The following is a 144,179-nucleotide window of genomic DNA, read 5'->3' as shown; positions in this document are numbered from 1 at the left end:
GTGTACAAATGTATATACAGGGGTCCTCAACCCCCAGCTGAGGACTGGTGGTGGCCCGTGGCCTACTGGGACCTGGGGCAGACAGCAGACGGTGAGTGGCTGGGCAGGTGAGTGAAGCTCCATCTGCTGCTCACCATTGCTGGCATTACCACCTGAACCTTCCCTACTCCATCTGTGGAAAAACTGTCTTCCAAAAAACCAGTCCCTGCTGTCAAAAAGGTTAGGAACCGCTGATATAAACTGTATCTTCCTTATGTTGATGGACACTAGGGTTCCTTCCGTGATTTGGCAATTATAAACACTACTGCTTGCATATTGGGGTGCATGAATTTTTTCCCCAATGTGTATCTATCATTTCTTTTAATGAAAAGCAATTAGAGAAAAAACAAAGAGCATATATTTCCCTAAGTGCATTTTTATTTTTACATTTATAAAATGTAAAACTTATTTTTACATTTATAAAATGTAACTTACTGGAAATGTTTTTAAAATTTTTATTTTATATTGGGGGATAGCCAATTAACATACGATGTGGTGGTGGTTTCAGGTGAGCCGTGAAGGGACTCAGCCATACACACACCTGTGTCCATTCTCCCCCAGACTCCCCACCAGCCAGGCCCGTGACACTGAGAGCATACCACACTGTAAGTTCCGTGTGCTACACAGGACGTCCTTTTGGTTATCCATTTTAATACAGTGTGTGTGTAGCATGTATATTTTTTAATTAGAGTTTTTTGGAGGGTATATTCCCAGTCATGGGATTCCTGCATCATATGCTAGCTCTATTTTTATTTTTTTAAAGAACCACCATGCTCTTTACTGTTGAGGCTGCACCAGTTCACATGGCCAGCAACAGGGAGGGGAATTGCTTTTTCTCCACTTCCTCTCCAGCATTTATCATTTGTAGCCTTTTTGACGATAGCCAAGACTCAGACCAGTGTGAGATGACAGCTCACTGGAGTTTTCCCTTGTGTCTCTGGTAACTAGGGATGTTGCCTGTCTTTTCACGTGCCTGTCGCCCCTGCGTATGTTGTCTTTGGAGAACTGTCTCTTGAGGTCTTCTGCCAGATTTTAAAATTGGGTTGTCGATGGTTTGGTATTGATTGTATGAGCTGCTGGTATATTTTGGAAGTGAAGCCCTTGTTATTCGCTCTTTGCAGATATTTTCTCCCAGCCCGTAGCTTGGCTCTTGGTTTTGTGTATGCTTCCCTTTGTTGTGTAAAAGATGGTGAGCTTGACTGAAGTCCTGTTTGTTTAGTTTTGCATTTTAGTTTAGTTTAGTTCCTGTAGCCTTGGGAGACTGACCTAAGAAGACATTACTAGGATGTACGTCAGAGAATGTATTGTCTGTTCTCTTCTAGGAGTCTTGTGGCGTCATGTCTTGTGTTTTAACCCGGTAAGGCATTTGGAGCTTATTTTGTATGTTGTATGAGGGAGTATTCCAGCCTCATTGATTCACATGTAGCTGTCCGCTTCCACAACACCAGTTGCTGAAGGGACTGTCTTTTCTCCATGGTATATTTTCTTGCCTCCTTTGTCTAAGATTAATTAACCATAGGTGTGTGAGTTTATTTCTAGGCTCTTGGTCATGTTCCCTCGACCCATAAGGCTGTTTTTGTGCCAGTACCATGCTGCTTTGCTTACTGTAGCTTGGTAATACGGTCCGAAGTCTGAGAGCTTTCATTTTGTATACAGGATTGCTTTGGGCATTCTGGGTTTTTCTGGTTCCATATACATTTTAGGACTATTTATTTTAGTCCTGTGAACAACGTCATAGATTGATTTCAGTCGTATGAAATCTGTCATTTGCTTTGGGTAGTGCACGCACGCATGCTGAGTCCCTTCAGTTGTGTTCAACTCTTTGTGACCCTATGTACTATAGCGCCAGGCTATGTCCATTGTATTCTCCAGGCAAGAATTCTGGAGTGGGTTGCCATGCCCTCCTCCAGGGGATCTTCCTGACACAAGGATCGAACCCATGGCCTCTGCACTGCAGGCAGATTCTCTACCACTGAGCCACCAGGGAAGCCCCGCCCCCACACCCAAGAGAACAGGGTGGCTGTCAAATTTTGAATCCCCTTCACTTGCCTTTATCCGTGTTCTATAGTTGTAAGCAGATGAGTCTCTCACCACCTTGGTCAGGTTTATCCTATGTATTTTATTTTGCTTTTTGATATGATTTTAAATGAGACTCTTTGCTTTACTTTCCCATTCTGTTAGCGTGAAGAAATGCAGACGATTTCTGTGTATCAGGTTTGTTTCTGCTACATTGCTGCATTGGTTCACCACTGCCAGGAGTCGATGTGTGACATCCTTAGGGTGTTCTGTGTACACTGTCTCATCATCTGCATGGCATCACAGTATGCTCTTTCCTTCCAATCTGGACACCTTTTCCTTCTGTTTTTTTTTTTTTTTCTGATTGTTGTGGCTAGGATTTCCAATATCATGTTGGATAGAAGTGGTGCTAGGGGGCATCTGGATTTGTTCCAGCTTTCAGTGGGGAGGCAGTCAGCTTGTCACTAGTGAGCCTTATGTTGGCTGTGGGTTGGTCCTACATTGCCTCTTCCCATCCCTGCTTTGGGAAGAGTGTTTGTGATGAATGGTGTTGAATTGTATGAAACGCTTTTCCTGCATCTGTGGAGATGATCATGTGATTTTTGTCTTTTCCTTTGTTGACGTGCTGGGTCACATTGATTGATGAACACTGAACCATCCTTCTGAGCCTGAGATGAATCCAACTTGATCGTGGTGTATGATCCTTTTTTATGATTGAAGTATCTTTAATTTAAAATGTTGTGATAATTTGTGGTGTAGAGAGAAGTGACTCAGTTAAATACGTGTACATCTCTCTATTCCTTGTCATAGTGTTTGCATTATAGCTCCTTATAAGACATTGAATGGAGTTCCCTGTGGTACGGTAGGACCTCGTCTTTCACTTCTATATATAGTAGTCTGCCTCTGCTAATCCACAACCCCTCATTTATCACTCCCCCACCCTTTCCCCTGTGGTGACCATGAGTTTGTTTTCTGTATATGAGTCTGTTTCTGATTTGCAAATAAGTTCATTTGTATCATAGTTCAGGTTTCACATATAAGTGATCTCACAGAATATTTGTCTTTCTCTGTCTGACTTCACTTTGTATGCACATTCACATTGCTGCAAGTGGCATCATGTCATTCTTTGTTGAAGACTGAGTAACATATTCATGTGTATAGGTAGAGATATTCATATGTGTCTATAGAGCACAACTTTTTGCATTCATCTGTTCATGGCCATTTAGGCAGCTTCCATGTCTTGGCTATTGTGAACAGTGCTGCTATGACCCTTGGAGGACATATATCTTTTTGAATTAGAGTTTTTTCCAAATATAAGCCAGGAATGGGATTGCTGGATCGTGTGGTAACTGTGTTTTTAATTTTTAAGGCACCTCCATACACTTCTCCATAGTAGCTGCACAGTTTCAAGGCCACCAAAGGGTGTTGGGGTTCTTTATTCCCCACATCCTCTCCAGCATGTATTATTTGTAGCTCTTTTGATGATGGCCTTCTGATGAGTGTGAAGCGATAATTCATTGGAGTTCTGACTTGGACTTTGATAATTAGGGATGTTGGCCATCTTTTAACATGCCTTTGCCCACAGGCATGTCTTCTTGGAGAGCTTCCCTGGTGGCTCAGTGGTAAAGAACTCCCCTGCCAATGCAGGAGACATAAGAGATGTGGGTTCGGTCCCTGGGTTGGGAAGATCCCCTGGAGGAGGGCATGGCAACCCACTTCAGTATTCTTGCCTGAAGAATCCCATGCACAGAGGAGCCTGGCAGGCTATAGTCCATGAGGTCACAAAGAGTCAGACACGACTGAAGTGACTTAGCATGCATGCACCCACATATCTTCTTGGAGAACCAAAAAAATTGGGTTGTGTCCAATTTTAAAATTGGGTTGTTTGTGGTTTTGGTATGGAAATGTATGAGCTGCTGATGTATTTTAGAAGTGCAACCCTTGTGGGTCATTCTGTTTGCAGATATTTTCTTCTAGTCTGTTGATTGTGCTTTGATCTTGTTTATGGTTCCCACAGCTGTGTAAAATATGATAAGTTTGATGAGGTTCTATTTGTTTAGTTTTGCTTTTGTTTCAGTTGCCTTGGAAGAATGACTGTAGAAAAACATTACTATGATTTATGTGAAAGAATGTTTTGCCTAATGTTCTCTTCAAGGAGTCTTGTCACCGGTGTATTGTGTTGTATTTAAGCCATTTTGAGTTTATTTTTGTGTGTGGTGTGAGAGAGTCTTTGAAAATTTTTGACGTGACTGTCCCGCTTTTCTAGTATTACTTGCTGAAGGACTATTTTTTCTTTATTGTATGTTCTTGCTTCCTTTCTCAAAGATTAATTAAGCGTAGATGTGTGTGTGTTTATTTCTGGGATCTCAGACCTGTGCTGGGAAGATTGAGGGCAGGAGGAGAAAGGGCCACAGAGGATAAGACGGTTGGATGGCATCACCGACTCAATGGACATGAGTTTGAATAAACTCCAGGAGATAGTGAAGGACAGGGAAGCCTGGCGTGTTGCAGTCCATGGGGTCACAAAGAGTCAGACATGGCTTAGCCACTAAAGAACAACTGACCTGTGCCTCTGATCCATATGAATGTTTTTGTGCTAGTTTCCTGAATGTTTTGGTTATTGCAGCTTGATAGTAGTGTCTGAATTCTGGGCAGCTTTTTCTTTTTGCACAGGATTTCTTTGGTTTTGGTAGGTCCTTTATGGGTCAATATACATTTTAGGATTATTCTAGTTGTGTGAAAAATATCATGGTTAGTTTGATATGTATCACATGAAATCTGTAGCTTGCATTGAGTAGTAGAGCCAATTAAATAACCATAATTTTTCCATTCCAAGAGTGTGGGATGAATGTCCACGTCTTTGAATCATTTTTAATTGCCTTTATCAATGTTTCAAAGTTGTCAGCAAAGAAGTCTCTCACCTCCTTGGTCATGTTTATTCCTATGTATTTTGTTTTTTGAAACCCATTTTAAGTGCGATTGTTTTGCTTAACTTCTTTTCTGAAATTTAGTTGTCAGCATGAAGAAGTGTAACGTTTCTGTACGTCAGTCTCGTACCCTGCTGCCTTGCTGAATTTGTTGGCCAGTGCTAGTGGTTGATGTGTGGCATCTGGAGGGTGTTATCTGTATAGGATCATGTTACCTGCCTACCATGACTGTCATACCTCTTTGCTTCCAATCTGAGTGCCTTTCATTACTGTTTCTTGTCTAATTGTTGACTTATTCCAGATTTTAGTGGGAAGGTTATCAGCTTTACATTATTAAGCGTTACGCTGGCAGTGGGCTGGTTCTGCTGCTGCTGCTAAGTCGCTTCAGTCATGTCCGACTCTGTGTGACCCCATAGACAGCAGCCCACCAGGCTCTGCCGTCCCTGGGATTCTCCAGGCAAGAACACTGGAGCGGGTTGCCATTGCCTTCTCCAATGCATGAAAGTGAAAAGTGAAAGTGAAGTTGCTCAGTCGTGTCTGACTCTTCGCAACCCCATGGACTGCAGCCTACCAGGCTCCTCCATCCATGGGATTTTCCAGGCAAGAGTGGGTTGCCATTGACTTCTCCTGGGCTGGTTCTACGTAGCTTTTATTATGTTGAGATGTGTCCCCCCCATACCCAGTTTGGGAAGAGTTTTCATGATGAATGGATGCTGAATTTCATGAGATGCTTTTCCTGTGTCTGTGGAGATGCTTGTTAGGTTTTGTCTTTTCCGTTGTTGACGTGCTTGGTCACATTGATTGACTTGTGTGTGTTGAATCCTTCTTGTGAGACTGGGATGAATCCAACTTGATCGTGGTGTATGCCCTTTTTAAAAAAATTTTTTGTTCATTCATTTTTTACTTCCCTCAGTCTTTGGTGCCGAGTGCAAGCTTTCTCTAGTTGCAGTGGGCAGGCTTCTTATTGTGGGGACACTCTTGTTGCAGAGTATGGCCTCTAGGGCATGGGGGTTCAGTAGTTCCAGTGTGTGGGATTAGATGCCCTGCTGCCTGTGGAATCTTCCCAGACTAGGGATTGAACTTGTGTCCTTTCCTTTGGGAGGTTGATTCTTAACCACTGGACCACCAGAGAAGTCCCCACTTTTTAAAACATTGAATTGCCATTAATTTTCAATGTTGTGGTAGTTTCTGGTGTACAGATGAGAGGTTCAGTTAAAGATATCCTGTCATTGTCATATTGTTAAATTATAGTTCCTAAGACAGTGAGTAGAATTCTCTATGCTGTACAGATGGGCTGTGTCTTTTATCTGGTTTATATATAGTAGTTTGTATCTCTTAAGCTCAAACTCCTAATTCATCTCTCCCCTACCCTTTAGTTCAGTTCAGTTCAGTCGCTTAGTCATGTCGGACTCTTTGCGACCCCATGAATCGAAGCATGCCAGGCCTCCCTGTCCATCACCAACTCCCGGAGTTCACTGAGACTCACGTCCATCGAGTCAGTGATGCCATCCAGCCATCTCATCCTCTGTCGTCCCCTTCTCTTCCTGCCCCCAATCCCTCCCAGCATCAGAGTCTTTTCCAATGAGTCAGCTCTTCACATGAGGTGGCCAAAGTACTGGAGTTTCAGCTTTAGCATCAGTCCTTCCAATGAACACCCAGGACTGGTCTCCTTCAGAATGGACTGGTTAGATCTCCTTGCAGTCCAAGGGACTCTCAAGAGTCTTCTCCAACACCACAGTTCAAAACCATCAATTCTTCAATGCTCAGCTTTCTTCACAGTCCAACTCTCACATCCATACATGACCACTGGAAAAACCATAGCCTTGACTAGACGGACCTTTGTTGGCAAAGTAATGTCTCTGCTTTTCAATATGCTATCTAGGTTGGTCATGCCTTTCCTTCCAAGGAGTAAGCGTCTTTTAATTTCATGGCTGCAGTCACCACCTGCAGTGATTTTGGAGCCCAAGGAAATAAAGTCTGACACTGTTTCCACTGTTTCCCCATCTGTTTGCCATGAAGTGATAGGACCAGATGCCATGATCTTAGTTTTCTGAATGTTGAGCTTTATGCCAACTTTTTCACTCTCCTCTTTCACTTTCATCAAGAGGCTCTTCAGTTCCTCTTCACTTTCTGCCATAAGGGTGTTGTCATCTGCATATCTGAGGTTATTGAGATTTCTCCCAGCAATCTTGATTCCAGCTTGTGCTTCCTCCAGCCCAGCGTTTCTCATGATGTACTCTGCATATAAGTTAAATAAGCAGGGTGACAGTATACAGCCTTGATGTCCTCCTTTTCCTATTTGGAACCAGTCTGTTGTTCCATGTCCAGTTCTAACTGTTGCTTCCTGACCTGCATATAGGTTTCTCAAGAGGCAGGTCAGGTGGTCTGGTATTCCCATCTTTTTCAGAATTTTCCACAGTTTATTGTGATCCACACAGTCAAGCCTTTGGCATAGTCAATAAAGCAGAAATAGATGTTTGTCTGGAACTCTCTTGCTTTTTCCATGATCCAGTGGATGTTGACAATTTGATCTCGGGTTCCTCTGCCTTTTCTAAAACCAGCTTGAACATCTGGAAGTTCATGGTTCATGTATTGCTGTAGCCTGGCTTGGAGAATTTTGAGCATTACTTTACTAGCATGTGAGATGAGTGCAATTGTGTGGTAGTTTGAGCATTCTTTGGCATTGCCTTTCTTTGGGATTGGAATGAAAACTGACCTTTTCCAGTCCTGTGGCTGCTGCTGAGTTTTCCAAATTTGCTGGCATATTGAGTGCAGCACTTTCACAGCATCATCTTTCAGGATTTGGAATAGCTCAACTGGAACTCCATCACCTCCACTAGCTTTGTTCGTAGTGATGCTTTCTAAGGCCCACTTGACTTCACATTCCAGGATGTCTGGCTCTAGGTCAGTGATCATACCATCATAATTATCTGGGTCATGAAGGTCTTTTTTGTACAGTTCTTCTGTGTATTCTTGCCACCTCTTCTTAATATTTTCTGCTTCTGTATAGGTCCATACCATTTCTGTCCTTTATCGAGCCCATCTTTGCATGAAATGTTCCCTTGGTATCTCTAATTTTCTTGAAGAGATCTCTGGTCTTTCCCATTCTGTTGTTTTCCTTTATTTCTTTGCATTGATTGCTGAGGAAGGCTTTACTATCTCTCCTTGCTATTCTTTGGAACTCTGCATTCATATGCTTATATCTTTCCTTTTCTCCTTTGCTTTTCGCTTCTGTTCTTTCCACAGCTATTTGTAAGGCCTCCCCAGACAGCCATTTTGCTTTTTTGCATTTCTTTTCCATGGGGATGGTCTTGATCCCTGTCTCCTGTACAGTGTCACGAACCTCTGTCCATAGTTCATCAGGCACTCTATCTATCAGATCTAGTCCCTTAAATCTATTTCTCACTTCCACTGTATAACCATAAGGGATTTGATTTAGGTCATACCTGAATGGTCTAGTGGTTTTCCCTACTTTCTTCAATTTCAGTCAGAATTTGGCAATAAGGAGTTCATGATCTGAGCCACAGTCAGCTCCCGGTCTTGTTTTTGCTGACTGTATAGAGCTTCTCCATCTTTGGCTGCAAAGAATATAATCAGTCTGATTTTGGGATTGACCATCTGGTGATGCCCATGTGTAGAGTCTTCTCTTATGTTGTTGGAAGAGGGTGTTTGCTATGACAAGTGCATTCTCTTGGCAAAATTCTATTAGCCTTTGCCCTGCTTCATTCCGTATTCCAAGGCCAAATTTGCCTGTTACCCCAGGTGTTTCTTGACTTCCAACTTTTGCATGCCAGTCCCCTATAATGAAAAGGACATCTTTTTTGGGTGTTAGTTCTAAAAGGTCTTGTTTATGCTGTGGTAACTATGAGTTTTTCTTTCTTCTTTTTTTTTTTTAATGTGTATGAGTGTTTCTGGCTTGAAAATATGTTCAAGTATATCCAACCAGTCCATCCTAAAGGAAATCAGTCCTGAATATTCACTGGAAGGACTGATGTTGAAGCTGAAACTCCAATACTTCATCCACCTGATGCAAAGACCTGACTCATTTGAAAAGACCCTGATGCTGGGAAAGATTGAAGGCGGGAGAAGAGGGGGACGACAGAGGATGAGATGGTTGGATGGCATCACCGACTCAATGGACATGAGTTTGGGTAAACTCCAGGAGTTGGTGATGGACAGGGAGGCCTGGCGTGCTGCAGTCCATGGGGTCGCAAAGAGTCTGATACGACTGAGTGACTGAACTGAATTGATATCAAATTATAGATTTCACATTAAATGATAGCATAGAATATCTATCTTTCTGTGTCTGACTTCAAAGGACCGTCTCTTGGTCCATCCACACCGCTGCAAATGGCATTACGTCATTTCTTTTTTGAGGGCTGAGTTGTATTTCATGTGTACGTGTAGAGATTTACACATATCTAAATAGAGTACGTCTTCTTTATGCTTTCCTCTGTTGATGGAACATTTAGGTGGCTTCCATATGAGTGTTGTAAACAGTGTTGCTGTGACCACTGGGGGGTACATGTATGTTTTCTAATTAGTTTTCTCCAGATACATTCCCAGGAGTGGGATTGCTAGATATTATGGTAGCTCTCTTTTTAGTTTTTTAAAGAACCTCCCATAGTGGCTGAACAAAAAAACACAGCCACTGACATGATTGAGGGGTGGGGTGGGGATTCCTTTTTCTCCACATCCTCTCCAGCATTTAATATTTATAACCTTTTTGATGATGGCTTTCTGACCAGTGGGAGGTGATGACAACTCATTGGAGTTTTGACTTGCACTTCTCTAACAATTACCAATGCTGGCCATCTTTTCATGTGCCTGCTGTACACGTGGATGTTATCTTTGGAGACTGACTGTAGAGGTCTTCTGCCTGCTTTTAAAATTGGGTTGTCTGTGGTTTTGGTATGGAGTTGCTTGAGCTGCCAGTATATTTTGTAAATGAAGCCCTTGTCAGTGACCCCATTTGCACGTTTTCTACTAGTCCATACAGTGTACTTTAATCTTGTATGTGGTTCCCTTTGCTGTGTACAAAGATAATATGCTCGATGAAGTCCTGTTTGCTTAGTTTAGTTTTGTTTCTATTGCCTTGGAAGAATGACCTAAGGAAAACATTACTAAGATTTATGTCAGAGAATGTTTTGCCTGATGTTCTCTTCTGGCAGTCTTTTGGTGTCATGTTTTCTACTTAAATCATTATCCTTTTGGGGTTGATTTTTGTGCGTGGTATGAGGGAGTGTTCCAACTTCATTGATTGACAGGTGGCTGTCCAGCTTCCCTAATACCATTTGTGGAAGGGACTGTCTTCTCTCTTGTATATTCTTGCCTCCTGTGTCAAAGATTAATTGACTGTGGGTGTGTCAGTCTCTAGGGTCTCTGTCCTGTTCCCTTGATTAATCTTCTTTGTGTCTCTCCCATGCTATTTTGGTTACTGTCGCTTGGTGGTGTTGTCTGAAGTCTGGGAAGCTGTGTTTTTTGTGCCCAGGATTGCTTTGGTAATTGCGGGTCTTCTCTGGTTCCCATGTGCATATTAGGGTTATTTGTTCTAGTTCTGTGAAAAATGTCATGGATACTTTGACAGGGATAGAATGAAATTTGTAGTTGGCTTTGAGTAGTAGACTCTTTTAGATGATATTAATACATCTATTCCAAGAGCATGGGGTAGTTCTCCACTTGCTTGAATCATTTTCATTTACCTTTATCAGTGTATTATACTTGTCTGCATATAAGTCTCTCACCTCCTTGGTCAGGTTTAGCATTACGTACTTTTTTTTTCAGTATGATTTTAAATGGGATTGCTTTGTTTTCATCGCTTTACTTTCACTTCCTGATTTCTGTTGTTAGCGTGAAGAAATGCAGCCAATTTCTGTATGTCAATCTTATATCCTGTTACCTTGCCAAATTTGTTTACTAGTGCTAGGAGTTGATGTGTGGCATCTTCAGGGTGTTGTCTGAATAGTATCATGTTACCTGCATACCAGGACAGTCATACCTCTTTGCTTCTAGTCTCAGTGCCTTTCACTTCTGTGTCTTATCTGATTGTTGCAGGTAGGATATCCAGCCCCATGTTGGATAGAAGGAATGCATTTGGGCTCCCTTTCTTCTTCCAGATTTTAGTTGGAAGACTATCAGCTTGTCACTGTTGAGCATTATGTTTGCTATGGGTTGGTCCTTCATAGCTTTTATTATGTTGAGATAAGTTGCCCCCATGGAGAATGGAATGGCAGCCCACTCCAGAATTCTTGTCCAGAATTCTTTCCACAGATGAAAGGCAAATGGACAAAGGAGCTGGCGGGCTACAGTCCATGGAGTCATAAAGGGTTGGACATGACTCAGCAACTAATACACAAGCATGTTGCCCCCATACCCGATTTGGGAAGATTGTTTATGATGAATGGATGTTGAATTATATGAAATGCTTTTCCTGAGTCTGTGGAGATGACCATTTGGCTTTTGTCTTTTCCTTTGATGATGTTCTGGGTCATGTTCATTAATCTGCATTTGTTGAAGCATCCTTGTGAACCTAAGATGAATCCACCTTGACTGCGGTATATCCGTGTGTATTACGTCACTTCATTCAAGTCCAACTCTTTGCAACCCTGTGGATTGTAGATTTCCAAGCTCCTCTCTTCATGGGATTCTCCAGGCAAGAATACTGGAGTGTCTCGCCATGCCCTCTTCAGGGGATCTTTCCGACCCAGGGATCATACATGCATTTCTTATGTATCCTGAATTGGCAGGCAGGTTCTTATACCACTAGCACTACCTTGGTGTGATGTATGATTCCCCCTTAATTTTTTGATTAAAGCATTAATTTACTTTAGTTCCTGGTGTATAGTGACTCAGTTAAACATACCTGTATACCTATTTTTTGTCATACTGCTTATGATTATAGTTCCTAAAGACATTGGATATAATCTTCTGGCTATACAGGAGGACCCTGTTTCTCTGTTTTATATATTTTTTAAAAAATGTTTATTTACCTCTGTCGGGTCTTACTTGCGGCCTGTGGGATCCTTTGTTGAGACTTTCTCTAGTTGTGGTGTGCAGGCTCTAGAGCATGTGGGCTTAGTTGCCCTGCAGCATGCGAGATGTTGGTCCCCCAGCCAGGGACCAAACCCATGTCCCCAGCATTGCAAGGTGGAGTCCCAACCACTGGACCCCCAGGAAGTCCTGTCTGTACAAGTATAGCAGTCTGAACCTGCTAATTCCAAACTCCCTATTTATCCCTCCCTCCACGCTTTCCCCTGTGGTGTCCATGAGTTTGTTTACTATGTGTGTGAGTCTGTTCTGGTCTATAAGTAAGTTCACTGGTATCATATTTCAGATTCCTCAAATAAGTGATACCATCATATTTGTCTTTTTCTGTCTGACTTCACTGTGTATGATCATCTTTCTATTTCTTCACATTACTGCAAAAGCCATTATGTCATTATCTTTGATATCTGAGTAGTATCTCAGTGGTATATACAAAGATATCTGTATAGAATACATCTTGTTTATGCTTTCATTTGTTGATGGACATTTAGGTGGCTTCCATGTCTTGGCTATTGTAGACAGTGCTGCTGTGACCCTTGGGATGCATGTATCTTTTGGAATTAAGAGTTTTCTCCTGGTTTAAGCCCAGGAGTGTGACTGCTGCTCATGTGGTAGCTCTATTTTTAGTTTTTTTTTTTTTTTTAGAGTGAAGTAAGCCAGAAAGAAAAACACCAATACAGTATACTAACGCATATGTATGGAATTTAGAAAGATGGTAACAATAACCCTGTGTACAAGACAGCAAAAGAGACACTGATGTATAGGTCAGTCTTATGGACTCTGTGGGAGAGGGAGAGGGTAGGGAGATTTGGGAGAATAGCATTGAAACATGTATAATATCATGTATTTTTAGTTTTTTAAGGAACCTCCATACTCTTCTCCAGAGTGGATGTGCCAGTTTTCATGACCACCAAAGGGCAAGGGGGTTCCTTTTCCTCCACATCCTCTCCACATTTATTTATTATTTGTACCCCTTTAGGTGACGGCCTTCTGACCAGTGTGAGGTGACAACTCATTGGAGTTTTGACTTGCATTTCTCTAATAATTGGACTTTCCCAATGACTCAGCAGTCAAGAATCCACCTGCAATGCAGGAGGCCTGGGTTCAGTCCCTGGGTCAGGAAGATCTGGTGGAGGAGGAAATGGCAAACCACTCCAGTATTCTTCCCTTAAAAGTCCCATGAACAGAGGAGCCTGGCATGCTACAGTCCAAAGAGTCAGACATGACTGAGTGACTGAGCACGCTCTCAAATATTTAGGGATGCTGGCCATCTTTTCCTATGCATATTGCCCACAGGTATATCTTCTTTGGAGAACTATCTGTTGAGGTCTCCTGTCTATTTTATTTATTTTTTATTTTATTTTTAAACTTTACAATATTGTATTAGTTTTGCCAAATATCGAAATGAATTCACCACAGGTATACCTGTGTTCCCCATCCTGAACCCTCCTCCCTCCTCCCTTCCCATACTCTCCCTCTGGATCGTCCCAGTGCACCAGCCCCAAGCATCCAGTATCGTGCATCGAACCTGGACTGGCGACTTGTTTCATACATGATATTATACATGTTTCAATGCCATTCTCCCAAATCTCCCCACCCTCTCCCTCTCCCACAGAGTCCATAAGATTGCTCTATACATCAGTGTCTCTTTTGCTGTCTCGTACACAGGGTTATTGTTACCATCTTTCTAAATTCCATATATATGCGTTAGTATACTGTATTGGTGTTTTTCTTTCTGGCTTACTTCACTCTGTATAATAGGTTCCAGTTTCATCCACCTCATTAGAACTGATTCAAATGTATTCTTTTTAATGGCTGAGTAATACTCCATTGTGTATATGTACCACAGCTTTCTTATCCATCCATCTGCTGATGGGCATCTAGGTTGCTTCCATGTCCTGGCTATTATAAACAGTGCTGCGATGAACATTGGGGTACACGTGTCTCTTTCCCTTCTGGTTTCCTCAGTGTGTATACCCAGCAGTGGGATTGCTGGATCATAAGGCAGTTCTATTTCCAGTTTTTTAAGGAATCTCCACACTGTTCTCCATAGTGGCTGTACTAGTTTGCATTCCCACCAACAGTGTAAGAGGGTTCCCTTTTCTCCACACCCTCTCCAGCATTTATTGCTTGTAGACTTTTGGATCGCAGCCATTCTGACTGGTGTGAAATAGTACCTCATAGTGGTTTTGATTTGCATTTCTCTGATAATGAGTGATGTTGAGCATCTTTTCATGTGTTTGTTAGCCCTCTGTATGTCTTCTTTGGAGAAATGTCTATTTAGTTCTTTGGCCCATTTTTGGATTGGGTCATTTATTTTTCTGGAGTTGAGCTGTAGGAGTTGCTTGTATATTTTTGAGATTAGTTGTTTGTCCGTTGCTTCATTTGCTATTATTTTCTCCCATTCTGAAGGCTGCCTTTTCACCTTGCTAATAGTTTCTTTTGTTGTGCAGAAGCTTTTAAGTTTAATTAGGTCCCATTTGTTTATTTTTGCTTTTATTTCCAATATTCTGGGAGGTGGGTCATAGAGGATCCTGCTGTGATGTATGTCGGAGAGTGTTTTGCCTATGTTCTCCTCTAGGAGTTTTATAGTTTCTGGTCTTATGTTTAGATCTTTAATCCATTTTGAGTTTATTTTTGTGTATGGTGTTAGAAAGTGTTCTAGTTTCATTCTTTTACAAGTGGTTGATCAGTTTTCCCAGCACCACTTGTTAAAGAGATTGTCTTTAATCCGTTGTATATTCTTGCCTCCTTTGTCAAAGATAAGGTGTCCATATGTGCGTGGATTTATCTCTGGGCTTTCTATTTTGTTCCATTGATCAATATTTCTGTCTTTGTGCCAGTACCATACTGTCTTGATAACTGTGGCTTTGTAGTAGAGCCTGAAGTCAGGTAGGTTGATTCCTCCAGTTCCATTCTTCTTTCTCAAGATAGCTTTGGCTATTCGAGGTTTTTTGTATTTCCATACAAATTGTGAAATTTATTTGTTCTAGCTCTGTGAAGAATACCGTTGGTAGCTTGATAGGGATTGCATTGAATCTATAAATTGCTTTGGGTAGTATACTCATTTTCACTATATTGATTCTTCCAATCCATGAACATGGTATATTTCTCCATCTATTAGTGTCCTGTCTAATTTTATTTATTTATGTACTTACTTAGTTATTCATCCATTCATTCATTCATTTTTTATTTATGACTGCCCCATGTCTTCATAGCTGTGCACGGGATTTCTGTAGCTGCAGTGACCAGGGATCACACCTGCGTTCCCCGCATTGGATGGCAGACTCCCAGCCACTGGGCCACTATGGAATTCCATGCCCCGTTTTCAAGTTGGATTTGTAGTTTTGATATTGTTGTTTGAACTGTTGGTATATTTTGGAAAAGAAGCCCTAGTTGGTCACCCCGTTTGTAGATGTTTCCTTCCAGTCCATTGGTTGCATTTTGATGTTTATGGTTCCCTCTGAGGTGTAAAAGGTGATAAGTTTGATGAGGTCCTCTTTGTTTAATTATGATTTTGTTTCTATTGCCTTGGAAGACTGACCTAAGAAAAACATAACTAGGATTTATGTCAGAGAATGTTTTGCCTGATGTTCTCTTCTAGTAGTCTTTTGGTGTCAAGTTCTCTATTTAAGTCATTAAGCCTTTTTGAATTTGTGTCTCTTGTATGAGCCAGTGTTCCAACTTCATTGATATCTGTATGTCCAGCTTCTGCAATCCCACTTGCTGAAGGGACTCTCTTCTCTCTCTTGTATATTCTTGCCTCCTGTATTGAAGATTAATTGACCATAGGTGTGTGAGTTTATTTCTGGTGTCTCTGTCCTTTCCCTTGGTCAGTCTATCTGCTTTTGTGCAAGTTCCATGCTGTTTTGTTGCTGTAGCTTGGAAGTATTATTTGAAGTTTGGGCAGTTTTGTTCTTTTTGCACAGGATTGGTTTGGTAATTCTGGGTTTTTATGTTTCCATGTACATCCTTGGATTATTCTAGTTCTGTGAAAATTGCCATGGATACTTTGATAGGGATGGCATGAAATCTGTAGTTTGTTTTGGATGGTAAGACTCTTTCAGTTCAGTTCAGTTGCTCAGTCGTGTCCGACTCTTTGTGACCCCACGAATCGCAGCACGCCAGGCTTCCCTGTCCATCAACAACTCCCAGAATTCACTCAAATTCACATCCATCAAGTCGGTGATGCCATCCAGCTATCTCATCCTCTGTCGTCCCCTTTTCCTCCTGCCCTCAATCCCTCCCAGCATCAGAGTCTTTTCCAATGAGCCAACTCTTCGCATGAGGTGGCCAAAGTACTGGAGTTGCAGCTTTAGCAGCATTCCTTCCAAAGAACATCCATTCTGATCTCCTTCAGAATGGACTGGTTGGATCTCCTTGCAGTCCAAGGGACTCTCAAGAGTCTTCTCCAACACCACAGTTCAAAACCATCAATTCTTCAGCACTCAGCTTTCTTCACAGTCCAACTCTCACATCCATACATGACCACTGGAAAAACCATACCCTTGACTAGACGGACCTTTGTTGGCAAAGTAATGTCTCTGCTTTTGAATATGCTATCTAGGTTGGTCATACCTTTCCTTCCAAGGAGTAAGTGTCTTTTAATTTCATGGCTATAGTCACCATCTGCAGTGATTTTGGAGCCCCAAAAAATAAAGTCTGACACTGTTTCCACTGTTTCCCTATCTATTTCCCATGAAGTGATGGGACCAGATGCCGTGATCTTAATTTTCTGAATGTTGCACTTTAAGCCAACCTTTCCACTCTCCTCTTTCACTTTCATCAAGAGGCTTTTTAGTTCCTCTTCACTTTCTGCCATAAGGGTGGTATCATCTGCATATCTGTGGTTATTGATATTTCTCCCGGCAATCTTGATTCCAGCTTGTGCTTCCTCCAGCCCAGCGTTTTTCATGATGTACTCTGCATAGAAGTTAAATAAGCAGGGTGACAATATACAGCCATGATGTACTCCTTTTCCTGTTTGGAACCAGTCTGTTGTTCCATGTCCAGTTCTAACTGTTGCTTCCTGACCTGCATATAGGTTTCTCAAGAGGCAGGTCAGGTGGTCTGGTATTCCCATCTCTTGAAGAATTTTCCACAGTTTATTGTGATCCACAAAGACTCTCTGAATAATACTAATACTTCATTCCAAGAGCATAGGGTAGCTTTCCACTTCTTTGAATCATCTTCAGTTGCCTTTATCAGTGTATTATAGTTGTCAGCATATAAGTCTCTCACCTCCTTGGTCAGGTTTAGTTTTAGGTATTTTACTTTGTTTTTCAATGATTTTAAACAGGATTGTTTGTTTTCTTAGCTTTACTTTTCCAGTCTGATATTCTGTTGTCAGTGTGAAGAAATGCAGTTGATCTCTGCACATCAATCGTGTATTCTGCTATCTTGCTGGACTTGTTTACCGGTGCCTGTAACTGACGTGTGGCATTTTTAGGATGTTATCTATATAGTATCACATTACCTGCATACCGTGACAGTTGTACCTCTTTGATTCCAATCTGGATGCCTTTCATTTCTGTTTCTTAGCTGACTGTTGTAGGTAGGACTTCTAGTCCCATGTTGAAGAGAAGACGTGCAAGCAGGCTCCCTTTTCTTCTAGATTTTAGTTGGAAGGCTATCAGCTTGTCATGGTTGAGTATTATGTTTACGGTGGGTTGGTCCTGCATAACTATTACATTGAGATATGTTCCCTCCATAGCTGTTTTGGGAAGAGTGTTTATGATGAATGGATGCTGAGCTGTATGAAATGCTTTTCCTGCATCTGTGGAGACGATAATGTGGTGTAGTCTTTTCCTTTCTTGATGTGCTGGCTCACGTTGATTTATTTGTGTTATGTTGACCCATCCTTCTGAGCCTGAAATGAATCCAACTTGAATGTGGTGTGTGATCTTTGTGTGTGTGTGTGTGTGTGCTTAGTCACTCAGTTGTGTCCAACTCTCTGCAACCCCATGGACTATAGCCTGCCAGGTTCCTCTGTCCATGGGGATTCTCCAGGCAGGAATATTGGAGTGGGTTGTCATGCCCTCCTCCTCCAGGGGATCTTCTCAACTCAGGGATTGAACCCAGGTCTCCTGCATTGCAGGTGAATTCTTTAGAGTCTGAGCCATCAGAGAATCCCAAGAATCTGGAGTGGGTATCCTGTCCCTTCTCCAGGGGAACTTCCCGACCTGGGAATCGAACAGGGGTCTCCTGCATTGCACGTGGATTCTTTACCAGCTGAGCTACCAGAGAAGCATGTTGTAATAGTTTGTGTATAGAAAAGCAGCTCAGTTAAACATATGTATATCTATCTATTCCTTGTTATAATGTTTGTTTTTTAGTTCCTTGTTAGACATTGGAGTTCCCTGTGCTATACAGTAGGACCTTGTTTGTCTGTTTTATATATATTAGTCTGCATCTGCTAATCCCAAACTCCTAATTTATCCCTTCCCCACCCTTTCCCCTGTAGTGACCATGAGGTTTTTTTATGTGTATGCATCTGTTTTAGGTTTTCAAATAAGTTTATTTATATCACATTTCAGATTCCACATATAAGTGATCTCACGGGATAATTGTCTTTTTCCGTCTGACTTCACTTTATATGATCAACTCTCCATCTGCCCATGTTACTGCAAATGGCATTATGTCATTCTTTCTTGATGGTTGAGTTGTATGTGTTCGGTTGCCCAGTCGTGTCCAACTCTTTGTGACCCCAGGGGTTCTTCTGTCCATAATATTTTCCTGGCAAGAATGCTGGAATGGGTTGCCATTTCCTCCCCCAGGGCATCCTCCTCACCCAGGGATCGAACTCATGTCTCCTGCATCTCCTCCACTGCAGGCAGATTCTTTACCTTTGAGCCACCTCAGTCTGTCCATGTTGCTGCACATTGCATTATGTCATTTTTTGGTTGATGGCTGAGTAGTCTATCCATGTGTATATATGGACATATCCATATATCTCTGTAGAGCACAACTTCTTTTATGCATTCATCTGTTGATGAACATTTAGGTGCCTTCCATGTCTTGGCTATTGTGGACAGTGCTGCTATGACCCTTGGAGTGCATATACCTTTTTGAATTAGAGTTTTCTGTGAATATAAGCCAGGAAAGGGGTTCCTGGATCATGTGGTAACTGTTTTTAGTTTTTAAGGAACCTCCATACACTTCTCCATAGTAGCTGCGCTGACTTTCAAAGAGTAGCATGGTTCCTTTTCTTCACATCCTTTCTAGCATTAATTATTTGTAGCCCTTTTGATGACGGCCATCTGAACAGTGTGAGTGACAACTCTTTGGAGTTCTGACTTGCACTTTAATAATTATGGATGTTGACTGTCTTTTCATGTGCCTTTCCCTAGGGGTAGTCTTCTTGGTGAAATGTCCGAGATCTTCTGCCCAGTTTTAAAACTGGGCTGTTTGTGGTTTTGGTATGGAGTTGTATGAGCTGTTGGTGTATTTTGGAGATGAAGCCCTTATCAGTCACTCTAGATATTTTCTTCCAGTCTGTTGATTGTGCTTTGATCTTGTTTATGGTTCCCATTGCTGTGTAAAATATGGCTTAAGTTTGATGAGGTCCTATTTGTTTAGTTTTGCTTTTGTTTCAGTTGCCTTGGAAGAATGATGACAGAAAAACATTACTTCGACTTATGTCAGAAAATATATTGTTCTTTTCAAGGAGCTTGTGGTGTATTGTGTTGTATTTAAGCCATTTTGAGTTTATTTTTGTGTGTGGTGTGAGTCTCTCAACTCATTGACATGTGGCTGTTCAGGTCTTCAAGTACCACTATTTGAAAGACTATCTTTTCTTTAATGTATGTTCCTACTTACTGTCTCAAAGACTAATTGACTGTAGGTGTGTGGGTTTATTACTGGGCTCTCTGACCTGTGCTGGGAAGATTGAGGGCAGGAAGAGACGGGAGTGACAGATGAGATGCTTGATGCATCACTGACTAAATGGACATGAGTTTGAATAAACTCTGGGGAGATAGTGAAGGACAGGGAAGCCTGGCATGCTGCAGTCCATGAGGTCACGAAGAGTCAGACACGACTTACCGCTGAACAGCAACAGCTGACCTGTGCCTTCGATCCGTGTGAATGTTTTGTGCTAGTTCCATGAAGTTTTGATTGCTGCAATTTGGTAGTACTGTCTGAATTCTGGGCAGCTTTTTTCTTTTTGCACAGGATTGCTTTGGTTATTCTAGGTCTTTTATAGTTCCATATACATTTTAGGATTATTTAGTTTTGTGAAAAATATCATGGCTAGTTTGATAGGTGTCACGTGAAATCTGCAGTTTGCCTTGAGTATTAGGGCCAATTAAAAGCCATAATTTTTTCTACTCCAAGAGCATGGGATGAGTGTCCACTTCTTTGAGTCATCTTCAAATCTGCATTTGAAGTTGCATTTATCAATGTTTTTAAGTTGTTGGCAAATAAGTCTCTCACCTCCTTGGTCATGTTTATTCATACGTATTTTGTTTTTTGAAACAGTTTTAAATGGGATTGTTCTGTTTACTTTTCTTTCTGAATTTCATTGTTAGCATGAAGAAGTGGAAATGATTTCCTTGTGTCAGTGTTGTATCCTGCTGCCATGATGAATTCGTTCACCAGTGCTAGTACTTGATGTGTGGCGTCGTTAGGGTGTTGTCTCCATAGTACCACATCACCTGAACACCATGAATGTCCTACCTCTCTCCTACCAATCTGGATACCTTTCATTATTGTTTCTTGTCTGATTGTTGTGGGTAGGACTTCCATTTCCATGTTGAATAGAAGGGGTGCCAGTGGGCTCCCGTTCTTCCAGATTTTAGTTGGAAGGCTATCAGCTTGTCACCATTGAGTATTATGTTTGCTGTGGGTTGGTCCTGTGTAGCTTTTTTGATGTTGAGATATATACCCTCCATACCCACTTTAGGAAGAGTGTTAATGATGAGTGGATGTTGAATTGTATGAAATGCTTTTCCTGGGTCTGTGGAGGTGATTATGTCATGGTTTTGTCTTTTCCTTTGTTGATGTGCTGGAACACATTCATTAATTTGCATTTGTTGAAGCCTGCTTGTGAACCTGACGAATCCAACTTGATTGTAGAGTGTGTGTGCGCGCTTAGTCCTTCCAGTGGAGTCCTGCTCTTTGTGACCCATGAACTGTAACCTGCCAGGCTCCTCTCTTCATGGGATTCTCTAGGCAAGAAAACTGGAGTGGATTGCCATTCTTACCTCCAGGGGATCTTCCCGACTCAGGGATTGAGCCCACATCTCTTATGTATCCTGAGTTGGCAGGGGGGTTCTTTACTACTGGTGCCACCTGTGAAGGGCATGGTGTGGTGTATGATTCCCACTCGTGTTTTTGATTGACGTATCATTGAGTTACAGTGTTGTGATAGTTCCTGGTGTATAGACAAGTGACTCGGTTATACATATATGTATATCTACTTTTGTCATATTGTTTATGGTTATAGTTCCTATAAGATGTTGAATATAGTCCCCTGTGGGATACAGAAGGACCTTGTTTCTATGCTTTATATATATTTTTAAAATATTTGTTTAGCTGTGTCGGGTCTTAACTGAGGCCTGTGGAATCTTTTGTTGAGGCTTTCTCTAATTGCGGCCTGTGGACCCTAGACAGCGTGGGCTTAGTTGCCCTGCAGCATGTGGGGTGTTAGTTTCCCGACTGGAGATCAAACCCACGTTCCCCAGCATTGGAAGTGGGACTTCAACCACTGGACCTCCAGGTAAGTCCCCTCTGTTTTATGTCTAGCAGTCTGAACCTGCTAATTCCAAACTCCCACTTTCCCCCCCGCCCCCATGCTTTCTCTGTGGTATCCGTGAGTTTGTTTTCTATGTGTGTGAGTCTGTTTCTGGTTTGCAAATAAGTTCATGGTATCATAGTTCAGATTCCTCACTTAAGTGATACCATATTATTTGTCTCTCTCTGTCTGACTTCACTTTTATGATCATCTCTTGGTCCCTCCATGTTGCTGCAAATGCCATTATGTCATTCTTTTTCTGATGTCTGAGTAGTATTTCAGTATGTGTTTATAGAGATGTCCATGTATCTGTATAGAGTACATCTTGTTTATGCATCTGTTGATGGACATGTAGCTGGCTTCCATGTTTTGGCTATTGAAAGCAGTGCTGCTATGACCATTGAGGTGCGTGTAGTTTTGGAATTAGAGTTTTCTCCCAATATAAGCCCAGGAGTGTGGCTGCTGCTCATATGGTAGCTCTATTTTTAGTTTTTGAAGAATTTCCATACTTTTCTCCAGAATAGGAGGGCCAATTTTCATGGCCACCAGAGGGTAGGGAGTTCTTTTTCCTCACATCCTCTACAGCGTCTAAATATTTGTAGCTCTTTTGATGATGGCCTTCTGACCAGTATAAGGTGACAACTCATTTGAGTTTTGACTTGTGCTGGGCTTCCCCAGTGGCTCAGCAATAAAAAAATCCACCTACAATGCAGGAGACTCAGATTCGCTCCCTGGGTTGGGAGATCCCTTGAAGGAGGAAATGGGAACCCACTCCGGTATTCTTACCTGAGTAATCCCGTAGACTGAGGAGTCTGGCGGGCTATAGTCCAAAGGGTCACAAAGAGTTATACACAACTGAGTGGCTGAGCACCCTCTCTAATAATTAGGGATGTCAGCCATCTTTTCATGTGCTTGTTGCTTACGGGTATATCTTCTTTGGAGAACTGTCTTTTGAGGTGTTCTGCCCCATTTTACTTTTTTATTCAGTTATTCATCCATCCATTTATTTATTTTTTTGGCTGCCTCATGTCTTTATTGCTGTGCATGGGTTTTCTCTAGTTGCAGCGAGGAGGGGCCCCTCTGTTGCAGTGTCCAGGCTTCTCTTTCTAGTGGCTTCTCTTATCTCAGGGAACAGGATCTAGGTATGCAAGCTTCAGCTGTTGTGGCACACACCTCACACTGGTTAGAAGGCCATCATCCATAGGGCTACAAATAATAAATATTGGGGAGGATATGGAGAAAAAGGAACCTCCCTCCCCTCGGGGGCTATGAAAACTGGCTCAGTACTTGCAGCGTGCAGCTCTGTAGAGCGTGAGTGGCCTGCAGTAATTGCCGTCACCAGCTTAGTTGCTCTGCAACATGCAGGGTCTTCCTGGACCAGGGCTCACACCTACGTTCCCTGCTTTGGAAGGCAGGTCCCCAACCACTGGACCACCAGGGAATTCCATGCCCAGTATTAAAGTTAGACTGTTTATGGTTTTGATACTGAACTTATGAACTGTTGGTATATTTTGGAAATGAATCTGTAGCTGGTCACATCATTTGCAGATATTTTGTCCCAGTTGTTCGTTGTGTTTTGATGTTGTTTATGGTTCCCTTTGCTGTGTAAAAAATGGTAAGTTTGATGAGGACCTATTTGTTTAGTTTTGATTTTGTTTCTATTGCCTTGGAAGACTGACCTAAGAAAAACATAACTAGGATTTATGTCAGAGAATGTTTTGCCTAATATTCTCTTCTAGCAGTCTTTCGGTGCCATGCCTTGTATTTAAGTCATTAAGCAACCTTGAGTTTATTTTTGTGTCTTGTATGAATGAGTGTTCCAACATGTGGATGTCCAGCTTCCCCAATACCGCTTGCTGAAGGGACTGTCTTTTCTCTTTTGTATATTCTTGCCTTCTGTGTTGAAGATTAATTGACCGTATGTGTCTGAGTTTATCTCTGGTGTCTCTGTACTGTTCCCTTGATCCATACGGCTTTGTTCTTAGTGCCAGTTCCATGCTATTTTAACTTGGTTGTGTTGTTTGAAGTCTGTGCAGCTTTGTTCTATTTTGCACAGGATTGCTTTGGTAGTTCTGGGTCTTTTATGTTTCCACATATGTATTAGGATTCTTTGTTCTAGTTCTGTTGAAAAATGTCATGGATACTCTGATGGGGATGGCTTGAAATCTGTAGTTTGCTTTGGGTAGTAGAGCCCTTTAAATAACCCTGATACTTCATTCCAAGATCATGAACAGCGGTAGCTGTCCACTTCTTTGAGTCATCTTCATTTGCCTTTATCACTGTTTTATTGTTTTCTACATGAAATTCTCTCACCTCCTTGGTCAGGTTTATTTTTATGCATATTGTTTTTTGATATTATTTTAAATGGAATTTTGTGTTTGCTTTACTTTTTATATTGTTAACGTGAAAAAATGCAACAGATTTCTGTGTCAGTCTTGTGTCCTGCTGCCCTGCTGAAATTGTGTATCAGTGCTAGGAGCTGATGTGTGGATCCCTAGGTATCCTATGCATAATATCACGTCCTCTCCACACCATGAAAATCATACATCTTTGCTTCCATCTGGAGACCTTTTATTTGTTTCTTGTCTGATTGTTTTTGGTAGGACTTCTAATCCCATGTTGAATAGAAGGGATGTGAGTGGGCATCCTTGACTTGTTTCAGATTTTAGTGGGAGCACTACCAGTTTGTCACCATTGAGAATTATGCTGGCTGTACATTGGTTATAAGTGGCTGCTTATATTATGTTGAGATATGTTCCCTCCATACCTGCCTTGAGCAGAGTTTTTACGGTGAATGTATGTTGGATTTTATTAAATGCTTTTCTGCATCTATGAAGTGATTTATGTGTTGTTTTTTCTTCCTTTTCTGTGTGGGTGTTCTGGGTTGTTGATTTGTTGTTGTTCAGCCATCCTTAAATGCCTGGGGTGAATCCAACTTTAACTTGGTATTTCATCTTTCTTATGTGTTGTTGCTTTCTTTTTGCTAATATTCTGTTGAGAATTATTCCACAGGGATATTCCACAGAGATATTTGCCTTTAATTTCTTTTTGCTAGTGTTTTTGTCTGTTTTTTATATTGGGGTAATTTTCCCTTCACCAAATGACTTCTCTGTGTTCATCCTCTTGAGTTTTTTAAGAGTTTCAGAAGGATCCATGTAAGTTCTTTGTATGTTTCTTGTAATTTCCCAGTCAAGCCATCTTAGATCGGTTTTTTGTTTGTGGTATATTTTCTAAAAATTATTATTTGTTTGCCAGTTCTTGTGATCGGTCTGTTTTCATTATATATTTCTTTCTGATTGAATTATGGTGGAATGTTCTTTTCTACAAACTTCGTCATTCTTTCTAGGTAGTGCAGTTCTGGGGGATTTGGGATATGTGCAGTTCACAGGATTGAGGGGTTTTTTTGGTATTTTTCCAATATGAGTTGTTATATCTCCTCTTTCATATCTTAATTTTTTAATTTAGGTCTCCTGTTTATTCTTTAGTGTCCTGCCCAGAGGTTTGTTGATTTTGTTTATTACTCTTTGAGAAAAACAGCTCTTGGTTGTTTTGAAATCTTTAATTGTTGTTTCATCTTGTTTTATTTTCTCTCTAATCTTTATTGTTTCTTTCATTACCTTTACCTGTTTTTTTTCTAATTTTCTTAGGTAGTAGGTTAAGTTGTTTATTTGAGATTTTTCTCATTTATTAGGAAGACTTGTATTTATTTTATTTTAGGAAGACTGTACTTCCCTCTTAGGACTGCTTTTGCATCATCCCAGAGATTTGGCATGGTTGACTTTTTTTTTTTGGCTCTGCCACATCTTCACTGCTGCATGGGCTTTTCTCTAGTTGCAGCGAGTGGGAAGAATTCTGCAAATGCAGTGCACATGCTTCTCATTGCAGTAGCTTCTCTTGTTGCAGAGCATGGACTTTAGGATGTTCAGGCTTCACCAGTTGCTGTGTGTGAGCTTCAGTTCAGTTCAGTCGCTCAGTCGTGTCCGACTCTCCACCGCCCCATGAATCGCAGCACGCCAGGCCTCCCTGTCCATCACCAACTCCTGGAGTTCACCCAAACTCATGTGCATCAAGTCAGTGATGCCATCTCATCCTCTGTCGTCCCCTTCTCCTCCTGCCTCCAATCCCTCCCAGCATCAGGGTCTTTTCCAGTGAGTCAACTCCTCACGTGAGGTGGCCAAAGTATTGGAGTTTCAGCCTCAGCATCAGTTCTTCCAATGAACACCCAGGACTGGTCTCCTTTAGGATGGAATGGTTGGACCTCCTTGCAGTCCAAGGGACTCTCAAGAGTCTTCTCCAACACCACAGTTCAAAAGCATCAATTCTCGGTGCTCAGCTTTCTTCACAGTCCAACTCTCACATCCATACATGACCACTGGAAAAACCATAGCCTTGACTAGACGGACCTTTGTTGGCAAAGTAATGTCTCAGCTTTTGAATATGCTGTCTAGGTTGGTCATAACTTTCCTTCCAAGGAATAAGTGTCTTTTAATTTCATGACTGCAATCACCATCCACAGTGATTTTGGAGCCCCCCAAAATAAAGTCTCACACTGTTTCCACTGTTTCCCCATCTGTTTGCCATGAAGTGATGGGACCAGATGCCATGATCTTAGTTTTCTGAATGTTGAGTTTTAAGCCAACTTTTTCACTCTCCTCTTTCATCAAGAGGCTTTTTAGTTCCTCTTCACTGTCTGCCATAAGGGTGGTGTCATCTGCATATCTGAGATTATTGATATTTCCCTCGGCAATCTTGATTCCAGCTTGTGCTTCTTCCAGCCCAGCGTTTCTCATGATGTACTCTGCATATAAGTTAAATAAGCAGGGCGACAATATACAGCCTTGACGTACTCCTTTTCCTATTTGGAACCAGTCTGTTGTTCCATGTCCAGTTCTAACTGTTGCTTCCTGACCTGCATACAGGTTTCTCAAGAGGCAGGTCAGGTGGTCTGGTATTCCCATCTCTTTCAGAATTTTCCACAGTTTGTTGTGATCCACACAATCAAAGGCTTTTGCATAGTCAATAAAGCAGAAATAGATGTTTTTCTGGAACTCTCTTGCTTTTTCGATGATCCAGTGGATGTTGGCAACTTGATCTCGGGTTCCTCTGCCTTTTCTAAAACCAGCTTGAACATCTGGAAGTTCACGGTTCACGTATTTCTGAAGCCTGGCTTGGAGAATTTTGAGCATTACTTTACTAGCGTGTGAGATGAGTGCAATTGTGCAGTAGTTTGAGCATTTGGCATTGCCTTTCTTTGGGATTGGAATGAAAATTGACCTTTTCCAGTCCTGTGGCTGCTGCTGAGTTTTCCAAATTTGCTGGCATATTGAGTGCAGCACTTTCACAGCATCATCTTTCAGGATTTGGAATAGCTCAACTGGAATTCCATCACCTCTACTAGCTTTGTTCGTAGTGATGCTTTCTAAGGCCCACTTGACTTCACATTCCAGGATGTCTGGCTCTAGGTCAGTGATCACACCATCATGATTATCTGGGTCATGAAGATCTTTTTTGTACAGTTCTTCTGTGTATTCTTGCCACCTCTTCTTAATATTTTCTGCTTCTGTTAGGTCCATACCATTTCTGTCCTTTATCGAGCCCATCTTTGCATGAAATGTTCCCGTGGTATCTCTAATTTTCTTGAAGAGATCTCTAGTCTTTCCCATTCTGTTGTTTTCCTCTATTTCTTTGCACTGATTGCTGAGGAAGGCTTTACTATCTCTCCTTGCTATTCTTTGGAACTCTGCATTCAAATGGGAATATCTTTCCTTTTCTCCTTTGCTTTTCACTTCTCTTCTTCCCACAGCTATTTGTAAGGCCTCCCCAGACAGCCATTTTGCTTTTTGCATTTCTTTTCCATGGGGATGGTCTTGATCTCTGTCTCCTACCATGTTACGAACCTCTGTCCATAGTTCATCAGGCACTCTGTCTATCAGATCTAGTCCCTTAAATCTATTTCTGACTTCCACTGTATGATCATAAGGGATTTGATTTAGGTCATACCTGAATGGTCTAGTGGTATTCCCTACTTTCTTCAATTTCAGTCTGAATTTGGCAATAAGGAGCTCATGATTTGAACCACAGTCAGCTCCCGGTCTTGTTTTTGCTGACTGTATAGAGCTTCTCCATCTTTGGCTGCAAAGAATATATCAATCTGATTTTGGTGTTGACCATCTGGTGATGTCCATGTGTAGAGTCTTCTCTTGTGTTGTTGGAAGAGGGTGTTTGCTATGACCAGTGCGTTTTCTTGACAAAACTCTATTATCCTTTGCCATGCTTCATTCTGTACTCCAAGGCCAAATTTGCCTGTTACTCCAGGTGTTTCTTGACTTCCTACTTTTGCATGCCAGTCCCCTATAATGAAAAGGACATCTTTTTTGGGTGTTAGTTCTAAAAGATCTTGTAGGTCTTCATAGAACCATTCAACTTCAGCTTCTTCAGCATTACCAGTTGGGGCATAGGCTTGGATCATTGTGATACTGAATGGTTTGCCTTGGAAATGAACAGAGATCATTCTGTCATTTTTGAGATTGCATCCAAGTACTGCATTTCGGACTCTTTTGTTGACCATGATCACTTCTCCATTTCTTCTAAGGGATTCCTGCCCACAGTAGTAGATATAATGGTAATCTGAGTTAAATTCACCCGTTCTGGTCCATTTCAGTTCGCTGATTCCTAGAATGTTGATGTTCACTCTTGCCATCTCCTGTTTGACCACTTCCAATTTGCCTTGATTCATGGACCTAACATTCCAGGTTCCTATGCAATATTGCTCTTTACAGCATTGGACCTTGCTTCTGTCACCAGTCACATCCACAGCTGGGTATTGTTTTTGCTTTGGTTCCATCCCTTTATTCTTTCTGGAATTATTTCTCCACTGATCTCCTGTAGCATGTTGGCCACCTACCGACCTGGGGAGTTTCTCTTTCAGTATCCTATCAATTTTGCCTTTTCATATTGTTCATGGGGTTCTCAAGGCAAGAATACTGAAGTGGTTTGCCATTCCCTTCTCCAGTGGACCACATTCTGTCAGACCTCTCCACCATGACCCGTCTGTCTTGGGTGGCCCCACACAACATGGCTTAGTTTCATTGAGTTAGACAAGGCTGTGGTCCGTGTGATCAGATTGGCTAGTTTTCTGATTATGGTTTCATTGTGTCTGCCCTCTGATGCCCTCTCGCAACACCTGCCATCTTACTTGGGTTTCTCTTAGCTTGGACGTGGGCTTAGTAGTTGCCATTCCTGGGCTCTGGAGCACAGGCTCAATAGTTGTGGTGCACGGGATTAGTTGCTCTGCAGCCTGTGGGATCTTCCCAGCCAGAGATTAAACCTATGTCTCTGGCATTTGCAGGTGGATTCTTTACCACTGAGCCACCAGGGAAGCCCATGTTGATTTTTCTTTGTCTGTCTCACAGTTTTTAAAAATTTGCTCTTTGAGGTCATCATTCACCCATTGGTTTCTTAGTAGCATGTTATATAGTCTCCATGTAAGCCTTTTTTCCTCCTCTGTGTCTCTGTAGTTGAGTTCTGGTTTCATACCACTGTGGTCAGAAAATATTCTTCAAATAATTTCTATCCTTTTTAATTCATTGAGGCTTCTTTTGTGATCTAGTATGTGGCTTATCTTAGACAATGCTCTGTGTGCAGTTGAATAGAATGTGTATTCAATTTTTTTCCATGTAATATCCTAAAAATATCAATTTAACTGTTCTATTGTGTCATTGATGATCTTTTTTGCCTTACTGATTTTCAGTCTAGAAGACTGTCCATTAATGTCAGTGGGGTGTACAAATCTCTTACTATTATTATATTCTTATCAGTTTCTCCCTTTATGTCTGTTAGTATTTGTTTTACGTAGTTAAGACCTCTTATAATGGTGCAAAATGTTAATGTAGTGTCCACTTCTTATATTGATCCTTTTATCATTATATTGTGTGTGTGTTTCTTTATGGCCTTGGTTTTTAAGTCTGTGTTGTTTGATATGAGTGTTGATCCCCCCTCCCACCTTATTGTCATTTCCATTTGCAAGAAATATTGTTTTCCATCTCCTCAATTTCAACCCATGTGTCCTTTGCCCTAAAGTGGGTCTCAGGTAGACAGCATACTCTTGGCTCTTGTTCTGTTATCCAGTCTGCCAGTCTGTGTCTTTTGATAGCATTTTAGTCCACTGACATTTAAAGTAATTACTGAAAGACATCTTGTCATTTTAAACCTTATTTTCCCATTGATTTCTCATTTCTTCTTTGTTCCTTTTCTTAAAATTAATTTATTTTTGGTTGTGTGGGTCTTTGTTGCTGCGTGTGAGCTTTCTCTAGTTGCAGCGAGTGGGGGCTACTCTTGGTTGCGGTGCAGGGGCTTCACACTGTGCTGGCTTCTCTTGTTACAGAGCACAGGCTCTAGGCACATGGGCTTCAGTGGTTGTAGCCTGCAGACTCTCTAGAGCATGTATTCAGTAGCTGAGGTTCCCAGGCTCTAGAGTGTGGGCTCGATAGTTGTGACACATGAGCTTTGGTTGCTCCAGAGCATGTGGAATCTTCCCTTGACCAGGGATCAAACCCGTTGTCCCTGCATTGGCAGATGGATTCTTATCCACTTACCACCAGGGAAGCCCCTTTTTTCTTGTAATTTGATGGTTCTTTTTTGTATTATGCTCTTGTTCTTTTTTTGTTTTTTTTGTGTGTACATATTCTATGTTTTTGTTTGGTGGCTACCCTGTTTTTAAGTATGTTAACCCATCATTATATCTACTTGCTTTTAACTGGTAGCCATATACGCTCAAGCCTATTCTGGAAAATAAGCTACATTGTCTTTCTTCCTCCACATTTTAAGATTTTGATGTCCTCTTTTATCCTTTTCATGTTCATTGTAGTTACCATGACATACAGAAAAACTTTTATTTTTTTAATTTCTGTACTGGTTTATTTAAGTGATTTACTTTCCAATTGTGTTTTCTCTTTGCTATAGATTCTACTTTAGTGAATATCTTTCAATGTTTCTTTTAGTGTAAGTTTTGGTTTTACTGTATTCTTTTATTCTTCTCTCAGACATTCTTTTTCTCTCCTTCCATTCTAAATGATAATCTTGCTGGTTAGAATATCCCAGGTTTCAGGTTTTTCCTGCCACTCGCCTCTGGTCTGCAGTGTTTCTGTTTTGAACTCAGCTGTAGCCTTACGGTGGTTGCCTTGTAATTAACTCTCTCTCTTGCTGACTTTAGAATGGTCTCTTAACTTTCGCCATTTAAATTACAAGACGTCTTGGTGTAGGTCTCTTCATCTTATTTTGGACCATCCATGTTTCCTCTACCTGGATATCTGTTTCCTTAGGATTGGGAAGTTTTCAGCCAGAATTTCTTCAGATACATTTTTAAAATCCCCCTTTGCCTTTTCCCTTCTACTGGGATTCCTATTGTGCATAGATTGACATGCTTTATGTTATCCCATAGGTCTCATATATTCTTTAAAAAATTTTTGTTGTTCTGATTGGATGATTTGCTAATGCAAATTTCTATCTTCCAGATCACTTATTCATTCTTATGGATTATTTAGTTTGCTATTTGTTGCCTTTAGCTTGACTTTCATCTTGGATAATGAGTTTTATAATTGGCTCCTCTTTATGGTTTCTAGGTCCTTTTACACTGATTTGTATTTTGATCAATAGCCTTTCTTAATTCCTTCAGTCTTTTTTATTACCTCCTTCTTGAACTCAGGGCCTAGTGGACCAGAGAGTTCTGTTTTATTGTTCTTTCAGGGGATTTTCTTGTTATTTTAACACATTATTGACCAGAGATATAGTAATGTCTTTTGGTGCCTGATCATTATCGACTGGAGATGTTTCAGTGTTCACTTACGTAACACATACTGGCCAAAGATATTTGTTTTTGCAAAAATCCCCCAGTCATTATTGGGAGTAGTTCCTCCGCTTTTTCATTTCACTTAAATTTCTCCGACTCTGATTTGAGGTAGGTGGGACTAGCGCAGATTCTCCAGAGTCAGTTATGGGCACTGTGGTCGTCACACACCTGGACCCGCCATAGGATGTGTGCAGGACAGAGTGTAGGTCGGTCACAGAAACCCTACTATTAATGTGCACACAAAGGGAGAGGTGGGGTCCTGCCATAGCAGCCACATTGTGTAAAGTGCTTACAGAATGTAGGCAACCCACCAGCACCTGCACACTCGTAGAGGTGGTGCCATGCTCACTGTTAGCACCTCACAGAAGGTGGGCAGGACCAAATATGCTGGTATCTCTCTCTCTTCTGCCTACTGCAAGCCAACTGCTGCCCACTCCTCTGAGTTCTGAAGCTCCCTGTCCTGGCTCATCACCCAGCTGATGAAGGGGCTGCCCAGGGTGAGGGAACCTTTCCTCTTTCACAGCTCCCTCCAAGGGGTGAAGGTTCTGTTAGGTAGTTAGAATAGGAAACAGGAGTCCAGAATGGCGGTGGCTAAAAGACAAGGGAAAAGCCTGTGAAAATAGAACAAAGGAAGGTCCGAGGACCGGAGTGAGGACCTCAGGTGGGACAAACAGCGCTCCTGACTAGCCCAGTTTACACAGGGCAGACCCGGGGAGAAGGAAAAAACATAAAAAGAGGAGCCAAAGGGCTGGGAGTCTCTCTCCCCTCATCTTTTGGCTCATCACGCCCTCATGCCTCTAGCATGTCTTTCATTTTCTAAATAAAACTGAGGGAGCTATAACACTGTCCGAGAGCTGTGACGCACAAGGGCTTTAACGTCCGTCGCTTCAAATTTTTGTTGAGACGAGACAGAACCAAGGGGATTACACTCTCCTGACAGTTCCATCCTGGTTCTTATTTCCTGTTTCATCCTACCCAGTTACATGGTGATCTTGCCTGCAACTTTGTTTGTATGAGATTTTCTACCAGCATTCAGTAGGTAATCTGTGAGAATTATGCCACATGTAGATGTATTTTTGAGGTATTTATGGGAGAAGGTGAGCTCCATACATATCATTCTATTTGCCATCTTGATCTTTCTCTTTGATGCCTATTTTTTATTGGAATATAATTTATTTATAATGTTGTGTTAGTTTCTGCTGTACAGCAAAGTGAATCAGCTATATGTATGCATATAACTCCTCCCTCTTGAGCCTCTCTTCCACCTCCCCAACCCCATCTAACTCATCTGGGTCATCACAGAGCACCAAGCTGAACTCCTGGTTAATACCGCAGGTTCCCACTCTCTGTTTTATACATCAGTTCAGTTCAGTCGCTCAGTGGTGTCCAACTCTTTGTGACCCCATGTACTGCTCATGCCAGGTTTCCCTGTTCATCACCAACTCCCAGAGCTTGCTCAAACTCACATCCATCGAGTTGGTGATGATGCCATCCAACCATCTCATCCTCTGTTGTCCCCTTCTCCTCTTGCCTTCAATCTTTCCCACTATCAGGGTCTTTTCAAATGAGTCAGTTCTTCACATCAGGTGGCCAAATTATTGGAGCTTCCGCATCAGTCCTTCCAATGTATATTCAGCACTGATTTCCTTTAGGACTGACTGGTTTGATCTCTTTGCACTCCAAGGGACTCTCTCAAGAGTCTTTTCCAACACCACAGTTCAAGCATCAATTCTTCGGTGCTCAGCTTTCTTTATAGTCTCAACTCTCACATCTATACACGACTACTGGAAAAACCATAGCTTTGACTAGACAGACCTTTGCCAGCAAAGTATTGTCTCTATTTTTTAATATGCTGTGTAGATTTGTCATAACTTTTCTTCCAAGGAGCAAGTGTCTTTTAATTTCATGGCTGCAGTCACCATCTGCAGTGATTTTGGAGCCCAAGAAAATAAAGTCTGTCACTGTTTCTATTGTTTCCCCATCTGTTTGCCTTGAAGTGATGGGACCAGATGCCATGATCTTCATTTTTTGAATGCTGAGTTTTAAGCCAGCTTTTTCATTCTCCTCTTTCACTTTCATCAAGAGGCTCTTTAGTTCTTCTTCGCTTTCTGCCATAAGGGTGATATCATCTGCATAGCTGAGGTTATTGATATTTCTCCCAGCAAGCTTGAGTCCAGCTTGTGCTTCATCAGCCTGGCACTTCACATAATGTACACTGCATGTAAGTTTAACACATGGTAGTGTATTTATGTCAAATTTAGTCTCCCAATTCATCTCACCCTCTCCCTTTTCTCTCGTGTCTACACATCTTTGCTCTCCATCTGCATCTCTGCCCCTGCCCTGAAACTAGGTTCATCTGTACCATTTTTTAGATTCCACATACATGCATTAATATATATTTTTCTCTGACTTTATTCTGTATGACAGACTCTAGGTCCATTCACATCTCTCCAAATGATCCAATTTTTTTTCCTTTTATGGCTGAATAATATTCCATTGTATATATGTACCATATCTTTTTTATCCATTCATGGATATTTAGGATAGACATTTAGGTTGCTTCCATGTCCTAGCTGTAGTAGATAGTGATGCAGTGAACATTGGGGTTCAGTTCAGTTCAGTCGCTCAGTCGTGTCCGACTCTTTGCGACCCCATGAATCGCAGCACGCCAGGCCTCCCTGTCCATCACCAACTCCCGGAGTTCACTCAGACTCATGTCCATCGAGTCGGTGATGCCATCCAGCCATCTCATCCTCTGTCGTCCCCTTCTCCTCCTGCCCCCAATCCCTCCCAGCATCAGAGTCTTTTCCAATGAGTCAACTCTTCGCATGAGGTGGCCAAAGTACTGGAGTTTCAGCTTTAGCAGCATTCCTTCCAAAGTAATCCCAGGGCTGATCGCCTTCAGAATGGACTGGTTGGATTTCCTTGCAGTCCAAGGGATTCTCAAGAGCCTTCTCCAACACCACAGTTCAAAAGCATCAATTCTTCAGCGCTCAGCTTTCTTCACAGTCCAACTCTCACATCCATACATGACCACTGGAAAAACCATAGCCTTGACTAGACGGACCTTTGTTGGCAAAGAACATTGGGGTACATGTGTCTTTTTATATTATGGTTTTCTCAGGGTATATACCCTCTAGTGGGATTGCTGGGTCATACAGTACCTCTATTTTTAATTTTCTAAGGAACCTATGTATTAATTCTCCATAGTGGCTGTATCAATTTACATTCCCACCAACAATGCAAGAGGGTTCCCTTTTCTCCACACCCTTACCAGCATTTACTCCTTGTGTATTTTTTTTTTTATCATGGCCATTCTGATTGCCACGATATGGTACCTCATTATAATTTTGATTTGTATCTCTCTAATTAGTGATGTGGTGAGCATCTTTTCATGTGCCTCTTGGCCATCTGTATGTTTTCTTTGGAGAAATGTCTGTTTAGGTCTTTACCCATTTCTTTTAATTGGGTTGTTTTTCTGATACTGAGCTGCATGAGCTGTTTGCGTATTTTGGAGATTAATCCTTTACTGCTTCATTTGCAAATATGTTCTTCTGTTCTGAAGGCTGTCTTTTTGTCTTGCTGTGCAAAAACTTTGGAGTTTAATTAGGTCCCATTTGTTTTTGTTTTTATTTTCTTTACTCTGGGAGGTGGATCCAAAAAGGTGATTTATATCAGAGTATTTTTCCTGTATTTTCCTGTAAGAGCTTTGTAGTGTCTGGCCTTACATTTAGGTCTTCAGTCCATTTCGAGTTTATTTTTATGTATAGATAGTGTTCTATTTTCATTGTTTTACATATAGCTGTCCAGTTTTCCCAGTACCACTTATGGAAAAGATTGTCTTTTCTCTGTTGTATGTTCTTTGCTCCTTTGTCTTGGATGAGATGACCATGATGCATGGGTTTATCTGTCCTATACCACTGATCTCTATTTCATATTGATCTGTATGGTATTTGTGCCAATACCATACTGTCTTGATTCCTGTAGCTTTGTAGTAGTCTGAAGTCAGGGAGCCTGATTCCTCTAGCTCTTTTTCTTTCTCAAGATTGCTTTGGCTATTTGGGATATTTTGTGTTTCCATACAAAGTGTAAAATTTTTTGTTCCCATTCTGTGAAAAATGCTGTTGGTAATTTGATAGGGTTGTAGTGTATGTGTAGATTGCTTTGGGTAGGACAGGCATTTTCACAATATTGAGTCTTCCCATCCAAGAACACGGTTGTATCTCTCCATCTGTTTGTGTCATCTTTCTTTCATCCGTTTTTTAGTTTTCTGAGTACAGGTTTTTTGCCTCCTTGGATAGGTTTATTCCTAGGTATCTCATTCTTTTTGTTGTGATGGCAGATGGGAGTGTTTCCATAATTTTTTTCTGATCTTGTTTGTTGTTAGTGTATAGGAATGCAGGAGATTTCCGTGCATTAATTTTGTATCCTGCAACTTTACCAAATTCATTGATGAGCTCTTGTAGTTTTCTGGTGGCATCTTTAGGATTTTGTATATAAATAGTATTATGTCATCTGCAAACAGTGACAGCTTTACTTCTTTTCCAACTTCTTTTTTTTCCCTGATTACCATGGCTAGGACTTCAAAAATTAGGTTGAATAATAGTGGTCACAGTGGACATCTCTGTCTTGTTCCTAACCTTAGAGGAAATGCTTTCAGTTTTTAACCACTGAGAATGATGTTTGCTGTGGGTGTGTCATATATGGCCTTTATTATATTGAGATAGGTTCTCTCTATGCCCTTTTCTGGAGTTTATTTTTTTTTTTAATCATAAATGGGTATTGAATTTTGTCAAAAGCCTTTTTTGTATCTATTGAGGTGACTGTGTGGTTTTTACTCTTATATTTGTTAGTATAGTGTATCACATTGATTTTGTATATATTGAAGAATCCCTTCATCCCTGGGATAAATCCCACTTGATCATGGTGTAAGATCATTTTAATGTATTGTTGGATTCTGTTTGCTACTATTTTGAGGAGTTTTGCATCTGTGTTCACCAGTGAAAATGGTCTGTAATTTTCTTTTTTGTGTGTGATACATTTGGTTTTGGTATCTGTGATGGTGGCCTCATAGTGTGTTTAGGAGTGTTCCCCTCTCTGCAATTTTTTGGAAGAGTTTGAGGAGGATAGGTTTTACCACTTCTCTGAATGTTTGATAGAATTCGCCTGTGAAGCCATCTGTCTGGTCCTGAACTTTTGTTTGCTCGAAGATTTTTCACTGCAGATTCAATTTCATTACTTGTGATCGGTTTCTTTATATTTTCTAATTCTTCCTGGTTGAGTCTTGGAAAGTAGTGCCTTTCCAAGAATTTGTCCATTTCTTCCAGGTTGTCTATTTTATTGTCATATAGTTGCTTACAGTAGTAGTCCCTTACGATCCTCTGTACTTCTGTGGTGTTGTAATTTATTTCTAATTTTATTGAGTCCTCTCCCTTTTTAATTTTTTAAAGAAAATTTTAACTGGATAAAAATTGCTTTACAATGTTGTATTGGTTTCTGCCATACAACAGTGTGTTGCTGCTAAGTCGCCTTAGTTGTGTCTGACTCTGTGTGACCCCATAGACGGCAGCCCACCAGGCTCCCCCATCCCTGGGATTCTCCAGGCAAGAACACTGGAGTGGGTTGCCATTTCCTTCTCCAATGCATGAAAGTGAAAAGTGAAAGTGAAGTCGTTCGGTCGTGTCCAACTCTTCTCAACCCCATGGACTGTAGCCTACCAGGCTCCTCCGTCTATGGGATTTTCCAGGCAAGAGTACCGGAGTGGGTTGCCATTTCCTGCTCCACAACAGTGTGAGTCAGCCATAATATACACATATCCCCTTCCTCTTGAGCCTCTCTCCCCTCATCCCACCATCTAGGTCATCACAAAGCACCAGGGTGAGCTGTGTTATATAGCAACTTCTCACCAGTTATCTGTTTTACACATGATAGTGTATATATGTTGATGCTACTTTCTCAAATTCAACCTACCCTCTTCTTCCCCACTGTGTCCACATGTCCATTTTCTTCATGTACATCTCCATTCCTTCCTGCAAATAGATTCAACAAAACCATTTTTCTAGATTCCATATATGTGCATTAATATATGATATTTTTCTCTTACTTCACTCTCTGTAAACAGGAGCTGGGTTCATCCATCTCAATAGAACTGACTCAAATTTGTTCTTTTTTGTGCCTAATATTCCATTGTATGTATGTACCACATCTTCTTTATCCATTCATCTGCAGATGGACATCTACATTGCTTCCATGTCCTGGCTATTGTAAATAGTGCTGCAGTGAACATTAGGGTCATGTGTCTTAGAATTGTGGCTTTCTCAGGATATATGCCCAGTAGTGGAAGTGCTGCATCATGTGGTAGATTTATTCCTAGTTAAGGAATCTCCATAATGGCTCTATCAGTTTCCATTCCCACCAACAATGTCAGAGGGTTCTCTTTTCTCCATGTCCTCTCCAGCAATTTATGGCTTGTAGGTTTTTGGATGATGGCCATTCTGACTGGTGTGAGGTGATACCTCATTGTAGTTTTGATTTCTCTATTAAGTGATGTTGAGCAACTTTTTATGTGCTTATTTGCCATCCCTTTTTCCCTTGATTCTGGCTAAAGGTTTATCAATTTTGTTTACCTTCTCAAAGAACCAACTTTTAGTTTTACTGATCTTTGCAACTGTTTCCTTTGTATCTACTTCATTTATTTCTGCTCTGATCTTTATGATTCCTTCTAACTCTGTTGTTGCAGTTGTCTGGTTGCTTTAGGTATAAGGTTAGATTGTTTGAGATTTTTCTTGTTTCTTGAGATGAGACTGTATTGTTATAAGCTTCCCTCTTAGAACTGCTTTTGCGGTGTCCCACAGGCTTTGGGTCATCATGTTTTCATTGTCACTTGTTTCTATTTTTTCTTTCCTCTTTGGTTTGTTCAGTGACCTCTCAGTTATTCAGCAGAGTGCTCTATCAAACCAATGAAGTGCAGACAGTGGTCCTACATCCGCTTCACTTCTGACTTGAACTCTTCTAAATGTGCTTTGACCTAATGACTATGGATCAGAGCACAAGTCAGTAGTCATGGACTACTGTGTTATGTTGAGTCTGTGTTATGTCACCTTCTTGTCTCTGCTTACTCTCATGCATCAAAGGCTGAAAAACACCAGCCTGGAGGTCACTACAGTTATATGAAGCACTTCTATGTGGTACAAAGACATAAACAACACTTTTTAGAAATAAATATGTTTATTCTAAAATTAATGCAAATAATTAAAATTATAGACAAGGATGTTAAGGAGAGATTATGGAAAAAAAAAGCAAGCACAAGATAAAGTAAGGCTATTACAACAGACAACTCACAAGGCTCTCAAACAGCTGATTTTTTACAGGCTGTAGCTGGTGGCTACCGAGTCAGGCCTCTGTCATTACTTCTGTCACTACTGGATCTAGGTAAAAGCAGGCTGTTGCTAGTAAGACCCACAGAGAAGGCAAAGGAGCTCACAGCTGTATGGAGCAGGCAGAAGCATCAAACCACCACCTCTTGGGTGTGCCATGCCTCCCTCTAATCATATCCTGGGCCTTCTTTCTCTAGAGTTTACCCCTAGCAAGTAGGTCCTCAAGGAACCAAGTCATTTGGCAGAAAACTATATAGCAAAGGTGGCATTCTTTAGCTTGATTCTGGCAAAGTACAAGTGGGCTGAGAGCCAGAATGCAAAGCTAGGGTACCTGATGGACAGAACTAATCCAAATAATCCTTGAGAAAGACTTCTTACTTCCTGTTCATAATGGAACAAGAGGCCCAGTGGTTACCTCTGCAGATATCTGAAGGGTTCTGTCAGCTCCCAAACCAAATGCAGGGTTTGAAGTCAGTGTCCTTTCATAAGATGGAACCATACTGCCCAGCTAGCTAGGGACCACCCAAGACAGTCCAGTCCATCATTAAGATGTGTGCAGATACGCATGATGACAACTGAAAACATAAGGCAGGACACTGGCTCTGAGGAACTCGAGATGTGAGTTCCCGACTTCCCTTTCAACAGGTGTGACCACCACTCCTGGTGGAGCTACCAAGGGTAGTGCTTGGAACTGAGCAGAGCTGCCACTCATCTATGGCTGTGACCTGGTTCTAGTATCAGTGGGCACACACAACCACCTCACCACAAAGGAGCACTTTCTCACCAGCAGCCAGTTTGCAGCAACCACCACCCATACAGGTTATCTCCCCTGTATGCCTAAATAAACAAATGAATGCAGTCATCCGTCCACAATGATTAAGATTTGGGACATTTTATTACTTAGTTGCTTCTTAAGAGATTATTGCTACAATTAGGAAGGGAGCCTTGAGATGGAAAGGGGGGAGGTTAAAGACAGAAAAGATTTAAAAGAGGCAAGTACCATTTTCCAAGTATAAAACTGGTCATATTAAAAGTGACACGGCAGTATATTCATGCAACTACTTAACCTCTAACCCAGAAACAAGAGTACAGTTTTTGCAGAGGCCAATGAGACATCTGCAAGCAACATGATACCATGAAGACATTCCATCTACCTCTGCAGACTAGATGCTACTTACGCACACAGATATGTAAAAAAACAGAAAGCCCACAAGTGTTAAGTCTAACACTCATGATCGTAAAGTGGCGACAGCAGGTCCCTTTGAAAACACCACAGCCCACAGAGGAAGGTCCTGGGGAGACATGGGAAGCAACAGGACACTCTGCAGGTATGTGCTTCTTTGTTTTTAGCAGCTGACAAACCACAGAGGTGCCTGTGAGTGGTTCTGGGTCCCTGGAATTCCTCCAACACGATGAACGCACTGGAGATCCAGGGATGGTTCACACACAGTGCCCATCAATTCATCAACCAGGGGGAGAATGTGACTCCCCTATCCAAAGGAGCTCTGCTTCTAACACAAACATACCCACATTCCTGGAGCCTACAAGGACAGAATGAAACACAACACACCAGCCCTGCAATGACGCAGCCAGCCAGTCAGTTATTGTGGAGGAAGCACAGTGCTAAAGAACACTTAGACGAATGTGCCAGGGAGTCTGGGGGAAGTCCAGGCCAGCACTCCCAGTGAAGAAGGCTAGAGGACACCAGCCGGAGGCGGCTGGGTATTCAGGAGTCCCTGAGAAGGGTGGTGGAACAGAGGAAAGTGTCTCCTGACTTACCCTACCCAGGTAAAAACCTCAAAGACTGATTCAGTTCCCTCCGGGCCTGGGTCAGGAGTAGCCCAGCACTGCTCACTGTTGAGAAAGAAGGCACATTGTGTGTTGGCATGCGGGTAGGACAGTGGCTCAACTGAGATCAGGGCCCTGTGCCAGGGGCAGAGGGTAGGAAGTGGGCGCAGGGTTGGGTCCTGTTCCTGCGCCACCCTGAGCAACTGGTCTTAACGAAGGAATCCCAGGCCCTAGGCCTCAAGTGACACTTGATGTCTTCCTATTCCAGAGTCTCTCTCATCCTAGCCAGGGCCGAGGAGCGTCCAGTACCTGAGGCTTGACTGCCGTCGTACCTTTGGGAGTTGAATGAAGGGGAGAGAGGCAGAAAGAACACACTAACAGGGATTTTCCTTGCCTTGGGGGCTCTCTCACGCCCTCCCTGGGGAAGTCAAGGCAACTTGTGAAGGTGCTTTGAGCTGTTCCTTCAGGCAAACAAAAAACAAACGTGCATGACAGCTAGAGCAGCAGGGCGGAGGGACTGCTGCTAACTCTGGGTGCTCGTCCTGCGCTGATGCTCAGGGAAGTCTAGAAAAAGGCCTGGTTCCCGTCTTCAGGGGCCCAGCAGAGGGCTCAGGTGTACTCCAAGAGGCAGCACCAGGGCCAGAAGGTCCTAGCTTCTCTGGAACCCACACCATTCTCGTCCTAATCCATGCAAAGAGGAACAAACCACTGGGAACGGAAGGTGATGGCAACCAAGTACTACAAGGGGACCGCAAGCACAGATGGGGAGCAGCAACCACTCCAGACCCTGCCTTGGGGGACTGAGCAGATTTGCCTGACCCTGCTGGCCCCGCATAGCAGAATGATGGCTGGCCAACCTGTGTCCTTGAAAGCATAAGCTGTGAAAGAAGGGACTCTAAGAGAGAACACTAGGGCTGGGAAAGCCTCCTGCTTGAGCGGACCTCACCCTCACCTAGGGGAACACCAGATACAGAACAGAATTCCTGTCTGACTAGCCCAGCTGCCTGAGGTAACAAAGTACACCTTTCCTATCGTAACCTGGAGCCCAGCTTCCCTAAGGAGTCAGGACAGGTCAGAGCTGCCACACCGTGATTAAGTGAAGTTGACAGCAAGAGAGGTTAGAGAAGGAAATGGTTAAAACAATTCCCAGGGGAACATTTAGAACAAGGACAAAATAATTACGTCATGGGATCCTTTGAGGTCTTCACATTCAAAACCACCAAAGGATGAGAATCCTGAGGATCAAGCTGTCTCGTGCTCTGCGTCGTGCTCTATGGAGCAAGACCAGATGTTGAAACCACGTGGCCTGTCCCACACCCCGAGAACCTTCTGAAGGTCAGACACCCCTCGGGGTTACAGAGGGTCTCAGCTCAGCGGGGTTTCGGAGAGCCATTCATCTGGCTGCCCTGAGTTGTAGTGTCTGTACTGAAAAGGCTGTCCAAGAAGACGGAGGACAACTCCGCCACCAGGTTCCTGTCGATGGTAGCCTGGGCCATGCCATAGATCGCACCCTGGAAATCCAAAGAATGTCATTAGTGATGAGGGGTTTGAAGGAAATAGAAAGCTGTGGTCATGCGCTCCTCCTCCCCGCATCTCCCCACTCCCATCCCAGGCGCAGTTCCACCAGAAAGATAGCTGGCGTAAGATGTTTGTCATAGGCATTTGCCAGTCTGCCCTTCTGCCTAAAGAACTAGCCTGTGGGATCTGGTGTAGAAAATTTCAGAGGAAACTGGCTTAGTGCCTTTCCTGTGTAAAGATTTTCTTTTTAAAGGAATACTACCACTGCCTGCCTTCATGTTAACACTTATTATTATATCTATAGATACCTTACTTGAGACCAAAAATCCCTGGGAATGGGTAAGCAGAGACCATCAGTTCTGATTAATAAAGAAGTTTGTGGATAAGGGGCAGAGGCAGGAACAGACTGGAGGTCATCTGATTTTTTCAAACCCACCACCAACACCTAAGCTTCCACAGAAAAAAAAAAAAAAAAAAAAAACCCCAAATGTCCCTACCATTCCTGTGGTCTTTGCTTTCGGATTCTTCATGATTTGAGTGACGGATTCCCGGATATCCTTAAGGAACTGTATGGCTACCCGCTTGCGGGTGTGTACCAATGTGATGCAGAAATGAAGGCTACGGAAGAAGAAAGACAAAGTGAGATGAATCTGGGACAAAGAGGGAAAAACATTCTGAAATCAAGGAGCTCCAAATGCAGGAATTTATTGGTTGCTTATTTATGTTATTATTCATGATAAGCATAGTCAAGTTGCTCCCAGTCCTAGGCATCAGGGCTCTTAAATACCCAGACTGTTGACTGTAGGCTGGCATGAGGGCATCATGCCCTGAACATGATCAAGAACCACCGTGGTAAGTCGAATACAGCTGGCTGTTCTGTGCCACCCCTCCCCTCAAACTGTCCACTGCGTTCCTTCAACTATAGGACACTTATCTTAGGTGGTAAACCTCATGGTGATAGGGCCATATGGCTGGGGTCTTGAAGGACTTCAGGGCAAAGAAACTCTGACTCCCTTTGGAGGGAGACTGGGTACAAAAAGATTGTGAAGAGGAGAACAGGGAGTCCGGATGGGACTGGCAGTGCACCAACACGTGAAAGCATCAGGGCTGCGTGGAGGACACCGAGACCCCTACTCTTGCAGCGGAGTGCTTATTTACAGGCATCATGCAAGACTAGAAAAGCATATGCAAGGTGACAGTATCAGGTCCAAATGATTTAGAGGCCCTCTGGAAGGTTCTAAGCTCACCATTCCTCTGATTACCTGAGTAAGAGAGAGAACAGAGCCCAGAGCAAGGGTGCGGGTAACAATCTCACTGTCTCAAGAGGTTGCCACCTCATTTGCCACAGTTTAAAGCTGACAGTCTTATTCTTGAAACTGAGTAACTCCTAACGGCAAGGCCGACGATCTACAGATACTACAGTTGCCATGAAAGTGCTGCTAGCAGTCCCTCTATCCTTGAGGTCACCTTGCTGCCAAAGTTCTTCAGCAGCCATAGACCAAAGGAAGCGTCTTCAAGCTCACCTGGGTGGGAACTGCAGCTGATTCAAGTTCCAGCCCTTGGCATTCATCAGGTTGAATAGTCGATAGATATCAAAATCACGAGAGCCCAGAGCGATGACTGACAACTGAGGATTCCCAAAGACAAAGATGCCTTTGATATTTTCTAGTCTTAAACAAAGGGAACAGAAAGGAAATTCAGTCACATACTTCTGGCCATCATCTCATGTCACCCTTATAACAATCTGAGCTTTGGGGACTTGAGTTTCCTAATCAGGTGGCTAGACTGAGATCGGTAGTTCCTAAATATTACAAACACTTAAAGGCCCAAACCCCACTAGATCCAATACTTTTGGCTCCTAACCTGTCTGCCCAACTCCTAAATTATGTATCCCCCCACCTCCCACAGGAGTATCTGAGGAATAAACAATGCACTTTTTTTTTTTAATCCTAGAAAAACGATCCCTCCATCTCTCCTTAAAAACTCATCCATGTAATCCCTGAAGCAGGAGATGGTACAGCAGTTCTCAGCAGATGGGTGTATCAGGACAATATACGGGCCATGGTCAAACGAGCCAGGCCTAGTGGCCACTTTCGTTCAAACCTCGGTAACACACAGAACCAAGCAGGTAACACATGAAGAAGAGACGTTAGTGGAGAAGGAAATGGCAACCCACTCCAGTGTTCTTGCCTGGAGAATCCCAGAGATGGCAGAGCCTAGTGGGCTGCCGTATCTGGGGTCGCACAGAGTTGGACACGACTGAAGTGACTTAGCAGTAGCAGCAGCGTGGTTTTGCCTTAACAACCCAGATTTCAGCACCCCTTCCTCCCCGACCCCTTCCAATTCTTTTCTTCTTCTAATGATTCCACAAGTATGATTCTTAGACCTGCAGCATTGGTGTCTACTGGGCATTTTCAGAAATGCAAATCCTCACATTCCTGTTCCACACCTACTGCGTCAGAATACTAGGAGTGGGGCCTGGTGGTCTGCCTTTTAACAAGCCCTCCAGGTGATTAGGATTCAGCCTCAAGTTTGAAAACTACAGTCTTAACCATTAAGCACTTGGTAAGAGCTGCCAGTTGGTAAGACATCCTTGGAGACAAGATGGCCTACAGAGGAAGCCTGGCTGTGACCCCAAGTCACAGCACAGCAAGGGAGCTTATTCTCCTCAGCCAGCACCACACTCCTAAGCTTCAGGGGCCTACAGGTGCTGGAGCTGTGGTGCTTGGCCTGGCAGATGCCTTGAGCCTATGTGCATACAACGCAAGAGACAAGGCAGAATGCCAGCCTTGCACACGTACTCTGACTTGAGGAAGCGAGTGGTTTTGATGATCTGTTTGGTAGCTTCAACGTAGCCGCTCTCACCGAAGTACATCAAGGAGGCCCAACAGGCTGCGCTGATGCCGCCAGGCCGTGAGCCCGCAATGGTTGGGGAAGCGTAGATGCCGCCCTGCCAGTCTGTGGCAACGAAGAACTGATAGCTCCTGTACTTCTTGTCAGAGTACAAGAGCACGGAAGAGCCCTTGGGGGCGTAGCCATACTGCAGGGAGAAGCAGACAGGTGAGTGAGTGGTTCGCGTGCAGACCCGCCCCAGGACTCCAGGCATTTCCCCTTCACCTATCAGGGTCTCTTGACAGTTTCATCTCACATTAAGATTTCCAACTCAGAACTTACTAAAGAATAGAGGAAACCAAAGGGATGGGGTTTAAAATTCTCTATTTTAGGATTAAGGAATCTGAGGCCTAGGAAAAACAATGTCTTATCTAGTTAATGGATTTGCCTCCTCTCATCCAGCATGTAGTTTTCCTTATTTAAAACAGGACCTCAGGGTGGTATGTCAGGATTGAAACTTCCTGGAAGGTAAATTTCCACTGGAAGCCAGGAAAGCAAGGAATTCAGGTCACTTGGAGCAACTAAAATCATGGTTTGACTCACTTTCCATCTTTTTTGCTTAGTATACTTTCCTCTTCAGAATACCATGGTGCTCAAAATCTAGAAGCTACTTAATCCAGCTTTAAAATAAACTATGTACTTGACTAACGTGCCCTCCTAATGAAGTCTCACTGAAGCTAAGACGGAACTCATTTCACTCCCTGAGCCGCACAAGGACAGATGGTAAGAAGAGGGCATGGGGCTGTCTGACGTAGACTCTGCCTCTGGGGATAGCGGGCATGGACACTTCAAACTTCGCAAGGCGAACATTCCTGAGCTCCTAAGGGTTCATCCCTTTTCCCAGAGGCCTCTTCTGTTGATAAATTCCAGTCCCTCAGGTGCAGGAGCCCCAGGAGCATGGGGGCTGAAACATTAACATACCTCCTCTTAGGAATTCTGGTATCAACCTCACCTCTTCCCCAACCCCAAAACTGTTAAGGGTCCAGGATCCTTTCTTTGTGTAAGAGCCACCACACTAGTATGTCCTGGTTACGTATAGTCACTGGATACAGAAATTCTCTTAGCCATATGACACAAAGATAATAGGTTCCTTTCCACTACTGCTTATCACCTCCAGCTCTATATCCTGTCATATCACTTTACCTTGTGACAACCATCAGCTGCCCTGGCAAGAGCAAAGAGCCAGATCTAATTTTACACTTACGGGGGACACTGAGGCTTTGACTGATTTCTTTTGTTGATGATAGTCAAAATAATCAACTGTCAACTTTGATTAACATGTGGTCTCTCTCTTCACTCACCTTATGAGTATCAGCTGAAATGCTGGTCACGCCTTTCACCCGGAAATCAAACGGCTGCTCCAGCGGGTATCCCGCTTTCTCCATGAAGACGATGAGGAAGCCCCCCAGACAAGCGTCCACATGAAGAGGTATTTTGTATTTGACAGCCAGCTAGTTCCAAAGACCATAAAGAATATCAGTTATAGCCCTATAACAAAAGCTTTGCGAGACATGGGTGGAAAGCTGGGATATAACCACAGAGCATTATGTACTATGTTTTAAAATCCTGGCTATTTTTGACATTCTTTTTTTTTTTTTCTATTTTTGACATTCTTAATAAAGCTCATCTTTCAAGTATAGTTAGCCTTTAAAATAATTCACCTGAAATGTGATTTCTATTTTAAATATGCAGGGCCTCCAACTCACTGCAAAATCATACAAGAAATAAGCAGAACTGTGATTTAGGCTTGAAGGTGTGTGGTGTCCTGCTCTAGTAACTGCAGGGTTGGGAAGGAGGGAGGGGTGCTCTGGGGCAGCACAGTGGGTGAAGATCACCCTCTGGTAGGCATGCCCCTAAATGCAGATTATTTCCTGATCTGAATCAAAATGTCAGTACCACTGCAGAATGTACAGTTTAAATGTGTGTTATCCCTCTCCCACAGCCCGAGCTAGTCACCTTCAGAGGCTTCCATAAAGCTGTGCAGCTTACCTCAGGGTGGATGACCGGTATTCACCACCACTGGGCTACAATCTAAACTCAAAATCACTTTCTTCTTTCCTATAAGGCACCATTAGACTCTACTCTAAAATCTCTATCTGCCTGCCTACTAGTCCTTTCTCCCACATACCTTGGCCACTTCAGGGATAGGGTCTATCACACCATGAGGGAACTGTGGGGCAGAACAGACGAGCATGGCCGTATTCCTAGAGATGGCTCTGCGCATTGCCTGAGGGGATAAAGTTGAAAGGAAAATGAGAAGTCACATCACAGTTACTCTGCTCTTATGCTGCCAAGAGCAGCCTAGGCTACCAACCTAAAGGTTCAGCTCCACCAGCACACCCACTTCACCTCTCCAGCCCAGAGGATGACCACTGCCCCACCATGGTGGCCAAATACAAACACTGGGGGAAAACAGTCTGCAAGCATAATATGAAACCGCAAAATCACTGTGATGGTAAAGAATAGTGGGCTAAGAGGCAAGAAAGCCAAACGCGAGTCCTGGCCCCACATTAGCAGTGAAAGCTTGAGGAAACTACTTAACTTCAGTCAAGTATGTTTCCTCATCTATGAGATGCAATAACACTAACTGCTTCTATGCTCTCCCCAGGTTATCATGAGGCTCAAATGCGGCTCTGAAACTAGAAAGTTCCTCTACATAAATGCAAGGCACAAAAATAATTACTAAAGGCTTATTATTCTGGCTTAAAAAAGAAAGCCTACCATTTGAGACCATGTAGATGAACTTGGAGGTCACAATGCTAAGTTAAATAAGTGAAGTGAAGTCGCCCAGTCATGTCCAACTCTTTGCAACCCCGTGGACTGTAGCCTACCAGGCTCCTCTGTTCATGGGATTTTCCAGGCAAGAATACTGGAGTGGGTTGCCATTTCCTTCTCCATGGGATCTTGCCAACCCAGAGATTGAACAGAGATCTCCCACATTGCGGGCAGACGCTTTACTCTCTGAGCCACCAGGGAAGCCCTAAGTTAAATAAGCCAGACATAGAAGGACAAATACTGCATGATTTCAATTATATGGGGAATTGAAAACAGTCAAACTCATAGAAGCAAAGAATAGAATGGTGTTTGCTAGGAGCTGGAGAATGAGGGAAATGGGGAGATGTTGGTCATGGGGTGCCAACTTCCAGTTATTAAGACGAGTAAGTTCTGGGGATCTAACGTAGAGTCACGTGACTACACTGAACAACGCTGCACTGTATACCCGAAATCTGCTTAGAGATCTAGAGGGTAGTTTTAAGTATGCTTACCATGAAAAAAGAAAAAACTATGTGAGGTGATGGAGATGTTAAATAGCTTAACTGTGATGGTTATTTCACAATGTATCCATATAGCAAAACACCAAATTGCATACCTTAAATATACACAATTTTTTTTGTCAATTAACACCTCAATTAAGGTGCGAGAATAATGCTAGTGGTAATAAATTGGACAGTTTACTTCTAAAAAATACTTACCATTATAAGGGCAATGGTACTAATTCAGGCCAACTGAAAACAACAATGAGTGTCTTGGGGCAAGTTAGTCCAGGCTCATTTTACAAAGAGAAGAGAAAGTGATGGTGCTGAAGCAAAATTCAGGTCTTTAAGGTACCAAGTTAGTCTCAGCTTCCTGTTAAGAGTTCATGTACATATGAAAAGACTGATGCTGCAATGACTCACCACTGCCAGTGGCAGATTTTGCAAGTCCTAATGCTATAATCAAAGGCACTTTGAGCCTATCCATGTGTGACCCTGAAAAAAGCTAGTGATCAGGTGCACTTCCTGCTTCTCCCAGCCCCAGACAACAGCCCTTCAAAGGAACTCACCCGAACATCCACCTCCATCATTTTGTTTAGGGGAACCCGTATAATCTTCATCCCAAAGTAACTGGCGGCTTTGTCAAATGCAGCGTGGGCACTCTGGGGGGCTACGCTAAAGAAATCAGTGAAATTCAATCAAACCAGGTTCAAGAGATACCATGGCTAGCAGTGAATTGCAATCACCAGGAATAAACTGCTGGTTATTTTTCCTCAAATTTTTTAAAGTGTTTCTGTTGTTTTACTTTTTGTTTTAAACACAAACAAAAAGAGGTCAAATGATTTTCTAGAGAAACCTCCCTGCTATTTAGGAAATCACTTTGGTAGCAGGAAGAAATTGGAAGTAATGCCACAGGGAGGAATCCCAAGCTTAAATCAGGGCAGACAGGTAAAAGGGGACAGAGAATTTGGATCAGATCAACGTGAGGGTGTGCTTTCTGGTGGTTGTCTATCCAAAGAAGGGCACCCCAGTGAGGAGCAGGCTTCCTGGCACAACACACGCTCAGGCAGAAAATAAAAGACTGCTTGGCAGGGATGTTAAAGCAGCAGTCAAGCATCACATCAATGGTCGTCTTCATCTCTGGAAGACCACGATCCTGTGAAAAACTAAAATCTCCGTTTGTCCTACACAGTTGGGAACAGCATTTCAATGGTATTGAAAAAGGAAACCAAGTCATTTGCTTTCAGACTTCCCTCAATTACTCCACTCTTAAAATTAATCTGTTCCCTTTGAAGGAAAAAAATTGCCATCACTAAGTACCAAGTACCAAAGATGTATGTGTGAAGAAAGATGGTAGCCTGACTTACTCTCTCACGCTTGGCGTGAATTATAGCATGAGATCACTGCAACAAAACCCGCAGTCACTGACACCTGTGGGAAACCATTAACCCGAAAGCTGTGGTATGCGCTACTGTACAAGGGAGGGGACTGAGAGAAAAAACTAAAGCAACCAAATAAAATTATGGTCATCTCTGGATTTTTAGAATTTTCCTTCCAAGAACACAGCTGGCAGGCTGAAATTTTCTTAGGGAGCACCCTGAAGCAGTCTAAGTAATTTTTACTGAACTACAATGTTAGAGGGTTTTCCTTAGGTTCCAGATAAACTTACAGTAAGTATCACAGAACTCAAAGATACAGTCCTAACTGTTACTTTTAGAAAAAGAATCTTGTGCTTGCAGTATATACCGTGTATAAGTTTGGGGGTGGGGGTAGGAAAGGGACTATGAACTAGCAGATGCACTCAGGATTTTGCCGAATGTGAAGGGCAATGGTCAAGGGCACAGGATAGGACGGAGAGGACTGGAATTGCCAGAAGAAGCGGAAAACAGATGGTCAGGCTGTTTCACACAGAGAAACTTAAATGGGGGGAAAAGTTAGCTACACGTAACACAAAATATTAGGGGGGAAAAGTTCCAAAAAGCAAAACCTGGATTTGCTGCACACCAGCAACTGTTTACATAGCATTTACATGTTAAGTACTGTAAGTAATCCAGAGATAGAGATGATTTAAGACTATAGGGAGGATGTGTGAAGATCATGTGTGAATACTACACCACTTTACATAAGGGGCCTGAGCATGGAGGATTTGGTATCCACTGGGGTCCTGAAACCAATGCTCCATGGATACTAAGGAACAACTGTACCTACATTTCTGGAGTTTTGATCCCATTCTCGAAGGCTAGTTCCCGATAAGCTTTGCAGGCCATCAAAATACTTTCTGTCCCCCCAGAGGTCACCTGTAATAAAAAAGAGAGTTGGGGTAGCTATCAGCATGCACTTTCTGCCTTGATCTTGAGGGTATCTGATGCAGAGACGTTCAAGCTCTGGGATGCACACTTTAGAGCACCTGCTGCTGTCTTTCAGAAGGAAAATTTGACTTTATTGGCTAAGCCCAATCTTGGCTCAGGAGAAGAATAAAACTACTGAATGATCAGAAGCTCCACACTGTATGTGTAAACAAATAAATGCGTATCTGCCCAGACCACCTGTGCACAACACACTTATATTTCTGTTGTTCATCCAATTGCAGACAGGACAGGGCATTTTATCCCCTTCCAGAAGCATCAGGGTTACTGACTGATTTAAATTTTTAATGCCCACTAAAGAATGTGAAACTGGGAAGTTATAGCTCTAGTCAACTATGCGATACATTAGAAGACCAAGAAGAGACACTCAGGCATTCCAGAGTAAACTTGTGATTTTGACAAGTTTGAAAGACAGAAAAGCAAGGAGCCTCTGCTTAGTTTATTAACTTACTTATCTGAAGTCAAAACAAAAGTCCTAATGTTTTTAAAGAAAAATGTCTTCCTGAAGCTAGGCCTACCTAGCCCCTCTGACACAGGCAAATTTTACCTGAGTTGATACAAAAATACTCGAGGTCATTTCCTTCATCCTGTTTGCCTCACTGGACTACAACCTCATGAAGGTGGCGACCAGTCTGTTCATGACAATATTCCTGATACCCAGCTAGTAAAGCTGACACCCATCAGACCATCAGTTAACATTTCCTAATGCCTGATTTGACTCTCAGTAAACCACAACCAATACAGGTACGCCATACCCATCTGGCTATCCTTTGGTAGCTTCTAAGAATGAAATCATTTCAAAACACACACAACACACAAAAGAGCCATAGCATTGAGCTAGGTGAATATTTCCTTAGATTTGTCATCTCCAAAGATTCATAGAATCTTAGAAAACTTTTCCATTTTATAGGTAAGAAAACTGAGCCCTGAGAGACTGATTCACCCAAAGTCATCCATCTTTTGATAAAAAGTAAACCTTTCTATATTTTCGTATTTAGTGTAACCTGATGAGATGAAATGAGAGCAGATGATGGCTGAAATTTCCTAAAGTAATATCCACATATAAGACAAAAATACCATAGGCTACAAAATCCAAGCGGTCAGGAGTTACGTGGCAGATTAAAAAGTCAGTCATTTTGTAACTGAGGAAGCCGTCAGGAAACACATGACCGTCATCCACACAGGCAGGTACTGAGCTGGGGCATAGGACCCTTGTTTGTAGGCTCCTGCGTTTCTGCTTACAGCTGAGGTCAGTGCTGCAGATCGCAGTGTGTCCTGGGGTCCAGCATAAAACCTCAGAACACCACATGAGGAACCAAGACAGCTGTGAAGGAAGTCAGGAAAGCACCAAGTTCTCAGTGCACTGTTCTCTCACTAAGGTTCAGCAATGACCTAAGCAGAAATATTTCCAAATCCCTAGTCACTCACTTTACATGTCCTATTTTCAGTCCAGTAACAAATCCAATCAGTATCATTATCTGTTAGGCAAACAATGGTGTACTTTGGACTGTAAAAGCAGGAACACCTAAATTCTGCTTCTGATTTTAATTTCTGACCCCAAATTCTGTGTTCAAATTTTGCTGCTGCTATTTCCTCTATCCCCTGTCCCCTGTCCCACCCCTCCAAAATGGAAATCTAATTCTAAAGAAGACAGAAGCCTCAGTAACTACTTGACACGTTAGTCAACATCTTTCAACACTTTCAAAAACTCTCACCCCTTATATGCTATGTCAGAAAACAAGAGTAGAACAGGACCTACTGGGAAATTTTTCTTTTAGATACTCTTTGGACCTGATGGCATTTGTACAAGCCAAGACTTTACTGCAGCAACCAAATTTCTTTCAGTATATAAAGTCACCTCCCACTCATTCTAACTGAGGCAAATGAAGCTACAAAAAGGAAAGACAGTGTCAGGTAAAGAATACAGAATGAGAAGAGCTTAAGACCTTAGTTAGGAACAGGCTCCAGACTGCCCAGGCAGTTGGCTTTGTCTTCTGTTTCCTGCCTCTGAACTTTCCTCACCAAAAGGAGATCATCCAGAGAGAGACAGAGACAGATACACAGAAAGGCAGAGACTTAGGAGAGAACCAGAGAAACTCACATAATCCCAGAGGTAATTAGTTCTCTTATAAAAGTGTAAGTATCTGAACAGGCTGGGGATCTGAGATTCTATCTGTCCTTCTGACCCCTGACACAGCACTAGAAAAAGGTCCTAATTGGAGAGGCACGGTTTAATTGTAGCAATGCAAGAAAACAAGAGTTGGACTTTGGTATTAAGATGGAAGACTGAAACTACGTCACAGATTTTCTCTCCCTCGGGACATGAAAGAATGAAGGAAAAAAGCAGTAAAACCCTGCAATAACAACAACCAAACAAGGAGATAATCTAATACAACAAACTTCAAATACTGGTGATGAGAAAACAAGCTTCTGAATCATGGCAAAGAGTCAAACACAGTTCCTAATCCCTCCTCCAAGATATGGAAATTGTCCAGATAAAACAGCAAAATGCTGAGAATTGTCATTAATATTCCCCAAGTCTTCAGAGAAGCAAGTGGAGGGGGTTTCCTTATTGTCAGATGAGTGGGTAAGAGGGATGGCGGCTAAGGAGAAACAAGCCGCCCAGGGACAGGGAACACCAGGACTTGCTCTTTAAAGTGAAGACTCCAGGGATATAAGATGAGCTAAAGAAATAATCAAAGCCCAAAGAGTATTATTCTCTTCCAGTTAGGCAGAGTGAACTCTGGTAGGTGACTTTGAATGAAATCGCAGAAGAGGCCGAGATATTCTAACATAGGTGGAACAAAGCTTTACCCAAGCCTTCCCTCTCAGACAAGACCAGACCTGCCATGCATCAGAACAAACAGAATGTCTAGAGACAGTCACCGAAACACGAGCCAAGATGAAAGAAGATGACGTGGTAACTATGCAAACACAGAAAAAGAAAAGAAGGTAGCCTGCAAAATAAAGGCCAACTCAGAAGGTAACAACCTAAGGAACAGAAGGAAATTCCTCCTGTTTCTCACTGTAGGACAATATAATAAGAACAGGAATTCAAGAAAACAAGAGCTCAGAGTGGACACTGAAATAACAGAATGAGGCTGCAGACCTAAAAAAACACAAAGTATCACAAAGCATGACTGCAGAATTACTATATACATTAGGACAGCAAGGAACATATTAAACACTGCTGAGAAGCCGAGAACCACTATGCTGATTACAGGAAACGTTTGAGGTCAATTTAGTGAATCCAGAGAAGGCAGAGACTGAAAACTCAGTGCTCTGGAGAACTGTGTCCATGTGCTAGTCATACATAGCCAAAAAGCACTGAGAGGAACGCTGGGCACACATGGAAATCTGTGAGATCATATTCTCTTAGAAAACTGAGTATCGTAGGAAAACCATGGTGAAGAGAGGATTTGGGGGAAAGAAGCTTTCAAGTATACAAAGGTCTCACATGTAGAAAAAAATAATCATGGAACTTCTGTTTTCAGCAATATACATTATACATCTTGGGCCACCCTCCTATATGAAACAGCTAAAAGAGCCTGCTAAAACATTAACAAGTATTTTTACATCCATCCACGACTGAGCTAACATAAAGGAACACACTGAATCAAGAATTATATGATCAAGAATCATATAAGCTAAGTGTCAAAGCTGGTTTTAACTCGGAAGGTTACTGCCAACTCCTAGATCAGACTTCAAACTTTCACTTTGACAAATAAACAGGAAAGAAGTTTGGGGCCTGTTCAAGGTGAGGCATCTAAGAGGGCATGGCTGAAAACACTGACTTCACCCACACTCCTGGCAGTGAGAGAAATAAACCCCGCTGGTACAGAAGAAGATAGCAAGAAAAATTGCTATTACCCAGATACTCAGGGCAACGAAAAATAAGGATCTCTCAAGAATGTACGCTGAAACTGCTTTTATTTGAGTGTGTGGTCTGAGTTCAGACTACTTCCACAGTACAAAACTATGGGCTGAAAACTGGACTTACACTGGCTCCGATGTGGCAGTACTTCCCAGCCATTCCCCAGTAACTGGCAGAAGTAAATACAAATCTCTGAAAGAACTTAACTTCAACCATCAAAGTTAAGTTTATAGGAAAACCCTAACTCATAGGGGAAAAAAAAAAAATCAAAGAGATAAGGATACAAGACAACATAAGTAAAACCAGAACAGAAACAAAACAAAACAAAAGGCTCATGGAATTATCAGACATAGAATGTAAAACAATTATGTGCAATATATTTAAATAAACAAAACATATGCCAAGGAAAGGGACTACAAAGAACCAAACCAATTAAAAAAAAAAAAAAAAAAACAATTCTCAAGAGTGAAAAACACAGTAAATGAAAATAGAAACCCAATGGAAGAACGAGTAGCATACACACAGTTAAAGAGGGAATTAGTAACACACCTGCGTGTATCACCCAGCTCCAATGTTTCTTAACTCACAGCCCATCTTTCTTCTACCAGCAACTGCCCAAGCCATTGCTGCTATCGAGAATATCAGTTGTTCTAACAGTTACACCTTTACAGGCTATCTATTTTGGGGGACTGCTTTTAAATATGAACTAGAGGTGTGTTAGCCTTTCTCACTCTTTCTTTCATATCTCTTAACTTTCTATTCATCTCTCTGGGTTTTATTCTGGTTAACTTGTCTTTGTTCCATAAATTTTACTCTTAGGAACCATGAAAATATTTTACATGGCTATAAATGAACTAGGGCTGATTCTGGATCTGAAGTAGGAAATGTAAAAGATATTTTCACCAAATAAAAATATTTTGTCCAAAAAAAAGGGGGGAGGATGGGGAGGAAAGAAAGGAGGCTTTCAAAAACTACTTTGAGTCATGCAAAAAGACACAGGAGTCAAAATTAAGAAGCTCTCACTGGCAAAAACTGGAGTAATCTGCACATCAATCTGAGTGACAGCTATGGTAGATTGAAGCATACACAGTCCCTACAATTTATCAACCCCACCACTGACAGATATTTGAATTATTTCCAGTATTTAACTATCATGAACAATGTTGCTATGAATATACATCTATCCTGATATACACATGTACTAGCTTTCCTAGAATATATCCCAAGAAGTGGAATTTTAGGGTCATAAAATATGGATATTTTCCACTTTACTAGATAAACTGCAAATTGGTTTTGTGGTTGTTTAACCTGTACTCTCTTAAAAGTTCATAAAGAGTCTAATGGCACAGAATACCCAGGTACTGTAAGAATACTGGCATCTGTGTTACCCATTCATCTAAGTGCCATAAGGGAACCCACTTATGATTCAGTTTTTAACAGTTTTAGAATTTTTTTTTTTTTAAATGAGTGTCTGGAATACCAGATTGATTTTTCATGGTGCCAACTGAAAAGTAAAACCCAATGCTGCTTACTGGGGGAGAAAAGAGTAACTATAAAATGTTCTTGTCTTGGATGGGCCCTTCAGTAGTTTAACTTGCAGACTTTATGATGATTAGAGAAGTATGACAGGATCAGCACCTAGAGGTTACCATTATAGTACCCCGGGTTAACTCCATCTTGCATAAGCTGAAATTTAGTTTTTTCTAGAGAAGGCAATACCAGTCTGTAGTAACAAATCTCAGTAGAAGTTCATCAATCACAGTTTAGGAAAACTAACAAACATCTACTAGAAAGAACAGTTGAGAGAAGGAATCCTCGTGTGTATCTTTAAATACAATGACTCTTTCTTTAATCCTAAATCAACTAAGATTTGATTTATGGCAAAACAATATCCAGCTCAAGCAAAACAAGTATATCAAAAAATGATGAGATGCTTTGACAAAATTATACAGCAAGGAGATCCAACCAATCAATCTTAAAGGAAATCAACCCTGAATATTCACTGGAAGGACTGATGCTGAAGCTCCAATACTTTGGCTACCTGATGCAAAGAGCTGACTCATTGGAAAAGACCCTGATGCTGGGAAAAATTGAGGGCAAGAGGAGAAAGGGACAATAGGGGATGAGATGGTTGGATGGCATCACTGACTCAACGGACATGAGTTTGAGCAAGCTCTGGGAGTTGGTGAAGGACAGGGAAGCCTGGCGTGCTGCAGTCCATGGGGTCACAGAGAGTCAGACACGACTGAGCGTCTGAACAATAACAACAAAGTGGTTAGGTGTGTGGGTCAAAGAAAGAAAGGGAGGGGGAGAAAAAGAGGAGAGGCAGGAGAACTATCCTGACAATGTAAGTTTAAAGATTTTCAAAATAAAAGACTGAAGAGAAAAAAAATCTAGAAGATATTTACTAAAATGCTGATAAGCCACTAATTACAAAATTGCAAGTAATCTTTAAAAATTTCTGTTCAACTGGATCTTCCTACAATAATCATGTATTATTTGTGTAATAATGTTTTTAATAACCTTCTACTTTATGCTAAAAAAAAAACACAAGTCATATTATAGAATGTCATTTGCGTATACTTACACATCCACAGGAATCTGGTCCCCCATTGAATAGGGAACAAGCCATCCTCACAATCTCTGCCTCTATCTTCCGGAGTCCGGGGAAGATGTCTGGATGCAGTGGATTACTCCATGCGAAATCTCCATAAGCCTACAGAGAAACGCAAGCACAAGTGGAGACGCTTACGTCATACAGGAAAAAGGATCAGGCAAACCATGTTAGATACAACAGGAACTGGGAAAACGGTAGGATACATCCTCCGGTCTAAAGAAGATTGAAGTGTTGTAGTGGAGGAGACAGGCATAAAAATTATTTTGACAAAGTGGTAACAGAGAAAGTATAAATGTGGTTAAAAGCACTGACTAAAAACACCCACCAGACCCAGTTTGAAATCTTAGCTTTATCTGTCACTTCTAGCTGTGTAATCTTAGGTAAATAACCTCACTGAGGCTGTTTCCCCATATGTTAACGAGGATAATCCCAGTACACAGCTGATGGGGTTCTAGCCGTAAGTAAGATAAGACACACGTGAAGCACACACACGCAAAGCACTTAGTAGAGTGTGTGGCACAACTATTTTCAGTGTGATAGCAGATCTGTGTATGTACATGAAGGTAAGGGGCCTCAAAGAGGGAGTAGCAAACATTCTGAGTGGTCTGGTGGTGTCTGTTGAGTGGAACCTTGAGCCGTGAATAGGAATTCATCATTAAGAACAGGTAGCAAGAACAAGGGAAAGGAAAACAACAAAGGAGCAAGGCACTCAGTAAACAGAAAAGGCAGCGGTTAGTGTTCATGTGGGAAAATCTGGCTCACGAAGGGACTGGCATTTTTGGTTGCATAAGCAGCTTAGGATTTGTCCTATAGACAATGGGAGTCACTGAACGATTGTTAAGCACAGAAGTAAGGTCAGGGTATTATGTCAAAATACAGCTGGGCAAAACATGTAGTGTGTAGTAAGCTGTGCACAGTTTCATAGTTCTAATAATCAAACACAAAGACCTTAGAAAGCAACAGTCCAATGCCAATTTTGTATGACAAAGTGAGATTTAAAAAATAAATCTGATTAGAAATGGAAGAAGCTAAAGCAATTCTAAAGTCAACCAAAAAATATGAGAATTATATGAATTATAACTGAGACCACTGCTCATTCTCAGATTCTGTGATTTGAGACTCAGGAAATCATGACCAAGTTTCCATCCCTTATCTCTTCTGATCCAACAAAATATATCTTATCATTAATAATCGCAAATGATGGACTACCTTCCCTAGCAATCTGCTTTCTACACAAGGTGTCTATTAAGCCTGGAGACATAAATAACATCTTACTTTTTTACAGACTGAAGATGTCTTGGACAATGTTATGCATTTTTGTCTGTTGGGTAAGAGACACTGAACCTCTTTAGTTTTAACAATAAACTTTGCTTAAGTAATTTTTTTTTTAATTACAAGAATAAAGAGAAAAAGATGTGATCATCTAAACCAGCAGAGCCGCACACTCCTTCCAAGGACTGAGCACTTGCTCACCTTCACGAGGAGGTCGGTGAGCTCCTTCTCCCCACTATACACTGCTCCGGAGGCTTTCCCCTCTTGCCACAAGACATCTGCAGAGAAAAGGCAGACCACTGGGTCAGTAAGCAGGAGCCTCTGGGGAGACAGATTCTAAAGAAGAAACAGGGAGAAACTCCTCTGTGTACAAGAGTTGGAGCAGAACCTCCAAGGCGTCCTTACATTAAATCAAGAAAAAGAGCTTCAGTAAAGAGTGTCACAGCAAAATAAAGATGAAAGGTCAACCACCACCATCAACAACAGTGTGAAAAAGGTAGCAACAGCATCTAGGTACAATAGAGAACGTCCACTAGTAACGTCGTCATCCCCAGCTGGCCTCTAACAGCAGAACCACTTCTTCTGTCTACACTCGTTTTCAGTTCTCTGTATGGCTCCGCTTGACCTTTTTCTGCAGTGGCTTCCACCTTCTCTCCCTTTTTAGCCAGTCAAAGGGAGTGTGGAAACTGCTATGGGCACAGTTAGCAGAAAGAGTAAGGCAAAGTGCAAAATTTCAGCACAGTATCACCAGAGCTGGAGTCAGGGAACTGAATCTCTGACTGGACAAACCATGGTGAGATGTGAGCCATCAGCATCGTCCTCAGACAAGCCTGGAAACCCATACAGAGTTAGCCACCTGCTTCCAGCAACATGTGCTGCAGCACTCAGCGTCAGCAGCACAGCCAACACTGGGAGAAGGACCAGAGGAAAGGTTCCTGACCGGGATGTGAGGTCCGACCTTCCACTGTTCTCTGAGGTCCTCCCCCAGAAACACTCCCCAATACCAACAAATCCGTTCACATGGGGGTCTCGGGTCCTTTAAGACAACATGCCTGTGCCCTACTGAAAGTGAGTGGTGAGAATTATAGAAGCACTCAAACTGAAAACTGCTGCCATGGTTCTGACAAAGCCAAGGTCCGCAGCTCCAGTGAGAGCACAGACTGAGCAGTGACTATCCAGACAAACCCTCGTTCTCATGTGACCAGCAGCTCTGGCTTGTGGCCAAGCTAACTTTGTCCTCAGAGGGACTGGTTTGTGACAGGCACGTCTTCAGACCAGAGGTCACCTGCATTTCAAAAGTAGGGTGTGTGTTTCATTTCCTGTTCTTTTACTGGAGCTGCAGAGTAATGGCAATGGACAGCGACTTAGAAATGGAAGGGAGGGAGACAGGAGGCAGCCAACCCAGCACTCATAATTGTAGACATCTTTAATCTACAGGTCTCAGAATGCTAATCCCTGTTTTATATCCTGTATCATTCCTGGACTGTATCTAGTTTTGTATCACCTGATCAAAAATATCATCAAAAATTCAACACATGTCAATTAGAACTTTTAAAATACAATATGGTACCCTGGATCCTAGAACAGGAGAAAGGACATTATAGAAACCCTGGTGAAATAGGAATTGAATCTGTGGTTTAGGTAACAGCACTGTACCAATGTTAATTTTTTTTTTAGTTTTGACAAATGTACCAAGCTTATTTTAGATGTTAACATCAGGAGAAGCTGAGTGAGAGGTTTGTGGGAAATCTCTGTATTATCTTTGCAGACTTTCTATAAATCTAAAATTATGCCAAATGAAAATGCCTATGTTTAATTTATTTATAATATAATCCTAAGTTTGTAACAAACATGTTTGCATTAATAATAGTTAACATTTATTGAAATTTATTGAGTACCTATTATAAGCCAGGTATTATATGCTTATATGTATGACTGCATGTAATCGCTACAATTATCCTTTCAGGTAAGTACTACAGTTACTATCCTCATTGTAGAGAGACAGATACAGAGGCATGGAGAAGTGAAGTAACTCACCTGAGGCCATCTTGTTAAGTGGCTGAACCAGATGTGAGTCAAGCCTGAGTCCATGGGCTGTACTCTTAACACTAGGCTGCTAAGTGCATTTATCCTTCCTACATGCATACATGTACATGTGTGGGCTTATTACACAAAACACCATTAACATTCTGAGAGAGAGAGAGAGATATATATATCATCTGTGTTGGTGTTTTGAGGATGAAATTATACTGACTTCTTATTTCTTCTGTGCCTCTATACAGATTCCATAATTTCTAAAATGAATCTCTATTTCAGTCTTATCACATATTTTGTCTTTCCAAAAAACAAATCTATTTTATTCAGGCTTAGAAAAGAAAATGGAACCAAGTTCCATCTTCTCTGAGATCTGCTTGCTTTATAGGTGAAGAATGAATCTAAATACAATTTTTAAAAGATGAAATTCAGCCTTTGAGACAGGAGGCGGGCCCTCCTGAACACAGAAGCACCAGGGATGAACTCTACTTAACCTCTATAAACATCCATGATGAGCGAGTCACCAGCCACGGGAAGAAGTAGGGAGCATGCATCTGCTGAGAAGCGTACCCTTCGAGCTGTATTCTTTGAGTTTCTCCAGAACGGCAGCCGGGCTCAGGCCTTGAGAGGGCAGGGCTTTCACGTAATCTTGGTCCACTTTCAGGAATGTCATGCTCTTGCTAATATCTTCCTTGGTCTTGTTCAACTTATCTTGGATCTCCAAAGGTAAGGAAGATAAAGTTAACAGGAGACAGGAGAATACAGTACTGAGAGTGAAGAACCAGTTACGTCACCAAACCACCACTCGGTGCTGGGCACTGCACAAGTGCTCGAGAACAAGGACGGTACTTTTTCTTAAAGAGGTACGTTGACATTTGGACCCCTTCACTGTTATCTCACCTGGACAACAGTCTCTTAAAGTCTGCAAAGTCAACTTTCTCTCGAAAGGTCAAAGATACACTCGGTTCCCCACCCCACCCCGTCCCTTTCCTTTGTCACGTTGCTATCACCAATGCTTTGCTTGGTTTGCATTTGCTGAAGTCAGCACTTCTCTGTGGGCAAGAGTCAGACCTTGTTCATGCCTTGACAGCAGCTACAATATATGCACCAAAGAAACCAAGGTAGAACCATGAACAGTAGCCAGAGAACAGGCCAAGCAGCAGTAAACAGATTCCGGTGCTTGGGCAAGTGATGGGCCCCTTCACCAGGCACGCCCAGAACCACCAGGAACTGGAGGCCTTACCAGAATCCCCACACAGAAGAGTAAGACAGAAGTGCCGGGAAGAGCCAGGGAGGCTGCCATCTGTCTCCTCAGGTTGGAAGCTCACACTGCCCCATTCTCCAGTGCCAGGAAAGTGGTCCTTCTGCCACATAATTTATCAACTATGGTTATTTCGTTTCCATCCTCATCAGACATGTTCTTTCATTCCTTCACTTGGTAAACATTTGTTGAACTACACAGCAGTGATACACAGCGAACAAAACAAACTCAGGCAGTACACAGCTTAGGTGGGGCAGGGCTAAGTCCTGTCCTGAAGCTTATCTGTAAGCATCACAGTCAGAAAATCAAGGTAATGAAAAGTGCTAGGGTAAGAGGGGAGGGGAGGAACAGAGCAGATGGGAAGAATACAGCAGAGGCTGCCAGTGGTAATGAGAGACTCCTGGTTTGCAGATTTAGGGAAGGGTGGCTACACATTACGACTTGTGTGTGTCACAGTGACATGGTTTCAGCCCTATGTCTGCTAAAGTTTGATGTCTCATTCCCAGCATTTAGGTTGTCTCATCTCTAGCAGTGGATGATTAGAATCCAAGACGGTCTTAGATGCGGCCCTCAAAAAAAACACAGGGAAAGCCCCTCCTTTAGAACATGTCTGTAACAGTCTATCAGGCAGGCACTGGCAGGAAGACCAGGGCACACTCCTGGACAATGCCAGGGCAGCATGTGATGGACATGAAGATATTTTTTAGATTTAAATAAAGAACTGTGCTGCATAAATGTAACCAGAACTATGAAAGCTGGGCTTCCATGCACAGATGATGCTACTGTAATAAAACAGACAAAAATGACCATGAGAGGCATATGAGAAAGCACAGCAAGCACTTCCTCAAATCATCTCATCAATTCTTGCCTCAGAAGCTCCACTGCATTTTAATTTCTTCACAGCATTTATCTCGAAGGGAAATTCGTATGCATTTGCTTCCTTATTCATTTTCTGTCTTTCCTTAGTACTGAAATGTAGATTCCATGTGGGAAGGGCATGGCCTCCCAAGTGGTCCTACACTATGTCCCCAGCACCCAGAACGGTACCTACGCTGAGCAGATGCTCAATGAATGAGGAGGGACACACACACTCGCTCAAAACGAGTAACTTTTGTCTCTGCACCTCAACATCTGCATCTGAAAGTTGAAAGGTGATTATACATTTTCTAAGTACCTTCCAATGCTGTTGTATTTACTGAGTAACAAAATTGAATAGTATCTTCCAATGCTGTTATCATATAAATTTAATGGGTTCTGGAACCCCAGCATTCATTTGTATCAAAATTAGAAATGGAAGGAGCAAAGTGTAAGGAATAAGGGCAGGGGAAAAATACAGGAAATGATAAGGGGAAACACTCTTCTCCCTTGTAATCAGCCTGTCCTCTGTATCCTTCTTCTCCCCTGCTCTTTGTTCTCTAAGGACTACAGCAGATTGATTTCAGGGCTTAATATGATTAAGGGTCAAATAAAAGCCCTCATTTCTCTCCTTCTCCAGCCGTTATTACTTCCACTTCCCCACAGGAAATGAACCTAAAAATACAAAGTTCTGGGAGAGTTCACACAGTGGTCTGAATGAACATCAGTCAAAGGCTGGAAGTAACTGCCGTCTTTTCTGATTTGGCCAGGCAAGGGGGAAAGGAACTGAAAGCCAAAAAAGAAAGAAAGCTTGCAGGAAAGCTGAGGGGGAAGGTGGGAGGCAGGGGAGATGACGCCATCGAGGGTCGTGTGCCTTCGTTAGAACCCGCAGAGGGGCCTGCCCTATTTGTCTTCATCTGTGATAAAGAACCCGTGGGAAGGCAGAGGCGACTGTCTCATCCTGAGCATGGGTGAGGTCAGAGAGGAGCCAGTGAAGGGAGCAGACTAGACTACAGATACGAACAAAGAGCAAGAGGACAGCTCTGCTCTCTAAGTTTCTGAACCTGGGATCAGCAAACTACAGGCCTAATCAAACTACAGGCCGAGTGTGGACTGTGGCTATGAAGAGATTCTTGCTGCAACACAGGCCCACTCCTCCACCCACTGTTCTACTGCTGCTTTCCCTCCACAGGGACAGAGCTGAAAAGCTGACAGATGTGGCGTGGCCTGCCACGCCTAAAACGCTTCATATCCAGCCTGTTACAGAGAAAGCCTGCCAACCCTGAACCATGTAAGCACTCAATCCCTGCTAAGTATCTAAATTCAGCTCAGCCAAATATTGCTCCGCTTCCCTCGTAGCTTAGTTGGTAAAGAATCTGCCTGCAATGCAAGAGACCAGGTTTGGATTCCTGGGTCGGGAAGATCCCCTGGAGAAGGAACTGGCAACCCACTCCGGCATTCTTGCCTAGAGAATCCCCATGGACAGAGGAGCCTGGCAGGCTACAGTCCATGGGGTCACAAGAGTTGGACACGACTCAGCGCCTAAACCACCACCACCAAATACTGTTCCAAAGCTTCCTGTCACTTCTGTCAGGTTGTCTAATTTCAAATTTTTCCTGAACAGACATCTCCTTTCTCCTCTGGTCAAATATGGTGGAGAAAGAGTGTCGTCACGCTTCTCACTTGTGGCACTTCTGGCGTTGAGTCTGATGGGTCTCCGCTGCGTGGCCTGTCCTGCGACTGGAGGATGTTTAGCAGCATCCCTCGCCCCTGTCTGCTCAGTGCCCAGAGGATTCACCTCCTCTTCTGATATCCAAAAATGTCTCCAGATGTGATCAAATGTTTCTTGGAGATGGGGGACAAAACGCACCCAATCCCCCTTGAACTCCTAGTTTTAGTAAATAGAAAGAGGTGTGATGAACATGGGGGAGGGAAGCAGTAGGGAAAAGTGAAATGACTCTGCTTACCTTACGACCAATGATAGGCATCTTCCGGATAAGCTTAAAACATCTCTTCTTAAACCTTGACCATAAACCTAAAAGAAACAAATGGTTCTATTGAAATTCCCATGGATTATGACCTGATAGTCATAATGTATGAACTATTGAATATTCAGCATGTCCTCTGTAATCACACTTGCCTTCAGATTACAAAGGTAAGTTTCTTAAAACAAAAAAACAACTTTTAATTTTTGAACAAGTAATATAACATGGTTCAAAAAAATAAACACACACACACACTCTCATCTATCCCCCAGACCCTCATCCTACCCCCAGCTTAGTACAACTACTACTAGTTTCTAGATACCCTTCCAGAGTTTCTGTATGCATATACAAGCAAGAGGGAAGACTTGTTCTTGTCTTGTCTCTTTTACACAAAAGGTAGCATACTCCAGCACTGCACGAGACCTGTTCTACTCAGCAGCAGTCTTTTACAGACCGGTGCTCCCTAATGCAATCTTACAACTGTAGAGTATTCCATTAGATGGACGTACCTTAGTTTATTTAACCTGCCCTTTCCTGATGGAAACTTAGGTTGTTTCTGATGTCTGCTGTTACAAACCACGCTGAAATGGCTCAGCCTTGTAACACATGCTGTACTGCATGAGAGCATATCTGCAGGATAAGTTCCCAGAAACACAACTGCTGGGCCAAGCATACCGCAGACTTCCTTACCTTCCCAAGGTTGCCAGGCGCCCAACACTTCTCTCCCCTGCCTCAAAATAAATGACCAACCCATGCATCTTCTCAGAATCTGTGCTCTAGTCTCTCATTCAACACATATCCCAACAACATTTTCTGGACCTAGAAAGGCTTTCAGATATCATGGACACCAATCAGACTTCATTCTGTTGGGCATAGGACAAATCTGAAATCCTGATCCTGTAAATTACAATTATTATAAATACATGGCATCTAAATACACAGTCATGCCTTTTAATGAATTCACGTTCAGTGTATCTCAACTGACTCCAACAGCAAGATTTTGAGGCTGGCATAGAAGGCACTGCCTACTGTCCAAGGGCAGCTGAGGATCAAAGCATTAATAACTTGCTCAAGGCCGAGGATCATATCAGTGATGGGGCAAGGATTTAAATGAAGTCTCTCTGTTTCTAGTCCTAGACTCCTAGGACTCTATACTGCTTCACATGCACAACAGAATTTTCAGTTATCTCAAATGAGTTTCAAAGGAATCTAGACCTATGCTTTCTGCAAGGATACAAGGCATGAACTGAATGAACTTTGCTGCTTTCCTAGGAGATATGGGGATTCCGATTTCCTTGCCCAAAAGTAGCTTTCAACAACCAAAGAAGGTGTCTCCACCACCTACGGGTATTTATTAAATGGTGCTATGCATCTTTACTGGTAGTGTTTGCCTAGGGTGCATCCGTAAGTGCCTAGCACTGAGGTTGACACTCTATAAATGTCTGGGACAAAAGCAGGTATCTAAGACACAGGCTGACTAAGACAAAGGGCTGAAACCAGTTACTTTTTGCTTAAATTTTAGAGTATTTTGTTTCAGTCCTGAAATCTTATGGTACACAGAATACTGTATTCTCTTCTCATTTACAGCATTTCTACATTATTAAAAATTCTTCCAAAGTGTATTTTTAAATGTCACCACAACAATCCATCAAACGAGCAGCATTTAGTGTTAGATGGTTCAGCTGCTTGTTATTTGATTATTTCTAACAGTGTTAAAGCTGTAAAGATTCAGAACTACTCCCTATTTTAATGGATGAAGCAATTAATTAATGAGGTAGAAAGAAGTCTAAAAATCAGCAAGCTGAATCAGGTGTCTGAAAGTACATTCATGTGACTGGGAGGAGGAGAACACATAATTTTGTGAAATCTGTGAGATAACACGGTACAGAGTAAAAAGAACAGAATACAGATCAGACACAGAGAAATTAAGAATGAAAAGACCATGTGGTCGAGACCTAAAAAGAGTATCTCCAAAGTAAAAACCAAGAACTGGGAGAGTGGGACTAACAGAAGGTGCACCACTGTGCACAGAATAGGCAACTAGTGAGAACCGACTGTGCAGCTCAGGGAGCTCCAGCACGGTGCTCTGTGTGACCCAAATGGAAAGGAAATCAGACAGACGTGCATACGGACAGCTGATTTACTCTGCTGTACAGCAGCAAGTAACACAACAGTGCAAAGCAACTACACTGCAGTAAGAGTTAATTCTTTAGAACAGTAAAAACCCCCAGAGGTCCAGAAAGAAAAGTAACGAGAATGTTTTAAGGTAATCAATAGGAAATGCCAGTGTGACAACAACAATGCATGGCTCTTTTTAGTTTACAAATCCCTTCACACCAGTGATGCCACTCAAGCCTCACAGCACTCTCTGACTGGGTAAAGCAGTATAAGTATGCCCATTTCACTGCGAGGAAGCAGGCTAACAGGCTTAAGGGCACTGCCCAAGGTGCCATGGCTAGAAACCTCCTCCAACCACAGAACTCTGATGTCTACTGATGAACTACAGACAATCCCACAGGTAAAACCAACATCAGTGAGGAAGGATGTGAGCTGATAACCACAGAGAAGTAGAAGAGAGATCACGCCTTAGAAGACTGCCAACCCTGCCCTACCCTCCTGCCATGTCCAGTTCTTATCTACCTGTGTCCATGCTGTGTTCCACAATTACCCTCTCTCCCTCAGAAGGGTACGCAGAATTTGAAGATCAGCAAAATTTTTCACTAGTCAGACTTTAGACTCCTCTAGGGCAATACACCAAAAGGAACTTGATGCTCACTAATACACAGAACACTTCTACGTGAGCAAGGTGCTAAAAAAATTGGCAATTCTATCAAAATTTCCTGATCTCTGGAGGAAAGACATTTCTATCCGTGTCTAAAGTTCAAGTTGGAAGTTATAAAATAAAAAGTGTGTTGTGTATTTAAGCAATATGAAATTGCCAATATTCAGCAATTTTCAACCTACGAAATTAATTTTGTATAATTCAGATATAGAAAGAGATGGGTGCATGCATGATCAGTTGCTCAGTCATGTCCAACTATTTGCAACCCCATGGACTGTAGCCTGCAGGCTTTTCTGTCTGTGGAATTTTCTAGGCAAGAATACTGGAGCAGGTTGCCATTTCCTACTCCAGAAGATCTTCCCAACCCAGGGATTGAACCTGCATCTCCTGTGTCTTCTGTATTGGCAGGCAGATTCTTTACCACTGAGCCACCTGGGAAGCCATAGACAGACATACAGATACATAAACAGTGGCTATCTCTAGGTAACAAGATTTCAATTTTATTCTTATGGTTTACCATATTGCCTGATTTCATACAATGAAAATGTACTGCTTTTATAGTAAGAAAAAATGTTACTAAAAACCATGCAATGGCTTGGAGTTCATGAAGATTTAGATGGCACACACCATTAACACACTGCTAGTGTTAGTTTTCTCATGGCATGCTCAGAGCTGGCACACTCGTTTCTGAACACTAAAGGCAGGTAGGTAAGTTCCAGGACCTCAGATGGCTGAGCTGCTACTATGGGTTAAACAAACTGGACACGGGCACTGTGGGCTGCACAACGGAAAATACAAGTAAATACCTAAAGCTAATACCCAGCATATTGAAGAAATATAAACCTCAAGGTCTCTGACCTTGACTCCTGTCTGACCAAGGTCTCTGACCAAGACCAAGTAAATAGATAGTTTCTCTAACAGGAAGACATGCTTATGATAGTAAGTAAGTAAATCTGTAGTTCAGATTTACAAATGCGCCACTTTAAAAGGAAAAGCACACAGAACAGTGAATGCCAGGAGCTGAGGAGAGAAAGTAGTGGGAAGTTCAAGTTTCATGGGCACAGAGCCTAAAATTATGAGAAAGGTGGTGGTGATGGCTCCCTAACAATGTAAGTGTTCTTAATGTCACAACTTTCCACTTAAAAATGGGTAAAATGATACATTTTATGTTCTATATATTTCATCACAACAAAAAAAGCAAGAACTGCTACTCCTTAGAACCCTCTGGAATCAGACAGAATGGTGGGCGGCACTGAATCAAATGCTTCCCAGGAAAGGAATAAGCCTGAGCAGAAGGACAAGGGTTGCGTCTGTTTCCAAACCATGGAGCAGATGAAGCACAAGGGTTAGTCTGTCTAACCTGTCATGAATTTGTGAGAAAGTTTTGCAAGCACTAGGAGCAGAGACTGAGGACATTTCACCTCTACTTTAATTAAGCGCAATGCTAACTCTGCTATAACTTGGCAATGTGGCACAGTGTTACCGGATGGCTGGCTAGTCGTCATGGTAAAGGGATAAAACAGAATCTGGCCTCTAAGCTGACTTTCCTAGGGGAAGAAGAAAAAAAGCAGAAAAAAATATCAGTTGAAGAGCCTCTTCAAATAGATGTTATCAGGGAAGCAAACAGTTAATGGAAATTTTAAACAGATGGGAAATGATAAGGAAGTCTCATCAATGTTTCTAACTCAGATACCCTACTGTGGGTGAGGAAGGGGTGCAGGGGCGTGTACGGAACACCCATCACCTCTCCTACTGCTGACTTACCCAACCCAGCCCACAGGGGAAGAATTTGTAAGGAGCTCACACACAACCAGGTGGTAGGCGGGTAGGGGGGGGTGGTGCAGGGAAAGTGAGCAGGGTCTTAGGAAGATGAAGATGAAGATGGACAAACTGATCACTACAAACTTCTCAGTTTCCACACTCCCTGAGGAGTGGCCTTCTTTTCCCATCAGTCTGGCTGCCGGAGTCCCTGCACAGGAAGCTCAAAGGGTACTGTCTCCTGACAGCAGAGGTTCAATTCCAAGAGGACAGGGACCCTGTATTACTTGTACTGTAGAGATAGCTCTCGAAGAAGGCAATGGCACCCTGGAGTACTGGAGTACTCTTGCCTGGAAAATCCCATGGATGGAGGAGCCTGGTAGGCTGCAGTCCATGGGGTCACTAGAGTTAGACACGACTGAGCAACTTCACTTTCACTTTTCACTTTCATGCATTGGAGAAGGAAATGGCAACCCACTCCAATGTTCTTGCCTGGAGAATCCCATGGACGGGGGAGCCTGGTGGGCTGCCATCTATAGGGTCACACAGAGTCGGACACAACTGAAGTGACTTAGCAGCAGCAGAGATATCTCTAGAGCATGGCAGTGCCTGACACACAGCAGACATTCCCATGGTCGCTGCATGGGTGCTGTTCTAATTTCACATAATCTTTATTGAAAAAAAAGCCTACAATGAAAGCAATAAATCCATGCTTGGAGAACTCTGGGTGACACAATTATGTTCTAGGCAAGAAAGTAAAAGTGAAGAGGGTTTGAGCGACACTCTGGATCCTTATGATGACTAATCTCTCAGGGGTTTTAATGTAAATTGCAAATCCAGAAAAATCAACATAAACAGTTACAGTCACACAAGAGTCCTATTAAAACATTACCAGTCAGAAGGCAATGCCCTTTCTATCTAAATAGATTTTAAAAATCAGAACCAAACCAACCAGGCAAGAGGTTAGCCCAATCCGTTAGCCCCGAGTTCCAAAGCTGGTGTTCACTCCACTGTACCTTTACAGAGGGGGGCAGTATACTTACTCTCTGGCTGGAAGACAAACTCATACACCCAGACTATCAGCAGAGTCCACACGACACTCCACACAATCAGCTGCCAGGGCTCATACTTGGTACAGTGCCCATTCACGTAGTTCTTGGCCTTTGTGGAATATACTTCCAAAATCTCAAAGTAGGGCTCAAAGGCCTTCTAGAAATACAAAAGAAAAAAAATATTACTTTCAGAGAGAGAAAGGAAGTCTGTTCTTAGTTTGTTTTTCAACCTTATGTTTTCAAGGGCAAGGCCATTCATGATGTGGCCCTACCCCAGCAGTAATCTTATCATCCTCTGAAGTCCGCAAAGCTTCTGCTCCAGGAACTGCAGCGGACACTGCCCCTTAACAGACACGTGGACTTTGACAAAGTTTTTGATCCTCTGTCTGTAAAATAAAAGGTTAGGCTGGGTCATCATTTCAGTCTAAAACTTCTGGAAGACTGCAGGATTTACTGTCCTACTGTCTTCTTTGTTGGCTGCACCGGGTCGCTGCAGGGGCACAGGCTTTCTCCAGCTGTGGCACATGGTCTTAACTGCCCCACGGCACGTGGTATCTTAGTTCCCCGACTAGGGATCGAACCCACATTCCCTGCATAGGAAGTGGATGCTTAACCCCTGGACCACCAGGGAAGTACCCATCCCATTATCTTAACTCAAACTAATCCTCTCAATATCTTTCTCTTCTTCTCTTCTTTATTTGAATCTTTCCCGTTCTTTAACCCAAAAGGCAAACAGACAATTCACGGGAAAAGTCCCCAATGCTGGGAAAGATTGAGGGCAGAAGAAGAGGACATCAGAGGATGAGATGGCTGGATGGCATCACCGATGAACATGAACCTGGGCAAACTCCAGGAGATGGTGAAGAACAGGAAGGCCTGACATGCTGCAGTCCATGAGGTCGCAAGGAGTCAGACACGACTGGGCAACTGAGCAACAACAACACAACCCGAAAGGCAGCAGACTGTTTCTGTAAAAGGCCACAGGCTAAATATTTTAGGTACTACAGGCCAAACAGTTTGTGTCACAACTACTCAGCTCTGCAACCACAGCAAACGCAGCCACAAAACAGAGGGTGAAGACTTGAAGGGAGCCGTGTTCCAACAAAATTTAATTCCAGATGCTAAAACTTGAATTTCATGTAATTTCACAATCACAAAATACCTTTTTTATAAAAACAGTTGCAAAATTAAAGTATCATTCTTAGCTCACAGGCTATACAAAAACAGGCAGCAGGCAAGGTTTGGCCCATAGGCCATAGTCCACCCATCTCTGCTCTAAGGTCCCATTTGACAAAAACTCTTAAGGCAAGGAACTGTATCTTATGACATGAATCATTCACAACAGCTAGCACTAGCAAGAAAAAAAAACCCTCTCCTCTGAAAAGTCACCAGAATACCCAACTCATGAGAGTAAATTCACTCGTGCCTCAACACAGAGCTTATGACAATGTGCCATGCAGTCGACTCATGATCTTCATCTCCCTGCACGGTTGGGGACCTGAAGACTGACCAGATCCCAGCCATATTCACAAGCCCCCCAAGTGCCCCAGACAAATTAAGTTCATCTTTAGTTTGCCATTCATTCCCTTCCTCAACATTTATGAAGCTTCTCCAGTGTTTAAGACATTAAGCTGGGGGAACATCAAGGTAAACAGTGTAGCTTCTTGCCCTTACAGAGCTTAGAATCTAATGAGAGAGGCCATACATACACATGCAGACACACATGGGCACACGCATAAACAAATGAGTAATCAGAACTACTCAGGATAAACACTATAAGAAGGATGCTAAGACAGATCACTAAGGAAGCCCTACCTCTCTCTACCTGTGGGGAGATGGGGAAGACAAGACAGAGGATAAAATCTATAGAATGACCAAATAAAAGTCTCTAGGCAGAAAAAACAAAAACTCATACCCAGAAGACAGAAGAATAGCGGCAAATGCATCAGGGAGCCTGGGAATGGCAAAAAGCCCTGTGCAGTAAGAGCACACACAAGATGAGGGCAAAGACCGGACTCTGTCTTCTCCAGAATTCATCCTCAGCACCCAGCATGGCGCCTGGCAGACAGGCTGTATCGAACAAAGGCTGGGACAGTGGCTGACAGAGACCAGGTAAATGAGGGAACACATCAAGTTACAAGCGAACCGAGGCTAGGAGGAGAACACTAGGTCTGGATTTAAAATGATCTTAAAAAAAAAAAAAAAAAGCACAGATGGAAGCATAAATTGACAGGTACTTTTGTAAGTGATTTGTCAGTATCTATTAACATTTTACGGAGAAGGCAATGGCAACCCACTCCAGTACTCTTGCCTGGAAAATCCCATGGGAGGAGCCTGATAGGCTACAGTCCATGGGGTCGCTTAGAGTCGGACACGACTGAGCAGCTTCACTTTCACTTTTCACTTTCATGCATTGGAGAAGGAAATGGCACCCCACTCCAGGGTTCTTGCCTGGAGAATCCCAGGGACAGGGGATCCTGGTGGGCTGCCATCCTTGGGGTCGCACAGAGTCGGACACGACTGAAGTGACTTAGCAGCAGCAGCAGCAGCAGCATTAACATTTTAAATGTACATTCATTTTGACTCAGTAATTCCAATTTTGGTATCTACCTGTTTGTATCTATGTGCATGTTCAAGGACATACACTTTGTGACAGCAAAAGAAAAAAATATAAACAAACATAAACATCTACTGATAGAGAAACAGTTAAATAAACTATAATATATACATTTTATATATCCATACTTAGCAGCATTAAAAAGACAGATTTAAATGAACCACAATGAGAAATTTCCAGAACACAGTGTAGAGTTTAAGAAAAAAGCAAACTGAAGAACAATTAAAAACAAAACAAAATGCATGGGTTATTAATCAAGAGAGCAATTTTTTTCTAAGATAACTTCATGGGAAAGGAATAGAAACAGGACAGAGATTATAGAGACAAAAAATTTTAGTTAAGAGGATTGTTGAAATAGTCCAAAACAGAAATAAACTGGGTTTGACAAGAGCTATGTATCAGGGCCAAAAAAACAGCACAATTTGAAAAACAATTTTAGAAGTAGAACAAACAGGGTTTAGTAACTTATCAGACATAGGAAGTATGGAGCGGGAAGCATACAGATAATTCCAGATTCTCAAATTCTCGTTTGAGAGACTGGGTAAGCAGTGACAGCATTAACTGCGGTAGACAAGAAGAGGGGAGGGAGGGAAGCTGAAGATGGTGGAGGAGATTGTGAAAAAAGACAATGCTGCTGCTTTACATTCCTGTTGGCAATCTACATGCCATGTTCTAGCAGTAGCATGAAAGCTTAGGAGGAGGATGGATGGCTCAACTAATGTTTGCTGAAAACATTTGTGCCCTTACCAATTAGGCTGTGGCATACAGTAATTAGCACTGGGCAATTCCTGGGTCCCCAGAGGGCTATCCATAGAAACACAGCTTATTTGCAACCCCCTCCCCACAGTTCTTGGTGGTCATTCCCTAGAGCACACTGTTGCTATCAACAATCAATGCTGCACAGCAGTGGCAGTGCCGGCTGAGACCTGAGAAAGAGCAGAGGAGTCTACTATCATCGAAGGTATGTCATAATTTTGATTATTACAGAGCATCTTCTAGTGTTAAAGCTGTGATAAAACCAAATGGTTAAAAGTGTGCATGAACGGGACGATGGGAGAACCATCATTCCAGCTTTGCAGATCAGTTTTCCCTCTGGTGATTCTAGCTCCTAGTTCACCCATAAAATAAAGAGGTTACCAATGTCAGAAGATAACTGGATGTTATCATAGCACTGACTGAACAAAAAAGTAACATACTAGTATTAGGCAAAGGGCAAAGGATCAGCAAATGCTGACTATTAATAATTCCATTGTTAAAAGCCTATTAAAATACAAAGGCATTCCTTGCTAACGTTTACAAAATTATATTCAGCAGAAGTATATTTTCTTTGTAATTGCTCTGAGAAGATAATGGGAATCCGTGAATTTGAAGTCTTTGACTACATCTCCTTAAGCACAAAGAAACACCTTTTAAGGAGATGTATTTCTGTATTCTCTTATTCCAATGATAGAATGCTACTGTACTTGGACGGGTCCTAGCAAGTTTTCTGAATAGGTAACTAGTTGGTCACAGAAATTACACCTCCTGGCCTCACTCCAGGGTCCTTTTAGGTCACCACAAACAACCTAGGCTCAGTCCTCAACGAAGAAGCACCTCACAACACTGGCGGCTCACGGCGTGACAGGGCTGTGCGGTAATGTTTGCTATCTCCTTGGATAGCAAACGGGAGGCCGCAGTTCCTCGGGGCCTTGCAAACAACACCAACCCTAGGCTGGATTCTGACGCAATAAGCCAGCCCTGGGGAAGCATGCAATCTAAATGCTGAAGAGAGCTTTAGAGACCAAACCCACGTTTTCATTTTATAGAGGCCCTGACGTGGAACGGGGTGCCTAAGCTCATCCGGATGGGCTTGCGTTAAAGCAGAGACTAGGAACCCAAGCCTCCCGACAGTACCCAGTACTCTTTCCAGCCCTCATTCTCAGCGGCACAGGCAGAGGAGTACTAAACACATCACAATCCAGCGCCATTCCCAGAATTTTCTTTCTATACTCTATGCTCTGGGTAGAATATACCTTGGATATATGGTAACATACAACTACAGAGGCTTCTATTTATTCCAACTTAATCTCTACACTGTGTCTCTGGAAACAGAAGAGCTATGAATGGTCATCTACGAAAGCCACTAGCTTATTGTACAACTCCAGGCAATTACTTCACCTGTCTGGGCCTCTATTTCTGTACCCAGAAGGGACACAGAACATTCACTGAATAGTGTCTGTGTGTGTGTCTGTGGGGTGGGTGTGGGTGTGGTCTATTACGCAAGGATCTTCTTGGTATTGGTGAAACTTGCACCAAAAAGCATTCTCTTCTTCATACTTCGTTAGAAAACTGAAAATGTATTCTTGTAGGAAAAAACAAAACACTTTGCTCAATGAATGTATATAAAATGAAAGTAAGGAATACCATAAATCTTTTAAAAGTATATTAAAGGAAAAAGATCAACTTTAGTGTGAAGATTCAAACATTAAGCACTTTAAGAAGCTATCAAATAATGATAAAAGTAACCAGACTTCCTCTTTCTCTTTATCCCATTTCCAATCTAAAGGTTTATTCAATAATCCTAATCATTATTAAACAAAAGGCAACCGCTGGAGTGTCTGGGAGCTTGGTAGCATTCTAATACTGAGCTCTTTCACCCCCTGTGTCATTTCAAGGGTGCAAGACACTTTCGTGACCACGACAATAGCAGTCTACAAAGCTAGTAAATTTAGGGCCTGTTGCTTTTTAGACTGAGTTTCAAACTTTCCCAATGCAGTTCCACAGAAATGTATTTTACAACACAAACTCACATATATAGCAACAGAAGATATAAAAACAAAACAAAAATTTCCAAAATACTTTATACTTTATTACTAGTGACAGACTTACATTTCTTTTCTATTTCTTCCTTCTTTTTAAAGGTTTGGCCCACTGAATTGATTCTACATCCCTCTAAATGGATCATGACCTTCAGGTTTAAAACCAGTGTCTTAGAGTGATTTCCCTCCTGGCTTCCTTAAATTCAGAACGTGACTGTGTAACAGCACAGGAATTAACACTAAGGTTCCACTCAACACAATCTCAGTGCTTTTTATACTTAGGGTTTATTTTCTTAACATTTTCACGAGGCCAGGACTATGATGTGACAGAGTCCATCTAAGTCCAGGAAACTCAGAATTCTTGCATCACAAATTACTTTCCTATCAGCACGGACCTACAGATCTCCCCAATGATATTAACCATTTTCAGTCCTTGAATCCCTTCAAGAGAACATGACTCTGTAAGCAAACTTTGCATAATGGCGCCATCCACATCTTCTTCCCCCTCTCCCCTCCAAAAACCTTCTTTGAGAAACAGTACTGGCACCATCCACATCTTCTTCCCCCTCTCCCCTCCAAAAACCTTCTTTGAGAAACAGTACTGCACCTAATCAACTTCCTGATTATGCACTGATATTTTTTCCCCATTAAATTTCTTAATTAACAACTCAGACCAGAAGAAGCATTCTAAAAATTACTATCACTCAAAGAAGGTATTTCCAGACCCACAAGGGATGATGCTTCTTTCCTTAATAATAACCATCCTTTCCATTACAGGGAAAGGATGGTTATTATTACTTCTAACCAGTAGAAGGCACCAAAATCATCCAAGGAGCTTTTCTCAGATTAATCCACCCTGCAGGACTGTACGGACAGAGTGGAGCCCAGAAATACATATTTTGGAAAATGTCCTCCAGGTGACAGTGACATCCTCACTTGGTTAGGAACCCTTTCTCTACACCATAACATGACCCCTTCTCTCCTCATCCCCTACTTTGATAAAAGAAATACTCAGTAATTGAGTTAATATATTACTGTGCTTAGTCGCTCAGTTGTGTCCGACTCTTGGCAACCCCATGGACTGTAGCCCACCAGACTCCTCTGTCCATGGGATTCTCCAGGCAAGAATACTGGAGTGGGTTGCCATTTCCTTCTCCAGAACATATTACTAGATGGGGTAAGAGACATCCACCAAGCTTAACTGGGAGTGTTAAAGCTGGGGCCCCGCCACATCAATTCACTGCTCATGGCTAATATTTATTCTTTGGTGAGACACTAATGATCTAATCTAATCTAATTATAGATACTAATAATCAAAATCCTCTAGTAAAAGTGCACAACTCAACACTCAATAGTCTTTCCACAAGATCCCGAAGTCTGAGCTTTAAAGCAGGAATGGGCTGTTGAGGAAAAGAAAAACCTGTTTTACCCAGTCCACCCACTGTCTTAATGTCTTAAAAGCAAATCATACTCTAATGACTGAGACTGCAATAAGGGCATGAAATTAAAATAGAGAAGAAAGCCAAAGAGTTAAGAGCTTATTCTTACTTTACTTCTACTCTAAAAATAGGAGGAAAAAGTTAACTGAATCTGATTCTCCTTCAGATTACATTCTGCAAAACTTCAAAGTATAAAGTAAACAGGTAAGAAAACACTATTGTCTTTAGAGCCTCAAAAGGCATTAAAGTTTATCAGCAAAAACAGATCACAAGCCCAAAGGGAAAACTCCCTTGAGTCATTAAAGAAATTGAGCAATAAACCAAACAGCTACTCCAACCAACCAAGGGTAACTGTGTGATACAGGAACGTTTGAAGGCAATGAGTCATCATTTCTTAGGAGGTAAAAAGCAAACCATATACTTCCCCCAAAATTCCGCTATGTAAGTCAAATGATCCAGTATCTGAGAAGTTCGTCTCAAAACGCTTAACTGTCCACACTTTCCCTTCCAGTCAGGCCTCAAGAGTCAGATATACATTCTCAGTACTAGTTCACAGGCCTGACAAGACTGACTGCTCTACACTTAACACTAGATTATTTGGGCAAAGCACCTCAACCATCACTGGAACACAATCTTGGCCTCTGAGAGGAGACAGCCATGCAATGTAACACAGTTGTTAAGAGTGCATTCACAGAAAATTCAAGTTCCTAAAAGCTGGCAGCCCCAAAGACTACCAAATGGTTGTTGAAAACTTTTTATTAATTTAGGTCAGGAGCAGGCATCCAGTGAAGACAGATGCTGATTCTGTCAACTGTTAACTCTGAGCACCGCTCTTCTAAAATACATCAAAAAAGACATTATGGGGAGCTTCAACCTAGCAGAGAATACTGAAATACACAAAACTAAGTTCAACAAGCAAAAGGTACAGACTGAGGGATACAGTTCGTGCTCAGTCACTCAGTCATATCCAACTAACTCTTATCAATCCCACGGACTGTAGTCCTTCACTCTCCTCTGTCCATGGGATTTTCCAGGCAAGAACACTGGAGCAGGTTGCCATTTCTTTCTCCAGAGGATCTTCCTGACCCAGGGATCGAACTGGCATCTCCCATGTCTTTTGTATTGGCAAGCAGATTCTTTACCACTGAGCCACCAGCGTTTTCTTGGTAAATATGACCTCAGGCCGAGGGAAGTACGGAAGTAGGGCAGATGTTGAGGGAAAGCACTCCGCAAATTTGAGCACATAATGTTGCCAAATCTGCAATGAACTCCCAGAGTCTCTTACAGTCAGTAGCTAAATGACTTACTGTGCACATGTACACAAAGTTACCTGTCAAAGTGCAAAAGAAGTTCATCATCCTCTTAAGACCAGAAAGGACCCCTTGGATAATAAGCAAGGTCTAGTAGGAACAGTAGAAGAGGACAACAGAGGATGAGATGGCTGGATGGCATCACCGACTCGATGGACATGGGTTTGGGTGGACTCCGGGAGTTGGTGAAGGACAGGGAGGCCTGGCGTGCTGCGGTTCATGGGGTCGCAAAGAGTCGGACACGACTGAGCAACTGAACTGAACTGAGTGGGAATAATCCCACATTCTTCACACAAAAAGGAGAATTCTTGACTTCCCTGAGCAACTGGGGAAGAAGTCAGTCATCTAGGTTTCTCCCTTCCCGTACTTCTTTTACTAATAGGATTATCCACCTACCTTTGTCAAGAGTTAAGACAGCTAGACTTTCCAAATTATAACTAGTTACAGAAATCCCCTCCCTTCAATAACAGTCACGCAGCTATTAGAAATGAGAAATACTGAACACATGCCCAAAAGTGTGACCTAAGTAAACCGCAAGGGCTACTTCTCTGGAACTTTCTAACAAGTAACACTGTTCAAAAAAATTACTAGAGACTTATCCCTGGGTCTCTGATCCTCAACAGATACAAACACTTTTAGAATGTCTGCTTTCAAAATCTAGTCATGAAGGAGCTACTTTTTAAAACTGAAGACTTTAAATTTAAAATGAATACTTGGAAGACTTTCAGACTTTTTGGATAATCTGTTCAAAGTGTAGGAGAAAATGTGTGCTTCCAATGAAAAAGTATATACTATCAAGGACACCCCTCTGAATTATTGCATTCTGATTATATGTAAGTTGTTTTACAGGTTTGGGCTTTGCAGGTGGCTCACTGGTAAAGAGACACAGGTTTGATCCCTGGGTCAGGAAGATCCCTTGGAGGAGGGCATGGCAACCCACTCCAGTATCCTTGCCTGGAGAATCCCAAGGACAGAGGAGCCTGGTGGGCTACAGTCCATACAGTTACAAAGAGTCAGACATGTACAAGCTGTAGATAAGATAGTAATGCAGACTCCTCTTAATCTATATCTCATGACCAGCGAAGGCTCAATGGCCTCCCTTCTCCACTACGGAAGAAACTGTTTTGACTCTATTTGCATATTCATTTTAATACCCCTGAACTACAAATGTATTGGTTCGTTGGACTTCTCTTTTGAACACTGTAAGTAAGATAAAAGTGTGTATTCATTTCATACCTGTATGAGTGTCACAACTTTACCTTCTGGGGGAAATTATCTTTTAACAAAAGCTAAATGTTCTCAGTCCCCTATGCTCCCCCATCAAAAAATGCTTTGGAATATAAAATCTCGCAGATAATTACAAAGGGTTCAGGGCATCCTAAAGGCCAAGTCCCTGGGGTCATATTCCTCAGGTTAATAACTCCTCTAATAACAAAAAACTATCCTATTGTATAAAGCAAACCCAAGACGCCTATGTTTCCTGCAGGTGAGAACAAAATAGAAACACTGAATATATCCATTACTTAAAATTCTTCAGGAAAAGCCTCACGCCTATAAATAAAAAGGAATGACATTCTGATCCAAGCTACAACATGGATGAATCTTGAAAACATCATGCTAAGTGAAAAAAGCCAATTATAAAACACCACATAGTATATAATTCTATTTATAAGAAACGTTCTGAACAAGAAAATTTATCAACAAAAAGTAGTCTGGTATTTGTTCAAAACTAGGAGACTAGGAGGAAGTTACTACTAAAGAATAAGGGGTTTCTTTTGAAAATGTTCAAAAATTGTGGTGATGGCTTCACAAACTCTGTGAATACACTAAAAACCACTGGATTGTATACTTTAAAAGAAAAAAAAAATTATGACTCAGCAATTCCATTTACGTTCACCAAATGTTCTCTCAGCTAAGACCAACCACCTAAATTGTTTGTATTCACAGACTTAAAAAAAAAAAAAAGTCTTTCTGAAAAAAAGTTTCCATATGACCAAAGATAGCAGAAGCTTTGCAATTCCAAAAACAGAGATTAAAGCTTTGGGCTCCAAATAAAAGGATCCATTAAGTGTCTAAAAACAATGAAGAAATCTGTACAGTAATTATGTATAAACTAGACAAAAAGGGTCACTACTGTTTAAAGGTATCATTTTGAGAGTTCATAAACAGAAATACTAACTGCTAAAATGATGACACTTTTTAAAAACATCTTTTGTGTTTTTTTATGAACACATACTCCAGCCACTCTCCAGGATATCTGAAAAGGACACCCACCTCTGAGTACTGTCCTGAACTTAAACCTCATCACGACTCCTGTGGACTCTGAGAGTTGTGTTAATAGTGTTTCACAGGCCACTGTTGTATCCTAGAAAGTCTGGATAGTGTTCAAAGGCTTCTACTCTAATTTTCGCTCTAACTTAGAAGCTGTGTGACTTTTGGTAGTTACTGAACCTCTATGCAACTGGATTTTCCTCATCTGCAAAAACAGATGCCATTGTTATAATTCAACAAAAAAAAATTCACAAGAAAAATAATAATTCAAGGGTTGCTGTGAATCTTAAATGCTGTAAGGTAATGAGCAAACAGCTTCAGATAATACACACTTAACTAAGTATCTGATGAGTGAGTTCTCTGGTGATAAACATTTTCCTTTCCTTTTCATAAGCAGCAAGGAAAAGTGACCTTTGCAAGTTCCAAGCAAAGCCATAGAGGCAAAGCTTTAAGAGGCTTTACATAGTTTGATTCCCATGCCTATGCTGTATTTTCTTACAGATAATGTTAATAAATGCAGGTAAATAGTAAGCTGCTCCTTGGTTTTGTAAGACAGATGTTAAGTCATCTTATTGCCTTCATCAATTGAATTCAATCAGAAGGTTGCAAGTGTCCCCTTTGATTCTAAGAAAACCAGATTAAACCAGTTACCTATTAATAATTATGTTTACAGATCATAAACCTGATTTCAGTCATCCAGATAGACTGCTGTTGACTGCTGCAGTCATGATTTGTGGGACAACGTCTGAAACCTTATCAAAAAAAAAGGGTTGGGTAATGTAATCCTAGGCTTTCTTTCACCATGCCTGTGATACAACTCAACCATGAACAGGGCCACAGAGGCATTCTCATATTTGTCCTCAATTCCGTCCCATTAAAATTTGAAACAAATATCGATTTGCCTCAGCTTTCTCAAAGACTCAGCACCATTAAGACCAGAACTCAAGATAGGATCAATGCATTCCTTTTTAGACTCATCAGCCAAAATGCAATTCAAAGGACTGAATTCAAATGCCTCTCGGTAAAAGTCTCCAAAGAGACAGGTCTTCTCACTACCGAGCATGAAGTATAAATATTCCACAACTCCTACTTAGGTTTCAAAGAGTTCCAAAGGATTATGATTTCAGCCTTGGAATTAACCGCTACAAATGGTGTTTTACAAATCTAAACTTTTAATATTCAAAAAAGACCAAGTTTGCTTGTTTTTCCCATCAAATGTTTATTAATATTTACAGACTAGGTAAGACTGAAGAGAAAAGAAAGGGTATAATCACATTTTAAAAGTACCTGCATTACTTCAGGAAAGTTCTCAAAGCTCTCTACACTGTCTAGTATGCAGGTAACAAAAAGTGAAGACTTTTTGCCCAAAGCTAAATCCAATAGTTACATATTAAGAAAACATAGGAGTAGCAACTGGTACCACCACTTTAGAAACCTGTTTGGCAGTATACCTCGTGACCCAACAACTGTATTTATGGTTACTAAAGGATAAGTTCAAAAATGCTGCAATGTCACTGATAACAGCCAAAAAATAGAGACATAAATGTTCATCAATTATAGGATGAATAAATTATAGTATTTCATACACTGTAAAACTGAACAGCAATAATTTTAAAAAATCTTCCTACATAGGACCATGGATGAAATTCACAAATACAATCAACATTGGAGGGAAAAAGACATTCATGAAAGATAATGTATGTTTCCATTTACACGAAGTTGAAAAATCTTCAAAACCACTTATCATGAGAAGAGTGACCACCTTTGGCAGGCATCAAGTGGGAGGGAAATAAGGAGCTTGCTGGGAGGCTGGACACTTCTCACATCTTGATCTGGGCAGTGAGGACATGTATCCATATGCCCATAAAATTAAGACTGGAGCCCTTTACTGTATACAAGTTGTACCTCTCAAAAAGAAAACTCTATTGCCTTTTTAAGTGCTTTGTTCACTTCATAGGATAACAGGACACATAAATAACTGTGCCAGGAGAACAGACTTGGCGGAGTGCTCTGAAGTTTCTGCCTCTACAAGGTAAGTCATTCATTCACCAAAAATTTATAGTTTGCCTACTTCATAACAAAAAGTTCATGTAGCTATGTTATATTAAGTCAAAAAGCATTGTTAGATAAAAATCGTAGCTTACTAGGTAAGATGTAACAATTTTAAATCTCTATGTACCTAGTAAGAAAACATCAAATTATGTACAACAAAATCTAACAGAACTACAAGAGGAAACAGATAAATAATAAGGTATAAGATTCAAAGAGGTATCCACAAAACAGGAAATCCAAATAGTCAATAAACATTTAAAGGACACAACATCATTAGTAATCAGGGAAATGCGCAAGGAAAGCAATTAGATTTCAACCCTACTGGACTGGTATATAAATGTAAAACTTTTAAATATCAAGTTTGTCAAGCTCTGTAGAAACAAGACTTGCATATAATGTTGCTAGGAGTTATAAACTGTATCAACCTCTTTGGAAAAGTCTGGCATTATCTAGGGAAGTTAAGGCTATATACTCTTTAGAATCCACCTATTCCACTACTAGGAATAAATCCCAGAAAAACTCTTTTAACACTGGTGATCATCTGTCAGATACAAGAATGTGTGTAACAGTAATCTTCAAAAAGGAAATTCCAAATATCTATCTTCAGTGGTATGGCAAATAAATTGTGATAATCATGCATTGATTATGCTATAATGAAATGCTATACAACAATGAAAATGAATGCACTAAACTATGAACTACATGCAACAACGTGGATGAATCTCACAAGTACTAATATAGGAAAACCATCAAAAACACATATAAATTATTCAATGCAATCCCTTATCAAATCATCAGTGGTATTTTTCACAGAACTAGGACAAAAAAATTTTAGCTTGTGTGGAAACATAAAAGACCCCGAACAGCCAAAACATTCTTGAGAAAGAAGAACTGGGAGAATCATACTCCCTGATGTCAGACTATACTACAAAGCTACAGTAATCAAAACAGTATGGTGCTGGCACAAAAAGAGAAATATAGATCAATGGAACACAATAGAAAGCCCAGAAATAAACCCACACACTTATGGCCAATTAATCTACGACAAAGGAGGCAAGAATACACAAGGAAGAAAAGACAGTCTCTTCAATCAGTGGTGGTGGGAAAACAGGACAGCAACATGTAAAAGAATGAAATTAGAAAACTCCCTAACACCATACACGAAAATAAACGCTAAATGGATTAAAAACCTAAATGTAAGACCAGATACTATAAAACTCTTAGAGGAAAACATAAGCAGAACACTCTTTGACATAAATTGCAGCATTATTTTTCTGGACCTGTCCCCTAGATAAACAGATACAAAAACAAACAAATGGGACCTAATTAAACTTAAAAGCTTTTGCACAGCAAAAGAAACCATAAAACAAAAAGATAACCTATGGACTGGAAGAAAATATTTGTAAATGACGCTACTCAATGAGGGATTAGTTTCCAAAATACACAAAGAGCTCATGCAGCTTAAATATCAAAAAAACCCAAACCACTCAATCAAAAAATGGGCAGAAGATCTAAATAGACATTTTTCCAAAAAACACATATATAAGAATGTTCGTAACAGTAATCTTCAAAAAAGTCCCAGATTGGAAACAGTCCAAATATCTATCTTCAGTGGAATGATAAATAAACTGTGGTAATCATATATTGATTATGCTATAATGGAATACAACAATAAAAATGAATCAACCATAAACAGATGGCCAACAGGCACACAAAAAGATGTTCATTATGTCTAATTATTAGAAAAACGCAAATCAAAATTACAACGAGGTATATAACAGTCAGAACGGTTAACATTAAAAAGTCTACAAATAATAAATGCTGGAGAGAGCGTAGAGAAAAGGGAACCCTCGTACACTGTTGGTGGGAATGTAAATTGGTGCATCCACTATGGAGAATACTAGGGAGGTGTCTTAGAAAACTAAAAATATAGTTATGTGATCCTGCAATCACACTCCTAGACATATATCTGGAGAAAATTCTAATTCAAAAAGATACATTCACCTCAGTGTTCATCACAGCGCTATTTACAACAGCCAAAGCATGGACGCAACCTAAACATCCACGAACGGGTGATGACTAAAGAAAACGTGGTGCACACGTACAATGGAACACTGCTCAGCCGTAAGAAAGGACGCAGTGCTGCCGGGTGCAGCACCACGGAGGGACCTAGCGATCACCGTGCCAAATGAAGCAAGACCAAGACAAATACCACACGATGCCACTTAGAAGTGGAGTCTAAAAAATGATCCAAATGAACTTATCTACAAGACAGAAATAAGACGCAGACACAGAAAACAAACTAATGGGTACCAAAGGGGAGAGTGGGGACCAGAAGGATAAACTAGAAGTCTGGGATTAACATATACACACTACTGTATATAAAATAAACAACCAAGACCTACTGTGTAGCCCAAGGAAATATATTCAGTATCTTGTAATAGCCGATAATTGACAAGAACCTGAAATATAAATGGATATGCACATCTCTCTATATATATGCTGCTGCTGCTAAGTCGCTTCAGTCGTGTCCGACTCTGTGCGACCCCACAGACGGCAGCCCACCAGGCTCCCCTGTCCCTGGGATTCTCCAGGCAAGAACACTGGAGTGGGTTGCCATTTCCTTCTCCAATCTCTCTCTATATAAAAATGTATATATATGTAACTGAATCACTTTGCTGTACACCAGAAACAAACTCAACACTGTACATTAACTAAACTTCCATTTTTTTAATGGTTAAAAAAATACATATAAATCCATTTGTAGCAAGTTGAAAAATAAAACTAAAATTAGGGATGCACAAATAGGTGGTAACACAATTTTTTTTCTTAAACAGTAAGGGAATAACTATTCTGCAAAATCAGGATAGTAGAGTAGTATCCCTAGAGGAAAGGGAAGGAGATGTTACCAGGGTGGGGAACATGGGGTTGGGGGTAGATATTCTATTTCCTAACCCAGGTGGTAGATACATGATTGTTTCCTTTACTATTATTCTTTAAAATGAGGATAAGTGCTTTATTGGGGCTTCCCTGGTGGCTCAGACAGTAAAGAATCTGACTGCAATGCAGGAGGATCCAGGTTTGATTCCTAGATCAAGAAGATTCCCCTGGAGGTAGAGATGGCAACCCACTCCAGTATTCTTGCCAGGAGAATCCCATGCAAAGAGAAGCCTAGAGAGCTACAGTCCACGGGGTCGTAAAGAGTTGAACACAACTGAGCGACTAATACTTTCACATGCTTTATACAGGTTTGCTTGTATAATAAATTAAGAATGCAGGCAAGCTCTTCTCCTTCCCTTTCCTCTTCCTGCCAAATGAAATGCAAAATGTGACAGCTCAAGCTCCAAGCAGCCGTCTGACCCCGAAGGGATGCACTCTGAGCAGTGGAACTTCCTCAAAGAATTAGGAATGATGGTTATCAGTCATCAACTGTCTACTCTGGATTTCTCTTTAGAAAAATTTACTTCTATCTTAAAAATCTCTGATACTTTAGATTTTTCTCTTACATTCAGCCAAACCTAATCCTGATACATTCTGTGATTTGGACAAATAAAAAACTTTCTAACAATTAAAGCTGTCCGACAATGGAAAGGACTCCCCGAGAAAGTCTTCTGCACCCACTCCTGGCCAGGCATCCGAGAACGGCTTCCCACACGGCAAGGTAAGTGGCAATGAAGGATGTCTAAAGGCCCTTTGGCAGTTAAGGTTCTAAGGCTACTATGGAAACAAACTAGCTCTGAAGTTACGGCAACTGTGCTTCTGAATCTGTGCTTCTGTAATAAACGACAACACTTCTTTTCTATAATGTTCCCTGACCTGCGTTCTTCAAGACTCTGCTCAAACACTGTCTTCTCACCATATCTTTCAAAACTAACCTGAGGGTTTCCCTGGTGGCTCAGTGATAAAGAATCCACTTGCCAATGCAGGAGACACGGGTTTGATCCCTGATCCAGGAAGATCCCACATGCCAGGAGCAACTAAGCCTGCGCACCACATGCCCTAGAGTCCCTGTTCCATGACAAGAGAAGTCACTGAAATAAGAAGCTCGAGCACCACAACCAGAGAGTTAGCCCCTGGTTGCCACAACTAGAGCAACGAAGACCCAGCACGGCCAAAAATAAATTAAGGGAAAAAACCCCAAAACTAACTTGACCTTGATTTCAGCATACTGGGTATCCTGATCCTCTACCCAACCTTCCCCAACTCCATTACGTGCCTCATGGGGCTGTCCCCTCAATTCAATCACCCAGGTCCCCATGTCCTCTGGCTGCCAGTTGGGTTTGACAATGAAAACCTCCAGCAGAACATCTGAGGTGTTTATTTCCCTGGATCCCCTCCTGCTAGGCCACTGTTCGGAAATGGTTCCATTCCCACAGCTTACCCTCTCTTTCAAGTCCCTCTCTTGCCCTTTCAGGCCTAAGAGAGCTAATCGCTCTTAACACCAACCCCGCTGGCGTTCCCTAACTCTGGGCACTCAAACTGTTGGAGTGCACCAGGAGATAACAGACAGACCCAACAAATTATTTTCAGCCTGCACTGTTCCATCTTCCCCGGTGAATGGCTCCTTTCTCTGCCCTTACCCCTTAGCATGGCTTTTCTCTCAGTAATTGCATTCTGTGTCTTTCCACATGTGGACCAATTCACTGCAGATCAGTTCCCTATGGAAAAGTCTCAATCCCAAGCCGATTCCCATTTCTGCCACCAATGTGAACAAACTGCATGTAATACTGGATTGTGCAAAACCTAATTAGGAAGCTATCTGTTACTAAAAAGTTACTAAAAATTCCTGACACACAGACTGCAGAGTCAAGCCAAAGACTAGGATTTGGGGATTATCTATTTATAACTTCCCTTTCCTTCACACCAAAAACTGGAGAAATTATCATACTTGTTATTATAATCTGCTTTATTTACAAAATTAGAACCGTCAAAACCAGTGCTCATCCTACAATGGCCACTCAAACTGTCAACAAAATTTCAAATGTCCTGCCTGTCCTCCCTCTCTTCTAGACAAGCCTACAAATAAGACATCAGATTCAAATACAGAAATGAGCTTTTAGTGTCCATCTTTCAGTTTATTGCTTAACTCCATTAGAGAGTCATTAAGAAAACATCCCTGAAAAGGAGTCAAGGGTGAAAGATAAAGCTCTAAGATCTGGAAAGATCTGATTTTTGAACCAGAAAAACAAAACTGAGACGGGTTTACTGCTTCCAAATCAAGAAAACTGTGCTGCAGAAATGTAGTAAAAGACAGCATTTCTTAGGAATTTTACCATGCTTCAGAAAAGTATGCTCTCCAATGTATATTCCAAAGTAGTAGAGCTTGATCCACGGGCAAAATAACCCAACTATCACTGTGCTTATGCTCACTCACCTTAGTCGTGTCTGACTCTTTGCAACCCTATGGACTGTAGCCCTCCAGGCCCCTCTGCCCATGGGATTCTCTAGGCAAGAATACTGAACAGGTTGCCATTTCCTACTCCAGGAGATATTCCTGACCCAAGGATCAAACCTGCAACTCCTGCATTGCAGGTGGCTTCTTAACCACTGAGCCACCAGGGAAGCCCTTAAAAATGTCTCTGCTGCTGCTGCTGCTGCTGTGTCGCTTCAGTTGTGTCCGACTCTGTGCGACCCCATAGACCGCAGCCCATCAGGCTCCCCCGTCCTTGGGATTCTCCAGGCAAGAACACTGGAGTGGGTTGCCATTTCCTTCCCCAATGTATGAAGGTGAAAAGTGAAAGTGAAGTCGCTCAGTCGTGTCCGACTCTTAGCGACCCCATGGACCGCAGCCCACCAGGCTCCTCCGTCCATGGGACTCTCCAGGCAAGAGTACTGGAGTGGGGTGCCATTGCCTTCTCCGAAAAAAATGTCTCTAGACATTGCCAAATGTCCTGGGGCTGTGGCGGGGAGGGGAGCAAAAATTGCTCCTGGTTGAGAACCTCAACCCTAGATATACAACTATCACTCAAACCCCACCCAGAACTACCACAGTCCATACAGTAACACTGCACCATCCCTTTAGACAAGTCTAAAACCTAGACTTAGCTTTACAAAGTATCTTTTTCTTAGAATCTAGGAGTATTTTGCAACTCTCAAAGTGATCTAGCCCCTGAGCACTAGGAAGGAGGAGAATATGGATAAAAAGAATGGTTGCTAAAGTGGAGAAAGATTGCTAAAAGATTTCCAGACTTTAATTCCCTCTGAAAGCATTGCAATTCTCAGATGAATGAATCCACTCACTCGTTTTATTCTCTCTGAGACATAAGTGGAAAGTATTACAGTCCATGGCATAAATGAGCAAATGGAAAAAAGGCAGGCATAACACCTTAATCAAATGTGGACAAAATCAAGGGCAGGAAAGCACCGAGGGCTGACAGCCCAGGAGTCCTCCTCCGGAACCCTAGGCTTGTTACACATGGACTCCAGTTCACCTTCGAGTTTTACTGCCCTCCACACAGTGGTATTCAACCCTATCAGACCCAATGCCCTTTTCTATAATATTTCATAATGCCCTTTATTATGAAATGAAATTCAAAGAATATAACATTATACCTATAGACATAACTTTTAAAAATTTCAATACAATGCCCCAACTGCAACGCAAGAGAAAACAAACATGAAGATCTGTATAATAAAACATGTATGTTCAGACAAGACTAGATCAGAAGCCAAAAGCACCCTCCCCCACTCTTCCAAAGTGCCCCCTTAGAGGGCAGAACTATTTCACTCCTGCTCCACACAAACCTGCTCTCAACAGCCACAAAGTTCAGTAACTTCTTTACCTTTCCGTGAAGACAACTTAGAGGTGGCTTCACAAAGTAGACAAGAAAGAGGGTTTTTAAGACAGACTAACCGTGGTTAAAATAAAGCTCTACTACCTCATTGCTATGATATGCTAAGTCTGGTTTTTCATCTATAAAAGGAGAATGCCAGCATATTTTTCAAGGAATTTTAGGAAAATTAAATGAGTATGTAGAGTATCTATTTCTGCACCTAATGCGTAATATGTGCTTAATAAATGTTAGCTATCAGACTTACATTATTACTCCTGAATCCATCTCTTATTGTATCTTAGCTTATGCCTGTCTGATTCCCCCAGGAGAAAAGATGGATGACTGGATATTCATTTAGCAGAAATACTCTAAAAAGGATGCATGTACAATAAAAGTAAGAAATTGCATCATATAACTTGCAAGGTTGTTTCTAATTCTGTAATTCTACCATATGCTGCCCTATGCTGAGGTTATCTTCTATTAACTAGAGGCCTTCCTTTCCAGTTAGAGGGCCAAGAACATGTGTAATGCATCACACGATACAAAGCAAGTACAGAGAAACACCTTGAACTCAGATGTTGACCAAACGTTTATAGCATCCTCATTGAAAACCCAGCCCTGATCACTGGTTCTTTATCATTTAGCACAGTACAGTCAAAGAAAGAAGGACAATTTTTCCCTCAAGGGCACCTCAAGCAACATGTACAGTGTCTTCAGAGAGGGATGATTCTCACAGGCCAGCTGTTATTTATATGATTTAATTCTTTGCACCAATGAGCAAGGCAACACCCATAAAGAACTAGATTTTCAAATGAGGAAGTGAAAAGCAGTAGTGATAGCTAGAGAAATACTTCAAAACAAAACTGATTCCAAAGTTAATATTGTAAATAAAAGCACTCACTGCTCAGACTGCTAAAGGGAGCCCACAGGCCCAGGATGTAATACATACATCTCTGGGTATGGAGTTATATCCTACTAACATATAGGAATCTTAATTTACATATACGTACTGATTTATAAAAGAGATAGAAATTGCCAATTATTGCAGATCATTCTGCAAGGTGCTGGTAGTGGCTATTTCTGAATAGCGGAATTATTGGGGGCTGCTTCCTTTTATTAATAGCTTCCAATTCTTCTAACATAACTGCTCTTATAATAAGAATTTAATACTACAGAACACAATTTATTATCTACTGACAATGTATGAAATTTGAGGCAAAAACAACTATTTTAGGTGAACCCTTCATCTGAATCTTGGATAAACCAAGTACCTGTCTACGTCTCCAAAGTCATCCTCGCTCCTCACCGCAAACCAGAACTAGTCACAACTTGGTTGATCTCTCAACTTCTCCTGCAGACCTTAGAGATTTTGACATTACAGGACATCAGCCGTGGATATTTAAAAAAACAAAACAAAACTCACTACTAGTTTTTGCCAACTTCCCAGTGACAGCTATCAACTCTCTGGGATACTGACATCGAGAGAGGGAAAGGAAATGTTTTCAAATCAATGTCTCTTTGTACAAAGAGACATCAAAGACGTAACTTATTAAAAACTAAACACATTGCTATTTGAAAATCATGGGTTCCTCACAATTCTCTCACTAACACCCTCTATGAAAAAAATAAAAATCAATAAAGAACTTCTATGGAACCTACAAATGTCCCAAGAATAAAACGTCATTTTGGTAAACGCTCATTTGGCAATTCTATCTTCCCTGCTCACTGGGGGGGGGGGGAAAAAAAAAGCACAGAAAGATCTCAAAAGAGGGGAAAAAACAGCCTCTACCAAAACAGGCCAACTCCTCACCACAACAGAAGAAAGTACATTCAAACTAGCTCAACTCAGCAAATAGCAACTTATTATATACAGAGCACCATGACAGGTGTTTATCACCTCTAAACAAATAAGACAAGATATCTGCCTTCCAGGGAATAACTCTAGTCTGGGAAACTAACACTTATAAACTAATATATGGCAGATCCAGACAAAATTTCATTGACGTTTTAAAACGGTTCTGGTAGTATACGAAAGGAGAGATTAAAATCAACTGCAAGAATTTTGCAAAAATTCTTCACATTCATTAAATATATATATATTCATACATTTATTTCAGTCACTACCCATCTAATCATTAAATCCAAAGTAAAAGGAGGCAGAAACTCTCAGCTATCAAAGGCAAGCATCAGAGATGAAATCTACACACTCATCCTTTGGACTAAAAATAAAACATACTGGACAAGTGCCTTACAACAAGAAAGATACTTGGAAAAGGACTCACCAACGACATTAGGTCTGCACTGGGCATTTTCCTCTCCCAGACGTCCTTTCAGCGTCTCCCCTCTGCAAAAGGAACCAGGTTTGTTTACTTCTAACGCTACAAACTGTCCCGCTGGCCCGCCTATATTCGCCAGAGCTGCAGAGAAATGGTTCTGTTCCCTCCTTGGAGAGCTCAGCTTTCACTCTTCGCTTTCACACTAAAGCCCAGCACCCCAACCCAGCGAATTAAGAATCCTGCTGGCACTCTGCTTCCCTCCCGCCGCTGACCAAACGCCACCAGAGCCAGCCCCCCTACAAAAGCAATTCCCTTCCAGGTAGATACTAGGGAAACGCCCAGCCCGCAGCAGACCGAGGCCTCGAGGCCCGGAGCCCCGCCCACTTCAAACTAACCCGGCGGACCAGCGGCCGCTCCAGGCAGCCCAGCCCCAGGGTCCAGCCTCCACTGGCAGCTCTTCAGAAACAAGCTGGCCTCGTTCTAGACTTCATCCCTCCCTCCACACAACCCTTTCCTCGCCGGGGCAGGATCGGCAAACCTGCCCACAGCGAGATCACTCCTACCGCGCCCACGAGTGGAGTTTCATATCCCGCTCCGTCTCGGCCCTGGCGCGAACCCGGCATTCAACTCAAGACCTCGGGTGGCCTGCGCCCCTACCCTCAGCCCGAACCCGAGCCCGCCCCGAGGTGCTGGCCCCTCGGTCCGGCCCGGCCCTTCCAGCAGTCCTCACCCTCTCCGCATCAGGACCCCCCGCCGTCCCGACACTCCTCCTCCGCCCCGGCCAGGACCCGCCTCCCATTCAGTCCCGACTCTCTCCAAACCCAAACCAAAGCCCTCCTCCCCAGCGCGGACCCGTCTTCTTCTTCAGGGTCCGCGGCGGCCCAGTAAACCTTCTCAGCCGGGAGCCAGCTCCCGCGCTCCTTCCCTCCTGACACTCTGTAGCCGGCCTTGCCTCTCCTCACAGCGAAACCGACTCACCGGCTGCCGCCGAGATTAAAGATCCGGCCGCCGGCGGCCCCGCCCCTCTCCGCCCCGCCCGGAAATGGCCCTCACGTTGCCCCCCGCCTCGTTCCTCAGCCCTGGCGTGCGCGGCCCCGCCGCCGATCACGCGCACGCGGGGAGTCGGGCGCCGGGCCCGCGTCGCCTCCAAGCCCCAGGAGGCGCGCGCGCCTCCTACTGGCCTGGCGGGGGCGGCACCAAAGCCCTCCTGGGAAGGTGGAACCAGCCCTCCCCATAAAGTCCCCAGGTTCGTCAGTCTCCTTTAAAACCAACTTACTGGCAACTTTTGGTGACTTGAAGCCCCTGAGAGAGTCAGCCTGCAGAGCACTGTACAAACTGATCCAGAACGTCGATTCAAGATGTGTCTCTAGAGAGGCTTCTGGGATTTCAGTGAGTGACTCAGAGATATGCTCCTTGTCTCTTTCCTAAGACTTCTATTAAGGTCAACGATGCGTGAAAAAAAGCGACAGGAAAAGGCTCCCTTATTGGAAATGTCATCCCCATCCTTCCCTCTGCCCACAAAAAGGGAGAACAGGGACTATAAGTGCAAAAATTCTACCAATACTACTTTATTTTCATGAGCAATGTTGATGAAAGTACTCACCGAGATAGCAGAGGTCACCCGTCATTTCTAAAAGCACTAACTCTGAAGTCAGTTTCATGACTTGTCTATGTTGTCACGACACTAATTCGGCAGAAGCATAAGACAGGTTAGTCACTTGTAACTGATCAGTGATCTGCATACAGTATTTTTTCAACAAATTATTTAAATGACACCTACCTGGAATCTTGACATCTTAATAAAAAATGACACTTAAGGAGGGTACCGAATTCCATCTTCTTGCAAAATGCTGTCATGACACTATTTGGGGGGGGGGGGGTGGTCATCACTACTGTCATTACCCTCATCTAGTGTTTTTAGGATGGAATTCCTTGTTATCACGCCTGCCCTCCTCTGCACAGCCCCTTTTGCACTTCACAGTTTCCCAGCTAGAATGGTCAAAATTCTGAAAGAGTCAAATAAGTTCTCTCTGGGCTTCCCCGGCTTCGCCTCCACCCATCAGAAGTCCCGGACACCTCTGCTTATCAGAGCTCTTGAATCAGACACTAATAATGCCATACCCTTAGCCGTTTTACTGCTGTTCCCCAGTAGACATTCACTCTCTACTGTGTTGAAGGGTCAGAAAATTTTCTGGAAAAAAAGAAAAAAAAAAAGAAAATGTTCTGGGACTTCCTGCCAATGCCTATTCATCAAGAGTAATTCGGGGGACTGGTGGTCCAGTGGCTGGGAATCCACCTGCCAATACAAGGGACACGGGTTCAGTCCCTGGTCCGGGGAGACCTCACATGGCATGGAGCAACTAAGCCTACACACCAGAACTACTGAAGCCCACGCACACCTAGAGCTCATGTCCCACCACAAGAGAAGCCATTGCGATGAGAAGCCTGTGCACAGCAACTAGAGAGTAGACTCTGCTTGCCACAACTAGAGAAAGCCGTGCGACAACGAAGACCCAGAGCAGCCAAAAATAAACAAATAAAATACCTTTAAAAACAGAGTAACTTTAGGGCTTCCCTGATAGCTCAGTTGGTAAAGTATGTGCCTGCAATGCAGGAGACCCTAGTTGGATTCCTGGGTCAGGAAGATCTCCTGGAGAAGGGATGAGCTACCCACTCCAGTATTCTGGCCTGGAGAATTAAGTTATGACCAACCTAGACAGCATATTAAAAAGCAGAGACATTACTTTGTCAGCAAAGGTCCACCTAGTCAAGGCTATGGTTTTACCAGTAGTCATGTATGGATGTGAGTTGGACTATAAAGAAAGCTGAGCACAGAAGAATTCATGCTTTTGAACTGTGGTGTTGGAGAAGACTCTTGAGAGTGCCTTGGACTGCAAGGAGATCCAACCAGTCCATCCTAAAGGAGATCAGTCCTGGGTGTTCATTGGAAGGACTGATGTTGAAGCAGAAACTCCAATACTTTGGCCACCTGATGCGAAGAGCTGACTCATTTGAGAAGACCCTGATGCTGGGAAATATTGAGGACAGGGGGAGAAGGGGACGACAGAGGATGAGATGGTTGGATGGCATCACCGACTCAATGGACATGGGTTTGGGTAGACTCCAGCAGTTGGTGATGGACAGGGAGGCCTGGTGTACTGCAGTTCATGGGGTCACAAAGATTCAGACACGACTGAGCGACTAAACTGAACTGAACTGATACAGTCCATGGGGTCACAAAGAGTCGGACACGACTGAGCAACTTTAATTTTAACTTTGGGGATTCCAGGTTATGTCTTCCCTAGCCCTCAGGCCCCACCTTTCTGCTTTATTTCTTCTTCAGATCCCAGGATCTGCTTTCCCTAGCCTGCTTCTTAGCTGTCACCTCTCATCCTTTAATCTAGAATGTCTGTGCCAGCTGACTGATGAGCAAGGTCCATGTCTGATTCCTCCCTACACTAGTGTGGTACAGCTTCACTGGTCACACGCACAGCAGGCAGCCTGTTCATCCTTCCCAAGTGAATCAGTTCAACTATATTGTCTAATCTTTATTGTTATGGACTAAAAGATCTCCCCCGAAATTCATATGTTGAGCTCTAATGGCAGGACCTCTGGGAAACAGTTAGCTTTAGGTGAGGTAGTGAGGGTGGAGCCCCAAAATAGGATTCAAGTCTTTACAAGAACAAGACAACAAGACCAGACAGAGCACACACCCCCTGTCTGTCTCCCTTTCTCTCTCTCCCTATCTCTCTGCACAAAGTAGTCATGCAAGCACACGGTGAAATGGTCGGCATTTACAAGCCAGGAAGAGGATCTTGCCAAAAACTGAATTTGCCTGCCCCTTGACCTTGGACTTCCCAGACTGTAGAACTGTGATAAATCAATGTCTCTTGTTTAAGTCATTCAGTCTGCGGTACTCTGCTATAGCAGCCTAAGCTGACTGAGATAGAACTGTGCTAGGCACCTTTACATCCAAAGCTCTATTTATGTCCTAACGTGCCCAGACAAGCCGACACTCATCATCTCTCAACTTATAAATAAGGACATGCATGTGTGCTTAGCTGCTTCGGTTGTATCAGACTCTTTTCAACCCTATGGACTGTAGCCCGCCAGGTTTTTCTGTCCATGGAATTCTCCAGGCAAGAATACTAGAGTCAATTGCCATGCCCTCCTCCAGGAGATCATGACCAGAGATAAATGACCAGAGATAAAACAGGTGTAAGAATTAAGAAAGAAAACTTCAGCCTTTACAGGAGAATCACAATGTACCAAAACAGAACAACGTCCCTACTGACTATCAGATTCACATGTCCTAGCTATATTGGTGGGCCCTGGGGAGAAAGGAAGAGAGCAGAGAGCAAAGGGGACATAAATAAAGGAGAGAATTACGGTTCAGAGAGAGGAAGGATTTGCAAAATTAAGAGTGGTGGTTAAGGAAGGGACCACATGCCCTCTCCTCCCTCCCCCACCCCCTAGACACTCCCATGCTAGAGACTTCAGAAGTTCTACAAATGAGGGGCTCATCTGGCTGGTGGAGGGGCAGAGGTCGGGTGCTGGGGCTCCCATACTGGCAATGAGGTCTCCCAGCGAACAGCCCTGGCATCCCAAGGGAGCTGATTAGAAATGCAGGTTCCTGGAACCCGGCTCCAGACCTACAGAACTGCAATCTACATTTTATCAAGATCCCCAGACGTGGTAATATGCACAGTAAAACTTCAGAAGCACTTCCCTGAACACCTTGCTTGCAGAGAAAGCTTGGTGTTTTTCAGTTAAGATTGTGTATTTGTTTGGGATGGTTTAAATACTCATCTCACATGCAGTAAAGTAATGCTCAAAATTCTCCAAGCCAGGCTTCAGCAATACATGAACCGTGAACTTCCTGATGTTCAAGCTGGTTTTAGAAAAGGCAGAGGAACCAGAGACCAAATTGCCAACATCCACTGGATCATGGAAAAAGCAAGAGAATTCCAGAAAAACATCCATTGCTGCTTTATTGACTATGCCAAAGCCTTTGACTGTGTGGATCACAATAAACTGTGGAAAATTCAGAAAGAGATGGGAATACCAGACCACCTGACCTGCCTCTTGAGAAATCTGTGTGCAGGTCAGGAAGCAACAGTTAGAACTGGACATGGAACAACAGACTGGTTCCAAATAGGAAAAGGAGTACGTCAAGGCTGTATATTGTTACCCTGCTTATTTAACTTATATGCAGAGTACATCCTGAGAAACGCTGGACTGGAAGAAACACAAACTGGAATCAAGATTGCCGGGAGAAATCTCAATAACCTCAGATATGCAGATGACACCACCCTTATGGCAGAAAGTGAAGAGGAACTAAAAAGCCTCTTGATGAAAGTGAAAGAGGAGAGTGAAAAAGTTGGCATAAAGCTCAACATTCAGAAAATGAAGATCATGGCATCCGGTCCCATCACGTCTTGGGAAATAGATGAGGAAACAGTGGAAACAGTGTCAGACTTTATTTTGGGGGGCTCCAAAATCACTGCAGATGGTGACTGCAGCCATGAAATTAAAAGACGCTTACTCCTTGGAAGGAAAGTTATGACCAACCTAGATAGCATATTCAAAAGCAGAGACATTACTTTGCCAACAAGGTCCATCTAGTCAAGGCTATGGTTTTTCCAGTGGTCATGTATGGATGTGAGAGTTGGACTGTGAAGAAAGCTGGGCGCCGAAGAATTTGGGTGCTGAAGAATTGATGACTTTGAACTGTGGTGTTGGAGAAGACTCTTGAGAGTCCCTTGGACTGCAAGGAGATCCAACCAGTCCATTCTGAAGGCGATCAGCTCTGGGATTTCTTTGGAAGGAATGATGCTAAAGCTGAAACTTCAGTACTTTGGCCACCTCATGCGAAGAGTTGACTCATTGGAAAAGACTCTGATGCTGGGAGAGATTGGGGGCAGGAAGAGAAGGGGACGACAGAGGATGAGATGGCTGGATGGCATCACTGACTCAATGGACATGAGTCTGAGTGAACTCCGGGGGTTGTTGATGGACAGGGAGGCCTGGCGTGCTGCGATTCATGGGGTCGCAAAGAGTCAGACATGACTGAGCAACTGAACTGAACTGAACTGAAGGAGACTGATCAAAAAAAAAAAAAAAAGGATGGGGGTAAAGAGGAGAACTAATGCTCCCCAAGTTGGCCTTTGGTGCCATCATGGAGCCTTTCAGGATAACAGAAGACTGGGAGGGTTTAGAAAGGCCAGGAGTGGTGGGGGGAGAGGGAGGGGGAAGGGGGAGAGGCGGGGTGGCAGGGTGGCTGGGGGTGGGGGGCAACCAGGGAGGGACTGAAATAACTGCTGATGACAGAGGGCTGGGGATGGCAGGGAGGAGAGTGTGGAGGAAGATGGTCTGGGATTTCCACCACCCCACGTGGATTCTTTTAAAATAATTCATATCAGCAAATCTGTTTCTGCTTAAAATGGCAGCTGGCCATGGCCAAGTTGGTGACACCCCTCCCTTCGCATACAAGCACACACGCTCCACTCTGAAAAGCAGGAACATGCTATCATGCCTCCACTCCTGTTCCTGACACCCCTCCCCCAGCCCCAGCCATCCCAACCGGGGACTTTCTGTGGGAGCTCTGGTTAGGACAGAACTGCCAGCAAATCTCAAGGAGGTTGCAGCTTCTGAACTCTTGGGAAAGAACAGCCCACAGGAAAGCCCCCCACCGCAGGACATCCGCTCATGGAGCCTAAAACGCCTTGCCCAAGGAGGGGCTGTAGACCACTCAATGGCATCAGGCTGTGAAACGACCGTGACCGGACCTGCCACTGGGGAAAAGGGTGCTGAGAGCCAACCCGACGTGGGAGCACCTGGGCAGGAAGCATGTATCCAGAGGTTGCCAAATGGGATGAAGACTAAGGAGCAGTGGATCACTAAGCTACATGTCCCAGGCGCCAATTCAGCCAAAAGTCAGAGTGGCCAAGTCTGATCTTGAGAGACAAGCGATTTCCCAGGAAAGCCCACCTTTCCTGAGGAAGCCCCCTGTTGCTATCCAGGCTGCACATTCACTCCTAGCAAAGCATCAAAACCAGAGAGCGACTGCTTATCGAAAACCAAATAAATACCAACTTCCTTGGGCAAAAGGAAACCACCTGGGCCTGCAGTGACGGAACAGCTTTGAAGGCAGGCTAGCCTCTACCCAGAGATCACTGTGTGGCCTCAGGAAAGTGGGTTTAACTGAGCCTGGGCTTCCTCAGTTGAAAAACAAAGGTTGATAGCATCTATCCTGGGACTGTGGTGGCAGGTGAATATGTTTACCCAATGTAGGGCCAAACCCACAGAAGGCATTCAAGAGGTATTAGTCTAACCTCCCCCACATACATGATCGAGTTCAGATAACCTGCCAGTCTGGGCTCTGGCACTGGCTAAACCAAACCTTGCCCTCTCACCTCATTGCTCTTGGTCTGGCTCGGTCCCCATCAGGACCTGATCCTGACAGTTGATTAGTCTTTCCAACCAACTTTCCACTTGCCCCATTAAATGCACCCTAGACCATTTGCCTAGGCCTTTTCCAGGCTTTCCCAAGAGCTACAGTATTCCTGCGGGTTTTGTTGTCTGTTGTCTCTAAATCAGTAAGTCCCAAACCAAAGAGCCCCAACACCCTTTTTATGGGGGTTACAAAATATATGTCATGTACAGGGGTGTGTACCCACCTATATAGCAATATAGTGTCTTAACTTTAAAAGTGAAAGACATCATTTAAAAAATTGTCCATGAAGTTAGCAGATGCGTGAACTTACAATGAATAAGTACTCATTGAAGAGAAGGCAATATTTAATCGAATATCGTTGTCACTTTTTCCTTTATATTTGCCGTTTTGAAGTAAGGGCTAAATGAGGTTCTTTATATTAGCACATACAGCTTTTGAGAACAGGAAAGCTACAAATGCAGGACAGAGGTCTTGTCTTTGTGACTCTATTACCCTGTGAACAGCAATGCCATGGGTGATGTGATTTTCCAAAATGACAGATTAAGAGTTGATAAAGTTCCAAGCAAAATGAAGGATAACCTACATGCAACATTCCGCATGGTAGATGTGTACCAGGAAGAGTGTATAATAAAACCATGTTTTTAAAGAAATCCACTTTTTTTTTTTTTGGATGAAAGTGAAATTGAGCTCTTGGCTCATGTGACTGTGAAGCACAGCTTTTCCCCTATATGATTTTCTGGCTGTGTGTTATGTTAAAAAAACAAAATGTGTAGGGGTCAGGACACCTCTTCATTGTGAGGGGCTACCTTTGCAATGTCCACATTTCAAGACATCTAACATTCATCACCGTCACTGAATGCCAGAGAAACTGCCCCAGTCATTGTGACAACCAGAAATTTTTAAAATTTTAGGATGCCTCCTAGGGAGCCAAATTGTCCCACTGAGGACTGATGACAGGAATGAATGCTAAGACAAGCCTCATCTTCATATCTACAGCTGAATGTCTGTCAAGTTAAAGGGACTCAAGGATCATCCAGCCCAACCTTGCCATCTAGCATTACACATCAGAACTGCCAAGGAACTTTTCCGAATCCCCAAGTTAGGACTTCCCTATATTCCCTGGTGAATGAGGGATAGGGTCCAAATATCTGTATTTTGAACACCCTTCCCTGGTGGCTCAGTAGATAAAGAATCTACCTCCAATGCAGGAGACTTGGGTATGATCCCTGGGTCAGGAAGACCCCCTGGAGAAGGAAAAGGCAACACACTCCAGTATTCTTGCCTGGAAAATCCCATGGGCAGAGGAGCCTGTTGGGCTACAGTCCATGGGGTTGCGAGAGTCAGACACAACTTAGCAACTAAACCAGCACCAGATAAAAGTTGCTAGATTCTATTCATTGTCATCAGTGTCTACGCCTTGGTCCCATAGCTAGTGGAAACCGAACCTAGAATTCCTGACCTTCCAGCTCCAGGAGCCCACGCCCACAAAATGTAATGAAACTTAAAGGTTCTCACGATGCCTTTGAGACTCACACACGGTGTGGCTTTGGGTGCACCATTTGCCCTCTCTGGGTCTCAATGTCCTGACCTCAAATTTGTACAGACAGGGGACACTGCTCTCCAACTCTGTCAGCCTAGAATTCTCTCTGCCCTGCTTGGGTTACACTTTCCAGGTGCCACTCCACCTCTCTGTGCTCCAGTTCCCAGGAGGGACCCTTGATCACATAGTTTCTTGGAGGCGGATTGGAGGCAGAGGGTATCTGCCCTGGTCCTGTGCTGCAGGTGCATGGTGTGGCCCGGATACAGCAACCCTCCCCCTCTCCTCCCTCTCAGTATTGACACAGATGGGATGTGATGAAGAGTAATACAAGTCCTTTGCAAACAGAGGACTAGGCAGGTAATTAGTGACCCAAGGTTACTCCTTGCCTGGCTCTGTAGAACCTGTTTCCAGGGCTGACTCACTCAGAGGAGCCGGCTCGGGACAGCTGGGCAGTACCTGCATCCAGGGCTCAGGGTCAGAGTGGAAGGAGAAGGCATCCGTCTCTGCAAGCAGATGAAAAGCATTTTATGTCTTACAAGGTCAAAGAAATTTCCCCATGTTGCTATTAGTTTGCTTGTTTTTAAACTAAGGGCCGTTGTTCTCCATGTTCTGTGCCTGGGAGAATGGACGCAGGCAGAGGGATCAAGGATAGCATGAGCTGAGAGGGCAGAATGAGCAGGAGTTAACCAGGCAGAGTGATGCAAGAAGAGTGTGCTGGCTGAGGGAACTGTGCATTCCAAGGCCCAGTGGCCAGTGTAGGAGGGCCAGCGAGTGAAGCCAGAGTAAGGGGGAGGGGAGGGAGAGGCTATACAGGTCAGTAGGGGCAGATGTGTAGGTCAGGGGTACAAATACACATGCCTTCAGGGTCCCAAGCATGTAAATGGGAGAGTGACTACTTTGGGGAGCAGACCTCAGGCTCATTCATTCATCCATTCAACTACTTATATGTTATGTTGCAATATCCCGAGTCGGGGATGAATCACTGAACAAAACAAAGATCTGTGCCAACATGCAGCTTGCATTCTTGTGGAAGGAGACAAACAGAATAACTGACTCTATGGTGAGTTAGAAGGTGCCAAGGGCTATGGAAAAAATAAGTAAAGCCAAGTATGGGAAACAGAAAGTGTAGGGGACGAGCAGGTGGTCATGGACGCTGCCGTTTTAAGTAGAATATAAGGTGAATGCAACTTGCGAAGACTCTTTTGCCTTAGTTAGCAATAGGAAACAGCAAGCCAGCATAATTTCTCAAGAGAAAGCACAAAAATATTGTAGGACCACATTGTGTTCCTGTTGTCATTTGCAAAATCTATCTTGTGACCATGATGTCACTTGCTGAATCACCCGTCTTTGTTAATTCCATCTTTCTCTCCCAAGATACAGAAGAGAAATTTGTAGTTGCAGAGTGATCATCAAGTGATCACTTGGCTGGAAGAAGAATCGAATGGCAGACTAGGCACCAGGCTTTTGCATTTATCTCAGCAAAGAGTAAAGACAGTTGGTTCTAGAATTTGAACAAGGGCACGAGCTTAGGACTCTTGTAAAGTGAGATAAACAGACTAAAAAGAGCTCCCTAGAACTACAGTCCACGCTGTGCCCTGACCAGCATCCTGCCATGTGTGACCTCAGGCCAACAGCCCCAGGGGACAAGTCATGTTCATAGCTCAAGACAAACTAACCCATGTCTAGAAGGCTATACCTTTAACCTGTCAGACCAGGATGGGTACCTCCCCCTTAACCACAGGATTCTTTCTGATCTGATCACTTCCCACAAAACAGAGTGGGTTTCAGCAGTAACCAATAGAGTAGCTACATTCATGCTGCAGCTATTTCTATCTACCCTCGTGTGGTATGCTGAATTGTGCCCCCCAATAATTCATATGTTGAAGTCCTCACTGTCAGCACCACAGAATGGAACATTCTTTGGAAAAGGGGTCACTGCACATGTAGTTAGTTAAGATGAGGTCAAACTAGAGGAGGATGAGACCTTCATCCAATGTAACTGGTGGACTTATAAAAAGGGGAAGTGTGGACACAGACATGCAAACAGAGAGAACACCACACAGAGACAAAGGTAGAGATGGGGACAATGCTTTTACAAGTTAAAGAACACGAAGGACGGCCAGAAAACTGCCCGCCTAGGGCAGAGGCTTGGGGCCCATTCTTTGTTACTACTGCCCCCGGAAGGAACCAGTCCTGCCAACACCTGGACCTCAGGTTTCTAGTCTTCAGAACAGTGAGACAACAAATGTCTGCCGTTCAAGCTACCCTGTTTATAGTCCTTTGTTACAGCAGTCCTAGCAAACTCATACACCTAGATTCCCATGCTTCAGTAGGTTGGAAAAGGACGCCTGGGAAGGGCAGGATGACACAGCCATTCCCACTTGCCTTACATCCCCTCTGAGCATCCCAGTGTCAGAGCAGTGACTAGGGTTCCGAAGTCTCCAGAAACCCTGGGGTCCACTGCTGACTCGCCTCCTGGTGGGCAAAGCAGCCTGAAGCTAGTCCTTGTGGATCTGCTTGAGGGGACTGCGACACTCAGTTTTGAGGTTCAAACCATCATCTGCCACTTAGGGACAGATGTTGCAAGGGTCACTGCAAAGGAAACCACTCACTCAGACATATCTCAAATACCTACTCTGACTATCCGCTTCTCACGTAAGTCAAGCATTCCAAATGTATAAACCATTCCACTGACTGCCCAAACAGTTAATGAAACAATCCCTCGTTATTGCATCATCTTAGACCCAATTAAAAACTCGTTTCGTTCAAATATTCTTATAAGTCCCTATCATATACAAATCATTTCAGTCCTTTAAAGCAAGTTGTTTATAGCTATAGGCCTGCTTCTGACACTCGCTACATCCCTCCGGGGAAGTCTTACAAAGTCTCTAGTTGAGAGCAAAAAGTCCAGAGGGGATTGCCCAGTGCCATCTCTGGACACAACCTCACAACCACAACAAGTCAAAACCAAGGCTAAGTGTCAGAGAATCCATTACAGAAAATGCATTAGCAAGGGTCAGCAGAGATTGCCTGGGCCACCCCCACCCCCTTCCCCAGACTATTTGGAAAGTGCTTACCTGCTATGTCTCCCATAAGTGGTAATCCATAGGGGGCTTCCCTGGTGGGTCAGTGGTTAACACTTTGGCTTCCAATGCAGTTTTGATCCCTGGTTGGGGAACTACAATCCCACATGCCACGTGGCCAAAAAACCAAGGAACATAAAACAGAAGCAACTTTATAACAAATTCAATAAAGACTTTAAAAGCAGTCCACATCAAAACAATTCATGAAAAAGATGGTCATCCACAGCAATAAACACCTATCAGTAGATGCACTGATCTGTCTGTGAATCAAATTATATACCTGGAGAGGATGACCTCTGAGGGAAGGTACCATACAAGGCCCAGTTAACTGAATGTTCTTCTTGAACTTGGCCCACAGGGCCCCTGGGGATCAGCCCCTGCCCTCTCTCTACCTTCAGCTCCCACATCTCTACCTCACTCTCAGACTTTCTACCCCTGGCATAGTTAGAGTAATCATGTAATTAATCATCCAATCTGGGACACTTCTGAGGCTGAGGACATATTAGTAAGTTTTCTGGGAGAGCAGAAAAAACTTGGACTGTCTTGTGCCATCTGGGATTTCTGGTTTCCCTAGCCATGTTCCTATAACATGCCATGGGCTCCTATATCTCCAGACTTTGGCATATACTCTCACTTCTTGGAACATCTGCTTCTCCACTGAGACCACCTTCTATAGCCCACTCCTCTGTGGAGCCTTTCCCAAAACTCACAGATGAACTCAGAGTCTCCACTGTCCTTATTACATTCGATCTTCATTTTTATTGATGCCCCACAAGACCAGTAACCTCTTGAAGGTACTTATTATTTCTTTCCATCTTTGTGTTCTCTAGTGTATTCCATGTTGCAGGTGCTCAACAAATATGTGTCTAATCAGTGATTTTGTGACTAGCCTGGAGAAGAAGAGGTGGGTATGAGAACTAAGGTCAAATGTGTACAGGGTTGTCATCACACAGAGGACCTAGACTTGATTTATTCTTAAGAATAAATCAAGAATATTGACTGGAAGCTTCAAGAAGATATATTTAAGTGCAATATTGAGAAGAACCTTCTAGCCAACAGGATCACACAGAAAATGAACAGGCAACTTTGGGCAGCAGAGAGCTTCCTGTCACTAGAGCTGTTTTGTTGACAAATATTAGCATACAGTGGGTAGGAATTCTGAGGTGAGGATTCAGATATGGAACGGGTGACTGGCCAGAATAACTACCTTAGACTCTGATTCATCTATTCATGAATTCAGTGAATATTTACTGGGCATGAGGCATTGTACCAGGCATTTGATGAATTAGTATAACACAAACAGACCCACATAACTAACCATCATGCAGAGCAAGGCAATATGCTTGATGATGAACAAGATAGAGGTATCCTCTAACCTTTTGGAACTGACAGGCTTAGAGTAAAGAGATGTGAAATTATAAGAATTATTGGGTATTCAAAGAGAGTTTGAGGGGAGAACTTGTGGTGGAAGCAGAGAATGACATTTAAGTTGAAAAGAGATAGGAAACTTGTTGGATTCCATGAACTTAGATCTTTCTGGAGAGCTCAGACTTATTCTCTCTTCTCTGATGTCTGCTCTTCTAAGTCAAACTTCCTGAATGCTGACTTAGACCAGTCTGTAGCTGCCAGCTCCAGAGCTGTGAGTCCTGCTCAGATGACAGGTTACCAGGCAACTGACCATCATAGGGGAGACAGGTGGGGTGGCTGAGCCATGTGGGGTCATTAGTCATGCCTCTTTCTTTCCTCCTTTCTTCTCTAAAATATCATCAAACAGCTAGTCACATGGACTTTGGGACAATAGAAGCACAGGTAATGCCATGGTAGGTAAACCCAAGAGCCTGGTAGAGACTCAATTTTCAGAGCAGTTAAGTTTCATCAAAGCACCCAGCGTTACTGGCCACAATCCAGAATCCCATGTATGAAGCAGAAAAGACACAACAGGTGAGATAAAAGGCACGTCATCACAGGATTTTCTCCTGTACACTGATGGGAAATAGCACCGGGATAATACAGCAGCTATTCATGAAATGTTTGCTTGATTTTGCAAATAGTAAGAAAAAAAAATACCATGCATTAAGCCTTCATGATGGGCAAGGCACTGTGCTGGGTGATTATATGCATTATCTCATTTATGCATCAAACAGCCCTATAAGGTTGGCAGAATTATTATCTTTATTTTACAGATGAGGAAATTGAGGCCTAGAGGTGTCAAAACTTATCTAAGACCACACAGCTAGAGAATGGCAGGTCTGAGTATCTCCAGAGCCTCTGTTCTGAGGACTTTTCATGGGGATGAATGGAAGCACAACAAAGCGGAGGGGGTTTCTGAATTCCAAAAGCAGGTGAGTAAGCCCTCAGCAGAATACCAATTTAGGAGGAGAGGAATCTAAATTCACAGCATAGACAGAGTCAACAGAAGATCAATGAACTAGGGAAAAAGTTTTTTAATTACTCATATTAAAAAGAAATAATCTAACATATATCCATGTAAGGACTAAAAAACCAACAGAAAACTGGACAAAGGACGTGAATTGAGATCCCAGGAAATGTATACAAATAGTACTTAAGCATATGAAAAGATGCTCAACTCCATTGATTAAAGAACTGCAAATTAAAACTAAACTTTTTGGCTCAGATGATAAGGAATCTGCCTGCAATGTAGAAGACCCAGGTTCGATCCCTGGGTCGTGAAGATCCCCTGGAGAAGAGAATGGCTACTCACTCCAGGATTCTTGCCTGGGAAATTCCATGGACAGAGGAGTCAGGCAGGCCCCAGGGCATTGGGTCACAAAGAGTCGGACACAACAGAGCAACTAACACTTTCACTTTGCAAGGTAATGTCATCTCCTGTAAACCTGAAAATTTTGTGGAATGCAGCTATTGTGACCTTAAATGTACAATATATTTGAAAAGAAGGAAATTGAAAGCAAATGACTTAAGCATCCTTGTTAAGAGATTACAAAAACACAAACTAAACTCAAAGAAAATCGAAGAAAGAAAATAAGAGAACCCCAAAACCTAACATTTTTAGTGGGGGTTGGGGAGACTTCTAAACATAATAACCCTGGCAGGACTGATCAAGGAATGAGAGAGAGAGAATGAGCAAATTCAGTGCAATATCCGAAATGAAAAAGATATCACTGTATCACTGTAGTTCCTAGAGACGATACAAGGACATGTGAAAGTTAAAAAAGTAAAAGTGTTAGTCACTTCTGACTTTTTGCGACCCCATAGACTTGTAGCCCACCAGGCTTCTCTGTTCATGGAATTCTCCAGGCAAGAATACTCTAGTGGTAGCCATTCCCTTCTACAGGGGACCCTCCTGATCCAGGGATCAAACCTGGGTTTCCTGCATTGCAGGCAGATTCTTTACTGTCTGAGCCACCAGGGAAGCACTGAGAAGTTCCTAGAGGTAATACAAAGATAGACCCAGTGCTATAAACTTGAAAAGGTAGATCCTTTGGAAAAATTCCTTGAGAAATGCAATAGATGCCAACAGCAAAATTAAAAAGGTATTAGAATTAGAATTACTTGATGTATAAATATGAAGATTTTATAGCAGATGGGATTTTTTAAATGTTTCAATGAGCAATAAGGAATACACTTGAAATAAGTGGGGGAAAAAATAGAAAGCCCTAGCAAAGAAATAGGAGACATAGAGAACCAAAAGAAAATTGTAGAACTGAAAAATACAACAATTGAACTAAAATCTCAGTGGATGGGCTCAAAATCATAATAGAAGTGAAAGAAGAAAGAATCAGTGAACTGGAAGATAGTGAAGTCCCTCAGTCAGTCATGTTCGACTCTTTGCGACCCCATGGACTGTAGCCTATCAGGCTCCTCCGTCCATGGGATTTTCCAGGCAAGAGTGCTGGAGTGGATTGCCATTTCCTTCTCCAGGGGACCTTCCCGACCCAGGAATCGAACTCGGGTCTCCCTCATTGCAGGCAGACGCTTTACCGTCTGAGCCACCAGGGAAGCCCCTGGAACTGGAAGATAGAACAATAGAAATTACCCAGTCTGGGAAACAAAAACTAGACCTCCAAAAAAGTGAAAGTGAACAGAGCTGTAGGGACCCGTGGGACTATAACAAAAGCTCTAATATTTGTTCTATCAAAGTCCCAGAACAAGAGAAAGAAAGAGTGCAGAGCTTAAAAAGAACTCAAAGAAATAATGGCTGAAAACATTCCAAATTGGGCAAGAGACAAACCTAGAGATTCAGGAAGCTGAACAAATCAAACAGAATAAAGCCAAAGAAATCCACATGCAGACACATTATTATTAATCTTCTGAAAACTAAAGACAAAAAAAAAAAGCCAGCCAGAGGAAAACCAACACCTCATCTATAAAAGAAAAGAAATAGAATGACAACAGATTTCTCCTCACAAATCATGAAGATCAGGACGTAGTGGTACAGTATTTTTCAGATGATATAAAAAAGAAATGAAAACCCAGAATCCTATATCTAAGCAAAAATATCCTATAGGAATGAAGGGGGAAATCAAGACATTCTCCAGATGAGGAAAACTAACACGATTTGTCACCAGCAGTCATGCCCTAAAAGAATAAAGAAAGTTCTCAAAACAGAAAGGAAACAATAAGAGAAGAAACCTTGGAACATCAGGAAGGAAGGAAGAAAACAGTAAGTTAAAAATGTGTGTAAATAGGCTTCCTTTCTCGTGAGTTTTCTAAATAAATGTTTGACAGTTGAAGCAAAAATTATATATATATATTACTGCTTGATATGATTCTAAATGTATATAGAGGAAATTATTTAAGACAGTGGTATTATAAAAGAGGAGAGTAAATTACATAAAAGGAAGTAAGATGTCTATACTTAAAACCTTCACTTGAACTGGTAACACAATGATACCAGCAGACTGTGGTAAGTTTTGTATGTATAATACAATACCTAGAGCAACCACTGAAAAGTTATACAAAGAGATACACTGAAAAACACCACAGGTAAATCAAAATGGAATTCTTTGCAGGCCGATTCTTTACCATCTGAGCCACTTAGGAAGCCCCAGCTGAAACCTCCATAAAAACCCGAAAGGATGAAGAGCTTCTGGGGGTTTGAAGAGCTTCTGGGTTGAGATGTCCACATGTTGGGAGTGGCATCCCCAGTTCCACACGGATAGATGCTCCTGCACACAGAACCTTGTCCTATGTACCTCTTCATATGGCTATTCACCTGTATCCTTTATGATACCCTTTACTATGACTTCCCTGGTGGCTCGGATGGTAAAGCGTCTGCCTACAATGCGGGAGACCGGGGTTCAATCCCATTTCCTTCTCCAGGGAAGATCTCCTGGAGAAGGAAATGGCAACCCACTCCAGTATTCTTGCCTGGAAAATCCCACAGACGGAGGAGCCTGGTGGTCCAAGGGGTCGCAAAGAGTCGGACACGACTGAGTGACTTCACTTTCACTTACTATACACTGGTAAACATAGGTAAATATTTACCTGAGCTTTGTCAGCCATTCTAGCAACCTTTCAAACCCAGGGAGGGGATCATGGGAACCCCAATTTAACTCTGGCCAGGCAGAAATACAGATAACAACCTGGACCTGTGCCTGATGTTGTTACGAGCAAGGACTCATGTGTCTGAGGTCACAGAAAGCCAAATTCTGACAGTGGGTGTTTGCAGCAAAGTAAGGGTTTATGGCCACACAACCAGCAAGGAAATGAGAGAAAAGTCTCGAGTCCTCTCCATTTGGTGTCTGAGTGAGGGGTGTTTTGAAGGGAAGAACAAAGAGGCTGGGATTAATCTGTCATCACCGATGACACAGAAGGTGTCATCGGTGATGATGCATCTGTGACTACAGTTTTGGGACTCAGGAGGTCTCCAGTTTAGGATTCTTTGGCCAGGTTGTCCATGGCTCGAGGCCTGTTAGCTCACTTTGCCCTGGAGAAACAGCATGACTTAGACCTTAATGATAATATCTATGGTAGCAACCTTAGGACACCAGTGTTACCAACAACAGCAATTTTAGTCATCTGACTTTGGCTGGTGAGTGTCCAGTTAGCACAGGACTGAGGTCAGAGGGGACAAGAAAGGGAATTCAGTTTTGGATAGAGAGATTAATCATCAACTTGGTAAGGGAACTGGGTTTTAGTGGGACTCAGTTTCCGGGTCTGAAGAGGGGGCAGCCTTGAAGCACTGAGCTCTTAACCTGTGGGGTCCAATGGTATCCCCAGGCAGATAGAGTCAGAATTAAGTTAAACCTGTAGGACACCCAGTTGGTGCTTGCTGAAATGGAGAAATGTATGGTGTGGAAAAACCCCTATACATCCAGTTTCAGAAATACTGAGAGTGGAGGAGAAAAATAGAGTTTTCCTTGATGGAGTTTTATTAAGAGTGTCCCTGGTGGCTCAGATGGTAAAGAATCCACCTGCAATGCAGGAGACCTGGGTTCGATCCCTGGATTGGGAAGATACGCTGGAGGAGGGCATGGCAACCCACCCAGTATTCTTTCCTGGAGAAACCCCATGGACAGAGAAGTCTGGCAGGCCACAGTCCATAGGGTTGCAAAGAGTCAGACACGACTGAGCAACTAAATACACAGTATTGGTGGAATGGTAGACTCAGGGCATTCGAAAGGAAGAATCCAGATATAGACCCACACATATTTGGACAACTGAATTTTGACAAAGATGATACCATAGAGAAGCAAGTCAAGGATAGTGTTTTTTAAACCAGTGCTGATCAGGGACTTCCCCTGGAGGTCCAGTGGTTAGGGCACCATGCTTCTTTGCTGGCCAGGAAACTAAGATCCTGCAAGCTGCAGTGTGGCCAAATAATAGCGGGGGGAAATGGTGCTGGTCAAAGAGATATTTGTAGGGGAAACAATATGGCTCTTGACCTCTAACTTACACCATAGACAAAAACCAATTCCAGATTGAACATAGATCTAAATGTGAACAGTACAATAGGAAACTTTCCAAAAATAATATGAAAAAAAAAATTCCTTCATAACTTTGGAGAGGCAAATATTTCTTAAACAGGATGAAAACACCTTTCATCACTAAGGACAAAATTAGCCAATCTGGCTAAATTAAATATAGGAACGTCTTTCCATCAAAAGACTGTATTTGGAGACAGAAGAGTAAGCCATGAGGGGAGAATATACTTTTCTTATATGTAAGAAAGGATTTCTCTGACCATCAACTTCCTCATCTGTAGAGTTAGATAGTATGCTTACAAGGATTAGCTCAATGCCTGTCACATAAGAGGTATTCCATTAAATTTTATATTGCTTCTCTTATAACTGAGGCATCTCAGCAGGATGATTGTACTTCAAACCATTTCCAGGCAGACAAGAATCTCCCTCCTCTTTTTGACGCTCAATAAAGAGGTGGCTCAGTAGTAAAGAATCCACCTGCCAATGCAGGAGACACAGGCTCGATCCCTGGATCAGGAAGATCCCCTGGAGAAGGAAATGGCAACCCACGCCAGTATTCTTGCCTGGGAAATCCCATGGACAGACGATCCTGGTGAGCTACAATCCATAGGGTCGCAAAGAGTCAGGGCATGACTGAGTGACTAACGCAGTCAAAAGGATTTACCCTGAATTCCCTCATAAATCTTACAAAACAGTGTTGAGGGCATCTATAAGGTACCCCCTTCAGTCGCAAAGCTGCAATCTGCTCGGAGACCCAGTGTCCAGTTTTAAGAACACAGCGGTAGGGCCAAGAAGTGCAACGGGAGGATGAGTGGGTTTTATTCTTGACTGAGTCAGGCCACATTGTGGGAAATCCCCCAGGTGAGCTGAAAGCAGTGTGGAGGGGCTGGCAGGAGGGAAGAAGCCCTCTCTTCTTTCAAATACAGTCTCATTTATCATTGTAGCCACCCGGATTCCCAGAAGCATGCAAGAGGGGGCTTTCAGAATGGTTCCAAAGGGATCACCTCATTCCTGCAGGGACAAGCCCAGGAGAAGCCAGAGCCTAAAAGCACCAGAGGCAAGGTCAAGTTCAGAAGCCACCCCAAAATGGGTCAATGCAGTGGCTTGAGTCACCACCCCGCAGAGGGGACGGGCAGAACTTTTGAAGGACTTGTGTTTGCCTCTAGCTATCCTCCTTCCTGCTCTTCTCCCCAGCAGAGGACACAGAGTCTAGAAGCCTCAGGCCACTGATAAGAAGCCAGGGAGGCTGAGAAGAAAGATCCTCCAATAGGCCCACACCCATCTGTTTTGAGGGCCAGCAGCCTCACTCCTTGGACAGGACCAAGCGCCGTCTGCAGACTCTTCCGTTTACAGAGCCTGTTTACACCCCTGGCAGCCTCTGATCTCACCTCAGTCCTGTGGACAAAGGATTATCCTGAGCCCCTTTTTCAGCTGAGTCTCAAAGAAGCAAAGTAAACTGCCCGCAGTGGTTCTCAGGCTCAGGACCCATCCCATCCCCCTCCATCAAGAGACCAGTGACAGATTAACCACAATTGAAAAAAAAAAAAAGATACCAATAACAGTACTGATTAGTATTATTACCATTTGTGAGCATCTCTTGTGCACCAGGCATCTGACAGGTGCTTCGCTTCTATCCGCTCATTTGTCCTTCAGAACGACCTGAGAATTAGGTGAGGACACCCCATTTTACAGGCTCCAAGAGGGTAATAATGTAGGAGACATATCTGGTGCCAGGGACTATTCTAAAAACTTCCATGTGCATTACATTCAGTTCAGTTCTGTCGCTCAGTTGTGTCCCAATCTGAGACCCCATGGACTGCAGCACACCAGGCTTCCCTGTCCATCACCAACTCCCGGAGCTTACTCAAACTCCATATCCATTGAGTGGGTGATACCATTCAACCATCTCATTCTCTGTCGTCTCCTTCTCCTCCCGCCTTCAATCTTTCCCAGCATCAGGGTCTTTTCAAATGGGTTGGTTCTTTGCATCAGGTGACCAAAGTATTGGAGTTTCATCTTCAGCATCAGTCTTTCCAATGAATATTCAGGACTGATTTCCTTTAGGATGGACTGGTTGGATCTCCTTGCTGTCCAAGGGACTCTCAAGAGTCTTTTCCAACACCACAGTTCAAAAGCATCAATTCTTCGGTGCTCAGCTTTCTTTATAGTCCAACTCTCACATCCATACATGACCACTGGAAAAATCATAGCTTGGACTAGATGGACCTTTGTTGGCAAGTAATGTCTCTACTTTTTAATATGCGGTCTAGGTTGGTCATAGCTTTTCTTCCAAGGAGCAAGTGTCTTTTAATTTCATGGCTGCAGTCACCATCTGCAGTGATTTTGGAGCCCAAAGAAATAAAGTCTGTCCTGTTTCCACTGTTTCCCCATCTATTTGCCATGAAGTGATGGGACCGGATGCCATGATCTTCGTTTTGTGAATGTTGAGTTTTAAGCCAACTTTTTCACTCTCCACTTTCACGGTCATCAAGAGGCTCTTTAGTTTTTCTTTGCTTTCTGCCATAAGGGTGGTGTCATCTGCATATCTGAGGCTATTGGTATTTCTTCTGGCAATCTGGATTCCAGCTTGTGCTTCATCCAGTCCAGCATTTCTCATGATGTACTCGGCATATAAGTTAAATAAGCAGGGTGACAATATACAGCCTTGACGTACTCCTTTCCCAATTTGGGACCACTCTGTTGTTTCATGTCCAGTTCTAACTGTTGCTTCTTGACCTTCACACAGATTTCTCACGAGGCAGGTCAGGTGGTCGGGTATTTCCATCTCTTTAAGAATTTTCCAGTTTGTTGGGATCCACACAGTCAAAGGCTTTCCATTAGGCAATCTCAAAAACCCCATGAGAATGAGCGCGAGGATCATCTCCCATTTCAGAGACATGAGAACTGAGGCTCAGAGACATCAGGCAAATTGTCTGAGGCTGCACAGCTAGGAAGTAGAGCTCGAATTGGAACCAAGTATTCTTGCCACTGTCCCACACCTCTGGCAGCACAGATGACACCCCTAGGGCAGCACACCTAGGGCAGGTCAGAATCCCATTGAGACCCCTGCCACCGACAGCCCAGGGCCCTTCCACCCAGCTCTCCTGCCTGAGTAGGGCCGCAGGAAGGCTTTGGATTCTGTTGGCGGCCACCTCCTCTCCATCCAAGAGACGGCTCTCTGAGAATCAACCCCCAGAAATAGGGCACATGGGGACAGACTCCTCCACAGTGGCAGACAGCCCGGTCATGCCGACAGAGCTGGCACCTAGCCCAACCAAACCTTTTTGCCAGTTTTTCTCTCTCTGCCTGCTGCACGCTGGCTGAAACCAGCCCCTGATTCTCATTTTCTCCCTTGAGCCCCATTGAAAGTGCTGAATGGGAGAGAGAGGAGGAGCCTGGAGGGCAGGCAAGCAGGGGGTGCTCGGTGAGACCTTCTGCCCCTCCAGGAAGAGTAAGAGGAGCTGGCTAGGGGTGAGGAGAGGGGTGCTGGGGAGTGGTTCTGGAGTTGTAGGGCAGGGGTAACCTAGCAACCACTGGCTGATGCAGTCACAAAGCGATAGGCTTACCCACAGAACTGACATCCTTCGGCTCTTTCCTGCTCAGGCAGCAAGGGCTACTCACCCACATACTATAGCGGCCACTTTCCTTGGTGAGTGCAGAGGTGAGCTGGGGGGAGGGCACAGAGCGGGAAAAGGAAGTTCTGTTTCTGAATTGGTATCAGCCTTCAGGGCCCTTGTCCCTGGCCAACTGGGAACCCAAGGGGAGAGGGAAGGAAGGTCAAGGGCAGATGCAGTGGGGCCCAGCCTGGCCCGCTCTGGCAAAGGCAGGCCGGGCCAGCTAGAGGCCCTGTTGACCTCTTCCCAGCAGCTGTGTGATATGACCCACAGTGGCTTATAAAATCAATGAAATAGTTTGATAAGGACAAAATGAAGACAAAAGGTAGGATGAAACTATCAGTACGTGTCATATACAACAAGGACAAGAACTGCTTCAGTTTCACGTATACACACAAGTAAATGCACACGTTAGGATATAAAAATGAGTTTCTTACGATGGTCACAGTCAAAAGTATTTTTAAAAGTCTCTATCGTGTTGATTCCTTTTATTGTAGGCAGGTGGGTATGGGCTTGTAAATGCCCTGTTCTCAGCCCTGCAGCATCGAAGTGCTCCAGAGCAAGGGTCCTCCATCTCTGGGATCTAATTCCTGACGATGTGAGATGGAGCTGACATAATAAAACAGAAATAAAGTGCACAATAAATGTGATGTACTTGATGCATCCTGAACCCATTCCCCCTGACTCCCCGATCTGTGGAAAAATTGTGTTCCATGAAACCAGTCCCTGGTAACAAAAAGGTTGGGGAGAGCTCCAGAGCCTAGCCTCTTCATCACGGATGTCCAGACTCCCTTCAAAGGATGCCCTACCAGCTAGTTTTGTCTTTAGGGAAAGATTAGGAGACTGAGTCAGGATGCCTGGCTCCTTGATCTCAAAGTCCCTCCCCTTCCCCAATCTCATGCAGTGTTGTCTGCTCCCCTCCACCCTAACCTGATGGAAGCCTGGCCCTGGGGGAACCTCTGGGCAGAGTCTATGACTCAGAGGGTTAATTCTCAGAATGTACTGATTGTTCAACCCATCCTCGGCACCTGCAACCCCAGCACTACACTTACAGATTCATAATCACCTTGAAGTGTCAATTTGGCTTTGACATTTATCTTTCATTCATGTCATCTAGCTTATTTAGTAATATGATGAATGCCAATAAAAGCACCTCTCAAACCAAGAACTAGAATACCAGCACCAGGACATCCCATGTGCTCCTCTCCTCCCCCGACTCTCTATCTGCCCTCAGAAATAGCCACTACATGAATTTTGCAGCGTTTCATTGCTTTTGTTTTATTACCTTTATGATAATTCTGCTTGCTTTTGAATTTTATTTTTAAAAAGGATCTCACGCTATATGGTCTTCTGCAATTTGCTTTCCCTGACTATTCATTACATTTGTAAGATTCACCTATGTTGCTGCATGTAGCTGTGGTTCATTCATTTTCACTGCAATATAATGTTCAATTGTCTGAATGGGCCACAGCATATTTATCCACTCTTCTGCCATTGGACATGTGAACTATCACCAGGTTTTTGCTGATTTGAACAATGTTGGTTTGAATATTCTTACACATCTGCAAGAGTTCCCCTGGGGTATATTTCTGGGATAGTAATTGTTGGGTTATGCTGGGATATGGCATGCAAACATTCAATTTTAGGGCTTCCCAGGAGGAGCTAGTGGTAAAGAACCTGTCTCCCAACGCAGCAGACATAAGAGATGTGAGTTCAATCCCTAGGTTGGGCAGATCCCCTGGAAGAGGGCATGGCAACCCACTCCACTACTATTGCCTGGAGAATCCCATGGACAGTAGAGCCTGGCAGCCTACAGTCCATGGGTCACAAAGAGTCAGACACAAATGAAGTGACTTAGCAAGTACACACATGTAATTGCTGGGTTACACTGGGATATGGTATGCAAATGTTCAATTTTATAAGACATTGCCAATTTTCCCCCTAAAGTGTCTGTTCCTGTTATGCATCTTCAACACTCGTATTAAGAGCACCAGTCTTTACTCTGTTAGAGGCACCCCAATGGCTACAGAAGTGAGGGCCCAATTGGCAGAGCGTTCACTGCCGAGGTAAGGTCCCCAGTGCCCTCCCTGCTGACCGAGGAGGTGGAGGGAGCTGGGGAGGGTAGAATACAAAGGAACTCAACAGATTGAGGGTCCAAGTGGAGGTCACCTTCCCTCTGGTATCAGTCAGGCGCCCAGTGGGTTCTCAGGCCTGAGTTAACACAGGTCCAGGCAGGGCCCCTCCTGGGTCGGGAGAGGGTGTGGTGGCTCAGGGCAGGAGCATAAACATTCCAGGGGTTTCAGGGGGTGACTTCTACCGTTAGTTGGGGGCAGGGGAGGTCAGCTAACAGTGATGTTCAGGGAAGGTTTACTTTATTTCTTTAAGTCCCAGATCCCCTAGAAGCGAATCGAGGATGGAACAGGAACCTCAGGGGCCTGGTCATCGAAAGCATCAGAGGGCCCCGGGGCAAAATGCCTTGCTTAGCATATCCAGAGTCCATCTACACACCTCCAGAGGGCCTCCCTTCAGCCAGGGCCGCAAGAAGGGGAAGCAGAGAGCGAGCAGGCAGGTGGTCCCACCAGACCCCTGGAGGAGAGCAGCTCACCCCTGGATCCTTGCTGGACGGACTTCACCTATTCCTCTGGGGGAAGGCACAGCATCCTCAGGAGGGGGAAGGGGTGCGGGTGGAGGACGGAGAACCTGAGACGCTTGTCTCCAGTGAAGCGAAGCGAAGCGAAGCAAGAGCTTGAAGCTTCCCCACAGCGACGCAGCCCAGATAGCCAGACCAACAGTTCTGCGGCTCCCAGGGGGGCCCTCAGGGGAAGAGGACTGGCTGGCCTAGTCTGGCTTTGGCATCAGCTCCTGGATGCTGAGTCTGGGCCAAAACTGCTCCTGAGGGCAAGGGGGGGTTGGGTGACAGCCTATAGCTGGCTTCTCCTGGACCGCCAACTGTTTGGCTTGGGGAGAGGCCCATGCTAGGTCAGCCCCCTGGCCCCGGAGGCACACAACGTGCCTTTGCTCCAACGCAGGTGTCTGGACGAGGAGGTAGGTCTACGGCTTTTCCTTCTGGCTTCAGAAATGGTCTCTGAGAGAAAACCAGGGTCCTGAGAGATTCCATCTGAGTTCTCTCAGAGGGATCCTGGCTCTCTACTCAGGCATCGTAGGAAGACCGAAGGTTCCCCAGATGGGCCCTTCTGGTTCCCCAGAAGGGCCAGATGGCATGGCTGAGAAAGGACCTTGGGAGAGGCCCAGCTCTAGTGCCATGGGGGTGGTGGTGGAATCTGTTAAGCAGTTTTCAGAGTATCTCAGGAATGGACTCCCATAAGCTCAGGTGGGCACTGCTGCCTAAGGCTCCATTTGCTTCTCCCTGGCCCTCTCCTTTAGTCCAAAAGGTGAGCTGAAACTGGAAAAGAAGTCAGGGTGCCAGCCAAGGAGCCATGGGGACAGCGGGCCACAGAAAGAACTGATGATCCCAGGGATCGTGGATTTCAAGCTGATCCGAGAGGCAGTGAGGACATCCAAGCCCCAAACCCCCAGTGCCTACCGCTTCGGTCGCCTCAGCCACCACTCCTTCTTCTCCAGGCACCACCCCCAGCCCCAGCACGTGACCCACATCCAAGGTAGGGCTGGGGTAGGCCAGGGCCTGACGGTGGGGGTTGGGGGGCCGCTGGAAAGGGAGGACCCAGCCACTCTTGGCCAAGCCAAGACCTACCTGGAGCAGGGTGGGGATTCCAAGGGCAGACTGCAGAGCCCCACAGGATTTACATCCCTGCCGATTCTCCCACCTTACAAATCAGAGAAAGGGATGAATATTCTGCTCCAGAGCTGTGCTCTCGTCTCTGACTCAGGCCATTTCATCCATTCAGCTATTTGTTCATCAAAGATCTAACGAGTGTGAACTATGAGTGGGGCACATTTTCAGGTCCTGGCGTTACGACCAAGCCAGACAGATGGTCCCTGGTCTCACAGAGCCAACCTTTAGTGGGGAAGAATAGAAAACAGATAAGGTGTCAGAAGGTTGGAAGTGTCAAGGCTATATACAGAGCCAAGGCCTGACCAACAGCATGGTATTCAAGCAAAGACTAAAGGAAGACAGGACATGACCATGTGGATCTCAGGGGGAAGGTGTCCCAGGCAGACGGAAGAGCCGGGACAAAGGCCCCCAGGCAAGAGCCTCCTGTTGGAGAATAGTGAGGATGTGGGTGTGGCTGAAACAGAATAAGGAGGAGGAGAAGTGAGACACAGAGGCAGTGGAGCCCATGTCCTGTGGGCCTTGGAGCTCACCATTGTCATCCTTAAGCCATCTCACTGAGTCAGATGGCAGCCATCAGAGGGTTGAGAGCAAAGAAGTAACAGAGGGCTCTGCTGGCTTCTGAATGGACAGTGGCTTGGACCAGAGAGATAGCAGTGGAGGAGTTAGTGGCCCTGCTCTAGAGAGATAGAGAAGGCGAGGCCAACAGACTTGGCTGATGGATTAAAAATGGAGTATGAGATGGAGAGAAGACTCAGGCTGACTCCCAAGGTGTTTGGTCTGAGTAACTGGAAAATTGGGTTTGGGCTAAGATAGAGGAGCCTGTAGACGGGGCCAGTGGAGGATGGGAAGGGTCAGGGTTTGGTCTGAGATGCTGGGAGATGCAGCATGTGAGATGCCTTTTAGAAGTCCCAGGAGGGTGGGTGGGGAAGCCCGAGGGAAGGCGCCAAGTAGGCAGTCGAGTCAGTTTCAGGCAGAGATGCAAATGTGAGAGCCACTCAAATGGGAGTGGTGGTTGAAGAGGTGTGCTGGATGGGGATCATCACAGGACCCTGTAGAGGCTAGGGAGGAGAACCTGGCATGAATCTGGGGACCCCAAGGTTACGGGGTCGAGGAGATGAAGGGGAAGTGGCAGAGCAGTGACTGGTGAGCTAGGAGGACCCAGGAGAGAGAGGGGTCCTGGCGCCAGAGGAAAGTGTTCCGGGAGGAGAGAGTGAGAAACTGTGGTTAAGTCCTAACCACGGTGCTCCCCAAAGCTTAACCATCTAACGATGCCATTGCATACATGCTAAGTCACTTCAGTCAATTTGCGACCCCATGGACTGTAGCCGACCAGGCTCCTCTGTCCAGGGGATTCTCCAGGCAAGAATACTGGAGTGCCATGCTCTCCTCCAGGGGATCTCCCTGACCTAGGGATCAAACCCACGTCTCTTTCGTGTCCTGCATCGGCAGGCGGATTCTTTACTACTAATGCCACCTGGGAAGCCAATGATGCTATAATCCTACACAGACCTTAGCCTGGAGGTTCCTCACATGTAAGCTGCCTCTCACCACCCCCAGGGTGCCATGCACTCAGACCTGCAAGGCTGACAGATGGCATGAAGTTTTATCCAGAGGGTCTCGCACCCCGTGGTTTGAGTCAAGGCCCTTCTCGCCACAAACTGTGGCTTAACGCCCTGCTCCCACTCCTCTTCTTGAAGCTGCCTGCCTCTGTGTGCTCCACACACTCTGTGCGCTCACACCTGTACTTCCTTACCCCGTCACAGAAAACCAAAGGGACCCCCAGATGAGGGTCCCAGGCAGCCCGGGTTCTCCTCTCCCCTCGGCCAGTCTCACTATGTGACCCTGAGCCCATCCTTTCGCTGCCATGCTGAGTGTCCCCTGGGGTAAGGTCAGAGCGGTTGAGAGGCACTCCCAGCCCTAGCCATCTCTGGGGTTGTGTTTACTGGAAGAAGTGGGGCTGAGTGCTTCCCTGCCCACCAGCCTCCTCCCATTTTCCTGGAGTTCTTGGGGTCCACTCAGGTCCCCTTTCCCACTGCCTCCAACCCTTAACAGATCTCACCGGGAAGCCTGTCTGCGTCGTCAGGGACGAGCTCTCTCTGGCCACCTCTCCTCAAGCCACACTCTTATCCCGCTACCTGATCAGGATGCCCACCATCTCGGTGCCTGTTGGAGACCCTCAGTCCAACCGGGACCCCCGGCTTTATTCTGGTGGGTACTAGGGCCCTATACCTTGGGGCTATACCTGGCCCCAAGGGCTGCCTGGCTTGGACAGGTGCCTGAGAAGGAAAAGGCCATGGCTCTTAGGTGGGTGGGGGTCCAAGGTCCTCAGAAATGCACCCTTGCTTGGCTCTGAGGTGTTTGAGGAGTCAGAAAAAGCAGAGGACAAACATATCTGGACAACAGACATGTGACTTCCAGCTCTAGCCAGGAACAGTATTGGAAATACTGAATTTTGTAACCTGTGTGCTCAGGCACCGGCCAGTCAGAACAGTTAGCCATAGGGAGTGCTGGGGCAGCATTTCAGAGGCCTCCACTTGGGCCAAGCCTCTCTCTTTCCCCAAAGAGCAGGGAGGATCCTGGAGAAGGGGCGGAGGGGCCCAGAAGGCTTCCTGCAGGGCTCTTTACCAACCTGGCCAGGAGTCGCTCAGTGTTGTAGCCACTGGCACAGCCTATCAACTGAATCTCCACCCTGGCTTCATTTTCCTGAAAGAGGCAAAGCGAGTCTAAATCACAAACATCTCGGTACACGTAGCCAAACATTCTCCAGCATTTCCCAACTAAGACACAGGCTGGGACACAAATGTCAGCAGCAAGCACTCCCACCCACCAACCAATAGTGTGATTCCAGCTCCTTCCCTCGAGGGCACCACCTGCCCTGTGAAAATACCCTTCTCTTTAAGATCCTGGGTGGGAGGGCAGGGAGGAGAGGAGGCTCTTCCACCTATCCCCCTTCCACACTCGGCCCAAAGGGAGGGTGCACAGGGAGACCCCAGGGATCAGTTGGCCAGATCTTGCCCCCTCCTCCCAGAGGCCTGGAAGAAGGAGTTGAAGGACCTGGCTTCCCGGGTGGCCATCTTCACCAAGGAGAGTGAGCTGAAGAGCAAGGAGGTGGGTGCAGAACAAAGGAGCTGTCCAAGAAGAAATGAAATGGACCCACTCCTTTGTAACTAAACCGCTCCCACGTGGTTCCAACCACACCAGCACAGAGCAAACCTTCTCAGGAAGGCGGGAGGCACTGCTGTTGGCAGAGGGGAGGGGTCCCTGAATACAACCCAAGGGACAGGGTCACAGTGAGGGTTCCGAGAACACAGTGTACCTGGTGGAGAAATCCAGGAAGGGTTCATAGTTTAGAAGAGGACAGAGGGAGGTGTTCCTGGTGGAGGCACATGGCACAGATGTTCATTCGCAAGCTAGAAAATACAGGAGAGCGTTTTAGAAAATGGAGGGTTTAAAAGCACAGGAGATAAGCGGGCAGCAGTGAGAGAGGAGTCACAGGGGGGCCGACTTTGGATGTGGGCAAGATCAGCTTTCTTCTCATTTCTGAACTTAGTTTCATGTTTCACCTGACAAAGGGATGGAGCATCACTGAAGGATTTCAGAGAGATTGGCGGTAGCCTGAGTGCTATTTGCTGATAAACCAGTAAAGACGAGGAGGAGGCAGCTTGAAGGTAGTTGGAACTGGTCCTAGGACAGGCCTGGCCCCTGTTGGCTGAGATTGGTCCTACCCTTGTCTTGGGCAGCAGAGTTCTCGTTCTCATTCCACAGCTAACTTGCTGTAACACTCAGGGTAACTCAGCTAAGCTCTCTGGGCCTCAGTTTTCTTATCTTTAAAATGGGTGGTCCCGTGGTTAAAAATTCACCTGCCAATGCAGCGGACACGGGTTCGATCCCTGGTCCAGGAAGACCCCAGTTAAAGAGTTCGCAAGCCACAACTAAAAGATCCCCCATGCCGGAACTAAGACTGAGCCCAGCCAAATAAGTACTAAAAATAAATAAAATGGGGAGAAGGATACTACCAGTCTTAACTGGAGTTCCAGGGGCAGGAGGTCCCAGGCCTCGTGCCCACCTGGCTCGGGAAGGTTTTCCAGGGCAAAGAAAGGATGCTAAACTGTGGGGGACAGGTTTAGGGGCAGCAGAGCTAAGAATTAAGGAAGGCAGTGGGGGTCTTGGTACAGGATACTATTTTCAAATCTCTGATGGGCTGAGGGGAGGGACCTGAAGGAGGGCCTACCCAGGCAAGACCAAGGACCATGGGGGTGGGGCAGCCGACCTTCAGTAAAATTCCAGGAGGAAGAGCAATGGCTATAAAGGAAGGGCTGCCCCCACTGGTGAGTGGGGTCTAAGACAGGTTGAGGCTGGCCTGGTTGACATCCTGGGTCCCTGGCCTCCTCCTCTTCTTTTCACCTTTCCCCTCTGCTTTCTCTTCTTTCTCTCTGCCTGGAGTCTCTGGCCACATTTTTCCCCAGCAGAAGGAAGAGCCTCAGCGGGAACAGGGGGCAAAGTACTCAGCAGAGACTGGCAGGCTCATTCCTGCTTCTACCTGGGCCATGGCCCGCCGCCACTCCCACCAGGGCCGAAACCAGCCTGCGAGCAGAGATGGAGGAGACCAGACCTTTGTCCTACAGGATCAGGAGCTGCTGGTGAGGTGCTGGGAAGGCTGGGGGCTGTGGACCCTATGGAGGCCCTCATCTGAGGGCAGAGAACTTGGTGGAACCTGCTCCCAGGCTCACGAGGATCCAACTAGGACCCTTGCATAGTGCTTTCACGTATGGCTTCTTCCAGGGAGAAGGTCTTGTCCCTGAGACCCTAAGACTCAAAAACCCCAGCTCCGGGAGTCAGGAGCCTGGATTCCAATCCCCAGCTGCTTCTAGGTTTCTGTGTAAGCCTTTCCATCTTTAAGTCCTTTCCCTTCTAGGGACCTTAGCTCTATCATTTAGTCAAACTGGAAGAACAGATGTTTTATCACAAGGTCTGGCCCCGCGGTGGTACTTGATAAGTTAAGGAAGGGAGCCGCAGTAGTGGAATGAGAAGCATGGAGGTGGAGGTCTGTCTGGAGGTGGAGGCCCTGCCTGGTGCATCCTCACCACACCCAGTTGCCCCCGCAGCCTGCAAGGCTGGTCCCAGCCAGGGCCCCACACTCTGGAGGGTCTGGTCTGTGCTGGAACAAAGCATAAAGACCCCTCCTCTGTGTTCAAGTTTCCCGTTAGGGCCTGGGAGGCACGCAGGACTCACGCCAGTGGGCAAGGCAGTACAAGTCCCTGTTCAGAGGTGCACGTGTTCTCCAGGAGAGGCCAGACTGTGGCGACATCTTGACACCTGCCCCGTGACCAGCGCTTTAAAGCACGCAGTCCCCTTGCAGCCTTATGACAGCTCAGGGAACAGACACAGCGGACAGGGCAGGGATCCCCACTCCACAGATGAGGAGGCTGAGGCCCTGCCGGGTGATGGCCTGTGGCCCAGGTCCCCAGAGAAGGAGCAGCCTAGCAGGGGCTCAAACACAGTGCTTTCTCCACCATAGGGCGGCCTCACCTTGCCTGGAAGTAGGTTCTCAGGTCCTGTGGGGAGGGGGCACAGGGCAGGTAAGTTGGATGCGGAGAATGGAGGAGGGTCCCAGGCCGATGAGGGGTGGGGGTCACCTCAGCAAGCGGGTTCCCTGAGGGAGAGGGTGGGCAGCCTAGCAAGCGGAGGCCTGGGGCAAGGCCTGGGGGCGAGACCTGGCCCAGTTTCCACTCTGCCAGGGACGTGGCAGACCTGGGGAGACTGGCGCCAAACACTGAAGGGACCCCACTTTCCTAGGACTCCAGGAGCTCCACCACCCACTGCAGGCCCCGGCTCTACACGGCCACCGCCATCAGCAGCCCCGCCTAGGGAGCCCCCGTAGCCCTCCTCAGACAGGCCTGGATCTCCTGCCGCTGACCCTTTACTGGAGGACGCAGCGGGGAAAGGGTCCTGAAGTAGCAAAGATGTGGGAGGTTGAGTGGGCTGAGAAGGACCCTGGGAGCGAAGACAGCCCAGCCCTGGGCGGGAAGGGGCTGCCGACTAAGCGGTGCACAGAACCAGTTGGCTCCAACCCTCAAGCTGTCCAGAGGGATCAGCCCACCTCTTTGCTAACATCTCCAGACTCTGAGCTTAGGCACTTCAGGGAGGGGAGGCCCGCGAGGTCCGTGAAATTCCCACACCAAGGAGCCAGGCGTTCGGGACTCGGTGCGTCTCTAAGGAGCTGACAGCCAGCTCTGACCTCGCCTCCCCAGTGAGGGACCTTGGGGTACAACCACACAGGGCTCAGGGATGGGGGGGTCCAAGAAACTGACTCAGAGGCTTCATTCTGCCACAGCATCTCTGCCAGGTGTCCTCCTCAGATCCCTCATCTGTCCAGGAAGGGGGTGAAAAACCTTCCTCCAGGGCTGTTGGCAGAGAAAGCTCTCTATAAAGTGTAAAGTCCATGCAGAGGGTAGGCAGGGACCATCGTGGGGGCCAGTCTAGCCAGGGATGTGGGGAGAGAACACTTTATGGGGAGGGGCTGTGCTGCCGGCTAGAACATGCTGTCCAGCCACACTGACCCAGGCCTGTCCTCCTGCCCACAGATCCTGGAACTGCTTTCGCAAATTCTGCAGACAGACTCCTTGAATGCTATCCAGTTCTGGCTACTCTACGCGCCCGCCAAGGGTGAGGACATCGTCCTGGGCCCCGGTTCTCATCTGAGTGGAGGCTGCTGAGGGCTGTGTCCTCTGGTTCTCCAGGACTCAGATTCACTCGGCTCCCATCCCATGGCCTTACACGGGGGCTGCTCCTCCTTTTTGGAGTCACAAACTAACCTTTTCCAGCTAGACAACATCACTGCCTTCTCCTCCGCATTCCTCCGCAGGGTTTCCACAACACTGCTTCTTAGAGCAAACCCTCCTGCATGCTGACCCCTGGGATTTGGCCCCTGGGAAGGAGACAGACAGTCCTTAATCCACCTCTGTGGGAAACACACATGCACAAAGATGCAAATACACACACGTAAGAGCACATACCTATGTGTACACATGAATGGACATACACATTCATGCTAATATATGTGCATAAGAGCATACACATGTGTACACATAAATGGATATACACATTCAGGCAAACACACACATAGGCGCACACACATGTGTACACGTGAACAGATGTACACATACACACTGGGATGGTGAGTGGAGAGTGTATCTAAGTAGAGGGGTGAGGAACAATCAGAGAACTGATTGGACCAGAGAGTGGAGGAGGAAGGGGAGGAGGACGGGGAGGAAGGTGGGTCCCCAGCAGGCTTCCCAGAGGGCCGGGGGTGTGATGGCAGGTAAACCAAGAATAAGATACACACGAGCAGGTGTGTAAAGGTGTGGAAGGCTGAGGCATGCTTAAGGGCCAGAGAGATGCACAGCCCTCCCCATGGACTCCTGTGGGACAGAAGAGCTAGAGGCCCTGCTCCTGCCCGTCCCATCCAGCAGCAGGACGGGGGCCGAGGTCTTGCCCCTGAGCATCCTCCCCCCAACCTCGGCTGTGCTTACAGAGAAAGACATGGCACTAGGGCTCCTGCAGACCGCGGTGGCTCAGCTCCTTCCCCAGCCCCTAGTGCCCATCCCAGCCGAAAAACTCCTGAACCAGCTCCTGGAAGTTCAAGACTCACTTCAAGAGAGGCACCAGCTACCCTACAGGTGGGGGTCACACCCCTCACCGGCCCCTCTGTTCCCGGAACTGCTCCCTCATATTCAGCCACCTGTCTGCCCAAGTGTGGCCCGAGGAGGCCCAGGGAAGGAGGCCAGAGCCTGGGCTGCCTGTGCCTGCGCTGGAGGAAGAGGCCCCGCTCTCCCCAGGACCCCTGGTGCCACCTGACGGCTCAGAGGCTTTCTCTGCCAGACCAGACTCCAGAGGCCTGCTGTGGAGGATATGGCAGGGAGGAGCAGGGGAGGCGGTGACCTGCATCACTTGTAGCAAAACAGCTGGATAAGCCACACACATCAAGCTCCCCAGGAGCTCCTGGGCCTTGGGAAGACACAAGCAGAGAAGGAAGGGTAACATAAGGCATACAGAAGTAACTTTGTGCTGGTACTAAGTCCTCCAGATGGCTGAAAGAAGGATTAATGACAAGCTGGGGAAGGGGAAGATGAGGGAAGGCTGCATACAGCAGGGCAGCAGGGCCTGAGTGTCAGCCATGGGACCAGCGATCCTGAGTGTCCACTGTGTGTACCTGACACGGCTGGGTGTTGAACACATTTCTAGTCCATGCAGCCACCCATGGAGGCAGTATGGCTTCCCATTTTACAGATGAGAAGACTGAGGCTCAGGACAGTTGAATGACAACCCAAAGTCACCCGGGTGGGCAGCAGAAAAGCTGGGACTCATATTCAGGCTTGGGCTTCTCAGGTGGCGCTAGTGGTAAAGAACCCACCGGCCAATGCAGGAGACATAAGAGACAAGGGTTCGATCCCTGGGTTGGGAAGATCCCCTGGAAAAGGAAATGGCAACCCACTCCAGTATTCTTGCCTGGAGAATCCCATGGACAGAGGAGCATGTCAGGCCATAGTCCATGGGGTCACAAAGAGTCAGACAAGACTGACACGTCTTAGCATGCATGCAGACTCAGGCTTATCCAACTTCCCAGCCCAGCAGCACTCAGAGTCCCGAGGAGCTGGTTGGAAAGGCAGATGCCCAGGGATTGCCACATAGTCGAGTAGGGGTGAACATGGAGATGTGTATCTTGAACAAACAAATGCAAGAGTAGGGCAAGTCAGGAGTGAGGAGGGCTGGGAAAGCCAGGAATTCGAAGTGATAGGGAATGTGAAATTTGGGAGTGGCTGGATACTGGGCAGACTGAGAAGGAGGAGGCGGGATGCAGTGCTGGCTTGCATGTGTTAAAGGTTATAGGTGCCTGCTCTGGCCCCAAACTTGGTTTTCTTGTTTAGCTTGAGACCAGTGGAGACACAGTGGTAAGGCAACTTCACGGTGATCTTGGGAAAGCCACCTCCCATCTGTGAGCCTCAGTTTCACTCTTTCAAAAACCCCGTCTCCTAAAGTCATAGAGAAGAAACATTACATCGGGTGCATCAAAAGGCTTGCTGAAGTGCAGAGCCTATACAAGACAGGAGCATTATCCATACTTGTCAGTAATTCACTAGGGCTCACTAGGGTTCCCATCTTCAGGAAAGCAGCAGGCCAAGGGAGGGCCAGTGCAGTGGCCTCTCTTACAGCCCCCTAGAGAAGGGCCTTGGTTCCTTGTGGCCACAGTGAGCGATAGTGTGCAGTTGTTGGGGTCCTGCTCAGGGTGGGGCCATCCCTGGATAGATACCTGCTGGCTCTTCTGCCTTTCCCAGGGGCACCTTCCCTACCTCCCCGCCCACCCTGTCACTCAGCTGGCTGTCTGGCTCCAGCCTGACCTTCCTAGCTGTCCTTGTGTTGGTTTTAGCCAATCCCCGAAGAAGATGAAGACACCACCTCTATCAAAAAGCGAAAAACCAGGTAAGAGTCCCCACAGCAGGGCACTGGGGGGCTCACTGAAGCCCACCAAGGCTAGATCCCTTGGGGGATTCAAGGACCCCTCTAGAGATAGGCCCCTGCCCAAAGAAGCTGCTCATTTTATCCATCCATCCATCCACTCAGCAGATCCTTAGTTAGTACCCAGGTGCTAGCCTCTGGGGATCACTGGGGGAGAATTCAGAGATGGGTTCTGCTGCCTCGGAGCTTACATCCTAGGGATAGACGTGCAGACCACAAGACACCTGAGGGAGACGGTGCCATAAGGGAAATAACAGGGCAACAGGAGAGTCAGAAGGATTGAGTGGGGGATGGCAGGGGCATGGAGAAGGGTCCCTTGAGCCGAGAGGCAGAAAGGATCCAACCCTCTGTGGGTCAAGGGGAAGCCTGCAACAAGGCTTCCACGGCCAGGTGTGTGGGTGAAAGAGCAGGCAGGCAAGCCAGGGTGGCTGGACACTTGTGGGTTGGGAACTGTGGTAAGAAGTGGGACAGGTGGGCAGAGCCAGCCCACAGGCTGTGGCCTTCCCCACAGGGAAGGTCAGGCGTGTGGTCTCATGCAGGCTGCATGGGGTTCACTGGAGGGTTATCAGGGCATGGGGGGACCCTAGGGTGGCCGTGTAGACAATGGACTATGGAGGTCCAGAGGGGATGAGGGAGACAAGGGAGAAAAAGGGGTGCCTTAGGCCAGGGCAGGATGGTAAAGGGAGGAAGGTTTCAGGGAGAGAAGACAGGTATTCTTGAAGTACACTGCTCTCCCAAACAGATCATAAGGGGTCCTGTGTGCCAGGGTGAGTGTCTGACACAGAGTAGGTACTGTGCAGACATCTGTGACCTGGATGTAGTAGAGGGTGGAGGTGAGGCTGGGGGAAGGGAGTCAGTCCCTCCCAGGTGACCAGGAAGCCTGAGCAGAAGCCTGGGCTGACCTGGGCACCGGGGCCTGGAGTGGGGAGCAGGGGTCTCCCCAGATCTCCTGGGCAGCTCCCTCACACTCTCCTGCCTGCTGTGTCCCCCCTCCCCATCCCAGAGAACATTGGAAAAGCTCAAGTTCTTCGAGTGCACTCCAGCCAGAACCCAGAAGAGAAGGCGGCAAAGGCAGAGGGCTGAGGAGTCTGCGCCTCGCTCAGGAAAAGCCCCTGAGTTCGAAGACTCCGTCCCTAAGTCCTCAGCAGCAGTACTGGTTTTCCTACCACGTGGAGCCCATTAAACTACTGTCTTCTCCTTAAGAGGACAGCTCCACTCTCCCATCAGCAGGAGGTCTCTGTGTTTATGTAGTTTGCTCTGGGAAGGGGGATGAGCTGAACCAAACCATCCCGACTCCCTTGGAGAAAGCCTCCCTGTGTGGGGCCTCCCTGCTTCTGTTCACTTCCAGAGAATCAAAGGGCAAGGGGTAGACAGGTCTGTGCTCATCCCTGAGCCAGGACTCACAGGGCTCTGGGTAGATTAGCGCAGAGGTGGGGAACTCACAGGCCGCTTTAGAAGACTCACCCATAGCAACGATCGAATTCCTACCAGACACTGGGGCAGGACTAAGGTACTAGCTATTGATGAACACTCTGAATTGTTGTACATACTTTATATGTGGTACTGTATCTGATGCTCACCCAAAACCCTAGGAGGCAGAGAATCACTCTCATTTTCTAGACGAATAAACTGAGTGACTATCGGGTGAATCAGCTTGCCCAAGGCCACATAATAAAGTGAGAACCCAGGATCCAAACACAACACGTCTGCTTCTAGAATCCCTGCTTCGACCTGCTGGACTCTGCTGCCTTGTCAACAGTTCAGTTCAGTTCAGTCGCTCAGTCGTGTCCGACTCTTTGAGACCCCATGAATCGCAGCACGCCAGGCCTCTTTGTCCATCACCAACTCCTTGAGTTCACTCAGACTCACGTCCATCGAGTCGGTGATGCCATCCAGCCATCTCATCCTCTGTGAACAGTGACCCTCACCAAAAGTTGGGCTTACATTCAGGACGAGCATAGAGTTAGCACAATGGTGGTTGACAAAATCGAAAAGGAAAAGGATATTACATAAATATGACCCAGATGCAGCTGGGGTATCTCTATCCTTTAAGATATAGAGAAGATGGCCCTGACTCTCTGGGAATCCAACGTCTTCCTTGAGATTTCTGCAGATTTCTTGGTTGGGGCTGGGGGGATTGGCATTGAGTATTTGCAATGTCGTGGTCACTATGGCTCTGAGCTCCTACTTCTACTGACTTGGCTCCGTCCACAGGTTGTGACTCCATTCTACACTTCCAGCTCTGCTGCCATTCTCCCTGTGTCAATTCAGGGAGCCCCTTTCACACAAAACTTGTGCTCAGCAGGCTTCAATCAAGAAGAGGGACTGGGTGGGGATTTGCTGTGAATCCAGCAAAAAGCTTCACGGTCAGTGTAAAATTGTCTTGTTTTTAAAAGGTCCTTGGCCACTAGGGACGTTTCCCTGGTGGCAGCATCATATTAAACAACTATGCCCTGGGACTTCCCTGGCAGTCCAGTGGTTAGAACTCCATGTTTCCACTGCAGAGGGCACAGGTTTGATCCCTGGTCGGGGAACTAAGATCCCATATGCCAAGTGGCACAGCCAAAAACAAAACATACAGACGAAACCAAAAGCTATGCCATCTCGCTGACTTTCTCCTGCTCTGTCCTCAACCCTGCCACCAGTTTGCCCCCAGAAAGCCCACAAAAATTTTCCGAATTTTTTTCTTATAAAATAGACATGACAAAAAATGAACCATTTAAACCACTTCGAAGTGTACAGTTCAGTGTGTTTAACTCTATTCACACCACGTGCAACTCTCACCATCAGCCATCGCCAGAGCTCTTCATATCTTGCAAAGCTGAAACTCTGAAACCCATTAACAACTCCCCATTTCCCCCTTTTCCCAAGACCCAGCACTCTACTTTCTGCCTCTGAGTCTGACTACTCTAGATACACCGTGTTAGTATTAGTAGAATCATACATCTGCCCCTGCAGAGTATCATAATTTTCTTATTCTCTGGAGGGTACCTCCCCTTTTAAGTTTCTTAGGGGATTACCCAGGTGGGCCCAGTAGCTAAGACTCCTCACTCCCAATGCGGGGGTCCTGGGTCCAATCCCCGGTCAGGGAGCTGGATCCCGCAGGCTGCAACTAAGCGTTCACATGCCACAAGAAAGATCAAAGACCCCTCGTGCCACAGCTAAGACCTGGTGCAGCCAAATTAAAACATATATATAATTGAAAATACATATGTCATTTTTAAATATACAACTATATAATGGAGACACTTGCTACTTAAAAAAAATCTCAAGGTATAGCCTCTAAAGAAAAAATTAAGTTTCAAATCTGTTTACTTTGCTTTCTCCATCTTGTGTTTGCTTTCACAACTCCCTGCAGAATGCTTGTGTCACTGCCTGGCTTTGCACCCATTGGCACTGTATTTAAAGAGAAGACATTCTGGGTCAGGCTTCTTACCTGGGTATTTTGAGGGTAGACTGTGAACAGACGAGATCTTTGTCAGCAGCTCTGCAATCTGTGAGGAGAAAGATAAGGGAACCGAACTGAACCAAGTGCACATGGAAACACCGTGGAAATAAACACACAACATGCAAATGGGAAACGGCTCTGTTGCAAAAACACAGATGGCTAACCTCGGGTTGGCTGGGATGATCTGATCTCATTCAGGGCTCACAGCGACCCGTAGGTAGGTTTCACAGGTAGAAAAATCCAAGGCTCAGAGCAACAGTAACATCAAAATTCACACAGTCAATAAGTAGTGGATTCAAACCCAGGGCTGTGGGCTTCTCAGTCAGTGCCCCTTACTTCCTGCCACCTCTCAGGCTCACCCCAATGCCCACTTGTCTCGACCCATCCCTCACTTCCAGTCACTTCACCTGCTCTTCCTCCTGGCCCCTCCTCCTCCATCTCTGGAATATGGAGCTCAGCAGGGTTTGCTGACTCCCTGGCCCTCTTTAAAGTCCTCCAACAGGCTTGCCTACTTTCTCCATGTTTTAGGGAGTCGCTGCTGACTGCCCAAGGGGCAGCCAGCTGGGGGAATTGGAAGGCTCCATCCAGACATGTCACAAAGCACAGTCGCCACTGGCCTTCCCGCAAATGCAAGCGGCATCAGGCCTGCCTGCACTGGCCCTTGCACAGAGCGCCCTCTTGACCTAAGGCCCTGGGCAGGCTGGGGGCCGGGCTGGTTACTGGGCTGTGGTGTGTAAGCGCGACTCGGCTTTGCAGAGCTTCTGTGCTCTGCTTAGCAGTGCTCTCTGTCTGAGCCCCTGTTTGGCCATCAAGGGGACTTCTGCTGGGTGTCAGTACCCCATGGCCACTTCTGAGTCACTTCTGAATTTTCCTTGGCTCACGCTGCCCTGGAATTTCTCCTCTCCCTACTCTCTGCTGCTCTGACTGAAGCAAGAACACAGATTTTCCCTTCCAGTCTTCTCTGCTATTAGGTCCTCCTGGGATCCAGTCTCCTTGCCCACTGTGGAAGCCCCTGTTGGGGTGCCCAGATGTCCCCTGCCCTCCTTCCAAGTGTGCCTGAAACTTAGCTCCATCCAACCGGAGTATCGCATCCCTGGGCACAAGGACTGGTTCAAGGATTGGATAAGCATATGACCCGAACTGGAATAAACACCGTCTGCTCTTGGATTTTTTTGTTGAGTGGGAAGGAATGTTGGCTTTTGAGATGACACCATCGTTGGTCATCATTGTTCCAAGAGACAAAGCCATGGATTCAGTCACACTTGATGATTCTGACCCTCCCCCATTCTTCCCCATCATTTGAGAATAAAATTACTTCTTAATAGAATTGATTGTTAAGTACTTTTAATATAAACTTACCATTTTAACCATTTATAAGATACAGTTCAGTAAGATCACTCATACTCAGTGACTCAGTGTCCGACTCCTTGCAATCCTGTGGACTGCAGCCCACCAGGCTTCTCTGTCCATGGGATTTTCCAGGCAAGAGTACTGAAGCGAGCTCCCATTTCCTTCTCCAGGGATCAAACTTGCAACTCCTGCGTCTCCTGCATTGGCAGGTGTCTTTACCACTGAGCCATCTGGGAAGTGATATTAAAGACATGCATATTGTTGGGTCACCATCAGCACCAACCATCCACAGAACCCTTTTCATCTTGCAAGACTGAAACTCTATACCCTTTAAACCATAAGTCCCCATTCCCTCCTCCCCGATCCCCTGGCAACCTCCCTTCTACTTTTGGTCTCTATGTATCTGACTGTTCTTGGTACCTCATATAAGTAGAATCATGCAGTATTTGTCATCTTGTGACTAGCTTACTTCACTTACCACAGTGTCCTCAAGATTCATCCATGTTGTAGCAAGTCCCAGAACTTCCTTCCTTTTTTAGGTTGAATAGTATTTCATTATATGTGATACTCCACTGTGTTTATCGATCCACCCAATGATGAACATTTGGGTCCTTTTGCCTTTTGGCTGTTGTGGACAATGCTGCTAAGAACATGAGTGTGCAGTGGGTACAGTGTCCCTGGGAGGTGTGTCAGCTTCAGCGGCACAGCCAGGACTCAGGTCCCAGGTATGACCTACTGCCGGCTCTTATTCACTAAGACCATCACACTCACTGATTCATTCATACATACATGTATTCAAAACACACTGTCTTAGTTTCTCCCCTACACCAGGTACTTCCTGTGACCATCTGTTCTCAAGGGCTTCTCTGCTCTTCCCCCCTGACCAGGTGGATACACTCTATGCAGACAAAGCTGGCAGCCCCCAGACTCTGGATCCGGCCAGCCTCCCTCAGATGCAGTCTGAGACAGCACTGGACAAGGGTCAGGAGTGGTCAGCGACACCACATGGCCCCCTTGCCTGCCTGCCGCCCAGGAGATGCTCTGCCGCCCTTGGCAGAGCTGGGAGCCACAGAAGAAGGTAACCTCACACAAGACTCTGCCCTCTCACGAGAGTCCTCAGATATAAATGGAGGAGCTGGGCCAGGTGATTTTGAAGTCCTCTGAGAGCTCCTGTTCTCAAAAGTTCTAGGCTCCCCTGAGCTAAAAGTTCTAGGCTGCTTCACCTCTCTGGGAAGGTTGGTTTCTTTTTCCTAAGATTCTACAAGTGCCAGACTTTTATATTTTGGCAACTGATTTAAAAATCTTATGCTTCCATATTTCTGCATATCGGGGGAAAAAAGGACTGCCCCTAACAAGAGGACATCATTAGCTTCCACTCAAGTTACAAGAGTGTACTGCCTCTGGTGATAAGAGGCAGACTGCTATCTTTACATGTTGTTTATTTTTCATTTTCAAAATAACCCACGCTCACTGCAAATATTTGGAAAACAGAGAAAACTGGGAAAAGTAAATATAGAGTCAAAACACTAAAGAAAACTACTAGTATATTTTTAATGTCTTTTTTCATTCTCCAAGTCATAATGGTAAATAAAAGAGAACCATGCATTAAAACATGTTTTAAAATTTTACACTCCAGTTATTTCCAGAATTCCAATACCAAGTATTTCTGGGATTCTATGATTCAAACACTCTAAGATTCCACAATCTTAAGATTCCACAATCTTAAGATTCCCTGGCTTCGGGGAGACACCAGAGTCCTCTTTTCATGCCCTTGTGAGCTTCCACTTGGGCAGAAGGGGTAGAGAAAGGGTCATCCCATCCTCACAGCTCCCAAGGACTTGGCCAGGGTGTCTAAGCATCTCATCCATGCCCACACCATCCCTCTGAGGGCCCCCGCCTCCTCTGCACCCTTCCCCACAACTCACTGAGGGTGGGGCTCTGGCGTTTGCCTCTCATAAAGTGCTGGGGGTGCTGGCTGCTCTGGCGCCTCAGCCACCATGGCCTTGGCAGAGCCTGACCCGTGAAGTGCTGGCTCAGGAGGACCACACTGCTTCCTTCACTCACCCGTGGGAGCTAGACACCTCCAGGTGGGTGCTGCCCACCAGAACCAAAGGTCTAGATTAGGCTGCGGGGTAGGGGCTCTGGGCAGACCAAGAGGACTCACCCGGGAGCTCAGCAATTGGGCTTTCCCGAGGTGGGGGTCAGAGGACTGGTGGTGGAGGAGGGGCCTCTGCAGGCTGCGACCCACCTCCCCATGAAAGAATGTGATCCTCTGCTAACAGTTAGAGTGGTAGAGCTGGGGCTGGGGACTGTGGGTGCCTTCTCTCTGCTGTTCTCCGTCCAGGCAACACCCGGAGCTTGTCTCCTTATCTGTGGCCAGCTCAGTAAGGCACCTCCAGGCAGAGCATGCAGGAAGCCCTGGCAGCGACTGGGCAGCTCTCCCCTACTGCCACCACCAGCCAGGCACGAGAGGCCCAGCCACCTTCCCACCCCTGGTGCATCTCTCCTGTCCCTGCCACTCCAGCCTCTTCCTCACTCTGGGTTAGGAGCCACCCAGCTCTGCCACTGGACGACACCTGAGAATGTACATACTTCCACCCTGAGCCCATCACCCCATCTGCAAAGTTGACGGTCCAGACAATTTTCAGGCTCCCTCCAAGTACACAAATGCTTGCCCTGGCTCCATGGGACAGGAGTGGGGTTTGCTTGCAGGGAGGCTCTACTCCAACTATCCCAGCACAAATACTTGCCTTGTCAACAAAGCTGCTAAAGCAGAGGTGACTTCTCTACTGCAACTCAGATGTGAGTATGTGGTTCCTGCTCCTTGAGCTCCTCACCTCCTAGAATCTCTGCGCAGTTTGGTGCACTCCTCAGAATTTCTGTGACTTCCTGGAGTATGTGTGGGGTGGGGGACAGCCTCCTCAGCACCTCATTCTCTGCCCTGCCCCACTCCTGCTTTCCAGGGTTATGCTCACTATTTTATCTTCAGCTGTGCATCGTTTCATTTTTTTCAATTTCTACCAAAATAAACACAAATCCTGACTCCTGCAAAGTCCTTAATGTGTGGGGTGGACACTCCCCAAGGATTGAGGGGACAATGCCAAAAAATAAACTATTAGACCCGTTAAGCAAACTGTATCCCCCAAAGTCCCCACCCAGCCCATTCCTCCCTGTCCCCACTGCCATCTCAGTTTTGTGGTTCCCCCACCCCTTCTCTACAACTGTTTTTTCTCTCCATTAAGGGTGCTCCCCATGGTTACAAAGGGCGCCTTCTCCAGCACTTTCCTCAGTGCCCCCAGAAGCACAGACCTGCTTACTCTGTGATATAAATTCTGCTGCTCCCTTAGAAGGCAAAAGTGGTTGCAGTCATTTGCTTTCAGTGACATTGTTCTCTTCTTTTGGTCAGTGGTGATCGCTTTATCAAAGCCTCTCAAGATTTGCTTAGTGAGCTCCCCTAGTTACATTTAGAACAGCATGAGGTTTTCATACATATGAATTCCGAAGAGTGTTTTCTTTCCTGCAGCACCACACTGAGATAAAGTGCAATCCTGCAATTCGGGCCTCAGGGAAGAGTGAGATTTATTAACCTGCAACCTGATGGAAGCCCCGTGCCAGCCTGGCAGTGCCCAGCACGGGTGGGAAGGTCGAGGGGCCACAGGAGGAATAATCTACCCCAGGACAGTGAGTTGAGACCAATGCAGCCTGAAGCCCCAGCCCTCCCAACCTTGGATGTGAGGCTGCCTCCAACACCCCTCTTCTCCCCACCCCAGTTCCAGCACGCCCCCTCCCCACCCCAGCAAAGCTGCCAGGTGGCTCCTCTGTTCAGGAGCCTGCGGAACTGGAGGGGCCCCCTCTCCTCACTGCTTACCCAGCAAATGCCCCTCACCTGTCTCGGCCTGACCCAGGAGACTTGGCCACGTCCCTTCACTCACGGGCCTCCTGGGGTAAGGTCCAGATGCTCCAGGGCAGAATCCCCACCTGGGCTCACATTCCAGCTCTGGATGCCTTCCTTGGGCAGGTCTCTTGACTCAGTGCATCTGTGTCCACATCTGTAAAGCAGAAGCAGACAAAGAAAGAGGTTACTTAGAGAAAGCACCTTATAAACTGGCCCTCTGCCAGCGTCCAGACCCAAGCACAGTATCAGCAAAGGATATCATCCCAGCTCCTGGTTCAGGTCTCCTGCTCAGTATTTAGTCCCCTGGGACTCTGGGACCCTCTCTTCCCCTGCCCATGGCTTCTAGGTGAGAAATCCTTGAACTGTCCCTGTTCCCATTGTCTAAAGATTTCTGGGGCTCCTGAAGACATAGAGACTTGGGGGGCTTGCTGCCTCTGACCTCAGCTCTGCCGCTCATATCAACCCAGAGGCAGAATTTGGCTCCTGCACAAATCACCAGGAGGAATCCAGTCATAATGAGCATTGGGGATTTCTGGAGATTTTGCAGTTTTGTGGGTCCTAGGGAAGAGCTCTGCTGTTAGCCCCTGGCATTCTACCACTAGGCACCCCCTCATCTCTCTTCTCCCATTGCCAGAAGCCCCCAGATAATACCCTTGCTTGCAAACCATCATTCCTAGCCTTCGGCAGTCTTCATGCTAGGGGACCCTTGCCTTAAATCAGCATCCTCCCGATGGATGTTACCAAGGGCTCTCCCTGAAAGGCACCTCCCTCCATCTAACTGCCCAGAAATAGACGAACCACTCCCCCAGTTCCCTATGCCCAGGAGGGGACCCCAACCAGCATCCCTGTGTGGCTGAAAGCCTCTTTCACCTGTGCCCTCCTTCCACCTTCTCAGCCCCCACAGTGTGGCCTGGCTCGTGCACACCCCCACCCCTTCTTAAGCTACCTCTGCTCAGAGTCACCCTGGCCACACAGGAAGTTCCTGGATGTCAGCAGCCCGCAACAGGACAGCCTGCTGGAGACGGAGGTTCTTGTGCCCCCAGCCATCCCCAGCCCCCCTGAATCTGCTGCATGGGACCCTCACCACCACTCTCCCCTCAGGAGGCTGGGGCAGGGGGGAGTGAGGCTGGAAATGGCAGCTAACACTCACGCAGCACTTACCGTGTGCAAACGCTGTCCTAAGGGCTTTGCATGGACCGCAACTATGTATGCAACGCCCGCAAAAATAAGCCATTCAATCCTCGCTCTAACCCTGTGAAACACGTATTATTATCCCCACTTTATAGATAAGAAACTGAGGCTCAGAAGGCTTAAATAACTCACCAAAGGTCACACAATGAGTGGCGGAGTCAGAACTAGAACCCAGGGACTTTTCCGGTGGTCCAGTGGTTAAGACTCATGCTTCCAATGCAGGAGGTGTGGGTTTCATCCTTGGTCCGGAAACTAAGATCCCACATGACTCACAGCCAAAAAAAACAAAACATAAACAACAGGACAATATTGTAACAAATTCAATAAAGACTTTAAAAATGGCCCACATTAAAAAAAGTTTTTTTTAAAAGAGATAATCACAGTGATGTCTCTGTTTAAAAAAGAAAAAAAGAAGAACTAGAACCTAGTAATCTGGTCTCTGCTCTTTTCCACAGGAGACTCCTGAGGCCACACTCCTATCACCTCCCCAGGCCTACGCTCCACCTCAGATAGCACTTAGACCTTTGATGGGACAAAGGGTGGGAAACCACCAGCCCAAGAGACTTGAGATCTGTCAGGAACATACTGCTTGACCATAGGCAAAACTTGACTCTTGGCCTGGTCCCTGCCACCACTGGCGTGATTTGGGAATAGCCATTTGCTCTCTCTGGGCCTCAGTTTACCCATTTGCACAGGTGGATCAGACATCTGTACACTGTCTCCTACTGCTAATCCTATATGCACAGAAGGCCTAAGCTTCCTCTCACTGATCCAGCCAGTGACAATCTCCTCCAAGGAGACATAATCTCCAGCTGCAAGACCCAGTGGGCTCCCCACCTTCACCCCTGGCTTCCAGCTGCCTCTTGGTTTCCAGGGCCTGGCTCCTAGGGAGAAGCTCGGGAGCCCTGTGGGGCCCTGCAGGGAAGCAGAGAACCCACCACCTCTGTGCATCCCTGTTTACTCATCCTGAAAATGCTGCATTTATTAAAAGCAAGTCCCAGGGGGAGGACAGGCCTTATTCAGTCACCACGGAGATCAACCCCTAAGTGCACCATGTTTTCTAAAGCAGAGGTGGAGAAACATCCCCTGAGGAAGACCACCAGGGCCTCAGCAGCCAGAGGAAGGACTTTGGTCTCCTCCCTAAGGGCGACGAGAGCCACCAAATGGCTTTAGGGAGGGCCTCTGTGAGGCAGAACTGAACCAGGCCCCAGCCCAACTCCTGGCTCCCTGCAGATCTCTTTTATGTTGCTATCCATCACCAGAATTTTAGGAGCAACCATAATCCCTCACTTGCTAAACACTTTCATAGACACTGTCTCCTTTGCTCTAAACTAACCTGTGAGTCATTTCATATTCCCTTTTTGCAAATAAGGGAGCTGAGGCTGGAAGGTGGGTGGTGACTGGGCAGCCTGCACGTGAAGCCAAGTGCTGGTGTGGAGCCTGACCTTGTCCTGGGCCTCTGAGCTCAGGCGGGTGCCCTCTTGCTCCCACTTCTCTGGGATGAGGCGCTGCCAGCCCTGGGTGGTCACCTGCTCCCAGAGAGTCCTAGAAGCAGGAACAGGTCCTTTGCCTAGGAGCCGAGGGCTTGGCCTGGGTGCCTCTGGCTGTCCTTACAAATTTCTTGCAGCATCATGCAGCCAGGAGTCCCAGAGGCCTCTATTGAGGCCTGTTGGGAGGCAGGGGGTGAAGAGAGAACACAAATAAGAAAAGAATCAATCGTTCCTCTCCTCCAGCAGCCTACCTCCTAGGTAAGCAGAGATCCAGCACTCAGCACCTCAAAGAGTGATGAGCAATTCTGATAGAAAGAAGTATGCCCATTTTACAGATGAGAGTCTAAGGCTCAGAAAGATAAAACAACTCTCCCAATTCCACCCAGGTGGTAAATGGTGATGCTGGAAATCAAATGGGAGAAGGGAGCAGATGTTTTCTCCAGGAAAACAGTATAGTGTATTTGCAGAGATCTTGGGTGAGATGTCTCCCATTACCTTCATTATGTGATTTAATATTTTCTACTGATACATAATTTGCATATAGGAGAGTTCACTTTAAAATGAGTGGGACCACCGCAATCCAGGCACCTCTGCATGTCTAGTCCTCCACAAAGTCCTCCCATGCCCACTCACAATCCTCCCTCCCACTCCCAGCGCTGGCAACCAGTGGTCTGTTTTATCTTTTCCAAAATCTCCTATGAAGGGACTCACCTGGTGTGTAGTCTCTGGGGCCTGTCTTCTTCTCTCAGCAGAACACTCTGCAGATCTGTGCACATCGATGTGTGCACGTCCATATGAGCGGTTCACGCCTTTTTGTTCTTGAGTAGTATTCCCTGGTATGGATACGTCACAGTTTATCTATCCATCCACTATTTGGTGAATATTTGGGTTGTTTCCAGTCGAGGTCTATTTTGAATTAAGTTGCTAAGGGACATTTGCATACAAATTGTTTTGTGGACAAATGTTTTAATTTCCCTCATGTGAATACATAAGGCAGTCATCACTGAGTCGGAGGTAATTGTATGTTCAACTTTATAAGAAGCATCTGAATGTTCTCCTAAGTGGATGCACCCTTTGCATTCCTACCTAAAAGAATGAGAGTTCCAGATGCCCAACATCCTCCCAACACTTGATGTGGCCAATCTTGTTAATTTTAGCTGTTCTGTGCTATGCTTAGTTGCTCAGTTGTGTCCGACTCTTTGCGACCCCATGGACCATAGCCTGCCAGGTTCCTTTGTCCATGGGGATTCTCCAGGCAAGAATACTGGAATGGGTAGCCATGCCCTCCTCCAGGGATGTTCCCAACCCAAGGATCGAACCCAGGTCTCCCACACTGCAGGCAGATTCTTTACCATCTGAGCTACCAGGGAAGCGCTTAGCTGTTCTAATGGTTATGAAATAGACACTCTTTGCCATTTAAATTCCCCTTTCCCTAACAATCAGTGATGTTGCGTATCTTTTCCTGTACCTATTTGTCATTGTACATTTTCAGTAAAGTGTCCAAATCTTTTGCCCATTTTGAGGGGGGGCATTGTTTAAGAACTCTTTATACATTCTGGATACAAGTCCAGTATCAGATATATTATGTGAAATACCTTCTCCCAGCTTGTGCTGTTGGTTGGTTTTCTCCCATTGTTGTTTTTCAGTTTTTTGTTTGTTTGCTTGCTTTTTGTTTCTTGCTTATTTTTTTGCCTCTTCATTTTCTTACCACTGTCTTTCGAAAAGAAGTTTTAGTTTCAATCAAGTTCAATTTGTCAACCTTTTCTTTTATGGTTTGTGCATTTAGTGCCATCTTGGTCTAACCCAAGGTCACAAAGATTGTTTACAAATGTTTTTCCTCTGTAAGTTTTTGGTTTTAGCTCTTACCTTTAAGTGGATCACCCATTTTGACCGAGTCAATTTTCACATATGATATGAGGTGAAAGTTGAGGTTTCTTTCTTTCTATGCAGAGCTTCCATTTTTCTAACATCATTTACTGGAAAGACTATCATATCCTGACTTTGGCATCTTGTTAAGAACTTACGGTTGTGTGGGTCTATTTCCGGATTTTCTGTTCCATTGTTTTGCGTATCTATTACACCAACGCCAAACCATCTTAGTTAATGTAGCTTCACAGTCAGTCTAGAAATCAGGTAGTATAAATTCTCCCACTTTGTTCTTTTTCAGAATTGTTTTGGATATCCTAGGTCCTCTTTATTTCCATAAAAATGTTACGATCAGTTTGCAATTTCCAAAGAACACCCAGCCTGCTGGAATTCTGAGCGGAATAGCATTACAAGTCTTTTTGAGAACTTGACCATACTGAGACTTCCTTTAGCTATTCTTACACTTCTCTGAGTGAGGCTTTCTAATTTTCCGTGTACAGGTAGCCTGCATCCTGATGCACTGTGAATCGGAATCGCTTTCTTAATCTGCACTCTCAGACTTGGTCAGAGCCCCAGAGGGTGCTCTCGAGGCTCACCTGTCCTGCCCCAGATCTTCCTCGTGTGCATCCAGCTGAGGACCATGGACAAGACTGGATGAGTAGGCGCAGGCTCCCCTTGTGAATGGAGCTCCCAACGATTCCAAACTGTCACCCTAACCTTTAAAAGTGTGTTAACATTTCAGTTGCATTTTCTTACCTGCTTCTCTGTTGACCACTTCCTTCTATGCTCTGCCAGAGGTAGATGAGCATGTGGAGCTTCTCTCTCCCCCGAGGGACTTGTCACCCTCTGAAATGTAACCCACCTGCTTACCTTGAAAACTCAGCCCCATAACAGGCTAAAAGAGGCATGACACTGCAGCTTATTGGCTTCTTATTGTAAGGGTAGAACTGATGTCCTCCTGTAGCTTTCTACATCCTAAGCAGGGTGCGGGTAACTTTTGGTCAGGACCATGGCCTGGGTTTCCAACAGCAACAGTCCCCACAGGGATGAAAGGGCTTCAGGGAGACTGGGAAAGCGGCAAGATTCCACAGGTGGAGGCTGGGGACTTCAAGGAGCCCAAGCCCTGACTCTGGTCTACTCCTATGGCACAGCGACAGCTCATCCATCCTCCATGCTGACTGGATCCCTCAAGCCCCATTCCAGGAATAACCCAGGGACCAACGTCACCCCCCAGGATATCCCTCATCCACCCTCTCTTGCATTTTCTGGTCACATTGTTTTCACAGGTGGGCAAGGCAAATGCTTCCACTGACATTTTTTCAGATGAGCAGAAGGGCTGAGGGTCACACAGAACCTTAGAGCCCACAGGCTCCCTAGAGCTGTCTCATCCACACACAGGACTCTGTGGGGTCCTTGAGGTCAGAGGAGGGTCCTCAGGGCTGGTTTCTTGGTCCCTCTTCCTCCACTTGGGCCACTGCAGTCCTGCTTTGAGATGCTGAGCCCGAACAAAGGTTCCCAATGGTGTAAAAGTTTAAATTCACTGACCCAGTCTAACATCGCTGTTTCTTGTCCTGGCCGTGGAAACTGATCAGAGGTCAGTATCTGGAGCGCTTTGTGAAGGCCTCCGGGGGAGTCTGGGCTCAGTGGGGAAGACTGCAGTGATGGATTGGCAATATCTGCCATGGGCACAAGACAGGCAGCATTGGCATGTTTCCATGTGCTATCCCTGCCCCACGAAATGTGCCAGTACCGCTGTTAGAGCTGGGGTGTTGGAGATCTTAGAGGGCCCCCCTCCACCCATACTATCCACCATGGCGAGGTGGCCTGCACCAAGGTCAGGTACCCTCCCCCAAGGTCCATGAGTCCCCTCCTGCAGGCTACACTCGGAGCACACTGGCCTCCAGTATTCCTTACCCCAGCAGTCCTGAGTGCAGTTCTAGGGCCTGTGGTAGCATCTCCCAAGGTAGCCCCCTACATGTGCCTGGGTCACCACGTATATGCACCCCTAGGTCCAAGTGACAGACGTGTTTAGAAGGGCTAGTTTCCAAGGGGAAGCTGTTTGCACAGGGATATAAATGGAGCTTGGACTTGAAAGCTAGACACACGTGGGTATGTGAGATCCTTGGAGGGGGCCTCTGTGCCCTTGCCCTGGGCCTCACAGCTGTCAGGGAGGGGCCTGTGGAACACTCATTGAAAGGGTGTGGTAATGGATTAGTGATGTCTGTCATGGGCAAGGAGTAAGGCGTGGAACCATAGTTTTAAATTATACAGCAATTTCCACATCAGCCCTCCCCGCCCAATAAGACCCATCATGTTCCTTCCACCTCCTGTCCGACATCCCCGTCCTGCATGGACTTTTCCAGGGAAAGAGTGCTCACCACCTTGCAAAGAAGCCACCCCTGTGTGTTTGAACAGCTCTGCTCACGAGCACGTCCTCCATATGCAGACCCCCAAATTCCTCCCAGGTGCTCCCACCCTTTGGACCAAATTCTGAACAGTGACTTGCATGAAACCACACAGCTACTTGGTGGAACAGCCTAAGTGGGACCCCCAGGCCCCCAGCCCTGCTCTTGCCTCTCCACCAAGGTGATGTTCAGAGGAACCCCAGAACAAGTGTGACCAAGGTGAGGAGGCTGGGGGCCAAGTCTTCCTGTGGCTCTGACCCCTCCCTGTCCACCCGCAACCCCAATCATCTTACCAGCCAAGGGCAGTAGAGCTCTGGCTTTGCTGTCCCTTTTTTGCTAAAATGGAGAGGAAAAAGAAAAACACACCACAACTTTCTCGGGTCCAAAACAAACACCAAGGACAGTGTTAATAAATACATAAAAATTTAAAGATCTCGACCGCAAAGGCACTTGATACAGGTGGGCTGGGTCGCACAGGAATGGTTCTGTGTGTGTCCCAGCTGCCCTGGGAGGGGGTAGGCAGCAGGTGGAGAGGGCCCCTGGGGAGCCCCTCTAGGGCTTCCATTCTCCAGGGGGTTTCAGGCCGGGGCCCACTGTCCCTATTCCTCTAGCCTGGCTCAGAATGGCCCCTTTGCCCTGGGAACAGAAGAACTGGCCAGCACCTTACGGCCTGCTGAGGGGTCTGGGAGACCCTCTGCATGCCTCAGAGTGAGAACCCCTGGAGAGGTCCTGGGAACTGGGTGGCTTCCAGAGAGCCAGAGGGTCCAGGGAAGTTACCTGCCGTTGGAGGTAACGTGGCGGAGGGCAGCTGAGGCCCTACAGCATGGTGGGCCAGTGCCT

The 144,179-nt window shown here is 44.7% G+C and overlaps 3 protein-coding genes and 1 long non-coding RNA gene across 12 annotated transcripts in view; 1 reads left to right on the top strand and 3 right to left on the bottom strand.

Moving 5' to 3' along the window:
- Positions 1–39,858: 39,858 nt before the first annotated feature.
- Positions 39,859–93,240, bottom strand: SGPL1 (sphingosine-1-phosphate lyase 1). Of its 5 annotated transcripts, none has more exons than XM_027531055.1 (15): positions 93,103–93,240; positions 91,833–91,894; positions 70,282–70,447; positions 64,681–64,748; positions 61,168–61,315; positions 58,765–58,841; positions 57,262–57,390; positions 50,643–50,731; positions 49,004–49,109; positions 47,309–47,407; positions 46,482–46,631; positions 45,090–45,328; positions 43,812–43,958; positions 42,786–42,906; positions 39,859–42,281 (listed from the first exon to the last, which is right to left on the bottom strand). In XM_027531055.1, exons 2-15 carry the CDS (start codon positions 91,857–91,859, stop codon positions 42,141–42,143), a joined length of 1,707 nt encoding a protein of 568 aa, XP_027386856.1. In that variant the 5' UTR covers positions 91,860–91,894; positions 93,103–93,240; the 3' UTR covers positions 39,859–42,140. The 5 variants fall into 5 exon arrangements, with proteins under 5 accessions (XP_027386856.1, XP_027386858.1, XP_027386857.1 ...); XM_027531057.1 differs by lacking the exon at positions 93,103–93,240 and adding an exon at positions 92,805–92,912; XM_027531056.1 differs by lacking the exon at positions 93,103–93,240 and adding an exon at positions 92,679–92,855.
- A 21,595-nt stretch (positions 93,241–114,835) lies between these two features.
- Positions 114,836–132,619, bottom strand: LOC113885465. Of its 4 annotated transcripts, XR_003509219.1 has the most exons (6): positions 131,131–132,619; positions 124,994–125,106; positions 121,495–121,588; positions 120,808–120,881; positions 118,137–118,400; positions 114,836–115,033 (listed from the first exon to the last, which is right to left on the bottom strand). It is a non-coding gene; the product is annotated as an uncharacterized LOC113885465 (long non-coding RNA). The 4 variants fall into 4 exon arrangements; XR_003509218.1 differs by lacking the exon at positions 131,131–132,619 and having other exon boundaries at positions 124,994–125,706; XR_003509220.1 differs by lacking the exons at positions 124,994–125,106; positions 131,131–132,619 and adding an exon at positions 122,449–122,730.
- Positions 116,239–129,395, top strand: TBATA (thymus, brain and testes associated). The gene is made up of 8 exons (XM_027530817.1): positions 116,239–118,044; positions 120,231–120,386; positions 121,207–121,286; positions 122,648–122,818; positions 124,763–124,844; positions 125,713–125,857; positions 127,606–127,658; positions 128,698–129,395. The coding sequence occupies exons 1-8, from the start codon at positions 117,891–117,893 to the stop codon at positions 128,775–128,777; spliced, it is 921 nt and encodes a 306-aa protein (XP_027386618.1). The 5' UTR covers positions 116,239–117,890; the 3' UTR covers positions 128,778–129,395.
- Positions 132,620–143,715: 11,096 nt separating the features above from the next.
- Positions 143,716–144,179, bottom strand: part of ADAMTS14 (ADAM metallopeptidase with thrombospondin type 1 motif 14) — a 95,279-nt gene continuing 94,815 nt past the window's right edge. For both annotated transcript variants that reach the window (XM_027530632.1, XM_027530633.1), the window contains exon 22: positions 143,716–144,179. This exon is cut by the window's right edge and continues 1,576 nt beyond it. The gene's annotated coding sequence lies outside the window, so the exon portion shown is untranslated.

This window comes from Bos indicus x Bos taurus, chromosome 28 (assembly GCF_003369695.1).
Source record: "Bos indicus x Bos taurus breed Angus x Brahman F1 hybrid chromosome 28, Bos_hybrid_MaternalHap_v2.0, whole genome shotgun sequence".
Taxonomy (NCBI): domain Eukaryota; kingdom Metazoa; phylum Chordata; class Mammalia; order Artiodactyla; family Bovidae; genus Bos; species Bos indicus x Bos taurus.
This window is presented reverse-complemented; position numbering and strand designations above follow the sequence as displayed.

Excerpts from the sequence above, each read along its gene's own strand:
- SGPL1 (XM_027531055.1), bottom strand. The coding sequence starts at position 91,859 with ATGCCCAGTGCAGACCTAATGTCGTTG. Across the intron at positions 43,959-45,089 it reads ACTCGCTTCCTCAAGTCAGA|ACTAGAAAATATCAAAGGCA; the intron begins GTACGTGTGCAA and ends CCTTTGTTTAAG. Across the intron at positions 42,907-43,811 it reads CAGCTGCAGTTCCCACCCAG|CCTTCATTTCTGCATCACAT; the intron begins GTGAGCTTGAAG and ends CTTCTTCCGTAG.
- TBATA (XM_027530817.1), top strand. The coding sequence starts at position 117,891 with ATGATCCCAGGGATCGTGGATTTCAAGCTGATCCGAGAGGCAGTGAGG. Across the intron at positions 122,819-124,762 it reads TACAGGATCAGGAGCTGCTG|ATCCTGGAACTGCTTTCGCA; the intron begins GTGAGGTGCTGG and ends TCCTGCCCACAG. Across the intron at positions 124,845-125,712 it reads ACTCTACGCGCCCGCCAAGG|AGAAAGACATGGCACTAGGG; the intron begins GTGAGGACATCG and ends CTGTGCTTACAG.